At 47.0% G+C, this 144179-nt stretch overlaps 1 protein-coding gene and 1 pseudogene across 2 annotated transcripts; one reads left to right on the forward strand and one right to left on the reverse strand.

The window, feature by feature from the left end:
- The first annotated feature begins 13056 nt into the window (after nt 1-13056).
- LOC126534410 (organic cation transporter protein-like) lies at nt 13057-95509 on the forward strand. 2 transcript variants are annotated; one of them, XM_050181694.3, is made up of 11 exons: nt 13057-13767; nt 17399-17722; nt 36066-36169; nt 54828-54982; nt 57361-57529; nt 65081-65222; nt 66633-66718; nt 69523-69737; nt 74133-74314; nt 80694-80836; nt 95064-95509. In XM_050181694.3, the coding sequence occupies exons 2-11, from the start codon at nt 17408-17410 to the stop codon at nt 95125-95127; spliced, it is 1575 nt and encodes a 524-aa protein (XP_050037651.2). In that variant the 5' UTR covers nt 13057-13767; nt 17399-17407; the 3' UTR covers nt 95128-95509. The 2 variants fall into 2 exon arrangements, with proteins under 2 accessions (XP_050037651.2, XP_072145304.1); XM_072289203.1 differs by lacking the exon at nt 13057-13767 and having other exon boundaries at nt 17662-17727.
- Nucleotides 24841-25022, reverse strand: LOC126534968 (U2 spliceosomal RNA; annotated as a pseudogene).
- Nucleotides 95510-144179: the final 48670 nt, after the last annotated feature.

Genomic DNA, 144179 nt, shown 5'->3' on the forward strand with positions numbered 1-144179 from the left:
AGGGTTATTATAATTACACGAAGGTATTTCGCCCTCATCAGCAGCAGTCCTTGGTATAGTTATTCTGGCGGCTAGCTTCCCACGCTATGCGTGCCGCCATCACACCTGGTTAAGCTTTTCCTAGACGCTAGAGTTATGCTTTGTCCGCGCAACCTTGAGCGATCGGAAAGCGCGTTTCCCCCTCTTGGCCGGCGGAGAAGGGAGGCTTCGTTCCGGCCGCGTAGCTCTCCACATCTCTGTAAGGTGCCTTGGGGATGTCTCGTGCTGAAGATGCCCTCTCGGTGAGCGCATATTTCACCCCTCATCTTTTAAGAGGTTCAATACATACAAGCATTTGTCTAGCAAACCAGATTTTTTTTTTTCAAGGGAATTTTCCACGTCTCAGTAATTTCTCTCGTCGTATTCGAGTGCTGATTGCCGTGTTATAGTTTGTTAACGAAGCTTTCACTCCAGTCTAAATATTTTAAGGCAGTTTTCCTAGCCTCTAAAGCCGCTAGAGTTCGCTCTTCTCCTTGAGCGGCCATTTTTCCTAGAAAGTATGCCTTCCAACTACTCCGCCCTTAATCTGGCTCTCTCAACTACTACACGCAGAGACAAAGCAACAGCGCGCGCATTAGATCCCATAGATGAGATGAATATTTACAATTAGTATTAGGGTTATAATTATATTCGAGTGCTGATTGCCGTGCTATCGTTTGCTAACGAAGCTTTCCCTCAAGTCTAAATATTTTAAGGCAGTTTGTCGTGTGCGTATCATGGCTACGCACGCGTATATCGCATTCCGTTTCTCTACCACGGGTGCGCTTTAAAACCACGGCGCTGCAGTTTTTGCTTTTCTCTTCCTTCTTCTTCTCCGCCCTTAAACTGGCTCTCTTAACTACTACACACAGAACAAAGCAACAGCGCGCGCATTAGATCCCATAGATGAGATGAATATTTACAATTAGTATTAGGGTTATAATTATATTCGAGTGCTGATTGCTGTGCTATCGTTTGTTACCGAAGCTTTCCCTCAAGTCTAAATATTTTAAGGCAGTTTGTCGTGTGCGTATCATGGCTACGCACGCTTATATCGCATTCCGTTTCTCTACCACGGGTGCGCTTTAAAACCACGGCGCTGCAGTTTTTGCTTTTCTCTTCCTTCTTCTTCTCCGCCCTTAAACTGGCTCTCTTAACTACTACACACAGAACAAAGCAACAGCGCGCGCATTAGATCCCATAGATGAGATGAATATTTACAATTAGTATTAGGGTTATAATTATATTCGAGTGCTGATTGCTGTGCTATCGTTTGTTACCGAAGCTTTCCCTCAAGTCTAAATATTTTAAGGCAGTTTGTCGTGTGCGTATCATGGCTACGCACGCTTATATCGCATTCCGTTTCTCTACCACGGGTGCGCTTTAAAACCACGGCGCTGCAGTTTTTGCTTTTCTCTTCCTTCTTCTTCTCCGCCCTTAAACTGGCTCTCTTAACTACTACACACAGAACAAAGCAACAGCGCGCGCATTAGATCCCATAGATGAGATGAATATTTACAATTAGTATTAGGGTTATAATTATATTCGAGTGCTGATTGCTGTGCTATCGTTTGTTACCGAAGCTTTCCCTCAAGTCTAAATATTTTAAGGCAGTTTGTCGTGTGCGTATCATGGCTACGCACGCTTATATCGCATTCCGTTTCTCTACCACGGGTGCGCTTTAAAACCACGGCGCTGCAGTTTTTGCTTTTCTCTTCTTTCTTCTTCTCCGCCCTTAAACTGGCTCTCTTAACTGTACTACACGCAGAGACAAAGAAACAGCGCGCGCATGCGATCCCATAGATGAGATGAATATATATATATATATATATATAGAAAACTATCAGTCATAGCTCTCGTAGTATAGCCCTCTGGGCCGTTTCCATTTTTTTTTTTCGAAAGTAGTCCTATTAGGGTTATTATAATTACACGAAGGTATTTCGCCCTCATCAGCAGCAGTCCTTGGTATAGTTAGTCTGGCGGCTAGCTTCCCACGCTACCGACTATCGCGGACAACATGAGTCTCTTTCCACGTAAGTGTGAGGCTCGGAGCAGGAGCTGTGGCGCTTGAAAGTAGCCTGGGGCCTGACGAACCAACCGACTGAGCTATCTTTCCGGGCAACATCGAAGGGTCACGAGTTCAAATCACCTGTTATGTTCCTTTTTTTTTTCCGCCCCTTTTTCTTTCTTTTTCTTTTCTTTCTTTTAATGTCTTTTCCTTTATTTTATCACTGTACGGGAACCCTCCTAAAAAAAAAAAAAAGAAAGATATATATCTTCAAATATGTATGGCCTCACACTCACATGTGCAGGTCATAAATACCAGGTTCTCTAGCCGAGTGCCATCCATGCGGTATAACCGAGCTCAGATTGGTCCACCTTGACTGACCAAGTAGGGCACAACTGTAGGTTAAATGAGGCGTACAACTCCTGCGGGACCCGCCGTGGTTGCTCAGTGGTTATGGTGTTAGACTGCTGAGCACGAGGTCGCGGGATCGGACCCCGACCACGGCGGCCGCATTTCGATGGGGGCGAAATGCGAAAACACCCGTGTACTTAGAATTAGGTGCACGTTAAAGAACCCCAGGTGGTCGAAATTTTCGGAGTCCTCCACTACGGCGTGCATAATCAGAAAGTGGTTTTGTCACGTAAAACCCCATAAATTAATTTTTAATTTAACTCCTACGGGGACGGTAGAGTATCCGTCTCCAGTGCAAGAGGACCGTGATTCAAATCCCGGTGCCGCGCTATTCTCCACCGGAAAATACAAAAAAAAAACCGTGTGTTGAGAAAATTGCACAAACAGGCCTGGAGTGCGGCCTGATCCCGGTGACCAGAACCGGTAACGCACTCTCTCACCAGAGCAGGATTGGCCACCCTGGTGCAGTACTTGGCCACAACCTCCTATATGAATACAACAATCGAACCCCGGCCCTCAGTCCCCAGCAGCCGCGAAGCAACTGACCACGGCGGCGGTCAGATCTGTGACGCTGCAGAGGGTGCTAAGAATACCTGGCTCCGGACAGGCTGCCATTGGAATCTGAACCTGGCAACGTTTAACGTTAGAACGCTATCTAGTGAGGCGAGTCTAGCAGTGTTATTGGAGGAATTAGAGGGTAGTAAATGGGATATAATAGGGCTCAGTGAGGTTAGGAGGAGAAAAGAAGCATATACAGTGCTAAAAAGCGGGCATGTACTGTGTTACCGGGGCTTAGCGGAGAGACGAGAACTAGGAGTCGGATTCCTGATTAATAAGGAAATAGCTGGTAACATACAGGAATTCTATAGCATTAACGAGAGGGTGGCAGGTCTTGTTGTGAAACTTAATAAGAGGTACAAAATGAAGGTTGTACAGGTCTACGCTCCTACATCTAGTCATGATGACCAGGAAGTCGAAAGCTTTTATGAAGACGTAGAATCGGCGATGAGTAAAGTCAAAACAAAATACACTATACTGATGGGCGACTTCAATGCCAGGGTAGGCAAGAAGCAGGCTGGAGACAAGTCAGTGGGGGAATATGGCATAGGCTCTAGGAATAGCAGAGGAGAATTATTAGTAGAGTTTGCAGAACAGAATAATATGCGTATAATGAATACCTTTTTCCGCAAGCGGGTTAGCCGAAAGTGGACGTGGAGGAGCCCGAATGGTGAGACTAGAAATGAAATCGACTTCATACTCTGCGCGAACCCTGGCATCATTCAAGATGTAGACGTGCTCGGCAAGGCACGCTGCAGTGACCACAGGATGGTAAGAACTCGAATTAGCCTAGACTTGAGGAGGGAACGAAAGAAACTGGTACACAAGAAGCCAATCAATGAGTTAGCGGTAAGAGGGAAACTAGAGGAATTCCGGATCAAACTACAGAACAGGTATTCGGCTTTAACTCAGGAAGAGGACCTTAGTGTTGAAGCAATGAACGACAATCTCATGGGCATCATTAAGGAGTGCGCAATAGAAGTCGGTGGTAACGCCGTTAGACAGGAAACCAGTAAGCTATCGCAAGAGACGAAAGATCTGATCAAGAAACGCCAATGTATGAAAGCCTCTAATCCTACAACTAGAATAGAACTGGCAGAACTTTCTAAGTTAATCAACAAGCGTAAGACAGCGGATATCAGGAACTATAATATGGATAGAATTGAACAGGCTCTCAGGAACGGAGGAAGCCTAAAAACAGTGAAGAAGAAACTAGGAATAGGCAAGAATCGAATCAGATGTGTGCGTTAAGAGACAAAGCCGGCAATATCGTTACTAATATGGACGAGATAGTTCAAGTGGCTGAGGAGTTCTATAGAGATTTATACAGTACCAGTGGCACCCACGACGATAGTGGAAGAGAGAATAGCCTAGAGGAATTCGAAATCCCACAGGTAACGCCAGAAGAAGTAAAGAAAGCCTTAGGAGCTATGCAAAGGGGGAAGGCAGCTGGGGAGGATCAGGTAACAGCAGATTTGTTGAAGGATGGTGGTCAGATTGTTCTAGAGAAACTGGCCACCCTGTATACGCAATGCCTCATAACCTCGAGCGTGCCGGAATCTTGGAAGAACGCTAACATAATCCTAATCCATAAGAAAGGGGACGCCAAAGACTTGAAAAATTATAGACCGATCAGCTTGCTGTCCGTTGGCTACAAAGTATTTACTAAGGTAATCGCAAATAGAATCAGGAACACCTTAGACTTCTGTCAACCAAAGGACCAGGCAGGATTCCGTAAAGGCTACTCAACAATAGACCATATTCACACTATCAATCAAGTGATAGAGAAATGTGCAGAATATAACCAACCCTTATATATAGCTTTCATTGATTACGAGAAAGCGTTTGATTCAGTCGAAACCTCAGCAGTCATGGAGGCATTACGGAATCAGGGTGTAGATGAGCCATAAGTAAAAATACTGGAAGATATCTATAGCGGCTGCACAGCCACCGTAGTCCTCCACAAAGAAAGCAACAAAATCCCTATAAAGAAAGGCGTCAGACAGGGAGATACGATATCTCCAATGCTATTCACAGCATGTTTACAGGAGGTATTCAGAGGCCTGGAGTGGGAAGAATTGGGGATAAAAGTTGATGGAGAATACCTTAGCAACTTGCGATTCGCTGATGATATTGCCTTGCTTAGTAACTCAGGAGACCAATTGCAATGCATGCTCACTGACCTGGAGAGGCAAAGCAGAAGGGTGGGTCTGAAAATTAATCTGCAGAAAACTAAAGTACTGTTTAACAGTCTCGGAAGAGAACAGCAGTTTACGATAGGTAGCGAAACACTGGAAGTGGTAAGGGAATACATCTACTTAGGGCAGGTAGTGACCACGGATCCGGATCATGAGACTGAAATAACCAGAAGAATAAGAATGGGTTGGGGTGCGTTTGGCAGGCATTCTCAAATCATGAACAATAGGTTGCCACTATCCCTCAAAAGGAAAGTGTACAGCAGCTGTGTGTTACCAGTACTCACATATGGGGCAGAAACCTGGAGGCTTACGAAAAGGGTTCTGCTGAAATTGAGAACGACGCAACGAGCTATGGAAAGAAGAATGATGGGTGTAACGTTAAGGGATAAGAAAAGAGCAGATTGGGTGAGACAACAAACGCGGGTAAACGACATCTTAGTTGAAATCAAGAAAAAGAAATGGGCATGGGCCGGACATGTAATGAGGAGGGAAGATAACCGATGGTCACTAAGAGCTACGGACTGGATTCCAAGAGAAGGGAAGCGTAGCAGGGGGCGGCAGAAAGTTAGGTGGGCAGATGACATTAAGACGTTTGCAGGGACAACATGGCCACAATTAGTACATGACCGGGGTAGTTGGAGAAGTATGGGAGAGGCCTTTGCCCTGCAGTGGGCGTAACTAGGCTGATGATGATGATGATTAATGAACTGCTCGAACCTTATATTGTCGTCGGAGATTTTAATGCACACAACACTCTTTGGGGAGGTTGTCGTTGTGATGCCAGGGGACGCTTAGTAGAAAGCCTCCTCTTCACTACAGGTGCATGCTTACTAAATAATAAAAAAGCCTACATTCTATAGCGTGGCAAACAAAACATTTTCATCGATCGATTTGAGCATTGCATCTGGTACACTCCTACCGTATCTAGAGTGGAACGTGCTTAAAAACCCATACGGGAGCGACCATTTTCCAATTCTCATAAAATCAACAAAACATGATCAATGCTCCCCATGCGTCCCCCACTGGATAGTCGAGTCAGCCGACCGGAAGCATTATAAAGAACTCACCCGCATGACCTGGGAAGACATCTCTGCACCTATTGATGAGGCCGTGGCATATCTGACAGCATTTATTGTTGATGCGGCGTCACTGTGTATCCCTGAATCAAATGGATCACCCACTAGGCGACGTGTTCCCTGGTGGAATGCGGAGTGCAAAGAAGCTCGTAAATATCAAAATAAGGCTTGGAGTCACCTTCGTGAATCTCCAACTGCCGAGAATCTTATCAATTTCAAGAAAATAAAGTCACTAGGTAGAAGAACACGCCGCCGGGCCAAACGGGAAAGTTGGCAAAAATACATCAGTAGCATCAATTCATATACAGACGAACGGAAAGCCTGGAATAGGGTCAACAAAATAAAAGGCCGCCAAACTCATCCTCTACCTTTAGTAAACACACAAGGAGACACTATTGAGGACCAAGCTGATTCGCTAGGGGCACATTTCCAGTACATCTCGAGTTCATCCCATTACTCAGATACATTTCTTAGATATCAGCAACAAGCGGAACGACAGCCTCTGAACCGGAAAGGAAATAAAAATGAAGCTTACAACCGGTCATTTAACATGGTGGAATGTCAGGCTGCACTGAACTGTTGCAATAAATCAGCTCCTGGAGGCGATCGAATAGTTTATGAGATGATTGAACACCTATACGCCGAAACACACAAAACACTACTATCACTCTTTAATTCTATATTCTCTGCCAGTTACATTCCATCTGCCTGGAAGCAAGCAGTCGTAATACCTATTCTCAAAGAGGGCAAGGATCCAACTTCGGTCTGCAGCTACGGGCCTGTAGCCCCCATAAGCTGCCTATGCAAACTCTTTGAGAAAATGGTAAACAGACGCCTAATTCATTATCTTGAAAGTAATAAAATACTAGACCCCTTGCAGTGTGGTTTTAGGGAGGGTAGATGTACGACAGATCACCTTGTCCGTATGGAGGCGAATATCCGAGATGCCTTCGTGCACAAGCAGTTTTTATTAGCCGTATTTTTAGACATGGAAAAGGCATACGACACAACCTGGCGTTATGGAATTCTTCTTGATGTGGCTTGTATGGGTGTCAGAGACAATCTCTTGAATCTGATCCAAAGCTACCTCTCTAACCGTACGTTCCGTGTGAGGGTCGGTAAAGTACTATCTCGTCAATTTACGCAGGAAACAGGTGTGCCACAAGGTGGTGTACTGAGCTGCACGCTCTTCATCGTAAAAATGAATTCCCTCTATAGCGTCATACCACGAACAATGTTTTTATTCAGTGTATGTGGATGACGTACAGATAGGATTTAAATCATGCAATATTTCTATCTGTGAGCGACATATACAGCTTGGCCTAAACAAAATATCTAAGTGGCCTGACGAGAATGGATTCAAGTTAAACCCCCAAAAAAGCACATGCCTACTATTTTCTAAAAAGAGAGGCATATTACCTGACCCTACTATCTATCTTAATGGACAACGGCTATCTGTCAGCCACGAACATAAATATTTAGGAATCATCTTAGACTCGAAACTAAGATTTGTCCCTCACCTTAGGTATCTGAGAGCGAGATGTCTGAAGACAATGAATTTACTAAAGCTCTTGTCCCGCACATCTTGGGGAAGTGACAGGAGATGCCTTTTGAGCCTCTACAAAAGCCTTATACGGTCCCGCCTCGACTATGGAGCAATAGTATATAGCTCTGCTGCGCCTAGTGCTTTAAAGATGCTAGATCCCTCCCATTCACCACTTGGGTATACGCCTGGCTACAGGCGCTTTTAGGACAAGTCCCGTAGAAAGCCTGTATGTGGAGAGTAATGAATGGTCATTACATCTCCATAGGACATATTTAACTTTTTCCTATGCTCTCAAGGTCAAATCAGACGTGCACCATCCATGTCACTCATCTATTCATGAAGTGTCTACAGCCAGATTATTTCGTAACCGCCCAGCTATTAGACCTCCGCTGAGCCTTCGTTTGACAACACTGGCAGAAGAAACAGGTGTCTTAGTCCCAGAGAATGTCCTAATGACACCCACTCGCCTGCTCCCACCATGGGAATGGCAGACCATTGAATGCGACGTCTCTTTCGTAGAAACATCTAAGAGGGCACCAGAAGCACATATACAATTCCATTTTCGTGAACTTCAGCAGAAGTACTCCTGCACAGAATATTATACAGACGCTTCCAAGTCCTCTGAAGGAGTTTCCTACGCAGCTCTGGGACCTTCATTTTCAGTGTCCGGAGCACTAAATCCACACGCAAGTATATTTACAGCTGAAGCCTACGCTATACTGTCGGCTGTTCAAAACATAAGGCTCACAAAACTTGCTAGGCTTATTGTATTTACAGATTCATTAAGTGTAGTCAGAGCCCTACTTAGACCAAGAAAATATAAAAACTCAGTTTTTAGTGAGCTGTACAGTCTGTTGTGCTCCCTATATATGTGCAATCAAGTGATTGTCATATGCTGGGTACCTGGTCACAAAGGTATAAAAGGCAACGAAGCTGCTGACGACAGCGCTGGGTCAGTAACTTTTAGCGATACAGATTCAAATATCCCCATCCCTGCCACAGACCTAAAGCCTTTTCTACGCAGTAAATTGAGGAATCATTGGCAAGGCGAATGGGATAAACAAGCAATGAATAAGCTTCACATAATAAAACCGAAACTGGGGAACTGGATAAATCGGAAAATAGCAAGGTACAAGGAAGTACTTCTTTGCCGATTAAGGATAGGCCACACATACGGCACCCACTCTCATCTCTTGACTGGGAGCGATCCTCCAACTTGTGTTAAGTGCAGCAATAATCTCACAGTCCTCCATGTTCTTATTCAGTGCCCTGCAATAGAAACAGAGAGGAAAAAGTATTTTCCTGCTGCATATCGCGAGAATTTACCCCTTCACCCTGCATTTTTTCTTAGCGATAAACCGCGTTTTTATCTGCAAACAGTCTTAGAGTTTTTAGCCGAAACGGACACCCTGAAAATCATCTAGCCAGGCAACGTTTAAGCGCACGATTAACAGCCCTACATTCAAGGGCTCTCTTGAAACTCTGGTGTCAGTGTTATATTTTATTGCATCACCTTTTAACGAAAGCCCATTGCCATAGCCCACATCACATCCTAGTCACACGCATTATTTTAGCACCTATATATTCCACTCCACTTACAGCGTAAGTTTTTTTAGGCCCTTTTACAGCCATGTCACATCTACCATGATGAGTTCATTGTGCATGTCATCCACAATGCATCGTCTACATTACCACCTGTCATGGCGCTCTTTGGTCAATCCTGGCCCTTGCGCCATAAAACACCACACATCATCATCAGGGATTCGAGAGCAGCCTTGAAGTGATGTGCGTCGGAGTGGCGCGTGACATCGGAAGACAGACCTTTCCAGTCACTTGCGGTTTTCACAAAAAAGTGATCGTAGATGGGAGGTAGTCTGCGCCGCGGGAGGATACACGGCTTTTCTGTGGTTAATGCGGCTGGACTGACGATGAGCTGGTAATATAGCTGAAATGTGGAGTGGTGAATGATAGGATTTGTGAAAAAGGCAGTCTAGAAATATGACGTCGTGATTCTAGATTATTAAGACCGGCACGGGTTTTTAGTTCACAGACGCTTGCATGATAAAAATATTCAGAGTAAATAAACCGGGCTGCACGGTTGTGAACTGATTCAAGCATATTAGATAGGTTATGTTGATGAGCATCCCAGACAGAGCATGCATATTCTTACTTAAGACGGACATGCGTAACATAAGCTAATAATTTTACTGATTGGGGAGCGAATCTTAGGTTCCGGCGGAGACCAATACGACCAATTGTTTCCAATACGTTCACTAAGAAAAGTTTGCTTCAATTCACATTCGCTTTCTACATAATACTGTTTCTAGAGTAACAATACTTGCTGAAAGGACTAGCCCAGCAGTTCGTTTTCGTGCACAAGGAGCCCACAAAAGTTTTTGTGCCTTCAGTGCACGAAAAAGCCAAGTTGAACTTTGAACTGGAGGGAGGGTGAAATACGTTTGGCATCGTGGAGAGGCAGATGTGTCATACCTGAGAGAGTGCATCGAAAACAGCAGGATAATTTAAGTCTGCTAACAAAGTTAAGCCTTATTGGCTTTGCATACTCTTTACACTACCACTATAGTGGACCAAGACTTGGTTGTGTGTGTGTGTGGAGTGGGGTGTATATTTTTTCTTTGATGTTCAAGTGGGCAGAGCTTCAACTTCTTTATCACATACCTCAAGTCACTGTCAAAACTCAGATTGTGTTTGATTCTAAATGAAACCAAGTGGGCTTCCACACAAAACAATGAGGCTGGTGACCACGATTAAGATGAGAAAGCTGTCGCAAGTTGAGTGTAGGGAATAGTGTTCATCATTTGTGAGACATGACACCTCTCATGACTGGTGCAGGCATAAGCGTTAGTGTGTGTTTTGTTGATGAGGGCGCATCTAGAAACAATGAAAACTATGAACCTCCCTTGCTTTTTTAAATTGCGTGATCATAGAAGTTTGATTCATCATGTCTAGCCTTTTTTTTGTGGTAGAACGTGCGATTTTTTTCGATTTTAGTTCTAAACAAGCTTTACTTTAATTATTACAGCTATTGTTTCAACATAGCGCTGAACTGGGATAGTTCTTGCATCTTTATAAGAGAATTGAACAGTGCTATGAAAGACATGCGGTCTGCCTGTCGTCTTCACTTCGTCTTGTCTGCAGCCTTGTCCGATTCCCTTCTGAGTTATTTTCTTGTATTTACTCTTGAAATATTGTATAAGCTTTCACTTGTGTTTCCCTATCAAAGTCAAAGAAACCTGCGGTGTCTTTTGCACGAGACGTGTAGTACATTAGTCATTTTTAGTTCATGTAACTTCATGATGTGGTAATTGCTCATTTGCGCCCTTTAATTTCATTGCTTATGTGTGACTGCTTTTTGCCCACAGTTTGTTTATGGGCATTTCCTTGCTCATATTAGCGCCTATTTCAAGCTGCTCTCTGCAATATTATTGTTGTGTTCAAAATAACTTATTCGTATACAATCAACATTGATGTAATTTTTCTCTAAAGAATATATATTTGTGCGTTTTAATTTATTTTTGAAGCGTTTTATGCTGCATAGTATATTGTGAACTGTTTGTGCATTTAATTCGTTGGCGTAGATGCTTTGATACTGTTCACGAAATTGCAAAGGTGATAAGCAAGTGCTTTATCAAACACAGCTGTTTATGTTCATTACGTATCTTTCTGTGCGTTCAGCCAGCACGAAATATCCACCAAATCAAGTGGATATGTGATTAATTTTAGTCGTCTGTGGGCTTCACATACATGATGTACCAAAACCTGCATCACTACCTTTGTCTAGTGGTCGTCCTTTTTCTAATAAAAAAATCCTGTTGCTGTATGTGCGTCGTTTATTGTTCAAACCTGCAGGCCGCCGGCTGTCGAAACGCCGCAGGAAAGAGGGTAAGGAAAAAAAACGGGGGGGGGGGTGGGGGGGAGGGAAACAAAAAATGAAACGGCTATCAAAATCAGCATTGTAGAACTCTATCCGTATATCCCCCTTGAAGAGAGTATTTTTCTAACCTGCCTTAAAGAGGACTCTAGAACTTCTTCAAATAGTCATATCGGCCGCACATTTGCAATGATATACGACCGTTTATAACCGTCACAACAGACTGCGTGTATCATTTAGTGCGTCTCCTTCCAGATGTTCATTTGGTCTTGGCGAATACGTACGAAAGCAGACTCTTATCCCTTTTTGTGCTAGCTGGGGACCAACTAAAGAAAAGTGGATTTCAGTCAATGAAGCTGCGAATGAGGCCATATTGTGAAAGTGGTCTGAGAAAATGGTTTCCTGAGAGGTAACGTCACAAAGGCCCCGTGGTGCGTGTCCCAACAATGACTGCCGTCTGCTGTCTACCTGGCTCGACGTAGCTGGAAAAATAGTAGAGACATCCCGGAACTAGGGAAATATGCTCAGTAAAGCTCCTTGTCAACAATATTCACCAAATTATTTGTCTGCTTTCGCTGATTCCACGGTGTGTGAACGTATGTCGTTCAAGTGGTGCTCCCAGTTCACTCCCATGAAAGTGATTTGTGGCCCACTCTACCACTTCACGCGTAGGCGGCCGTATATGTATACTTAAAAATTAAATTATGTGATGCATTGGGGGAATTAAAATGTAATTTTTCTTCTCAATTAAAACGCAAACTGCTTTGATTAAAATTTTCCTTGCGAAAGTTGTTGTCATTTTCAATTATATGCGCTTTTCTCCGTATTGTTTCATGGACGACTTTAGTCGGTCACCAACATCTCAACATAGGCCAAAACAGCGTTTTTGCCAAGCTCAGGGCTTATTTTAGAGCCTGTGCGCAGCGCATAAGCGAAAATGAAATTTTCGTAAAGTTTAGGGCATGTTCTATCAAAGTAGTTCCAGACTTTCTTCCCTGACCGTATTTCCTGAAAATTTTCCACGAAACGTTATATTTTGCGCATTTTAACCTCGGGGCTAACGAGTAAAAAACAATAAGTCGTTTTCTTAAACTGTTTTATAATGAAAGAACAATGTCGAGAGAACGCAAAAACGCAAATTTTGAAAGAATGCGCATAACGGTTGATTTTTGTTGAACTTTCTTAAAAAATGGTTTTCCACTATTTGGTAAAATTCAAATGGCCCTCACGTACCCAAAAGCTTTTTTTTTTTTCCGGTTAAAATTGTTTGGGAAAATGCTGTGGAAGAGGTGCAATTTTTTAAATTTGTTGACAGAAATTACTTCTTGCGAGCTTCGCGGTTGGATCAGAATGATTCAATTCCTGTTTCCATGCTTAACGCTCTATTTACGAAATTTTTGCCTTACGAGATGAGCACGTGTGGACACTCCGGTGAATGCCGCCTGCAATCGATCACGTGCTCTTGCAACGGGGCGGCACAGGACCTGTTTGCAGGCACTAAAGTGTATCTGTATGATTCTTTCCAAGAGGCAGCCCTACCAATTCAGCACAATGCAATCTACGAAGCAAGCGAACGAATACAACGTAAAAGCGCATTACGTGCAGTTACACAGGCACGTAAACGCTTTTGCAAAGCTGCCAAAGCTGTTAAAAGCAGACGCAGCCAGCCTTCGGGATCACTTGTTATGCTTTGCCTAAACCGACTACCGAAATCCGTGGGCGTCGCACATTTCTATTTTTTTTTTAACAACGTTTCCTTCGTGTCTCGTCTCGCCCTGTGATTCATTGCCTAACTTTGCAGTTTTCCTTCGCCTGGCCGCCACTCAAAGTCCCGTCCGCATTGATGATCTAGAGACGACAGAAACGGGGTCATTCTGTTCTGCTAGCTTTGAATCAAGGTTCACTCTGTTACAAACCAAGGACTGGCGATAACGTTTAGATAAACGACAGCACAGAAAGTGCCCCAAGGAGCGCAGCCATAAAACGTATTGTCGACCGGGTCGTCAGCGACGCACGTTCTTTTACGATCACGGACGAGGCTGTGGCTGGACGTGAACGAGGTGAGTGGGCCTTTTATACAGTGAAAAGCTGCGCTTTTTGTGACGTATTGCATCAGGTTTCTGCGCTTTGCTACTGTCTGCGCGGTGGCTTTAAAAGAAACAGAATACCGCGTGAGAGAGCGCGTTGCACAAGGCTCGCTTCAGCAGTGTAAGGCTTAATCTAGTATCGCATGTGATGATTGCGTAGCATCCCACAAAGGGAAACGGATAAAAGATAAAAGCCGCTGGAAAAAAGTGCACCGAGCAGCTTACCCACGCTCTTAAGAAGCGCAAATACGTAGTTACATCACATCTGCATGAAGTGTCTCGAAAAGATTGCCAGTAGATACGACGTTCACCTCGTATTTTTGTCAAAAAGGAACTTACCAATATATGTGCGGCCATTCAAAGAAAATTTCAAGGCAGGGCAGGTCATGAGGCTAGTGCATGTTTACTAATATGCGTCTTCGCGCCTTGTATGTCGTTTTCATGTCACAAGTTGTTCACTGGGCAGACCGGCCGATGCGCGAATGTCCGCCTGAAGTAACAGTGCAGCTCACTAAAAGACGACAAATTCCCATTTGTCAAGTCATTGTCGTTGCTGGTGTTGCTGACCGGATTTCGCAAACACGGGCATCGTCATCAGACAAAGATCAGCGTACACGTGAGGTAGCTGGAGCTTATCGTATCCAGAAGCACGAGCGGATGTGTGCGTGTCAACAGCCTATCAGTTTAACGCCGGGTCAGTGTACATACTTGAAATTATGTAACGACACGTGCTTAGTTTGTTTTGTTGTTAGTTTAGCTCGTTTGTTCACCTGTTTTTGGTTTGTGGCGCCGTATGTATACATTTATGATGTCTTAATGAAGTTTCAGTTCAAAGACAGAGCTTGTGTCGTCCCTTCTCGTCCGTGTCCATTCATTGCCCTGCTTCACGATGAACTTTTTCCAACTCGCCCAGTTCACTACAAGTCATGAAATGCACAAGAATGAAGTCCTAAGGTGTCCTGCACGTTCTTGTTCTTATGGAACTACCACAATAATAAAATAACGATTCAATTCAATAACTGATCAGGGCAGCCAGAAGGTCGTTTATGCTACGTCTTCTGCCATGCCAACGAAGTAAGAAGGGAAGAAGCTCACTTTACATGATATTAAAACAATCGAAGCTTCGTTTCGGTTCTACATTACCTCGACCGTTCCTGTGACGAGCATTGTACATTGCACTCGTATCGTTCTCTAAAAGGCAGCGGTTGAAAAGAAAGTGCTGCGTGTTTAAATAGATTGTGTCATCGTGATGTAGTGCTATGAAAAATGGGTGCCGTGCATTAATTCTGCCATTTTGCTGAATTTGTAGTAGCTTACATGGCATCACGATTTGCTTACATGTCTGGAAGAGAAGGCATCGAGAACGGTGGTGCGCGACACACCAAGCGGAAAAAAGAATGATGACCATATTTTTATGTGGCCGCACAGACAAATTCCACTTAAGCAACGCACGGCTATGTTCCTTGTCTTTGCTTTGTTTGGAGGGGAGGGGGTATTTTATTGTGGCGCTTCTTACGTGCACACTTATGAGTTAACAGTACTATAGTAGACGTGAAAACTGCACAGTGTCAATGTGTCCTTGTTCTTCAACACCGCAGTGACTTAGTGGCTGTAGCGTTGCGCTACTGACCTCGGGCCACGTGCCTCGGGCTCATGCGTTCTATCCTGAACACTTTTTCATGAACGCAAGAACGCTCGTGTACTTAGTTAAGCACACGCTAAAGGACCCTATTGGGTTCAGATTAACTTGGAGTCACCCGCTACGGCGTGCCTCATAACGATAACTTGGGTTCGGCATGTAAAACCAAAGTTTTCTTTAATAAGGTGCGGTTGGGACCAATTGTGGGGAGACGCGTTTCGGAACCTTCACATTATTTTGACAACACGCAAAAAATAAAATCTGAATTTTTTTTTTAGTATGAGAGAACACCAAGGAAGAACGGTCAGTGAAGGGATGAGCCTTGAAAAAGGATGATGGGAAATTTTGTTTGCCGCTAGATTGTCGAACTACTCATACAGAATCAAGTTAAGCAGCGAGCGCCCGTGGCGAAAGCGTGGTACGTGGTCATAAAACTCAGGCGAGGCAACTGATTGTCGCAGCAATGTGGAATATTCAAACTGAGACTTGTGCTACTTACTTGACGGGACATCAGAACGGTGGGGCTTTGGGCACCTGCCGACTTGGACGCTGTACAGCGTATGCGGCACGTGCGCAGTGTTGAAAACCAGCACTCGTGTTGTCTTTTTCACACATCGTATGTGCGTCACAGAAACAGCACGAAGTGCCTGCAAGCACTTGCTGAAGCATTGCGAAGAAGCGCCTCGCCTTGGCGGCGCCGTCACTGCTCTAGCGAAACACCAGGGCCGTTACGCCAGGAGCGTCAAGTTTATGTGTCATTTTTGTATTCCTCGCTATGTTCCCTTACTTTCATTATCAATAGAAAATAACGGCATAACGAGTCTCCAACAAAAACAACCAACGAAAAAAAAAACTAAACACATAAACAAAGAAAACAAAACCCGAATGGTCGTGGATAAACACCGGCACGCGATGCGCATATAAATATTGGTGTAAGCGCGCCGCCTGCCGAACTGTAGAGTTACGACCGCGTTGAAAAAAAAATGTCTTGGTTATCGTCCACCAATTTCCAGAGAGCCTTACGAAGAACGTTGCACAGAGGCCTTGGGCACCAGATTAATTCTGACCACCCGGGGTTCTTTAGCGTGCACCAAATTTACGGTACTGGAGCGTTCTTCCGTTCCGGCCGAGTTCGGACCTGGCGCTCAGCAACGCGTCATCGCCATTAAGCTACCGAAACGGTTGGGGGACCGCGTTGAACCAGTTGCATAGTTGCAGAGGTCTCGGCTTTATTACCCGCTATCTCCGAGTTGGCGCACGGAAGAGGGCGTAGAGCTTTGGACTCTATAGATGGCGTCGAGTTTACAAGCTCACTGTTCTGCAATGCACACCTAATTATTTTTTAAGGTAGAATCGCTGTAGTGGTATTTGTACATTTTGTAAGTGTCATTATTGCCACCCCTTGTGGCGTAACTTTGTGCTGTTGTACCACCTGTGCCACGTGATTATAGCTCTAAAACGGCTTGTACACCTTAATTAATGCGGCGGTCCCTTATGACCACGAACGGCGGGCTGGTCAATTCAACAGGGCCATGTGTGCACCTATAAGTAGGTTGGTGTCATTTTGCATTGCTTATGTGTGTGTCAAATGTACAACTTTCTTTTTATGTGTAAGTCTGCTACTTCCGGCGAAACTTCCCTCTAATTTCGCGGCCACCGCGTCAGTGGCGCTATCATCGTGCTTTCGCGTCACGTATGGTATTATGGGGAAGGTTTGGAGGTGAAGTGTGAGGTAAGGCGCTGAACACAGGCGCAAAAACATATCACATCCTCACCTATCGACGTATGAGTTGTACATAGCGCGATACTTCTGTGCTGTGTCTCAGTGCCGCTGGCATTCGGCTGAGGGTGAGCTAGCGGACTCGGTTAAAGGCCATGGTTCGTCGGCGGTGGAATGCAAAAGCGCTTTTCTAACGATTTTTAGGTGCATGGTAAATAACCCCAGGTTGCCGTCGTCTGTTTCAGTGCCTGCACATGGCTGCCGCCTCAGTGGACACCGTGCTGGACAAGCTGTCCCGCTGTCATGTGGTCATCTTCGTGTTCGCCTTTATCCGAGGCTTGCCTGTCACGTGGAACCTGATGATGCCAGTGTTCGTGGCACCGTCAGCAGTTGAGTTCCGCTGTGCCGACGCATTGAATGAGACTGTGGCGACATCCAGCGACGGCGGTCACCAAATATGGACCAACAACACGGCGCAATGTTTCCGCTTAGCTGGAACCAATGCCAGCGAACCGTGCGAATCCTGGGTCTACGACCGCAGTGTATATGGCAAAACGGTCACTGAAGAGGTATGGTGCGTTATAAACTTACTTTCACCGGCTGCATCTAAAAGTTCTGTAAATTTCATTCTTGCTTCACAGACCGGCATTCTCGGTTAATTCTACAGCCATTGTTTATCTCTCTATTTCCCATATTGCTATTCCCCAGGCGTCATTTAAGCACCATTTGGTTCTGGTAAGCTTTGAACTATCCTCGTGCATTTGTGTTTAAAAAAAATACACGTTATTAAAATATGTTCCATCGTTTATCTTGCTTGCACACGGCAGCACTGTCGTACTTTCACCTATAGCGTTCTGTTCTCAAGCACCCAGACCAAGCCACACAAGTAGAGCTCTCCGTTTGGAGTTTACAGAGCAAAAATCTCTACAGCTCTACATGACCTCTTGAGAACAGATCAGATCTCTCTTTGTCCTGAATTTTAGTTCTCTCAACCGGGGATTCTGGCGGCAACTGTCGAGGTCGCGTTCAAATGGCTGTAGCTAAGTACTTTGAAGTGAAGCTTTAATGAATGAAATACAACTGTCAAATATTGTTCCTTCTCTCTGTAGTCCTTTTACAATAATTAGTTTCTGATAAATACTAGACGAGAACGTAGCACCGCTAACTTAGAATGTGATAATTGTGACGTCTTGGCAGCACCGCGCGCGTCACGGGCGACTTCGAACACTGGCAGTTATGAAAGTTACGTCTATATACCTGGTTTCTCTTGCAAACTTACGATTTCGTGCACAATGTCACGCGCTCGCATCAGCTGAACACACTTCGAGTTTTCTGTTGCTTGTTACAAAGTAGCGAACATTGTTTAACTGCGCGAACAAATGAACCACAAAGACAGCAAGGGACAATGACGGGCGCCCGTCCATGTCCCTTGCTGTCTTTGTGGTTCGTTTGTTCGCGCAGTTAAACAATATTCCCTAATATCTACCACCTCGCCCAACAAGTTCTTCTAAACTACATATGTTACAAGGTAGTTGAAAGCCAGCCTATAATGCTGCAAAGAATTGCATGACGGAAGCTAGGATTGAACTTCCATCTTCTAGCACAGAAGCTCAGTGTTCTAAATATTAGGTCATAATTTCGCGCATGCTTGTCTCGCGTCAATTTCTCGCCTTTTTGCCTCATGATAACTGACACTTTGAGACGTTGTGCTACACTTCGCTGCCTTCGTAATAGGCCCATATTTTTCGTCAGAGGAACGTGAAACCTCCTAAGTTGGCTAAGTCTGCCTATAATGCTACTGTGTTCAAGCGGATGACGTAGGTCATGTGCATCTAGTCACCCTTTCTGGAAAACAAATCGAGAGGTGAAACGAAAACTGGTCATCGGAAAGCTAATGTTGTAAAATGTTGCGGGCACTCCGAGACTTCACAGTATTATTTATACGGCTTCGTGATCTAAAGCCTTTACTTAGCGGAAAAATGTGAAGTCGAAAATGTGATGCCAGTACCCCTTAAAGCAAAGTTAAAACAAAGTTATTTGAGCTGTATTAATAAGATACACTTTTACGACAAGAAGAAGAAGAAGACACTCTTACCGTTAGGGGAGGATTGGTACGCTTGAACAGACGGGAAAAAGGAAGATGGGTGGCGACTCCGCCCTGAAGTTGCCGGACCTATTCGACGTGACTACATGAACTTTAACGGCGTCTGCTTGGGCCTAGTAAGCCTTTACAGCCATATATGGGCTGCATAGTATTATAAGGGATCCCAAGACACAACTTGGGAAGTTTCCAGCTAGTTTACTGCACCACAATGACGCAAATACGAGAAAGTGCTTTAAAAGCCACGACGTCGTATTGGCGCGCAGACCAAAGAGTTTATGCGCGACATTTAAAAAAAAGTGATAGCTTACCTTTACTTTTCTTTATAATATTCAATATATTACCTCAAAATTTACGAAAACCGAGTTTTGAAAGAATGTTTCATGAGTTTAAACTGATTCAGTTTTGCTGTCTAGTGTTTTTGAAAGAAATTAACGCACCTGGAAACCTGGCATGAACCGCTTGTTGCCCAGTCACAACGTCGGATCCTGTGTAACAATAGGCGGGCAGCCATATGGTAGCATGGCGCAGTCATTCTCAAGATGTTAGCGTCGTCTTCACCGGGGCACTGTGAGCCCACCCTGCCGGCGCGCAGTACAGAAGTAGCAGTACCACGGAAGTCGTTGGCGGAGGCTTGCCGAGTCAGGTATCCTTTGTTTAGACCCCGGACTTCCCACATGATGCCTCAGTCCTTTACAGTGAACAACGTTATTTGGTTCTCTCGCCTCCTCTTGGGGTCGATAGTGGTGGGACTTCTGTCGTCGATAAAGAGGCGTAGTTTCAAAGGTCACGTGCTCTTGCGCAATCTAGTTGCGGGGCGCATTCGTTGTTGAAGACCAACTCTTAGTAGCTTTAGACACCTCGCAGGGGCGTCTGCGTCCGCAGGCGGTTGGTCTCCGGACTGAACCACCCGGGGGGAAATTTGTAGTTGGCTTTTCCTGTTCTCTCCTTCAATCTTCGTCTTTTTCTCTTACATTCCATTTTTTCTGTCTTCTACTCACTTGTGTATTACTTCCGATCTTCCAGACACCAAGGGTTAACCTTGTATGAGTAGCCAACCTAGCTTATGTCATATTTGTTTACAGTGGTAACTTACAGCTGGAGTTTGCAGGACGCGTTTTTACACGCCCTGGAACGTCCCCATGTAGGGGTGCATGGTAGGTGGCTGGCGTTGCTGCCGAAAACTACACGTTTACCTATGGCTGGTTCCTTGCCCTCACTGCCTGATGGCCCTCAAAAAAAGAGGGCGCACCGATGAATTGTTCCAGCTTTTTGGACGACAAAAAGAAAGCTTTCCGTGATACTATGTAACTCATCTCCAGAAACCAGATAAGACAGTAAGAATGATCTCACCTTTCGTAGTTACAAAATCTCTTACCGAAACTCTTGGTACGGGCTATATAGTATCCAAGATGACGATCTCCTTCGAGAACTCCGTGATAAAGCAACATGAAAATCTTCCCTAAGCTAGTTTCATTCGGGGACAGCCCGGTGACAGCTACCCCACATCGTACCCTGAACACAATTAGAGGTGTCGTTTCCGATGATGATCGTATGGAATTGACGAAGCCGAACTTCTAGAGGGTTCCAATGACCACAACGTGATCATTGTGAATAGAATTAAAATCATTCGTGACGAAAAGCAGGTCTATACCAAACACCTAATACATTTGGCTGAAGCAACCTGCCCGACACTATAGAGAGAGGGTACGTGAAGATCCGAGTCAGGCCGTATATCCCAAATCCTCTGAGATGCTTAAAGTGCCAGCGATTCAGCCACAGTTCACAGATATTCCGAGGCCATCAGACTTGTGCAAAATGCAGTGCTAACGAACACTTCTTTGAATCATGTCAAAACTATCTCCACTGTGTGAACTGTGATGAGAAGCGCGCCGCATAGTAGTGGTTCTGCCCATCATGGAAAATAAAGAAATAGTTACAATCAAAGTAGAAGAGAACGTATCCATTCAAGGAGCCACGTGGGCGTGCGTACCTGCGGGAGAACAGCTCGGCCGATGTGGCACAACAGGGGGCAGCAACACAATGACTTCCAGCGGCTCTCCGGCCCACACGAAGCGAGCCGTCCCCTCGGAGGCTGCAGTTAACGCTGCTCCGCCGCCCAGCAGAAAGGGCCATCGACCTTGAAGGTTACGTCCGACGTGTCGAGGCATTCACGTCAAGCACAGCTGTTCACAAGAGGTGATGGCCGCAACAACCAGCCAGACGGCTCCGCCAGCACCTGGAGCGGCGACATTTCCGCGATCGCTAAAAAAAAAAAAAAAAAAAACACCCACATCACAGGGCTCGACAAGGGGTTTTTCAAGGTGATTTACATTCCCTAAATACACAGCGCCAACCTCTTTTCATTACGGACACGTAAACATTGTAGTGGAACGTTAGGGAACTTCTCTATAACCTCGATGACGTTAAATAGCTCCTTTATAAATATAGTCCGAAGGTGCTGTTCAAGAAACGCATCTCAAATTAGCAGACAAACTTTCTGAGGGATTACGCCATCTTTTGCAGAGACCGCCAGCATGGTATACGGCGTCGTCCGGAGGCGTAGTAATTCTTGTAGATAAATATGTTTCTTGTCAGCGTTTTTCCTCGCCAGACCCTTGAGGCTGTGTCTGTGGGAGCAATTCTCTTCAGTAAGTTTATAACTATGTGTAGCATTTATATACCACCTGATTATGACCTCACTAAAACAGAATTTCAAAGCCTCATTGACCAGCTCCCGCAACCATACATGATCACTGGTGATATTAAAACCCATCACAATCTTTGGGGAGACTCCCAGTGCGGCACGAGAGGCCGGCTGATAGAAAACGTCTTACTAAACTCCGGTCCATGTCTCTATAGTAAGAAGTAGGCAACCTATTATACTATTTTTTATAATTCATATTTATCAAAGATCTGTCGATTGACTCCTCTTTTCGCTGATTAGAATGAAATGCACTCAAAAATGCATGCGGACGTGACGACTTTCCAGTAACCCTAAACCTACACCACATGACTCTCCTCCGCATGCCCCTAGGTGGAAACTAGCCTCGGTCAAATGGGAATATTTTAAAGGATCGACGTTTTATCGTGATGTTTTATCAGGTAATTTATTATAGACGACGCAGTAGCTCATTTTGCAGATTTTATCATTGACGCAGCAGAGAAATTCATTTCACAAACAAATGATTGCTCTTGCCCCGCAGGGGCGTCTGCGTCAGCAGGCGTTTGGTGTGTTGCGACACCACGTACCCGAGAACATGAAGATTGGACCCTCCCGCGTGTAGCCGTGCGCGGCTTAGCGGTGTCTTAGCGGTGTCTTAGCGGTGTCTTAGCGGGATTCGGGGGGTTGAGCCGATGCCGGGTTTTCGGACCTTTAAGGCCTCGCGCCGAAGGCAACATACCTCTTGGCCTCAACTTCACATAGACGGTACCTGCAGACTGACCCATCTGCAGGAAATCGGCAGTCGCCTCTTCCTCTCAAATCTTCGTCTTTCTCTATCGCCTTTTCATAATTCCTGTATTCTTTTCACTTCCTCTCACTTTCGTATTATGGGCGGCAAGGGTTAACCTGGTGTAATTATCCAGCCTTGGATATTTTATATTAGGTTATAGCGGCGATGCATTGCTGGCGTCTTCTCCCAACCTTGTAGCGCCCCTTGCTGGGCTCGGTGGTGGGTGGCGACCATCGCCGCCGAATTTTCGAACTTTGTATAGCAAATTCTTTTCCCCCACTCCCTGATTAGTCCCTGAAGAAGGGGCGCACCGATATACCGTTCAACTTTCTTATGCAACCGAAAGAGTATTTTCCCAAAAACCACTTTGTTCACAGTCAGCACGAAAGATAGTCCGAATGATCTTAACAATTCTTGCAGCCAAACCTTTCACTGAAGCAATAGGCCCAGGTTATAAAGTAACAAAGATGGGAAGGGGCGATCTTCTTCTCGAAGAAGCCACAATACGGCAAGCTGTCTAAGCTTGTAGCGTTTGAGGACATTCCCGTTTCAGTAGGCCCACGCAGGTCGATGAAAATAGCGCATGGTGTCATCTCGGAAGATTACCTTCCCGAACTTAGCGAAAGTGAACTACTGAAAGGATGGCCAGAACAGAACGTTGTCAAGGTGCAAAAGACAAAAATAAGGCGAGATGAAAAATAAATATCAACCAGGCATATAATCATTAATTTTGGAACCAGCAATCTTCCTCAATAAATCGAAACCGGTTGCTGTAAGCTTCATGTTAGACCGTACATCTCAAATCCGCATCGATGCTCCAAGTGTCAGCGTTTTGGGAATAGGTGGCAAACCTGAAGAGGGCGTGCTGCTTGTGCTAAGTGTAGCTCCACTGAACACTCTTCAGACGCTTGTACTTCAGCAACCCACTGTGCCAATCGTGATGGAGGCCACCCTGCTTACTCGCGATCCTGCCCCTCGTGGAAAAAAGAAAAACAAATAATGGAGCTCAAAGTGAAATTAAATTTGTCTTGGCTAGATGCACGTAAGCATTTCTATTCAAACAATCAGTACAGTTCTTCCTATACCGATGTGGCGCTCCGGGGGGCAGCACCACATAATTCGGCGGCCGCCCAAGTCACACGGAGAGTGACGGCGCCCACACCATCAGCCCCCCCTGACTGAAACAGCCAGCGCTGTTCCGTCGCCCGCAAAGGAGGGCCAGCAAACCCCCGGGCCTGTCGGACCCAGGGCCACTGCCCGTGCGGATCGGCCCAAAACTCCCGCGAACGTGCCCGCTGCGCGGGCAGTATTGGCAAAGGAAGTCTCAGAAACCAGTAAGCGGCGTGGCTTGTCGGGGAAGTCTTGTTACTTCAGATGTAGTCTACGAGATTACTGTGCATTAAGCGGCTGCTATGAAGTACAAAGTAATTATTGCTTAAAATTGCAAGTGATGTATTATTAGACACATGCGCTTTATTCTATGCTTCGGAAACCAAAACCACACGCATGACACGGCAACACGCTGAACTGTGTATCACGTGTAAAAGGGTCGTTTTGTTTTCGATCCGATTGATTTCGTCTTGATTGGTTAAATACCAAAGCAGTGGGACAGGAAACCACGAAAACACGTAGTTATTATCGCAGAAATACTTTAACACTTTGGAAGACGTGAATCGCAGGAACATCGACTTGATAGGCGAAATCATGCGTTCTCACAGGTACAGCCGCACTTGTCATTTGCCTCCCACTAATGCCGGCCTATACTCGCTATCGCTCACTCTTCACTGTTTCCAGCCTGCTTCCAGTGGACGACTACATGCTCACTTGACATCGAAAAATTCTGATAAAATGTTCCGTGTCGTTTTCCGCGTTACCACGTGATGACTAGGCACTCTCACCGGTAAACTTTTCAGCGCTGTAAAAAAATAGGTGCCTTGAAGATTGTCAGTTCCCTTGACGTAATAGAAGGAATTAATTGAGCCATACGTTCCGTGTTAGAGTTGGCAATGCTCTGTCCAAGTTATTTATCCAGGAGACTGGTGTACCACGGAGTTAAGTACATAGGTGCACCCTGTTTAAAGCGATGCTGTTTATGGCTAGGGTTGCGTGCATTTTTGTCCAGCATGTGTAAAAACCGTGGGCCTATTCTGCAGGTAGTGAAATACCGAGCTTACCCACGGCGGAGCCGAAGCAGGCTTCAAGCACTCCGCCAACTTGCATAAACAAGTTTAATATCTTTGTCCTGATAGAACTGGCACCTTGTAGTAAGCTAAGAACAGATACTACATTCACACCTGCGTCGGCCAAATCTACGTTCGCACCGCCCTCTCTTTGTCAGCGTTCCAAGCGCTTGCGTATCTACTTTCCTTTCTTTCCACTCTCCTGTGGTGGCGGTCCCGTCGAAACGTCACGCGTTTCTAGTTTCTTCCTGCTCCTCGGGGTGGTGGTCCCCTTGTCAACACAAATGTGTACAAAAATCACGGTAAATGAGTTCGTACCTTTGTTAAGACTTCTGTATCACCTCTGTGTTGAGTGCCAAGAGTTTCGGTGGTCATTCACTTTTACAGAGTGGAGTGGCTCATGACTCCTTATTGCAAAAATAAATTTTGTTACAGTCGTTTATTCCACGAGGTATGTTTTATTCTACTTATGTTGATAACGTGTATATGGGTTTCAAGTCCTGTAACCTGGCAATCTGTAAACGGCAGGTTCAGCTTGGCATGGACAATGTGTCCAGATGGGCAGAGCAGAATGCGATTAAGCTAAATCCCTAGAAAAGCTCCTGCGTCCTTCTTTCGAAAAATTATGGATGGCTCCAGCCCCCATATTGAGTGGCATGGTGAACACTTACCTGAAAACAGAGACCACAACTTTTTAGGCATCATTTTAGACACGAAATTAACCTTTATTACATGCCTGAAGTACCTTAAAAACAAATGCCTAAATGGCATGAAAATTCTTCAAATTGTGTCACACACAACATGCGGTGTACACGAAAAGAGCATCATGAACCTTTACAAAAGCCTCTCTCGTTCACGCTTAGATTACGGGGCCATAGTATATCGATCGGCTGCTCTTCGCGCCTTGTAGATGCTGGACCCTGTCCATCATCTAGCTAGCCGATTGGCGACCGGTGCCTTCAGGAAAGATCCTGTAGAGAGCCCATACGTTGAAGCTAACGAATGGTTGCTCCTGCAGAGGTCGTACTCCAGTTTCATGTACTTTCTGAAGGTGAACGTGAACCGCGACCACCCCTCTTATCTAACCATGAACGACGTAATATCTGCAACGCTGTTTAATAAAGAACCAGCAGCTAGAGAACCATTTTTTTCTGCGCGCAACAAAAATTTTGCAAGAAATGGGAGTTCCAATTTTTTATCATAACCTGATGATCCCAGCTAATTAGCCATTGCCGCCGTGGCAATGTCAGCTCATAAACTGTGATACATTTCTCGCAGAGGCGAGAAAACGCGCCCTAGAAGCAGATATTGGAATGCATTTCCTAGAACATTAGTCGAAGTACTCGTGGATAGAATTTTACACCGACGCTTTTAAGTCAAGTGCCGGCGCGTTTTATGCAGAAATCAGTCCATCCTTCTCCGAATCCTATGTATTGCATCCTGAAACGAGTATCTTTACGGCAGCTGCCTATGCATTATTGTCGACTGTAAAACATATGAAGACATTAAAACTTCCCAAAACAATTATTTACAGATTCACTAAGCATCCTATAAGCCTTAATGTCGCTGCGTAAGAACATAAACCCTGTAATTATGAGCTTTATTCCGCTCTTTGCAAACGTATAGGTCTCACCAGCAAGTCGTTATATGCTGGGTGCCTGCGCAAAGAGGCATATAAAGTAATATGCTAGCTGTCCAAATTGCCACATCAACTTCACCGAAAGCTACCAATCCTACCGTTGTGGTCCCTGCCTTTGATCTCAAGCCTTTCCTACGAAAGAAACTGAGGAGCCTACACTTTATTGTGTAGTGGCCTACACAATGAAGACACGACGAACTGATGTCCTATTCTGTCGGCTCAGAATAGGACACACATAAGCCACACACAGTGTTTCCCTGACTTGTAATGAACCTCCGAATTGTGGTAGAAGTGGAGAGAGGCTGCCGTCCTCAATGTCCTCCTGGAATGTCGGGACGCAGAAGCTGACAGAAAGAAACACTTCCTCTAGCAGTTGTTGTTAGCCCAAGGAAGCTGTAGCGCTTCCTCTCGCCAGAAGATGCCGCTGTGATAGTTGTGGTTTGTAAAGCACATGCCTCCAGGTCCTTGTGTTTTACGGGCTCTGTTCAGGCAGTAGTGCTTCTTGCAAATTTTGCCTCTGACATAATTTGTTTATTATATCATTCCATTGCTATACATGTTTCGTGCTCATAGTACACCTCATTAGTCATTGTCATAATCTTATTTCTTGAGATACTATGCACTTCAGAGCGACTGATTTTTAGGAGCCTTTACAGCCACGTCACAATTGCCTCTCGAAATTCATCGCTCCGCTGTCAACCCATCAACACTGGCCTGGCACTCTTTGGCCATATATGGGCCTTTCGCCGCAAAACGCCACACATTCATTCATTTTTTTGGTATTTACTCTGAAAACGTATGTAGTTCCGCACACTACTCCTAGTCTTTCCTGAAACGTGAAGCTATGAATCGTAAATGTGGAGCCATGAACTCTACAGCCGTCCTTTTATTCTTGCCAAATTTAAGATTGAAATGAGCAGCTGTAACAGCTCAACACTCCAGCAACTCAACACCTGGAGGTGGCAGAGTTGTATATGACATGATAAGGTACCTGAAAGTTGAAGCTCAAATGACATTTCTTTCCATTTTTAATATAATCTGGGCTGCTAGATACATACCTTCGGCACGGAAAAAAGCTACAGTAATTCCTAATCTATAGACAGGGAAGGGACCACCCATAGTATTCAGCCAATAGCACTCACGAGTTGTATCTGTAAGCTTTTCGAGATAATCATTATTCGACGAGTGCTGTAATATCTGGAAACTAACGTCGCGTTTGATTCATATCCATACGTGTTTACAGGGAACAGATCTGATGATGAGCACCTAGCTTAAATAGAAGAAATTATAACAAATGCATTTGTCCACAACTAAGATTTTTATCAGTATTCTTTATATGGAGAAAGCTTACGATATGACATGGCGGTCTACAGGACCTATCTTCTATGGGAATACGCGGCAGGATACTGAATTTTATAAAAAGTTATATGTGGAACCGGACTTTCCGTAGAAAACCGGCTAAGAAATTCTTCAGGCGCGCAACATGGGATTCTTGAGGTTGACAGCGGCGCCGCTGTGATTGCGTAATGCCGTGTGGCAGGTACGACCTCTTAGTCCACTGCGCTAATACCTCGCATGATCTCGTAGGCTCTAAAATAGCGTCGCAAACGTTTATCACTAAATCCTCGTTGGCGATTTGATGCCCAAACCCAAACACGGTCACCGAGCAGGTATTCCACGTAGCGCCATCGAAGACAGCAGTGTCGGCTGTCGCTCCTTTGCTGGCTTTTTAAGTACAGGCGGGCAAGTTGTCGTGCTTCATCGGCGCTCTGCAGATGGTCGGCGACGACGAGATTACGTAAACCAGCTTGAATGGCGTGACCGGCGTTTATAAGCGAAGGTTACGTAGGGGAGGACCACATTCAGGTCGTCGACGTACATCGAGAACATGTCGGCGAGAGCTTCATTCAGGTGCTCTGTAAGGCCATTCGTCTGCGGGTGGTAGGCAGATGTCCAGCGGTGACTAGTCTGGTTGTATTGCAGGATGGCTTGAGTAAGCTCTGCCATAAAACCAGCTCATCTGCTGGTGATCAGGATTGCTGAGGCACCATGTCGTAACAGGATGCTATCGACGTATTTCGCCAATTCCGCCACAGTGCCTTGGGGTAGGGATTGCGTTTTTGGAGTAGCGGGCTATGTAGCCGGTAGCTACGACGACCCGCTTGGTCCTGCATCTTGATCTTGGACATGGCCCCAACAAGTTCATTTCGACATGCTGGAATGGTCAGCAAGGTAGATCGATCGTCTACAGCAACCCGCTAGCATTCTTTGTGATGTCTTGCGTCGCTGGCATTCTCGGCGTGTCCTGACGTAGTGGGCAACATGAGTGCTCAGGAGGGGCCAGTAATACTTCTTTTGCACCCTCGATAGCGTACGGGAGAATCCGAGGTGACCAGCGGTCGAGTCGTCATGTAGGGCGTTCAGTACCTCTGGACGCAGTGCTGAGGGAACAAGAAGGTAGTTGGCACGGACTGGTGAGAAGTTCCTCTTTACAGGTACGTCGTTTTGTAGGGAAAACGAAGAGAAACCTCGCTTAATGCCCTAGGGACAACGTCGGTGTTGCCTTCCAAGTCCTCCACGAGGTTTCTCTAGCTCCAGGTCTGCTCGTTGCTGTTCAGCGAAGACTTCCGCGCTTATAGTTCCCAGAAAGGCGTCGTCATCGGTGTCATACGACGGCGGGTCAAAGGGGGTGCGCGAGAGGCAGTCAGCATCAGGGTGCTTCCGTCCCGACTTGTAGACGATCGTGAAATCAAATGGCTCAAGCCTGTAGGTCCATCGTGCGAGGCGTCCTCAAGGGTCCTTTAATTTTGCTAGTCAACACAAGGCATGGTGGTTGCTTACGACTTTGAATGGCCTGCCCTAGAGCAAAAGGCTGAATTTCCTGGTAGTCCAAATGATGGCAAGGCATTCTTTTTCTGACGTCGAATAATTATCTTCTCCTTTCGACAGCGACCGGCTCCCATAAGCAATGACCATTTAAAATCCCCCATTCCGTTGGACGAGAATGGCGCCGAGGCCTAGGCTACTTGCGCCGGTGTGTATTTTGATGTCGGCATCCTCATTCAAGTGGGCGATTAGTGGCGGTGACTGCAGGCGTCGCTTAATCACCTGGAATGCTTCGATTCGCGGCCTTTCCAACTTGAACTCGACGTCGAATTGTGTTAGATATGTCAATGCCTCGGGCATGCGTGAAAAGTCTTTGAAGAAGCGCAAACATGGACTCCAGATTTGCTGATGACGTGGCTCAGGAACAGAAGATGATCGTAAGCAAAGCGACACTTTTCTGTCTTCAGAGTTTTGGTGACTTGATAGCCTCTAGTACTGTCCGAAGCCGCCTAAGGTGATCGTCTAAATTCCAAGCAAAGACAATGACGTCATCCAGGTAGACCGGACAGGTCTGCCACGTCAACCCTGCTAATACCGTGTGAATCACGCGCTGGACCATTGCAGGCGCCGAGCACGGTCCGAATGGCGTGACGTGGAACTCGCAGAAGCCGTCCGGCGTGATTAAGGCAGTCTTCTCACGATCGCTCTCGTCGGATTCTATTTGTCAGCAGCCAATCTCGAGATCCATCGCTGAAAAATGCTTAGCGCTGCAGAGCCGGTCCAATGCGTCCGGTATTCGCGGGAGCGAGTATATTTCCTTCTTCGTGAGCTTGTTCAGCTGACGATAATGGACGCAGAAACGCATGGTTTCGTCCTTTTCCTCACCAAGACTACAGTATACGCACACGGGCTCTTCGAAGGCTGGATGGTTTTGTGGCGTAGCAATTCGCCGACGTGTTGCTTTATGGCTTCTCGTTCGCACGTCAAAACTCGGTACGAGCTTTGGCGGAGGGCCCGAGCGCACTTTGCGGTTAACATGCGACGCTTAGCAATTGGTGTTTGTCGAATCCTCGATGACGTCGAAAAGCCATCTTTGTATGATTGGAGAGGACTTTTGAGCTTTTGGTGCTTAGTCGTGAGGAGACTCTGATTGATATCGAAGGCTGGTGGACTGTGGCCGTCGGAGTAGGTGTGGCAGAATCGGAGAGGACAATCACATTGACGGTTTCCACAATTTTCTCGATGTCTGCGATCCTTGTGCTGTTGCTGTGGTGTTTCTATTCCTGGCTGAAGTTTTTTCAGCATTACTTTCGCTTTTCCTCCATGCAATCGAGCGATTTCTCTTGTGACACAAGTTTCGCGGCACAGCAGATGTTGGTTGCCCTCAACGAAGCCTTCGGCGTCTGTCGGTGTTCTGCTGCTGACTGAAATCATTATACGGGAGCGAGGGGGGATGTTGACTTGATCTTCAAGCACACTCAATGCATGGTGACTCATGTAGCTCTGCGGAGATATCACATGGTCATCGAATAGCGTTATCGACTTAGACTTCACGTCGGCGATTGCGCAGGGTGGGCTCAGGACATCCAGGCCGATAATTATGTCTCGGCCACTGTTGGAAGATAACGAAGGTCGTAGGGTAGGTCCGGCCATGTACGTTAATTTTTGGCGTTCAGAATCCAGTCGGGCCTATGCGGTGTCCTCCAGCTCTCAGGATTTGTGAGCCTTTCCATGCAGTGTTGAATTTCTGTAACTTGGCGCCGAAGCATCCACTCATGACGTAGTAGTCGGCTTCCGTGTCCACTAAAGCGGTGACTGCGTGGCCTTCAAAAAGCATGCGGAGGTCCGTGGTTCTTTGTATAGCGTTACGGCTAGGTCGTGGTGTCGGATCACGGCTGCACCACACTATGCCGTTGTTGTTATGCTTTCTCATCAGATCAGTATGCGATCTTCTGTTAAGCGTCGTTCTCATCAATGGAGGATCTTCGGTTTTTCGACGTTCCTACTTTTTCGCGTTGCCACTTTTATTTTTCTGGGTAGGGGCTCAGAGCCTAGCCACGGGATGGGCCAGTGTATTGTCGGCGCTGCGGCGACACGCAGCGGCCTGGTGACGGCGAATGGGTCGGTCGTCGAGGGCCCTACTGAGTAGTGGCGAGGTAGACGGCGTTATTTTAGAAAGCCGTTGACCTTGCTGTGGGCGCTGCGCGTTGACGGTAAACCCTTGCAGGCTCAATTGGCAGTATGGGTATCGGCGGTAGACATGGCCGGGCTCCCTGCAGTGATGGCAGAGGGCGAAGTGTTCCGGATTGCACCATGTATCTGGTTTACTTCGGTAGCTGCCCTGGGCGACAGGCGGCGTAACTGGCGACTGCGGCGGACGACGGAATTGCAGCGTTACAGGGCCCTGGCGCGGAGTGAGACCTGGACGGGGAGCGACGGAGGAATAGGTCATCGCTTCTGGCTGGGGTTGGGGCGATGCCGGAACTTCTGGTACTTCCAGCGACCGCTGACGCTCTCCCTAACTATATCAGCTATCTAGGCCACCTAGGGCTACGACCCTAGGCACAACTTCCTGTGCAAGCACTCCGATTGTCTTGCGCAGCTCGTCGGCGCCTAGCGCTTGAGCTTCGGCGTACATGGTTGTTAGTGCATGGCAGTTGTACTGCCTGGTTCGCATTTCAAGCATCTTCTCGATTGATATGGCCTCCGGAACAAACTCGGCTACAGTCTTAAGTCGGTTGCTTATCAATCCGGTGAATAGCTGTTCTTTCACACCACGAATCGGGAACCGTACTTTCTTCAGACAAGTCGGTGTCGGCGTGGCGGATGACTCCAGTCATTTCCGTGAATATCGCGATTTTCTAGTTCGGTAGCTGTAATTTGATTTCCGAGAGAACTTCGGCGCTTTCCTTGCCTACGACTCTCGGGAAGGTTTTCGAGAGGTTTTCAAGATGAGGCCTTTCAAGATGACTAGGTCCCGGCAGCGTTTCTCCAGAGAAAAATACGTATGGCGCAACTTGTCCCCGCCGTCCCAGTTGTTATACGTCGTGGTCCTCTCGTCTCTCTCCAGCCATGATTCAGGGTCTTCAAATTATTATCCACGCAAAGTCAGAGGCTCCCTGGGCTGCTGACGATGCTGAGTCCGGCATCGTTGCTCTCGACTTTGTATTGGTTTTCCTAGTACTCACTCCGGGAGAAGGTTTTGTAGCCTGAGGCTAGCCCCACGGTCCGGGCGACGTTTGTGCTGTCTTGGAGGTTCGGGCTTGGATCATGGTTATGCGAAGACGTCTGGCACATGAACGCAAAAGCACCTTCACCAGATGTCACGTTGTACTAAGGGTGAAGAACGACAAAGCGTCTAAACTGTGAGTAACAAATTTAGCGCTTTATTGGGTGAACTTGTGCCGAGCAAAACAAGTAGCACTCGAGCAAAGCAATGGGCGTCTTGCGCTGGAGTTTGAGGTATAGTATTGGCGCCTGGTGGCGGCGCGCGAAACGTTATCTGGGTAGTACCAGCTTGGGTAGTATTGAGCCCTGGCCGTGGCGAAGCACCTTTCTAGCCCGAGTTTTGCGTAGATTCGCGCTTTTTTCTACCCTGCTGCGAGTGCCAGAAAGCTCGTCACTTCTCACAGACCACGCCGAACACACTGCGAGCTCGTCGCAGCCTATAGTTTAACGAAAACGGATTCTCCGTGAGACGTGATGCTGGAAGCAGAAGGAATCGGCGACGCCGATCCGGAGAGACCTAGCTCAGCCTCGAGAAAGCGCCACCGGCGTTACTTCTGCGTCGTGGGCTGCCATGAACAAGTAGGCCTGAATCCCAACATCAGATTCTACCGTTTTCCTTCAAGGCCTCACGAAGCGGAGCGTCGGGCGCGCTGGATAGCTGCAGTTCGTCGCGCTGGGCAAGCGAAACTTCGCGCCATACTGACTGTTTTGCATGTCTTGAAGCTTGCTTCATTATCTGCGTTCTAAAATTCGGTGCCGACATGGCAGCAGGCATAGCTGGTGATTCACGCTTCGAGATCCGGCCACAGGGACAATTAACAATTCGGCCGGTGCAAAAGGGGTGAGGTGACCAGGTGTGTGCAAATGAGCACAAATTGTTGGGCTGATTCGGTGACAATTCACTACCCCACTACGAGCAGCATAGCAAGGTAGTATTGATTGCAGCACAGGGATCTTCGAGCGCTGTTATTAAAAGCTACGTCAAGCGAGCAGCGCACGAGCTCGCGCTGCAGTGCGATTCGCACGGACGTTACTGCGAGCTCTTATGCATTGCATCAGTTATTTATCAGTTGCTAAAGGGAGAGATGGCTGCTACTCCAGTGCAGGCATAACTACTTGTCTAGCGGCATGCAGTCAACAAACATTGCAGGAGGCCCGCCTATTCGCGGCATGCCTAAAGACCGCTGCCGTCGCGGCGCGTACCGTCTGTCGCTCGACCTGTTCCGTACACATGATGTGTGCTTATCGCTGCTGTGAATTCATTTAAAGCAAGCATTTCCTCGCGTTTGTGCGCCTGAATCTAGCAGCGTGCAAATCTTACCTGAAGTTCAACTTCGCACGTGACTCGCTTCACTTGCGATTGACACCGCGCTAAAACTTCGCCGCTCATTTCTTGAACGGCGTACACGTATTCGGCGTTGCGTAATTTATTGCCATTACGCAGCGTGGCACCCCTGAAAAAATCTTCGGCACCCGATATTCGCTGCAAGCCGTGGTACAACAAAACCGAAAGTGGCGGGTCCATACTGTAAACCTGCTTTCCGAAACAGACAACCGAGCTTGGTACTACCCAGTTCAGGACAGAGGGCGCTTTTTAGCTCCATTTTCGCAGTGCCCCCTGGGCAATGCAAGAGCCCCATAGCAGCGAGCAGAGCCGGCGATCATCGAAAATCTTAGCCGGTTTTGCAGGTCGGCTTTTATACATGAGTCGGCGATGGTCCAATCGTAACCAATGGTGGCCACGTGCCTTCCAGAAAGTACTACATAATTCGTGTTGCGCATACAATCAAATTACACAAACTTCGGTGACAGCAGACCACGGATAGAACCATCGATAACATTCGAGAAAATTCAAATAACATTTGTTAGCCTGTGAAAAGCGGTCACCGGAAAAAGATAAACAAGTAGACATATCAACATTTAGACACGCTCCCGATGCATTAATACGCAGGCACTTCCTAGAAATCCAATCAAAATACCTTTGCCGTGAATTTTATACGGACGTTTAGAAATATCCTGGGTAATTTAAAATTAAGTTATGGGATTTGACGTCCAAAAACCAGCATCTGTTCACGAGACACGCCATAGTCGAGACCAAATTTGGACCATCTAGGCTTCTCCGACTTGTGCCTAATTCTTCTCCTAGGAAAGCGTCCTTTACCGATGTTGGGTGATTTTATGAGTTATCAGGGGTTCTCAATCCACAAATGAGTATTTTTGTTGCCGAGGCTTATGTAATAATGTCGAATGTGAAATACATGACAGAACAAAGGCTTAGAAGAGGTATAAATTACAGACTGAAATCCTTGAAACCGAGACTATAAAACAGTGAAGAAGTACAAAAAACCTGTACTGAATGAACTCTACTCATAGCTGTGCATGGTACAGATATCCAACCACCACATAATGTAGTGTTGGATGCCTGGGCGTCGATGCTTTGAAAGCAATATGCTCGTTGATCGTAATGCTTCATCCGTCCCCCCTGGAGCCGCGCCCAGCAACGTAACAGTGTCAGTCTTCGTTATAAAAACTTTCCTGTATACGAAGTTGAAGGAATGCCGGAAGCAAGACTGGGACAAAGAAGCGTGAAATAAACTGCGCTTGGTAAAGTTCGAAATAGGTAACTATGTCAGTGGAAACAAGGAATTCAAACTGACATGGCACTCACCCGATTGCGAATAGGACATACGTTTGGGACGCACTCTCACCTTCTCACTGGAAATGAACCCCCAACCTGTACCAAGATTGTGGAAATGCTCATGTCCTAATACAATGCAATGACGTAAAACTCACAGAATGAAACATTTTCCTCCGATTTAAAGTAGCGTATTCCGCTACATCTTGCGCTGTTCATTGAAAGAGAACCACTTGCGATTGCATGCATCAGTGAAGTTGGCACATTCCAAATTACTGTCACATCTTTGCAACGCTCTCCTTTACATGGAAAATAGGGATTGCTATCACCTCATAACTGTCGCTGGTGTCACTGCACCTGCTTCGACAGGTGTATGACTATTGCGAGGCCAGGCGACAACTGCAAGCCTTGCATAAATGGACAGCAATTTAGACTATCCCATGATCATTCACAGGCACTGTTCTGATTTTGTTTATCTGCGTCCGCTGTCAACTCTTCAGCATTTAACGCCTCACTGTGTGCACGCCCATACTTTATTGCATGGTTTCAAGGAATTTTGCGGTAACATTAGGCCAATTTACAGCCATGCTACATGCATCATCTTACATAGGGCTACCTCACAGCATTAGGAACATTGTTCTGGCACTCTTTGGTCACAATTGGCTTTTGAACCATTATAGAAAGTCATGCATCATCATCAAAACACTTATCGCGCGGCTTTCGACAAACAGAGGCGTCACGGCGCTGCACATGCTGCAAGTACAGCCAGAAATGTATTTTTTTGGGATATGAAGAACCTCCTTCTCAAACCACCTTCTGATTTTAAACGGCGCTCCCTTCTTTTGCAGTGGAACATGGTGTGCAGCAACAGGTGGATGGTTTCTTCTTCCCAGAGCATCTACCTCGCTGGCATGGTTGTCGGAACAGTCGCTGCATCCCACATTTCCGACTGGTGAGCACTAAATATTAATTGCAAAGTAGCCTATCCTCTGCGATCAACATTGTCGCCTCTAACGACATCAACTCAGTCGTTGAACTTTGAAAAAGAAATTCTGTCTCGAATCGTTTTGCTTAGTAACATAGCTGTCGACTCCATACCTGCTCTGTAGTGCCAAACACGCAACCAATGATTAATTATATCCTGTTTAATGCGACCACTTCCAAACGCGCGCTAAAGCGCGTGTTATGGGCTATTTGTGTTGCATTATTGTGATTCTGTTACACAATTTAAGATGCCTGTTCGCGATGTTATTTCTGCTTCTTGAAAAAAATTTTTGCCATATTATAATGTATAAATCCATAGTTTCTTCTCCTTTTTTTCTTTTTATTCTCACTGCATGTGAGCAAATGTATGGGTGCGAGGGACCTTAGTCAAGCAGAGTTCATCTGCCGTTAGTCCTTTCACCCCAGGCAATGTATGTCTGAATAAACTGAAACTGAAAGCATCGCGGCTTCCTAGCATAGTCTTTTCAACAGCATGAAAATCGGAGGTAGTCGCCACGGGGTACCACATACTATTGATGCACTGGTCGGTGTGCCTGGCCGATCAGGTGAAGTTGTCCCAAGCTACGCAGTATTTGTGCTGACATAACCTGTGCGCGCTTACCGACCATTCATCCCTCTAAATTTATCCATTAATCGAATAAATGTATCCCACTAAGCGAATAATCTTCAACGATGTCCATCTTTCGTTCAACCGACCTAATCGATTAGGACTGTTCGAGTAGAACTCGTTCTCGACAGTTCGACATCAGTGGCGAAACAAATTTTGAAATCGTGCTGGAATGGTGGCCCACGAGGAATGACTGTGCAGCTGTGGTAGAGCGACTGCCGACTGTTTTTCCCAAGTCCCGAGTGACGCCGAGCCGAGCGCTTCCCCTCTTTTGCCCAACACCGCACACGCCACCACGCCGCCCAAAGCCGGAGGCTCGCAATGCCCTCGCGATTCAAGACATATTCTAACGACGCAGTCGTTGATCGTCGTGCCACTCCCACTCTACTAAAGACGTGGCACAGCATGCGCGCTAGTTTGGAGCATGTATTTGACATAGTGATAGAGTTCATGTCGATTGCGGCAAATCTATAGCGTTCGAGCATCGATTCTCGCAGGCTGGTGTGCGGCGATTCAGTGATGGTGTCGGTTTCACACAAATGTCTCAGGCAATTGGCATTGCTTCGCTCTGCAGAAAACTCCTGGTTTAAAGTGTTAAACCACATGATGTTAAACCACATCATGTGGTTTAACATTTTAAACCAGGAGTTTTCTTTTCCACTGTGTATATTGCAATTTCTTGAACATTTCAGTGGCCCTTCACCTATCAATTTTGCCATTTTTCTTATATCGTGTTTAACTGTACCGTAGAAGTATTCACCAGTTCCGAGTATATTACATAATTCTGCACTAAGTGCCGTTTTATAATACGGTTACGAAGAGTTGCGAATAAATGGTTTTATTTACAGGAGATGCACGATGATCGTAGCGTGATCGTAGCACATTCCGGCCTCTCAGACTCCTCGTTCTCTTCGTCTTCTCTTCTTTCTTCTTGTACCTGCTTTGAGTACCCATTACGTTGCCCCGCAAGCAGATGAAGCACGTGGGGCGAGTCAGGATGGACAAGCAGGGCAGAAAGGGTTCAGGCGAGCAATAGTAGTCAGCTCTGTTCTGCTTGATCGCCGACCATTAACCAGGAGGCGAGTTATGACGTAAGTGAGTTCGGTCAGGCGGTCCACAACTACAAATATGTCTGAATATTGTGACAAGAACATTTGACACAATCCACGCTTGTGTTACGGTTTCCAAAGAAGGATCAAGTCACCTTTTTCGAACAATACTTGTACGTACGGCCGTCGTATCGCTCTTAAGAACGACTTTGCGAGGCCACAGTACGAAGACGAGCTATTCGACGGGCTTCTTGGACGAGACACAAAGTCTTCGATACAAAATCGTCATTGTGCAGAGCGAAGGATAAGGAAGTGTCCAGAGGGCTTCGCGGTAACCTTGCATACAGGAGATAAAATGAACTATAGTTCGTGGTTTCGTGTTTCACCGTGTTGTATGCGTAAGTGATCAAGGGCAGCACGTAGTCCTAGTTGTTATGATTGGAGGAGGCGTACATGGCAAGCATGTTGATCAGTGTTCTGTTTGTCCTTTCAACGACGCCATTGGTCTGTGGATGATACGGTGTGGAATGACGGAACTGTGAAGTGCACAAACGAAGTAACTCTTCAATGGCACCAGCAGTGAACTGGCGACCACGGTCGCTGATGATGACACGTGGTGGGTCATGACGAAGGATCACGGAACGCAGCAGGAAGATCGCCACGTAAGCAGCAGTGGAAAACGGTATGGCTGCAGTTTTTGCATACCGTGTAAGACTGTCTACGCAGACAATAATCCAACGGTTCTTGTTGTTAGATAACGGGAATGGACCCAAAAGGTCAATGCCTACATGCTCGAACGGCGTACTGGACTGTGTCAATGGCCGAAGGGGTCCCGGGGCTGCGGTGGTCGGTCGCTTGTGACGTTGCCACGTTTCACAACTAGCGGCATAGCTCTTGGTTGATTCGTACATCTTGGGCCAGTAAAAGCGCTCCTGCGTGCGTTGTAGCGTTCGTACGAAGCCGAATCGGCCGGATGTCAAATCGTCATGCATGGCGCGTAAAACGCCGGAGCGGAGACTCTCGGGGACGACAAGCAGAAAAAGCGCTCCATGCCCGGATTAATTAGTTTTGTAGAGCAACTTATTACGGACAGTAAAACGACCGCCGCCTTGAGAAGTACGGCCGGCGACAAAAAGCGGATTGAGGGTAAGATCATTCCGTCGTTCTCGCTGAAAGCCTGCCCCGTCAGGGAACGTGGAAGTAACAGCAGCGAGACAGTCGACAAAATTCTCTGCATCGCAGCCGGTAGTCGCAAGACGAATCCTAGAGAGGCAGTCTGCGTCAGCGTGACGATGGCCACTCTTGTAAGATACCACAAAGTCGTATTCCTGGAGGCGCAGCGCCCAACGTGCGAGGCGACCAGAGGGATCACGCAAACCGACCAGCCAGCATAAAGAATGATGGTCGGTGATAATCTTGAATGGTCTACCGTAAAGATAACACCGAAACTTCTGTATGGCGAAAACAGCTGCCAGGCATTCCTGTTCCGTAACCGCATAATTGCGTTCAGATTTGCTCAGGCAACGGCTGGCATATGCGACATGTTCTGCGCCACTGTGACGTTGTACAAGCACCGCTCCTATTCCGATTCCACTAGTATCAGTGTGAACTTCAGTCGGGCAAGATAGATCGAAGTGATGCACCAGGGGTGCTGACGTTAGTATAAACTTCAGTTGAGAGAATGGTGCGTCACACTCTGTGTCCAATTGAAGGACGCATTTTGTCGCAAAATACTTGTCAACGGGTGAACGATGTCGGCAAACCGGGGAACAAAACGACGAAAATACGACCGTAGGCCAAATAATGAGCAAAGTTTTCGTGCTGACTACGGTGGCTTGAAGGAGCTCACCGCTTCAATCTTAGGAGGATCGGGTCTGACACCATCCTTGTCGACTAAGTGTCCCAGGAGCAGTGTTTCACGTTCGCCAAACTGACATTTTTTGGGTTCAGAACCCGTCCAGCTTTCTCGATGCAGTGGAGAACAAGGCTGAGGCATTCGTTATGTTCTTGAAACGTGCGGCCAAAGATTACAACATCATTGAGGTAACACATGCATATTTCCCACTTTAGAACACGTAGTACTGGGTCTATGAATCTTTCGAAGGTGGCAGGAGCATTGCAAAGGCCAAAAGGCATAACATTAAATTCGAATAGATCTTCCGGAGTCACGAAAGCGGTCTTTTCCTTGTCGTCAGGGTCCCTAGGTATTTGCCAATACACCGATATCAATTCAAGTGTTGAGAAGTAAGAAACAGCGTGACGTGAATCAATGACGTCATCGATTCGTGGTTGTGGATAGACATGCTTATTCGTCACTGTGTTTAGTATCTGTAATCCACGCAGAATCTCCAGGAGCCATCTTTCTTTCGGACCAGGATTACTGGGGCCGCCCATTGACTAGACGACTCTTGAACGACACCTTTGTTGATCATGTCCTTGACTTGCTCTGCAATAACTTCGCGCTCGTAAGATGATGCTCGGTAGGGCCTCTGGCGAATGGGGTGTGCTGAGCCGGTATCTATACTGTGACGAGCGCGGGGCCACGGTAAATGAAGGGGTGCATCTCCATGCGTGAAGTCGAATGAAGCCCCACGCCTGGCAAGGACCTGTACTAGTGCTTTTCGTTCCGATGTACAGAGAGTCTTGCTGATCATGCCAAGCATTAGCTCTTCAGAATGGCGATTATCGCAAGGCGAGCAAATTGTAGAGACGTCCGCAGTTAGCGCCGCTATTGCGCTACATGCGGCTTCATCGAAGAGAGCGATCTCCATACCGCGAGGAAGGACAACCGGCGTGGCGGAACAGTTCAGCGCCCACAATGTGGCGACTCCTTTCGTCATGCACACAACAGAGTAGGGCACAAGTATATTATTAGCACAGTTTATGCGGAGAGGCCTAACTACAAGGTCAACACAATCAGCATCAACAGTAGTTGTAGAAACACGAACGGGCGTCAGGCACTACGATGGTACAATCACTTCATCAAGAACACTGAGTGTGTCTGTGTCCCCGTCTTCACCACCCAAGCTTTGTTCGGAATGTGCTGATATAAATAACTTGTTCAATGAGATTTCGCCACAACCACAGTCCCCGGAAGCGCCACACTGTTCAAGAAAATCGATACCAAGAATAACGTCGTGCGAACAACGAGAAAGAACAAGGAATTCCGACACAAACACTTTCCCTGCCAACAAAACACTCAAAGCACAAACACCAAGGGGATGAAGCCACTCGCCGCCTACTCCACGAAAGGTAATACCGTCGTTCCAAGAAAACATAACTTTGTGGCCTAGCCGGTTTTTGAAAGCGAGGCTCATCAAAGACACAGTCGCCCTAGTATCAACTAACGCCATGGTCGGTATTCCGTTAATCGAGACATTCACTGTGTTTTTGAACATCACAACAGGCAGAGGTATTTCTTGCAAAGACTGTCCGGCGACCACACATCCACTGGCCGCGGATGCTAGTTTCCCGGCGGCGGTGATGAAGAACGGCGCCGAGGGGACGGAGAGCGACCGAGACGGTTATTTGGCGGCGTCAAACTGCGCTCAGATGCTGGCGAATCGCTCCGTCTGGTCTCGTGTGAGAAGTGGTCCATTGGGAGCAAATCGGTCGTCCGCAAGTCATATGAAGTACGGGTTCCGGGTGGCGAAAATATCGATGGTGTCCTTCGTGATTGATGGCCTTGGCGGCAATGCCGAGCTATATGGCCTGTGGAACCGCAGTTGTAGCGCACGGGATGGCCGTTGTTCACAACATCTTCCCAGAAACGAATGCTAGGCTGCTGCGGGCGGCGAGAAAGTTTGTTGTCATGTGGATAACGTGTCTCTTTTGCTCGCTGAAATCCCTTATATCGGTCATAAGTCACGTCGTGGTAGTAGGGTCGGTGCTGTTCTTGTCGCGGCCTGACAGAAGTCACAGGGCCTCGGGGGTAAAAACATGGCCGTTCTCGTTGTGGCCGAGCGTCATAAGTAGGGCCTCTGTCGTAGAGACGTGGCTGCTGTCGGGGCGCGAATTCATAATCCTCAGTGCCCCTCGCCGCAGGATACGGGGAGAAGGATGCCACGTTTGTGTCGAAACCTGGTGGTAGGCGGAAGCTATTAGTGCCTCGATGTGTCACTTGCGCGTACAGGCTGAGCTCTTCCCGAACTATTTGTGGGATCGTTGATGCAAGATCGAGGGGTTGGTTGCTGTCTACGCTTGCAACTGTCGTCACATTGCCTAGCCTGCCAAACTTCGGCGTGATGCACCTTGTCTTCAGTTGCTCGAAAGTGCGGCATTGCCGAATGATGTCGGCGACGGAAGCCAGGTTGTCTTTTGCGATGAGGAAACTGTAAACATCTGTCAGCCGTAAACATATACAGAAACTGAAACTTGACAGAGCAATCACATTCACAGACTCGTTAAGTCTTGTAAAAGCTATAATTTCTTTACTAAAGCACGCGAATCCTGTCTTCAATGAACTCTACTCACTGTTATGTAACATCTACTTATCGCATCATCATCATCAGCGTGGCTACGCCCACTGCAGGGCAAAGGCCTCTCCCGTACTTCGCCAACTATCCCGGTCATGTGCTAATTCTGGCCATGTGGTCCCTGCAAACTTCTTAATCTCATCCGCCCACCTAACTTTTTGCCGCCCCCTGCTACGCTTCCCTTCCCTGGAAACCAGTCCGTAGCCCTTAATGACCATCGGTTATCTTCCCTCCTCATTACATGCCCTGCCCATGCCCATTTCTTTTTCTTGATTTCAACTAAGATGTCATTAACTCGCGTTTGTTCCCTCACCCAATCTGCTCTTTTCTTATCCCTTAACGGTACACATATCATTCTTCATTCCATAGCTCGTTGCGTCGTCCTTACTTGTCACATAGACATGTAGTAATATGCTGGGTTCCTGGCCATAGAGGAATCGAGGGAAATGTGCTTGCCGACGAGATGGCCAAATCAATAGCATCGCAGGGCATTCGTTCTGCTACAGTCCCTGCCACAGACATGAAGCCTTTCCTAAGAAACAAACTGCGAAGCCACTGGCAACGCTTGTGGGACGCAGAAACGAGTAATAAGCTTCACCTAATTAAGCCCAAGTTAGGTCTCTGGCACCCAACTACGAAAACACGAATAACAGACTAGACTAAGAATAATAATAACTAGACGAAGAATTCACTAGACTAAGAATAGGACACACATTCGGCACTCATAACCTTCACCTTACCGGTAACGAGCCTCCAACCTGTGCTAGATGTGGCGAAAGCCTGACCGTCCTTCATCTCTTCCTGGAGTGCCGGAAAGCCGAAAGAGACAGAAGGAAACATTTCCCTTTTGCATACCGCCATTGTATTCCCCTGCATCCGGGTATGTTTCTTGGAGATGAACCGCTTTTTAAGACCAAAGCAGTCCTCCCTTTCTTGAAAGATGTTGTGCTACATATTACAAGCCCATTCATTTCGTAGCGCATCCTCTTTCCAGAGGACATCGCTAGGATAATTTTCTTTGTATAGCACATGCCTCTGTGCCCTTGGGTTTCAAGGGCTCTACTGAGGCAATAGTGCTCTAGGCAATTTTAGCATCTCACGTATTTTATATATTGCATCATTCTTTCTCAATGCATTCTTATGTTCATAGTACACGTGAATAGTCATTCCCATAATTTTATTACTCGTAGATTTTATGGAATTTACATCAACTCTTATAGGCCCCTTTACAGCCACGGCATATTAAGGTCACAGAACCCATCAGTCTACTACGAATTCATTAACTCTAGCATGGCGCTCTTTGGCCATACCTGGGCCTTGCGCCATTAAACATCAAATATTCATTCACTCATTTTAGGATGTGCCCGTTTTTGTTTTCCTCAGACATTCCAGAGTCCGCCATCCTACTCCGTTTTATTACTGCCTCAATGTAGGTCGTGCAGGTTTCGCCTTGCACTTGCGCGCGTTGCAGTAGCGTCTGTTCTGCCCTTTTCTTTTTCGTTGCGGAGTCGCGGAATCGCACTTTGATTTCCGAAACAAATCTTTCCCATGTTGTGAACGTTTCCTCGTGATTGTTGAACCACACGAACGCAGTATCCGTTAGAAAGAACACGACGTTCTAAAGCTGAGAAGCGCTGTTCCATATGGTGGAGGCACTCACCCGGTGATAATCTATGAGCCATTCCTCGACGTCTTTGTCCGATCTTCCGGCGAAGGGTTGCGCATCTCTAAGTTGTAGAACAGAACTGGTCAGCGCAGCAGTTGAAATGGGCCGTTGTTCGTCTGCGTCGTAGGACATATTCAACTGCGGTGGATTCGGTGGGAGTCCAGCAAGGCGACGGCTCCGTCGAAGAACTTGTGGTTCAGCCTCCGTCTTTAAGTGTCAATTGCCCCACACCTCCACCACAACTGTTACGAAGAGTTTTAATTATTATCGGGTTTTACGTGCCAAAACCACTTTCTGATTATGAGGAACGCCGTAGTGGAGGACTCCGGAAATTTCGACCAGCTGGGGTTCTTTAACGTGCACCTAAATCTAAGCACACGGGTATTTTCGCACTTCGACGAAGAGTTGCGAAAAAATGGTTTTATTTACAAGAGATGGACGATGATCTTAGCGTGATCGTAGCGCAGTCCGGCCTCTCAAACTCCTCGTTCTCTTCGTCTTCTCTTCTTTCTTCTTGTACCTGCCTGTCGCATCCTTTACAATATATTATTTATCTATTCCAAAGCCAGTGCAGTGCCAACTATGCTAAGTTTTTACAAGTTAAAGCTTATCGTTTATGAAACGTTTATACACGTGTGTTTCAAGCTTGGTTCACATCTCAAACATTGAAATATAGTCCTACAAAAGTAGATAAGTGTGTTTCATGTTTCAACCTTGCTGAAATTTACCGGCAGAAATTCCACTTAAACAATTAATCGACGAAAAACCCTGCATCGAAAGCGATTATTGGATTAAACGCTAAAAATATGAATGATTAATCGCTAACCGAATAAAAATAATTATCGACCATCCCTAAATCCTTCTCATTCGACGTGGGTCCATTGCTGCCGCTTCTATAATCTTATTCTGCCTAAAGAAATTAAATCACAGGGAAGGCGGACACGACGTCAGGCAAAGAAAGAAAACTGGGTGAGGTTCCTCTCCGGCATTAATTCATACACGCAGGAGGCAAAAGTGTGGAATGGCTTAAGAAAGCTAGAAGGGCAACAAATGCATCCGTTGCCTCTGGTGAACGACCAAGGGAATACCTTGCAAGACCGGGCAGAATCACTTGGGGACCACTTTGAACGTGCGTCGAGCTCAATCCACTATTATCAATCGTTACTTAAATACAAAGAAATAGAAGAACTTAAGCCACTCGTCGTAAATGCAGACATGACGAAGCGTATCACCGGCCATTCAGTATTCCCGAGTTGAGAGCTGCCTTAATCTCATGCAAGGGCACTCCACCGGGACCTGACAGAGTGATCTGTGAAATGATAAAAAATTTACACATTGACACACAAGTTACACTACTCGCACTTTTCAACACTATTTGGGCTTCCGGATACCTTCCAAACTCACGGAAAGAAGCGATTGTGGTTGCTGTTCTGAAGCAGGGTAAATATCGTTCCTTGACGGCAAGTTATCGTCCGATAGCTCTTACAGATTGTCTGTGTAAGTTTTTTGAAATAAATGATTAATCGCAGACCCATGCATTTCCTTGAACTCAACAATATGCTCGATTCCTATCAGTGTGGCTTTAGAGAAGGGCGGTCGACAACCGATCATCTTGTGCGCATTGAAGGATATATCCGCGATGCAATTGTACATAAACGGTTTTATGCACAACATCTGCAGGCTTGGAATGACGCCTGTCACCGGCAAAAGATACCGAGAGCGAGTGGGGCTATACTAATCCAGGTACAACCAAATTAGGAAGGCCCACTAAGCTTCATTCAACAAGACACTCGCTCACCAGAACAGGCATAGGCCTCCCTGGTGCAGTATTCGGCGACCCCCTCCAACATGGCTCACTCAATTACTCAATGGCCCTCAGTCCCCAGCAGGTCCAGAGCACCTGACAAAGGAGCGGGTCAGACCTGTAACGCAGCAGAGGGTGCTAAGAATCTCTGGGTCCCGACAGGGTGCAAATGGAAACTTACCCTTGCAACGTTTAACACCCGAACCCTCTCGAGTGAGGCTACCTTAGCAAGACTCTGTGACGAATTATCAGACATTGTTTGGGATATCATCAGCCTTAGTTAATTAGAAACTGGTGAGGCTTATACATTGCTGAATAACGGACATCTCCTCTGCTATAGAGGTCTCCTGGATAAGAAGCAATACGGGGTAGGATTTCTAATCTATAAGGACACAGCGGGCAACATTGACGAATTGTACAGCATTAATAGGAAGGAAGCTGTAGTCGTAATCAAGCTTAATAAGAGGTATAAAGGTAGTACAAGCCTGCGCTCCAACATCGAGTCACGATGATGACGAAGTAGATCAGCTTTATGAAGATGTTGAATTAGCGATGAGAAAAGTGCAAAAGTGTATACTATAGTAATAGGAGACTTCAATACAAAAGTTGGGAAAAAGCAGGCTGGGGAACAAGCAATTGGCAATTACGGCGTCGATTCTAGGAACACTAGAGGAGAGATGCTGGTAGAATTCGCAGAAAGGAATAACTTTCGAATAATGAACACGTTTTTCAAGAAGCGTAGCAACAGAAAGTGGACCTGGAGAAGCCCTAATGGTAAAAAAGAAAGAAATGAAATTGACTTTATACATTCTGCTGCTTCCAGCATAGTGCAGGATTCAGAAGCGATAGGTAAGGTAAAGTGCAGTGATCATAGTTTAGGGCTTGGATTAACCTCAATTTGAAAAGAGAAAGAGCAAAATTGGTCTAGAAGAAGCAGGTCAACCTCGAGGCAGTAAGGGTAAAAGCAGACAAATTCAGGCTTGTACTTGCAAACAAATATGCAGCCTTAGACCAGAGAGATGATGATGACGTATAGCTAATGAATGAAACCGTAACAAGGTTGGCTTCAGAGGCAGTAATCGAAGTGGGAGGCAAGGCATCAAGGAAACCAGTAGACAAGCTCTCCCAAGTAACAAAGGACCTAATAAAGAAACGACAAAAAATGAAAGTGTCCAACTGAAGAGATAAGATAGAATTCTGTCAAAACTGTCAAAACTGATCAACAAGGAGAAAATAAGTGATATTTGAAACTATAACGCGAGAAAGACTGAAGAAGCCGTAAAAACTGGACGCAGCCTGAAATCAGTGAGAAAGAAACTTTGCACAAGACGAACCAAGATGTATGCACTAAAAGATAAGCAGGGTTGTATCGTCAGCAATCTCGAAGATATAGTAAATCAGTGGAAGAATTCTATACTGACCTGTACAGTACCCAGAGGAGTTAGGATATCTCAATTAGAAACAGTAATGAACAGGATACAGAAACTTCTCCTGTAACTAGCGATGAGGTCAGAAGGGCGCTGCAAGACATGAAACGAGATTGAGAAGATGGAGAAGATGAAATAACAGTCGATTTACCCAATGATGCAGGACACATAATGCTTGGAAAACGGGCAGCTGTCTACACGATGTGTCTATCGACTGCCAGGGTCCCAGAAAACTGGGAAAATGCAAATATTATACTAACCCACAAAAAGGGTGACGTTAAAGAACTGAAATATTATAGGCCCATTAGCTTACTCCCAGTATTATATAACATATTTACCAAAATTATCTCCAATAGAACAAGGGCAACATTGGACTTTAGTCAACCAAGGGAACAGGTAGGCTTCAGGAAAGGATACTCTACAATCGGTCACATCCATGTGATTAATCAGGTTATCGAGAAATCCGCAGAGTACAATAAGCCTCTCTATGTGGCTTTCATAGCATAGCATAGCATAGCATAGCATAGCATAGCAAAAAGCATTTGATTCAACAGAGATACCGGCAGTCATAGCGGCATTACGTAATCAAGATGTACAGAACGCTTACGTAAATACCTTGGAGAATATCTACAGAGGTTCTACAGCTACCTTAATTCTACACAAGAAAAGCAGGAATATACCTATAAATAAAGGGGTCAGACACGGAGACAATCCCTCCAATGCTATTCACGGCGTGGTTGGAACAAGTATTCAAGCTATTAAACGGGGAAGGCTTAGGAGTAAAGATCGACGGCGAATATCTCAGCAACCTTCGGTTTGCTGATGACATTGTTCTATTCAGCAACAATGAAGATGAGTTACGACAAATGATTGAGGACCTTAACAGATAGAGTGTAAGAGTGGGATTGAAGATTAATATGAAGAAGACAAAGATAATGACAAACAGCCGGGCAAAGAAACAAGAGCTCAGGATCACCAGTCGGCCTCTAAAGCCTGTGAAGGAGTACGTTTACCTAGGTCAATTAATTACGGGGAACCCTGATCATGAGAAGTAAATTCACAGAAGAATAAGGATGGGTTGGATCGCATACGGCAGACATTGCCAGCTCCTGACTGGAAGTTCATCATTATCATTGAAAAGGAAGGTGTACAACCAGTGCATTTTACCAGTGCTGACATATGGGGCATAGACTTGGAGACTGACAAAGAAAATTGAGAACAAGTTAAGCACCGCGCAAAGAGCGATGGAACGAAGATTGCTATGCATAACGTTAAGAGACAGGAAGAGCGCGGTTTGGATCAGAGAGCAAACGGGTATGGACAATATTCTCATTGACATCAAGAGAAAAAAATGGAACTGGGCAGGTCATGTAATGCGCAGGTTAGAGGGACCATTAAGGTTACAGAATGGGTATCAAGAGAAGGGGAAGGCAATCGAGGACTACAGACGACTAGGTGGAGCGATGATATTAGGAAATTCGCGGGCGCTAGTTGCGATTGGTTGGCGCAGGACAGGGGTAATTGGAGATCGCAGGGAGAGGCCTTCGTCCTGCACTGGAAATAAACCAGGCTGATGATGATGATCAGGATGATGGGCTTTTCCTATCGATATTCCTCGATATGGAGACGTTACGGGATCTTGCGAGAATTGTCGGGAATGGGCATCTGTGGAATTATGCTGAACATAATTGAAAAGTATTTCTTCAATCGTATCTTCCACGTGAAAATCGGCAACGTATTGTCGCGACCTTTCGCACAAGGAACTGGTGTACCCCAGGGAGGCGTGCTTTGTTTTACACTGTTTGTCGCGAAGATGGAAGCTCTTCGTGCATCATTATCACCTCCCATTTTTTATTCCGTCTACGTGGAAGACATTCAAATTGGCGTCAACTCCTGTAAACTCGCAGTACGCGAAAGACAGGTAAAGCAGGACTTGAACAAGGTGTCCAAGTGGGCAGACAAAAACGGACTAAAATTCAACCCCCACAAAAGTTCGTGTGTTCTTCTTACAAGAAAGAAAAGCCTGGTTCCAGATCCTTGTGTTCAACTGTGTGGACAACAAATACCTATCAACAAAGAACATAAATTTCTAGGTATTATACTTGACACCAGGCTTACTGTCATTCCACGCTTAAATATCTTACAGAAAAATGGCTAAGGACAATGAACTTACTTAAAATTCTATCCCACACAACATGGTATAGCGACAGGAACTGTCTGATGAATCTTTATATCAGCCTAATTCGATCACGATTGGACTATGGTGCTGTCGTGTATAACTCTGCCGCTCCGAGCGTGCTAAGTATGCTAGATCCTGTCCACCATATAGGTATCCGCGTAGCCTCTAGCGCTTTCAGGACAAGCCCTATTGAAAGCTTATATGCAGAATCAAATGAATGGTCACTCTTTCTGCAGAGAACTTACATCAGCCTCACAGATTTTCTAAAAGTACGCTCTAATCATGAACATCGATGTTTTAATACCAATAATGATATGACGTGTGCTAGACTTCTCCGTAATCCTCCCTCTGTAAGGAAGCCTTTCTCGCTGCGTGTGAAGGAGCTTAGCGATGAAATGCATGTCCCACTCCTCGAGCTTTGCCTAATGCATCCAACCAATCTGTTACCATCTTGGGAGTGAGAGGTGGTAGAATGTGACATATCCTTTCTAGAAGTTATAAAGCACGCACCAGAGGTCGAAGTCCGAATGCATTTCCTAGAACTCCATCTCAAGCACTTCTGCACTGAGTGCTACGCAGACGCTTCGAAGTCAAATGCCCTGGTGTCCTATGCAGCCGTCGGCCCAGCCTTCTCGGAATCCGATGTAATATATCCGGAAACAAGCATCTTTACAGCCGAGGCCTACGCACCATTGTCAGCTGTGAAGCATATAAGAAAATCAAACTTCATAAACCAGCTATATATACAGACTCCCTAAGCATTGTGAATGCCTTAATGTCACTCTATACGCACAAAAATCCAGTAATTAATGAACTCTATTCTGTCTTGCGTAAAGCGTACATATCTAACCAGCATATCATTATATGCTGGGTGCCTGGCCATAGCGGTATCGAGGGTAACGTTCTGGCGGACGAGATGACCACATCAATCGCATCGCAAGCTGTTCAGCCTGCCGCTGATGTCTCTGTCACAGATCTGGGGCCTTTCTTACGAAAGATACTGCGAAACCACTGGCAACGCATCTGGGACGCGGAAACAAATAATAAGCTCCTCGTGATAAAGCCACAGTTAGGATTCTGGCCCTTTGCAACAAAATCACGCCGTCTCAGAATAGGGCACACATTTGGCACCCATAATTTTCTACTCACGGGAAATGACCTTCCAACCTGTGGTAGATGCGGGGAGAGGCTGACCGTCCTTCACGTTCTCCGGGCTTATCAGGAAGCCGAATGTGAGAGAAAGAAACATTTTCCCCTAGCATACCAGCAGCATATTCCTCTTCATTCTGTAATTTTTCTTGGTGCAGAACCGCTTTTTAATACAAACACAGTGCTAGGTTTCCTCAGAGATCTGGTCTTACATGTTATTAGCCCCATACATTCGAAGCGCTTCCTCTCTTCAGAGGATGCCGCTGTGATAGTCGTACTGTATAGCACATGCCTCCATGACCTTGTGTTTCAACGGCTCTGGCGAGTCACTTGTGCTGTAGCCAATTTTTTGCACCTGACATGTTCTGTATATCATCATTTTTTCGCAATGCAATGTGAGGCTCATACTACCCGTATTAGTCATCGCGATAATCTTATTGCACGTGGATTTTACGCACTTTCTTACGCATTTTTACGCACTATATTTAGGCCCCTTTACAGCCACATCTCATCAACTTCACAGAACTCGTCATTCCACCGCGAAATCACTGACATGGTCATGGCGCTCTTTGGCCATACCTGGGCCCATGCGCCACTAAACAACACACATTCATTCATTCATTTATTTGTCTAGGTCGTCCACACAAGAGACCGATGTGCCGCATAGAAGTGTACACTGTTGCACACCATTCATTGTAAAAACGAATTCCTAGCAAACAGTCATAACACGCACAATGTTTTATTCTGTTTATGTAGACGATGTGCAGATAGCGTTGAAGTCATGTGATATTGCTTTCTGCAAACGACAAGTGCAGCTTAGAATAAACAGATTGTCGAAATGGGCGGATAAAAATGGTTTTAAACTCCAAGAAAGGCACTTGCGTAAGGTTTTCGAACAAGGGAGGCGTCACACCAGTCCCAAGTATTGAAATCAATGAAGATGAGCTCTCTGTGAGCAGCGGACATGAGTTTCTAGGAATCATTTCGGATTCTAAAGTGACGTTTATTTCTCATCTTAAGCACCGAGGACAAAATGCCTGAAAACGATGAAACTTCTATACCTTCTGTCGGGCACATGAAGCTCTGATCAAAAATGTCTCCTAAACTTGTATAACAGCCTTGTCCGCTCATGCCCTGAATACGGAACTGTAATTTATTATTCCGCAGCGCCAAGTGCATGCAAAGTCTTAGACCCCGTTCACCATGTAGATATCCGCCTCGAGACCGGTGCTTTCAGGACAAGTCCTATCCAGAGCCTCTATGCAGATTACAATCAGTGGTCACTTCATCTGCAGAGGTCATATACCAGTTTTACATAGTTTCTAGAAGTATACGCGTACATTGAACATCCTTCTTATCCAGTGATAAACGATTTGGCCGCTGCCACACTCTTCCATAGCTGACCTGCAGCGAGAAAGCCGCCCTCTTTGCGTGTAAGGAACCTTAGTGAGGAAATGGATGATCCAGTGCTTGAACATTCTGATATGGGTACAGCGAAACTGTTACCGCCGTGGCAGTGGCAACTCATAGAATGTCACACACGTGTCACACACCCTTTGTAGAGGTCAGTAAACATGCGCCAGAGGCATATATTAGAATGCATTTTCCCGAACTCCAGTCGAAGTGCTCGTGAACAGAGTTTTACACAGACGCTTCTAAGTCACTTGCTGGGCTGTCTTATGCAGATTGTCGGTCGATCCCTCTCGGAATCCCCGGTGTACTGCGCCCGGAAATAAGTTTCTTTACCGCCGAGGTCTATGCACTATTGTCGGCTGTGAATCATATGGGGAAATCAGAACTTCAAAAAGCAATCATATTTCAGACTTCCGAAGGGTCGTGAAAGCCTTGATGGCATTCTGTAAACACTTAGATGCTGTACTCATTGAGCTCTATAGTCGTATACAACTTAAGTCTGCAGTGAAGCCCCGCCCACGCCCTCATAGCCACGAGCCATTGTTCGTCCGCGAGGCTGCAAATAGTTCGCACTTCAAACTTTCTAAATAAGGCGGTAACCACAATAATGAATTATAAGCGCATAATTTTACACGTTTTCACTTGTCTATTATTGTGGAACGGTAAAAGTTTAATTCTTTATTGAACTGAAATAAAATGCTTGCTCCGCTGCAACTATTTGCTGTCAAGTTTCACTTCACTTGGCATGGACGTTTTATGAGTAAAAGGGGCTCAGAAGTGAAATGAATTCTACCGAGGACCTTTGAAGAGTGTAATGCTCAGAATCCCACACTCTGTCCAAGTATGTTGTACACCTTATCGCTTCCGCCGATGAAAAGACTCAAGAACAGCAGACGCTCCGGAGGTATCAAGTATGACGCCATTTTGTAAACGTCGCATGACGACTACTTTGTTTCCTTCTGTGATTGGCTAGTAACACAACGCCGCGCGGTCCGTGTGGCTTGGTTGTCAACTGCTCTCTTTTTTTAAGTTGTATTCTACTTTAGTCCGTTCTATGCAGAGCGCGAATACCTAATAGGGATCTCAATATATCCTGGGTGCCTGGCCATAGAGGCATCGAGGGTAATGTGATAGCAGACCAATTGACCACACACACCAATTACATCGCAAGCTATTAATCCTACCCCTGCCACATCTGAAGCCTTTGCCATCTGAATCTACTGCCACAGATCTGAAGCCTTTCCTGCGAAAGAAACTGCGAACCCACTGGCCGTGCTTGTGGAATGCTGAGGCAAATAATAAGCTTCACATGATTAAGTCACAGTTAGGTTCCTGGCCCTCCTCAACGAAAACACGACGAACTGATGCCCTATTTTTTCGTCCCAGAAGACGACACATACATGATACCCAAAGTTTTTTTTGCTGACTGGTAATGAACCTCCGACTTGCGGCAGATGTGGTCAGAGGCTGACTGTCCTGCACGTCTTTCTGTAGTGTCGGGAAGCAGAAGCTGATAGAAAGAAATACTTTCGTGTAGCATACCGCCAGGACATCCCTCTTCATTCCGTATTGTTTCTTGGCCTAGAACCGTTTTTTGACACTGGAGCTGTCCTAGGTTTATTGATCGTGTCTTACATGTTATTAGCCCCATAACTTCACAGCCTGACGACTTTCCGGAAGATGCCGCTGTGGGTTTTGTAAAGCACATGCCTTCAGGCGTTTGCACTTCAAGGGCTCTGTAAAGGGAGTAGTGCTTCTTGCAAATGTTTACCTCTGACGCATTTTGTTACTTCATCATACTTTCACAATGTATATTTCGTAGCCATGGTGCACCTAATTAACCGTTGGCATATTCTTATTACATATAGGTTTATGCACTTGTCTTTAGGCACCTTTTACAGCAACGTAACATTTCTCGTAACTCATAGCTACACTGCGAACTCATTGACCTGGCCGTGCGCTCATTGGCCGTACTTGGCCCTTGCGCCGCAACACACCACATTCATCATCATCACACCGTTTACATGGTGGTGAAATGATCACTTGATGCCCACTTGCGGCTCGACCACCCAGAGAGAGGATAGGAAGCGTGCACATCACATCACCACACACATCACCTAGGCTCCCAGCCTAGGTGATAACGAGCTGCTCGCGTGCGGCGGGTCTGTGCGATTGGGGCTGATCACGTTCTGCCGGTGCGGCATGTGGCGAGACACTCACTGGTGTTACCGTACAGGGCCCTCTACGGCATTTATATGCACATAGTTTTGTATACGGTTGCCATATACATGCACAGGGGCACTAATGTTAAGGGAGCACGCTGAGGGGCAAGGTGGTTACGTGGCGTGACGTCACGGCACTCGCCCATTCACTCTCCTCCGACATCCGCGCCCCATAGACTGCAGAGAAGTTCACCTTTCTGGTGGCGAGGAGGTACTTTTGACAAAAGGTCAAGCTCTCTCCAAAATGTTGGCGCAAAAGTACTTTGCACGAATGGTCAAGCCCCCTGCTAAGCATATATCGAAGAAGGTTACTCGATTCTTCACAGGTCGTGGCCGTTGGTGCGTTAATGTGGTGTTTTTATTGGCGTAAACGAACGGGGACGCTATCCGCATTGTGCAGATGCCCTGTGTCAAGTTACCATGCTTCAAACCGAGAAGGGGATGAAGCGCTGGCGCACTGTGCTTTCTTAGAACCTTCTTCGGCATTGGTGTGACCAGCCATAGTAAACTTGATCAGCTTTGACAAAATGTAGTGAGGTCAAGTAAACATTACTTTTTTTGTAACTGTTGTTGCTTTGGCATTCCCTAATTAAATGATTTGTGAATCTGTGCAGGTTCGGCCGCAAGAATACCATACTGGGCGGAATAGTGCTCTCAGTGGCAGCGAGTACCATGACGGCCTTCTCGACGTCGGTCACCATGTACTACATCTCGCGGTTCATTGTGGCCCTGGGAATCTCCGGATACGCGGACGTCATTTACACTCTGAGTGAGACATGTGCACATTCATGGTTGTACTTCAGGCGGTAACTATGTTGTAACGTCTGTAACATTAGTGCCTCTTTGATGCTCCCTTTGGACCCGAAATTATGATTTTACTATAGTACAGTAAAGCTTCCCATATACAAGAAAAGATGGAGTAGCGTTTTTCAATACCGACAGCCAAAGACCACCGTATACAGCGAATTCATATTAAGCCGACTATCGACCAGCTGGCCGAGATTTTCCAGCAGCTACTTCGCAGACTGCTCTGACGGCACGACTAACAAGCGATTGTTATCGCAGTTAAACCGCGTTCCTTACTGACAACGCCGACAAAAACAAACTCACCATTGTCAATGTCCGAGTGGTTGGTCCCTGAGCGAGAACTTCCCGATAAACAATGTACTCTGAATGCTAGCACCTCGCATGGACTTTAGTAGGACTCACAGTAAGGTAAAGCAGGATTTTAATGCTCGTTGTAGAAACTATTAGCTTACTTGTCAGCTGTCGCATTATGCTCCGTCGCGCAATGCCGTTCCGCGAAGGGCTACCGCGGCTGTATTAGCGTATCTGCCGCTATTGCCTCTAGGAGTACAGCAATCGTAGCGCACATTACGTCTTCTGACGTTAGCGGAGGCCATGATGATTTCAAATAAACGATTTCTTTGTTACATTGGAGAGAGCGTGCGCAAAGTACAGCGCCTGCGGTGTCAGCAACGTTCCGTGAACGTTCTCGAATTCGGCCAGTTGCATCTCACCCAATTCAGTGTTGCTCGATTAACACGTTTATTTTCGACGAAGTCTTCTTTGGGTTTCCATCAACCGAACCAGTAGTGCGTCCTTCGTAGCAGCTATAAGTAAACAAGCGTCAGCAACCGCTAGGGCACAACATTCGAGGAGCGGGTCGCGACGAACGACTTCAGTACACGTGATTGTACGATAGTCGCCAGACTTTGTATGGTCCATGACTAGACTAAGAAAAAAAGTTAGTTTTAAGAGTGTTTCATAAATACATTGATTTCACCACATTGCAGTTTGTTAATTTGATGGAAAAAAACACGGTGGGTTGAAGAGTTGCATTGCGAAAAGGAAGTGACATGATGCGATAGGACAGTGCGCCGACACGTGCTCATGCGAGTGGTTCAGCATCGTAACTTCACCGGACAGCACGTATTCAGCTCTTTACCCCTGACATAGAAGCGTACTGAGTTTTTCAGCGGAAGGGCTCATTCTGTCAGCCAACGAGCACAAAAATATTGCGAAAAATCTGAGAACCTTGTGCAGAACGAAATAACGAGACTGTCTAGGAAGCGTCACTCAAAAATCCGATTGACCTGTCGCATCGTGTCCCTTTTATCGTCTTGTGCTGTGTTCACCAGCCCTGAATTTCGGAATGCTTCGTCGCCTTTATTTTCGACTTTTGTTCGTAACCGAAATTTCAAGAGAGTGAACAAGGCAAAAGATTTTTTTACCACAGCGCTGACGAATGACACAGCGCACAAACTACAAACAAAGCACGTTTTGTTTGTTTGTTTCCTGCTTTGTAAGCGTCATTGTTTTTATGTCTGCATCCTCGGCAACAAATAGGAATGTTAGCACCTTTAGTTTTTTTGTTTCTTTTTTGTCCAGAGAATGCGTTTTATGAGTTCTCTCCTATACACTAATTCCACGCCGTGCTCGAACTCCCTTAAGGATATTGCATAGATAAGGACAAATCAAAAGGCATGCCAAGATATTGCCTAGACATTTAGAGTGTTCAAGGCATTATGGGCAAGCAAGGAGAACATTTCAGTGCGGGAACAACGTTTCTACAAGAGGACAGACATGTGTCTGTCAAGGCGACGTCCCCTAAGGAAGCTAGATAGAGAGGAGTAGAATTTATTGTTATGCACATTTTGAACGTGAAGGGTCTTCGAGAATTGAATTTCTTACATCTTTAGTAGTTTCTATTGCTTTTTCCCTCTCGTGTTTATTGTAGGCCAGCCGTTATGTTCCAATGTGAACATACCCGGTTTAATTAAAATTTGTTTGCCTCTCCGGGCATGAATCACATTCCCCTTTTCTCATAGCGTCACCATTATTTGTCGCATATTAGTCTACGAGAAATTCTGCCTTCCCCCTTTAGCCTGGCTGTTGTCTTTTCCCACAGCTTGAATTCGTTTTCTGACGCCTTCTGGAAAGAAAATAACATGTATACGATAAACTCCATTGTGCAAGAACTTCTTACTTTGTTAACCACGCAAAGGAACGAACAGTCAACAAGCAGTTCATCAGCACGACCATTCGTTCGCGAATTTCTCGCCGAAATCTCTTGTATCACAACGCGGCATTCGGAAAGCGACGCCTTCGACCAACTTCCGTACACTTCTGTTGCCGGTTGCCAAGTCATGGAGACGGTGTCGCCGCGCTACCGCTACATGCCGACAATGACCATGGGCAATGGCTGGACGACGGGCATGCTGCTGTTGCCGTGGCTACACTACTTGACGCGGGAATGGCGTGCCACGCAGCTATACGCAGCGCTACCGCTGGCGCCGCTGTTCGTGCTCGGCTGGTAGGTACGCACTGTTAATATGTCACTATCATGTTTAGGCTTCTTTATTATTAGGCAATGTTTAATTATCTGCTTGATTATAATTCCAAGTCTTCATTTTATTCATTTTGTTACTTTGATATACGAAACTGCATACGTCTTTGACCCTAAGTTGTTTCGTCCGCGGCACTATAGCCAAGGCTAAGTGACCGCTGCCTTATTTTCTTCAAAACGCGAGCAAGATATGGGTTGTAATAGGCCATTTTCGTGCTATATAAGATGACACTTGAAAGGACAGCTGCGTATCGCCGTCTACTCACCGTCGTTATAAAGTTGTTGCTCGTTTTTGAAGAATCCTCTTCTGTCACTTGCTGAAATCTCTTGTCTGCGGGACAGGAACTGCAGCATGGACGGAACACAGAGAAAGTAAGGCTTCTTTTATTTGTAAGGGAAATGCCTTATACAGTCGAACTTCGACCTAACGAAGTTGTACTTGTAGATAAAAACTTCGTTAGAACGGAAATTTCGTTAATTCGAGGTTTTAAAATTTCCCCAATAAACACAACTTCACAAATTCCCACAGCATCCCGGGTGTAAAACATTTTGTTAGTAAGCACTTGTAAACAAATTGCAAGAAGGTTGGGCCACAATATAACGGTTATGAGCGCCACCGCATGCGGGGGAGATCGCACCGAGAGCAAAACATCGATGTGGCTCACGCGTCCGAGATTTGGGTGTGTGGCCTATGGCCTCCGAGATTGGAGGCCATAGCTGACCACGCAGAGTTCCCACGGCCGGCGCCCACAAATTAAGAACGGAGTGTAAAAAGATACAGATATTGGTCTTGACTGCCTGAGTAAACTTTCCTGAGACAAAAGAAGTCAGTTTCGCCATTAAGGAGGAACATTGATGGTGATAGCACAGAGACTACACGAGGTAAGGTTCGTAGTTTTATCGGTGTCACGCGCGCTCAGGCAAACATTAGCAGACCTCCCTCGATGACCACGAACTCCCAGTCACAGCGCGAGCGAGCGCTTCGTACCGTGGTTCGGAAACTTAAGATTAGGCTAATGCCAACGCTGGACGCGAGAAAACTACAAAATGCGCGTGAAGGCACCATCCATTTCCGCTTGCCGTGAAGCGATAGCCTGCGTCCGGCGCGTGTGGACCGCCCCCCCCCCCCCCCCCCCCCCGCCTTTTGTCTAGCGCGTGCTGAATCACGGTACCGCCCGCTCACTCCCTTCCTATCCCTCTTGCGCAAAAGGAATCGTCAGCCCTCGTGTTTCTCCGAGCTGTTTACCCACGCGACAAATGGCGCACCGGTGTATCCTGCGTACCCAATCCCGGCGCCCGTGCTTCGACAGTGGCTTCGCCGCTCGAAATTTTCATGCAGAAGGACGCTTTAAATATCTTTTGCCTCGGCCGACATGGCACTTTGCTAGATTTACTAGCCATACCGGTTCCAAGTAGATGATTAAAATGAGCGAAAGCTTCGTTAAATCGAATCTCTATCACTAAGTCACTTCGTTAAATCGCGAAAAATAAACACGCGGGTTTCAATGGAACTAAAATCGGGAAATGAAAATAGTTCGCTACATCGCGAATGTCGATAAATCTAGGTTCGTTATGTCGAGGTTTGACTATATAGAATACCGAACATGCTGTGTAAATCTAATCACTAGAACATACAAAAGGAAAAAGAACGCACAGAAGACAATCTGATTCACGCTGTTATATTGCTAGTGGAGCAAACATCAGTTCATTGTATCGTCTTAAAGTACTCTTGACTCCTCAGCCTTTCCTCTCTTGCTATAAGAAGTTTCGATCATGCTTTACCTCACGACCTATCCCTGTTTTGATAAGCCAGCTTTATTCTAAAAATTGGTCTCGCGACCACAATTTTGACAGTGCGCTGATAACTGTAGCGGCAAGGTGCCCAAGTACGCCTCTCACACCCGACCCATTATTTCTACATTTAATTTATTGAGTTTCCTCAAATTTGGAGCGTCGTTTATTTGGAATGTTTTAACGACGTACGCAGCAATTTTATTGAAGTTTTTCCTGGAGAAAGTACGTTTAAATTTGCTTCGCGGCAGCAAAATACTTTTTGCAAATTCTTAGCTGTTTTGCTATGGTACTTAGTGGATTATTCTATCTCCTGAGCGAGCTGAATGCAAGCACAATCAGCGACGCATGCACGGTCGGGTTATGGTCTTCTTTGTTTGTTCTCTATTTGCTATTATATTTGCTCCTGCCATCGCTCTATATTTTCATGTTTCTCCGACTTCAGCATCTTCTAAAATTCTCATCACTCCAAAGATATTTAATTGAATAAAGGAAAGTGAATAAACTGTTTTAAGGAACGAAGCAACGCTCGAAGAACCAGTGCATACGGTTCCCGTAGGATGGGAACTATTGGATACTACTTGTCCAAAACTTGAGCTTGTTCCGCCAACGTGGTGAATTAGTTGCGGCCATATACGATAATAAAGCACACAAGTCAACGAAACTCCTGCTTACAAATTTATTAAGCTGCAACTGATAATACTGTAGCTTCTACTGTAAATAAATCTGACAGTAATTTGGCTATTTCTTTAACTAACGTAAATGTAATAATTGGGTCGTATTGATCGTAAAGCACATTTGCAGTGCAAGAAGACAAGCGAGGGTCATGCGAAACATTTGTGTTGCTTAACCTTGTCGGTGCACGGGAGGATGATAATGGCGGGTTGCTTCGGCACACCGAGCCCCACGGTGGGCGCACGCCTGCCCATCAAGCGCGTTCCGGTACAAGCTCGAGGAAACAATGCAGGACAAGCACGTGTACATTCGGAAAGCATTTATTACGATTGCAATTACCGAGCAGGCCAGCCAGCTATATAGCTGGCATCATTGAGCGTTTCCTCGAAGAGAATACTGCCTGAGGTAACGAAGGGCTTACGACTTAGCAAAGCAGCGGTGGTGACTGCCACGGCAAAAAAAAAAAAAAAAAAAAAAGAAGTCGCAGTTCCGCTCGAAAGGCCCAGCACCGACTGCGATAGCTAATTAGCAGATAGCTGTACGAAGTAAAGATAGTAGCTTTATCGGCCGTATAAGCTTGTGAACATTCGCTTACGAACTAAATTAAGAATGATAGAACGTGTAAGCGTGACTCAATAAGGACTTAGAAAGAAACAGACACACAGAGGCCCCAGCGCGGTCTTTGTGTGTCTGCTTCTTGCTACGTCTTTGTACAGTCGCGCTTACACGCTCTATCATGGATTCAACCCAACGTGTTTTAACAGGGGGCGAGTACGCTACAGTAGCTTTATCGTCCGCATAAACTTGGAATAATTACCTAATAAAAAGCACGGTGTCAAGCGCGCACAGGTAAACATCAACGCATCTCGCTCGACGGGCGCGGAAACTCGCTGTTAAAATGCTGGAGTAAGGAATCACGGCAGCAGCAAGCGAATTGACCGTCGTGCACCTCTCGCGTCAACGCGAGCGAAACGTCGAAAGCACAGCGCATACGAAGCTACCGGCATTGCGCGCACCCTGCAAACATCGCAGATCGCTTTGAAGATGAGTCGCGCGCTGGTGCGCACTTTGGCCACGTCGCAGATCGCTGTCAAGACACACGGGCGCCGGCAACGCGTCGCAATGGCGTCCGCCAAAAGGCTGTTTCACATGGCGCGATTGGGGCGAAAAAAATCGTTCTGCCGCGCACGTCGCAGAGCGATTTTCGCTCACAGCTTTCACATGCGTTTGCGGCAGCGCGATATCCGTCGCAGCGATGCGCAAGGTTGCCTCCTGCTCACAAAGTATCCATGCCTGCATCGTTAAATAAAAACTACATGGAAACTAGTCAAATATTCGAATTTTCCTATTTTTATTCGATAATAGAATAGGTACACCATTTTTTAACGTTTAAAAGCGTTGAGACTTTACGACAGCTTGCAGATACGGTGAGTGAGGTGCTGCACAACACAGCAAGTATGAGCGTGCGGCTTGCGCGGCGTCGGTGGGGTGGTTCCGTTTAGTACACTCTAGTTTCGTTGTTACTATGGAAGCCGCAACTTTTTTTACTGGATGAGTATTTGCTTTTGCAGAAAAAAAACTACTGTTGAGTGTGCATGCATATAAGCAGCTGGCGCAATTTGTAGGGATGAAGAGGTTGACGACGGCGGCGATCAAGTGGGTACGTGCCTTATGTTGAAGCGGCGTCCTTCTCCCGACCTGGATAGCGTGCAGTTTCTCCTTTCAAACGAATTGTGTAAGCGAAAGAAAAAAATGTATTAAGCTCCTAAGCCTCAAACGCTGGTGGGTACGCCCTAAACATAGCTAGAACCGACGCGCGACATTGCTCCACAGAGCTACTAGCGCGCGGTGAAACACACGTTGCCCCTCCCACATCGCGCCGATCGCTGCGACTGAGCGACGGCGCGACCAACTTGTTGGAATCCAGTCGCGGAGAGCCCACGACGTCGCGGCGGTCGCTGAGCGACGGAATTCGCTGTGTCGCTGACTGAAAATCGCGCCATGTGAAACAGCCTAAAGGCGTCCAGTACAGTGTCCACCAATCGCGTGCCCAACGTTAGTACACGCCGCGCATGTCTCCACTCAGTACTGAGTGGCACCCACGAGTCTAGGCACTCACGAGTCGTTCTAGGCACCCACGAGTCGTTCATTTGAGGGATCGCCAGCCGGTTTTGCGCAGGCGCAAGTAAGAGCGAGCGCGAGAGAGAAAATCTGGGGGCTTTTGCTCCTTGAATAAATGACTCTGCCTAGGCACTACGGAGGAGGTTCCGTAGCGCGTGTTGTATGCGTTTGTCCCCGATAGATGCCAGCATTGCCGAGTGGGGTCGAGTTTGTTTACGCTCCGAAGCTGGCGTTTGTTTACGCTCTGATACTGGTGTTGTATAAGTCGCCGATCGCCTTATTCGTCGCGGCGATAGATTGTATTGTTTACAAGCACTGCTCCAGGAAGGCACATGTAACCTGCAAACGGAGGCCTCAGGAGAGTACCTAATGTTTTAATAAAGTAGGCGGCGCAGGATCTCCAGGGCAACCAAGGGGTAGCGGGGGGGATCAAAGCTGGAAGCAGGGCGGCCCGTGGGCTGGGGCCGCGGATGCCGAAGCGTTCCATGGGGTGTTCGCATAAAAAATTGGCTGTCCGTGACAGCGGACAGCCGATCTTATACAGCCCTGGCACGCGCAGGCCTCGGCAAGCCCCAACCCATGGACCAGTCCAGGTTCTAGTTTTGGTGTCCCCCTTGTTGCTTTGGTGTCCTGGAGGCGCCGCCAATAATGCGAAATAATGACACATTGTAACAATTAGTAAAAAACACGGTTCAATAAATTTTGATGCGTCCATCCACCAACTTGTGACGCTAAGTTCAGCACTACCGCGCCCGCGACTACTGTAACGCCAATAAGAACTTTGCCTCTGAAGGTACGTCGGACAGACTTTCTCGCGCCTGCGGCGCTGGTGCTGAGTCAGTCATGCGGGCTTAAACCTTTCTTGCTTCTTACGGCGCTCTAGCTTCAAAAAACATCACCGATTTTTCCAGGGGAGGAGTAGGGGCCGCAGTAGGGGCCCACCGGTCGCCAAATCGGGCATCAGTGCCCGCTGCTTCACCTATTTTACCGCGCCGGCAGCCTGCGCCCGAGCGTAAATAAACTCGACCCCACTCTGCAATGCCAGCACGCCTAGGGACAAACGCCTACAAGAACCATGCTCCGTAGTGCCTAGGCAGAGTCATCTATTCAAGGAGCAAAAGCCCCAGATTTGTTTCTCTCGCGCCCTCTCTTACACGCGCCTGCGCACAAACGGCTGGCGATCCCTCAAATGAGCGTCTCGTGCGAGGCACCCTAGCACCGCCGGAGAATAACATCCCTCCTTCCTCGCCTGACCCCGTGCCTCGCGCGCGAGAGGAGAGCTTCCGGCCGCCCTTCCGGCCCGTGTCTCTCGCTCGCGCACGCAATTGAACCGCGTTCGCCAGCTCACGCTCGCGCGCCTTCACTCGCACATACAGCATACGGCGCGCGGCGACGGTTTTATCGCCCTTGGACTTTACACAGAGCCTCACGGCGACGGCGACGCCGACGGCACAAATGCGCCAGGAGTGTCCATAAGGTTGCTAATGCAATAAACCGTAGTTGACTAAGCACGTGCGGGAAAACGGCGGCGGAAAGCGGCACCGGAAACTTCCACACTCGCAGCTTGCTGGCGGCCAAAGAAATTCGGGCGATATCAGAGGAATCTCACGTGACACACCCGGTGGCGCTGATAGCGCTTGCTCTTCCGGTGCGCCGGCCGCGAATCGAAGGTTTCCCCTCTCCAACCTACTTGGCGCGCGTGCGACGGACGTGGGATTCCCACATTTTGAATATGCAACAGCATATACACTGCTGCCTTGACGAAGACATTACCAGGGCGGAAAATCGGCCGAGCTGGTTTGCTTACTGAAATTCCTACTTACGGCCGAAGGTGTTACGGCAGAGGGATGAAAGCAGCATAAATAAAAAAAAGCAATTTAACTTGCAGGTCATGTCGCGTTACATTCAACATCGCTCAACCCTGTTCCTGACTTCAAATTAATAATAAATATGCACCGTTAGACAAAGCCTGTAGGGTAGGGTATGTACCTTATGCACCGAAGCTCTCCATTACAAAATAATCTTCCACCATAACAAAAACACTTGAGAAAAACCAAAACAAGAAGAGGAAGTAGAAGAAATTTCGGGGATACAGCAAATGTTTCAACGCATTAGAAATTTCAGATTCGCATGACCACTGAGCCACATCTGCTTGGCTATTTCATTGCCTTAGTGCATGGAAAGAATGAAGCTTCTAAAACAGCAATACTAGTAGCTAATCCTTTTACCTTTACTCGTGGTCATGACGCAGTGATACATAGTTGCAGGTCGACGATAATTATTTTTCAGACGTTGTTTCGACATAGAAACATAGTACCTAGGAAAGTTCAATGCAGGAAAACACGTCTTCCTAATAATTGAGGCCAACTCGGTTGTTTATAATATTTTATGTGATGCTCAAGGGTTCACACTTTGTTAAAAATCACGCAGCGCTGTTTTTAATTGACTTCAAGCTGTTTTTACGTAATTTAGTTTGCCTGTCTGAAAACTGTGCTAGCATATACAAATGTTGGTCGAATGTTAGTTTGGAAAACAAGTTCCATAAGAACCTGAGGGCACTGCTTCAAATTATTTACCCTGATTAAATTCGAGACTCGGCCGTCTTCAGGCTTGTATGTGGGTGTTCTATGCAAGGTGGTTATTCATGATTTAATAACAGCGCGTAATAAGACAGAAGTAAGGAGATACAAGCACACCACTGACTTCGATATAGTTTGTGAGAAGACGCACATATATAGCGGATAAATTAACAAAGATGCTTTGCACCATGCGCAGGGAACACTTGTTTTTGTCGCAAAGAAAAATTATTTTCTCGACTCTGAATATGCTGCAACTTCGAGGGGCCGGTGGCATTTCGAGTAGGTCTCGACTAGCGATATTACTAACAGTGATGAGCGAATAGAGAGAGCGGCGTTTAACCGAGCAGCCCAGTTTTTTGCCAGAGTCTCCCAGGTGGCTGATGGCAATGGGCCGGTTCCCGGCAGCCAAGCAAGTGGTCATAAGGTTCGCCAGGAACGCCCCAGCGCATGTTGTTGACGACATCATCGATGAGGCCAAGCGCAAAAAGGCAGCGGTAAGTCATCTGGTGTGTGTATGTGTGAGAGTGGTTTCCTATTCTCTATGCCCGGAAAAGACACCGCCCAGTCTGAATGGCTTAAGCGTAGGTCTTAAGCACAGGTTAAGCAATGGCTGCAAACACAGGATGGCAGAGTAAGCGGATAGTCACTCATACTCATTCACCAATTCTTTCATAGTCTATGCACTCACGCATACTCACTTGCACTGACACTTGCTGGCACTCACGCGAATGTTGGTGAGCACTCACCAACATTAATGTTGGTGAGCACTCACTCGTGCTCACCAACATTAACTCGGCGTCCAGAGCAGCTTCCATTCACACTTACCAGGACCCACTCACGTTCACACACGCATCAACACCATCTAAGTAGCACTCACATACATACTCAGGTCCCCTCACACTCGCCAGCAGTCACTCAGGTTAATACTCACGTCCACTCAAACTGACCGTTGCTGAACTTTGTTCGCACTTACGTTAACCCATGCTCACTGGCGTTCACTGTCACGTCCACTTAAACTCACCAGAATTCACTCCCATTCATACTCACGACCACTTACAGCCTTAACCACTCCTCAGCGCCTTATGTAAAGCCCCTGAAATGAGTGTGGAGTGAGTACCAGTCAAGGTGAACTCGTGAATACGTATGCTGAACTATGTCTGCAAGAAGGGCCTATGAACAAATGGTGAAGAGTAGCGATCAGTGAACGATATGCTTTCCCACACACCATAATTTTGCAACATTCGCATGTACACCTTTTCACAAAGTAAACCCTAGTGATCCGTTGCCGCGACGTCGCCCAATTGTCTTTTACTTTTTCTTTGCTAGACAAGCTGTACAACTGCAACCATAGTGGTTTATTCCAATGACATTCTGGCACAAACAGGCAGATTTCTCAATGATAGGCTGTATGAGTACAGCAGTAAAATGAGTAAAAACCTAACTAGATCAATTTCTTGCACTACGCCTAATAGTGCCTGTTAGCCTTTCGTGAAGCTTGTCAGGGTGTTTGGCAAAAGCGTTCACGAAATGACTAGTTACTCATCAATGCGTGCTGACGCATGAGCCAACCATCGCGTTCATCATGGACAAAAATGGTATAATCTTTGCACAAATTATCAATGTAATTCGCAATGTAGACGGTGCTACTCGTGTCTTTCGTGATTTTATTTGCCAGTCTACTCTGAGCTCAGTGACGCATCTGCTGAGTGTTACATGTGCAGCTTTGATCCTGGAAATAAACGCCTACAAAGTAGCGCGGCACGTTTGTGCCTATGTGTGCGTTTCGTTTTTATGCCCTGCGTCGAGTGCTGTACATTCTAAACTTGCAGTATGACATGTCAACTAGCCCAGCGTACAAACTTAACTCCTAAAATTTAAAAGTTTTTCTCCTTATCTTCATTTAGGCTCGTGACATTGGCAGAGCAAGCATCGCTGACTTGTTCTCGACAAAGGTTTGGGCCAGAAGAACGACGCTGTTCAGCTTCCAGCTGTGAGTCCACCATCCGAAATATGTCAAGGGTTGGCTTCTTGGTGCCTTGTAGCATCGTAGTGCTGGTACATCGCAAGCTATTTTGTCAGATTGATCAAAACTGTTTGCGAGGATGAGCGTGGTAAGCAGGACCAAGCCGCCCCAGCAGTGTTACAAAATGTTGCGCAATGTTAAAAAAAGTTCAAGGAAATATGAGAAATGAAACGACGCGAAGTGAATGACAAAACAAACCTAAAACTAAAAGAAATAGTAAAAAATCAAAAAAGAAACGACAACACCGTAAAGACAGCTGTAAATTTTTTACCTGAGCATATAGCCTTTCAACACTCGAAAGCAAAAGCCATATGAAGGTGTCGCTTGAAGGGGAGCTGATATCGATGCTACCAAGGATGCGTATTTCTCCGTGAGAACCCGAGATAACGAAGAACATGTGTACGTTGCGGCTCCACAAGACCCTGTGCTAGATTCTGGCAAACGTACCAAGTACGCTCACAGTGTATAGCTTGTGTAGCTTTTATAGCTTGTATAGCGTGTATAGGAAGGCCAGCCGCCGGGAAGGCCAAGGTTATGAAAAATAAGAATAAGGCAACCAATATGTAATTTATACGTCAACGTACAAAAAAGACCGAAGTTCAGAACAATTTAGAGGTCTGAAGTAATGAACACTGATCAAACAAGGAATGATAGGGGCGCAAAATGTTTGTGAAAAAAATTGTCTTCGTCACCTTTGCAACGGCTTTAATTAGGAACGTTTATGTAGGCTTAGCTCGCTTTTCCCCACCATCGAAGGGGCGGCGGAAAAAAAATGGCTGTGGCGTAGCTAAGGTTAAGCCCAGGATGCGAAGCATACTAGCCTTTATTTTAGTTGTTGAACCACTGTTTAGCCTGGTGAACTGCTGTTGCTTGGCTATATTTGGTTCGGCTAGACGAAGAAACAACTCATGCGTTACTCTGCTTCGCCTTCAAGAGTGGAACGCGACAGCGTTCCCGTCGACCCGCCAAGGGGTGTAAGACAATGGGCTACGGCGCAGCGACTACGCGCCCCGCATTGGACGCGGTGAGCGTCGAGCAACGCAGCGTTGGGCGCGGCAACGAAATGTGCGCCTGAGCAAGCGACGCACGCCTGAGCCTTAGAAACGGCTCGTTTCTAAGGCAACACCGCATTCACTAGAGGCGCTTTTGTACCGCTTTGAAGCATCGTACTCGTGGCTCAGTGGTAGCGTCTCTGTCTCGCACTCCGGAGACCCTGGTTCGATTCCCACCCAGCCCATCTTGCAAGAGTTGAGCCCGGTTTGCAGCTGTTGTGACGTCAGTGCCCTAGCGGGAGGAGCGGGAGTTAGGCCGCAGTATCATCTGTGCGACCGCAGGCGAGCGCACGAGCTGAGACCCGGCTATGTAGCTACGCGGCCGCAAGCGAGCGCACAAGTTGAGCCTCCGCTTTTGCAGCTGTTATGACGTCATATGGTAGCTGCGCGCGGCGCAGCGAGGAAGAGCGTGGTTGTGCGGCTAGTATGCTACGCATAAAAGAGGCAATAGACAGTTTCAGCGGAGCGTTCCCTACGCTCCGCTCCCCGCACATTTCAAGTGGCTGCATAGTATGAGTTGACTTCGCTTATCTAACAAGCGCGCCTCACAGAGAGGCCAGTTACGTGCTCTCAGCTGGGCTGTAAAACGACACAGAAAGCAACTAGACGCACCCTGATGCTTCGCAAGATAGAGTTCCTAGCGGAACGCGGGCAGCGCTCTACGTTCCGCTGCCGTCATGAACGTTGTGCGCAGGCGCATTAGGGTGCAAATTGTTATGATACGCCGGTCTGAGTGGAACGGACCGTAGAACGACCTAAAGTTCCGACCTAAAGCTCTCTAATGTTTTTTTTGCCACTATATAGCCGCATTTCATGCACCACTAGTAATTCATTACGAAGTTGAAAATTCATTACTGACTTGCTTGGCGTTCTTTGACTAGACCTAGGTGCTACTGAACCATAGACATCATCAGAGCAGGAATGCAGAAGCCCAACATTACCGTAGCTTGTCTATAGAAAATCAGCTACGACATTATATTGGCATTACGCTTAGCCTTCCCTACTGATGGCTTTTTGGAAAAATGACAAGCACAGATGATGAGTGTGTTTCTCAGCACATCAGGACAGATACGTCGAGACCTGGTACTTGCCTCACCATTTTTATTTAATGTAAGCATTGCCCGACTTTATATTGCCACGTAGCTAGAAACTTCCTCAGCCACGAGCGACTGTCCTAGAACGCCGCTTGCCACCTCTCTTGATGAAACCACATGCGGTGGTTTCCCATTGGTGGGGCAGCACCACGTGGGAGGTCGTGCACACGCAGGCTAGCAGGCAGGCGCACACCGCGTATCTTGACGGACGCTTGTGGTGTTCCGCTTTGCTGCAACGCTTGCGTTGTCCAAAGCGATCTGTGCTGTACATGAATGCAGGCTACGTGGCAATATGCGCAATGTTATGTAGTGGTTTAACCTAATTACCATTGCATTATTAAGAATTTCTCGGCTCACTGAATACTGGTATTTCGGGCGCAATTAAGTGCAATTCTCTTCAAGTAACCTAGCCGAAATGGGAGAAGCCGGCAATTTGCCAAGAGAGAGACAAAAGGGGAGGAAAGACAGGGAGGCTAGACAGTATAAGTACCGGCTGGCTACCCTGTAAAAACAATAAAAGGAGAAGGAAGAGAAATTTGAGAAACGTCTGCCACCAGCTGTCCCATAAAAGTTGCGCTGTCGATCCCGGTTGAGCGTACGCAGCACATACCGACCGACTTTGCAGGATAATTTCCAGCTTGGTATGGTACCATATGACAGTCTCCACGGCAGCCGTGGGTGGCAATCCGTATGTGAACTTCGCCATCGGCGCATCATCCGAGTACCCGGTGAAGCTGATAAACGTGGTGCTCATCAAGTACTGCCGTCGCCGGTTCACCATCTGCGGCACGATGTGCTTTTCGGCGCTGGTCATGGTCGCCCTCTGGCTTTTGCCCCCCGGTATGTGGCTGAACTCATATGGGAGCGGAACGTAGTACGTGTAATAATAAGTGAGGGTACGAAGCAAATACACGTAACTTATAATGCAAAGAAGAGTAGGATAGGTATGCCCTGTTGTCCTTTAAAGTGATTCCTGAGTGAAGTTGTGAATAAAGGCGATATATATAGCTGCTAAAAGAAGTATAGAGGGAGAATGCAGTATTCCTGGCAAAGCCTAATTTTGAAGGGAACAGCAGACACTACAGAGCTCTGTCACACTTCACTTGATGTCTATGTAAGAGGACACTTAAGATCACTAAAATAAGAGTGCACTAAAATATGTCTTTATGACTCGCCTAAACAACATATAGTAGTGGTAACTGCCAGGCGTAGTGCATCCAAACGACAGTTTCTTGTTAGTAGAGATCCAGAGCACTATTCAACAGCTTACTAATTGTCGAGGGAAGGGGTGGGAGGGGGAGGAGCTGGATATCGCACTTATGTACAAAAATCAGGTCTCATGGCTGTTAATAACAATAAGGCTCACGGAGTCTCAGTACATGATTCCTGGTTACCTGCAGTGGGCGAATACAAATATCAAGGTGTGTGCAAAAATATGGCAATTATCTATTTTAAAACCTACGAACATGAACTTAGTACAAACGGCGAGAGAAATGCAGCTATATTGAAGCACGTGTCATTAGGGGCTAGAGTAAGCACATTAAATGTTTTTGTTTGCCGTCAAGTACAGTTATTTGTTTCTTTAAAATGTCCAGTTTCTGTGCAGACATTGAGGGCATGAGTCGGCAAACATAATAAGACTCAGATCAGCTCGTGAGTCTGAGTAACACAGGTTCAGTTGAATTCTGGTGAGTGGCTCCGTGTAAGCCCAGCTCAGCAGATGTTTGGTTAATCTGAGTCTCATTGCGCTCTAAGAGAACAATATATTTTCTGAATGAGCCTGAGGAAGTACCGCCTATTTTTCCGACCTATGCGAGCCATATGGTACACTGAAAGCAAAGTGAAGAGCCCCAAAACTGTTTTCCAAAGGGAACAAAAATGAACTTTGAGTATGTTGAATGAGATTAAAACAGGTATTTTTTGTTCTTCGACATTATTTGATGGCACAATAAAAAGCAAATGTTGCCGGCTGCAAACTATAATACCACGGTAAGTGTTACGTGTTTGGCAATGTACGTGTATGTGTGCGTGCGAGATTGTGTTTTTCTTTGTGCGCGCGTGTTTCTGTCTGTGTGTACGAGAGAGGGGACGGTTTGTGCTCGCACAAACAGCGAGCGCTTTCATTTACTTATTTATTTTATTTTTCGTACGAAGAGCTCATTTGCACAAACAATACGTATGAGTAAGGGAAAGCGCAGGTGTTTGAGAAGTGCCCTAGGAAAGACTTGCAAAGCGCAAGTGGAAAAACAAATTGGTTTATTAGCTGAAGTACACTTCAGAAGAACTAGGCTACATAATTGATCATCGTAGATCATCAAACTTTGATGTAAAAACATTTCTGAGCTCTTACGTGCCAAATCCATAGTACGAATGTGCGTCACGTCGTAACGGGGCACTCCAGATAAGTTTGACAAGCTGGGGTTTCTAACGTGTGCTTCATGCATGATACACGGCTTCCATACGAAAGACAGAAGCTCTTTTTTCACATGTCTTTACTCAAATTTACTAGATCGAACGAACACCACCTTGTGAATACATAGTCTCAGATTCATTGGAATCACCTCGATCCAGCTTCACATTTATTATCGTGAACTGAAAAAACTTGTAGTCGCTAGCGGGATACTTATAGCTCGTGAGTCGCTTCACAAAGACCGACCCGTGAGTGTCAGGCTGAGTGAGCCCGTATGAGTTGAATTTCGATGAGTCTTTGTCCGAGTGAGCCTAGCTGCGTAGAAGTTTCGTGAGTTACGAATGTGCCTGGCTGCGCAGATTTTCGTGAGGCTGGGACTGAGTGAGCCCTGCAGAGTGAGTATAACTTTTGTTAGACTGAGTGAGCCTGTTTGCGTAGATTTCGGTGACTCGGAGACCAAGTGAGCCCTAGAAAAAAATATATTTTACGAGTGAGTCTGAGTGACTTTGGTTTATTTTGCCCACTTATGATTGTGAGACGTCTGCACACATTCTGTCATTAAAGAAAACAGTTCGTTTTTAGTGTATTCGCTGGTTGGTGGAAAATATTTTTTCGATTTCTATGAATCTGGCTGACATCGATGGATGCAAGTAAGCCTATAAGTACTGTCAAATTACTATAGATCAACAAAGAACATGTCTCCATAGTTGCAATCATAATATTCAAGATTTAAAAGTTACCGTTGCTAAGTGCTTAGGTCTCACAGCAAATAAACAACAAACTTGCACAAGATGCGCATAGATATTATTTGTGGCAGGGAATAGCGACAGTAATGCTTCTTACGGGAAAACATAAAGTTGTCTCTCACCCGCGTTAAGCTGCAATCCTACTGCTCCCTTCTTTGCCCTTCCTTCGAGTATGTTGCCGTGACTTGCGATTCGGGCTCTGCCTGGCGGGCGATTCACTGGATGGCGCCTGCTAGGAGTGACGCAACGCTCTGCGCGATGGAATCTTCATCGTCCGAAGTTGAATTCCTCGCGTCTACATCAACTTTTAGCCGCAGACGCCGTGGCCGGTGCCTATAGAATACGACGAATAAGATGCAACGCGCTTCAGGTGCCCGTCAGACGACGACTACGACATCCAGCCAGAGTACGAGGTGGCTTCGCCTACGAACCCGATGAAGAAATGTAGTGTCAACACCATCGCGCCACTCGGAAAAGCGCTGTCATCGTTCGGCAAACTGGTGTCATCCTGTTGAAAAGTGGTGTCATCGAGAAGGAACACTCAACGCAACGTGCGTGAAAAACGAACGAGAACTTCGCAAATAAACCTTATCTGAGAGATAGCGATATGGCCGCTTTGCCGTTTAGCATTATTGCGACCTCATAAACAGCAACATTGCACTCCGTAGCATAACGCAAACACTCTCAACTCAACATTTCGCCGCAACGCTAGACTCGGCGACATGACTCGGCGACACTCAACGGCAAGCAAGTAATGCTCTTGCAATGACACATCATAAGAATTGCTTAAGTGCCCCCATAAATTTTTTTTGATTGACTGGTGCAATATCGGCTTCGGAAAAGTCCTTATCTACTTCGGCACTGCGCAGATCTTCACAAGTAGAGTACTACAAAATATTAGAAAATACGCGCATATTTCTAGAACACACACATTTCAATATTCCTTTTTACGCTAACACACTAGAGGAGTGCGTTTCTTTGTCTTGTAGGGTAGTTCTAGGGTGTAGTTATATGTATTTCCTCTTTCGAATACAGTTTGTTCTCCCACCTAATACCCTTTAGCAATCTATTTCCCCTTCGTTGGTCAGCTCTGCTGCTTGCAGTATTTGTTGTACTTAAGTTATTTGCCGTTCAGTACAATTCGAAATAGCGAAATTGAAACTAAGACGTAGTCATTTCAGGTGTGTTCAGCAGAACACCTAAGATTATCTAGAGAGGCGCCATTACCACAGTGACCAGCTTTTATAACGAAGCACTTCGGAGCTCCGATATCTTTCGGTATACAAGTCACTTCGTTGTAAAGGTCAGGCACTTTAGCGCACTTTACCGCTAGCTATAGAGCAGGCTATGCGCTTTCTCACACACACACACACACACACACACACACACACACACACACACACACACACACACACACACACACACACACACACACACACACACACACACACACACACACACACACACACACACACACACGCGCGCGCGCACGCACACACACACACACACACACACACACACACACACACACACACACACACACACACACACACACACACGCACGCATACACACACACACACACACACACGCACGCATACACACACACGCATACACACACACACACACGCACGCACGCACGCACGCACTCGCACGCACGCACTCGCACACACACACACACACACACACACACACACACACACACACACACACCAAAAAAAAGAAGGAGAAGAAAACTTAATCCACAAAGTGCAGGGCAAATCAAGTAGGCCTCCATTAGGTTCCTGAGCAACCCCGTTGTGTAGCTGTGCCTAAGCAGGTGGAGGACAAATACAGCTGGTCACCCAAAGAAAAAGACAAAATGTGATGAATTTTTTGGAATACTGCATATACAGAAGTTACGTAATGTCTGACAATTGTGACACAATTATGTGATTTTCTCTCTTCTTCTTTCCCTTTTTGCATCATATTTGCCCCTTTTCTCCGTTCGGTGCGCCAACTGGCAGCATTTTCGAGTTTATCGTTATGCATGCCTGCGGTGCACCTGTCTAGCGAAAGTAGCGTGGCATTGTTCTTCGCAGAGTACTCGTGGCTGCGGCTGGGCCTTCTCATGCTGGGTAAGGTGGGCACGTCGGTGAACGGCGCAGTGCTGCGTGTCCAGCTGAGCGAGACGTACCCGACCGTGGTGCGTTCAGTCGCCATGGGCTTTTGCTACACACTCGGCAGGCTAGGCTCAGCTCTGGCGCCCTTCTTCGACGACTTGGTAAGCGCCTACGCAGAGGTCGATGGCATTCCCCGCTGTTGTATGATGGTGTTGGAAGGGCCCGGATTAAGCCGACAAAGCCCGAGGGCTCGTTCTCGAAACGATGAATTTGATACCGCAATGTTCTGATTTAAGCGCGCCAAACTTAACGCAAAACCAATTCTTGCGTTTCCTATAAGCTATAGTTTTCAATTGCTGATAGTTTCACCAGCTAAATACTAACGAAGTATCACACTCAACAATGTATTGCTCAATTATCATTTAATTAGTTCTAATGCGGAGTCCGGAGCCAGGAATAACGGTGAACGAGTTTTTGTTTTTCTTTGATGTGGAATAGTGCTTTCCTGTTCGGGATCTGTTCGGGTAATTGTTATGTCTGACCATGCTCGATAGTTCAAAGCATTTAGGCCAAGTATCTTTTGTGAGCGTTATCAACGAAGGTAAATACAATTAAAGGCACAGTTTTCCCTGACCTTTACAACTCAGTGAAGAGAATGCGTCACGAACTTGTCCCAGTAAGGTTCAGTACACGCGAAACTAACTGTGGTACGTGGCCGAGCTGCTTTTTCGCTAACTGCGTCACAAAGCCAGGTGCGGCGAGCGTGAGCAAAAACTACATAAATAATAACGTTGGGCTCATAGAAAGCGTCGGAAACATCTCCCAGTACGAGCCTTTAACTGAAATTATCTACACCTGGACGGCCGAGTTGTCTTTAGCTAACTGCGTCGCAAGTCTCGGTTCCGTGCCATAAAAGCTAAAATTGCTTGAAATGCGTCGCAGACTATCCAACAAAGTTTCTTCCCTTGCCGTAGTCAAATAGTGCAGTGGTATTGTGTCGAAGTGCAGAATGAACCCAAGAATACGGCGGGAGCCCAACAAACACGCTGCATCCAAACGAGACGGGTCGCCGAATAGGCGAACTTTGCATACGCAACCGGCCTCACTGGCTTCGGCGGCCTGACTGGCGAATGACGCACGCATCTATCGCGCCTGGCGTGCCTTAGGTTGTTGCTACGTGACGCAAGAAAATGAGACGCAAAGTAAAAGGTAATTTATGTGCACAAGCTTTAGTTCTAGCGGGAAAGAAAAAAAAAGCTAAAACGTTTTCTGTAAGCTCATTTCACATTCTTTTTTTTTTTCGATGCTCGCGCGAACTAACGGATGCGATTAACACTAAGCGTGACGTGTTTCCTGTTGCCAGTTTTCGCCAAGCGTCCCCTTTGTTGAATTTATTTCTCTGTAGTTTCGCTACCGTCTTCACCGTCAAAGTTGCGGATCAAAGCCTTGGATCACTCATGAACTGCATATGAGAATCAAACAAAAAAACAGGCTGTTTGAAAAATTCCTGAATACCAAGCATAAAAATGACTTTACACTGTTTAAAAAAGTTCGAAACAAATTAAATGCAGATATTAGAAAATCAAGATTTGAATACTACATAACAAAGTTTGCAGACATTACGGGTAACTCACGGCTAATGTGGCAAACCGTGAGGGAGGTACTCTCAAAAAATTTCCAGCACAAAAAGGTTCCGTATCAAAACGATGCTATGACTGACAACGAAGTCGCAAATTTATTTAATGACCATTTCATTGCAGTCGGATCATGCGATGGGAATTCAGTTGATTCACCGTGCGAGCAGTTCATTGCATCAAACGCCGCAAACACATTGTTTTTAGCACCCACTGACGAACGTGAAGTGCTAGATATTATTCTGACACTAAAAAATGGCTGTGCTCCAGGAGCAGATGAAATTAAACCGAAACCTCTAAAGGCTGTAGGTGAAATAATCAGTTGTCCGCTCTCTCACATTTGCAACATTATTTTATCTACAGGAGTTTTTCCGCAGAAAATGAAACTGGCCAAAGTGACTGTTGTGCACAAGGGTGGCCCAGCGAACGAACTAACAAATTATAGGCCTATATCAGTACTACCAGTATTTGCAAAGGTAGCCGAACAGGTTATAAACAAAAGATTCGTCCGTTTTCTCACCGCGCAAAATATTATAGCCGATGAGCAATTTGGCTTTAGGAAAGATAGATCAGCCGAAACCGCACTCCTTGGGATAAAGGAAAAAATTCTAAACAACATTGAAGAAAAGGCACACACCCTGGGAATTTTCCTCGACTTCAGAAAGGCATTCGACTGTGTTCAGCACGATGTTCTAATAAGAAAGCTTCCACTTTACGGATTCCGTGGCGTATCGTTGACCTTAATTGAGAGCTATTTAACGTCAAGAGAGCAGTTTACTGTCATAAATGCTGCAGCCTCACACGTAAAAACAATAAAATATGGTGTGCCTCAGGGATCTATTCTCGGACCTGTACTCTTTATTTTATACCTGAATGATATTGTGAATATACCAGGCAGCGAAAACCTAGTGTTGTACGCTGATGACACTAATGTCTTTTTCTCAGGTATTGACCCCTATGCGCTCGAAAGAAAGGCTAACTATTGGTTGACCGGCTTGAGTACATGGTTAAAACTAAACAAGATGCAATTAAATACTAGTAAGACCAAATACATTCTCTTCAGAGCAAAAGGTGTAAAAGCTCCTGACAACCTAAACTTAAACTTTGAAAACACTCAGCTGAAACAGTGCTCGCAAATTCGTTTTCTAGGTGTTCTGTTTCAAGAAAATCTCTCATGGAATTCGCATGTTGATCAGCTTCGAAGTGATCTTTGTCGGGCGGTTGGCATTTTAAACAAATTGAGATATCTCCCGGCGTCCATAAAACGGCAAATATACTATTCATTAATACATTCCCGTTTAAGCTACTGTTCCCTTGTATGGTTAACGACGACAAAAACAAATCGAGATTCCCTCTTTGCAATTCAAAAGCGGGCGTTACGAGCTATTGGGAAAATACAGTTATTGCGCAGCTGCTGGCCCTTGTTTAGGTCTTATGGAATACTAGAAATAAGTAAACTGCACACATACAAATTATGTCTGGAAATATTACGCCAGTACAAACTAGACAAAATAACCTTCGAAACCACCTATCACACTAAACTTAGCACATACGAACTTAGGAAACAATGTATGGAAACACCTCGTGTACGCACTAATTACGGTTTTCAGAGGTTAGGATGGCAAATTCCTGACTTAATTAATCAATACCCTATTATTCTGGATACTGTACGTAACACTCCCTCTATACGTAAATACAAAATGTTAATTAAAGCAATGCTCATAAATGAACCTTAAAGGTGAAAACTGAACGTATACCTATCACTAGTGTGTTTTGTAAATACTGCTATGGTCGAATTGTGTTTTGAAGTATGCTGTTTGTTTTTCCGCCGAAAGCCTGTGTTTTGTAAGGATGTCTTATGTATTGTGTAAAAAATATTGAATGTGTGTTCTATTATGTAATGTTCTTTCTTGATTTTTGTAGCCTGTGGTGCCGCCTGTCATCCGGGTGGCGTGGCCTCGTCAGGCAAAGTATGCCTTTTGCCACGTCACCCTGGACAACCTTTTCGTTGTCTTAAATAAATTCTGAATGAATGAATGAATGAACTATTACGTGACAATATAAAGGAAGAAAGCCGTCATCAATGGAAGCCAGCCATCATCAGTGGAAGCCAGCGATGTTCGCCAGTTGTTCTGCAATTTTTCGCGCGAAGGCTCAGTAACACAACAACAGGAAGGGCGCTCCTGACAAAGTTGGGTTGGGAAATAGAAAAACCGCAAAGTAGTAGGGCAATAATACCGGACCTGCTAAGGAAGAAACTACGTATACAACCTGTCCCCCGCAATATGGACCCCAATCTCCATACCAGCAGGCGACAGGCTAGGGCAGAATTCTACGAAAGAACGATGGGGCAGAGAGACAACACATTCTACACAGATGCTTCCCTCTATCCAAAAGAACACAGGAAACACGCAGTAGCGGTAGTAGCTAATAATAAAAGCAAACTAATCACGAGTCTCACGGCAGCGGTATCAGACATAACCGAAGCAGAGGAAATAGCTGTTGCACTGGCAGCAGAGGAAGGATACAGGATAGGAAAATCCCTCAACATCCTAACAGACTCACAAGAGGCGTGCCGAAACTATATCAGGGGTAGAATAAGCAGTACGGCACTCAAGATCCTTAGTAGAGCACCGCTCTATGAAGGACAACCTACACACAACATAATCTGGATACCAAGCCACGCAGGGATTCAGGGCAATGAAGGGGCGGACAGCTTAGCTCGAGGCTTCACCATCCGAGCGGGCGCCTCAGTCCCCCCGGGAGAGCCTCAGATTACTTGCGGGGACAGTTATTCAGAGCTGCTAAACCTATATAGGGGGCGAAGATTCCGATACCCCCCACCACACAAAGCGTTGACGAAGGAGGAAGCCGCAGGATGGCGTAGACTGCAGACGGGTTCCTTTCCAAATCTTTACGTACTAAGCAGGATGTTCCCCACACAATATTGCGGCGTATGCCCGTGGTGCGGAGCAAGGCCAACACTATATCACATCACATGGGAATGCGAGAGAAACAAGACATTCCACAAACATACAACACCAAGTGCGGAGCAATGGGAGAGCCGGCTCACCAGCTGCGAGCTAGGGGTCCAAAGGGCCCTCATAGCACACGCAAGCGAGGTGGCCCGACTCAGTGGTGCCCTGGACTAGGGGCCCACCCAAGGCTGAAGAGGACCCAAAGTTTTCAAGAATGAAGACTTCGTCCTCAACTCGCTAATATCTTAAAGAAACAATAAAGTTTTCCATTCCATTCCATTCGCTTTAGATTCATGCGCCCAACTCAGTAGTTCATGAAAAGAAAAACAAATATCGGCTTCCATTCTGCCCTGTAAAACTGCATGTACAGCGAAGCTGTTGCACGCGTTAGACAAGTACAACCACTCCAAGTGTCGTTAGACGTCGTTACGTGCGCGGGCCTTTGAGCAAGAAATTCCTCGAGTTTGAGTCGTACTGCCATTTTTTTTCCCTCTGCAGTCGTTCGTACTCACGCTCCTCATAGCGCAGCCGCAACGACACTGATATCTGTTGCTATAGGCTACTTCTCCTTGAAAAGGCCCCCGCTATCTGCCATTGGGTTTTGCCGACTGACGTGAATTCACACGCCGCCACCTGCAGGTGCATTCTGTCTATTGGCGTCAGCTGACACGCCCACTTTTCCAGATGCCGTTTGAGGTCTAAGTGGCCGCGGCCGCTAGGTGCGACAGATGCAACGGGCACAGCGCCCCCGCATCAAGGAGAGACACGTTGGGCGCACATGTACGGTCACGTGCAGTATGAGCTCAAACAGGGTTCACTTGTGCAAAATGGCTCCAAGACTCCATGGCAACACCGACCAACGAAAAATTGATGCAATAAAAACCAGTAATTGTAATGGTGTTTAGTTATCCAAATGTTCGGATGTCGGCCGCCTCCGTGCAGCCGTGGGCCCTTTTGAACCAGAGTACCGTGTTTCAGCTCATATTGCACGCGAGTGCACGTCGCGCGTACGTACGAGTGCGGAAGTGCAGCATACACCTTCATTCTTATAGGCCATCCGCCAAGCGCAAGTATCCTATTGAACTTATTGGATTTTCAGAGTAAATTGTGTCATAAAATTTGTAAAGTATGACTAAAACGCAAGCTGCGGACATGGCAGCTTCAGATTGGGATTGGAATATACAAAAACATATAATTCTGTTACGCGGAAAATCCGAGGCCCTTCTCCAGCTGTCGTTTGAGGTTTGCCTGAGCGGCTGCGGCCGGTAGGTGGCGCCTATGCGTTTAGGTGGACATGAGCCAATGAAAAAATCCCGACCAACTAGAGGCTAACAGTTTCGTTGTAAAACTTGCCCAGCGATGATAGGGATGCGTCCCTGATTGTATTTGTTTTGGGCCAGCAACAGCCACACCGGTTGCCCGCGACAGATCAGGCTCCGGTCACACGCACCGGCATGGCTGCGCTGCGCTTGCCATCATTTTTCCTCTTCCTAAACAGCAATTCCGCAAGAACGATGGAACTTTCGTATAACGCAAACGCCAGCGAGGTCAAGAGAGATATCGCGAAACAAATTCCCAAGCCTCAAGTTCTCAAATTTGGCTTTGCTTTTCAATGTTGTAGCCTCCTGGTTATCTCAATTGGTAGAAAGACCGCGCTAGTGCACTAGTAAGGCCGTGGTGGCGAGATTAGTTCGCGGACAATGTCTTTTTTTCTTAACTGCGAACCTAGCTTTCAAAGGGACCCGTTTGTAGATCTGTGCTACATTCGGTTGGTTTGAACATTTATTTATTTCCTAATACTTCCTCCTCCACCTTGCAGGTTACCACATAACCTTTTCTATTACAATTTAACTGATAGACCAACTTGCATTGGTGCTTGGAGAGCATCCTTGTGCGAAAGTGCGGCGCTTTACTTTCGTCGACTGCAGGGTGAGGCGACGGAACCGTGGGTGCCAAGCGTGGTGTCGGCAGGCCTCTGCATAGCCGGCGCCGGCGCATCCTGGCTGCTTCCGGAGAGCTTCCAGAAGACGCTGGAGGACGGGTTTTCCAATGGCGAGGCCGCAGTGAACGAGTAAGTGGATAGACGCTTTTGCGAGCCAATGAATGAGGTTGCAGGGAAACATGTGCGACTGATCGGTGCATCTGCGCACTGAAGTGCCTGCAGCACAATGTGCGATAGACATACTCCTCTGTCGCACGCAAGGGGCCATAGTCTTAAACGGCCCAGCGTGGTAGATCGGTCACGATGGCCCTGCGCTGCTAAGCACAGGGTCGCAGGCTTGATCCTGGCTGCGGCGGCCGTGGGGGCGGAAAGCGCGTACACTCGTGTACCGTGATTGTGTACATTTTAGGAAGCCCCTATGGTGAAAAATGATGTGTAGCTCTCCACTGCGATACCTCCCATAACCCGGTGTACAGTTTGGGACGTTGAAGTGCACAAGTTAACCCGTTAACTGGTAGCTCAACAACATTGTTGACCCAACAAAAACATGTGCAAGGACGAGACAATTCTAAATATTAGTCTGTGCCTCTCAATCTATATCCGTTTATGTTCCTGCTCAATAGTGGCATTCACAAAAGGGTCAAAATGTGAGCAGCAGCAGATGTTTTGATGACAAAACCGAAGGACTTCGTCATTCTCTTCGTAGCGCACATGGTGGTCGCATTCTCGCCAGTGCGATCTTTCTCTTTTCTTTAAACAAGCTATTATTATTTATACCCATAAAGGTGCATCTTAAGATAATGCATTGTTCTTGCCAAAGCAAGTATCAAGCACCAGTTTTTGACCATACATCGACTTCAACCAACCGCTGAACAATATTTTTGACCTATTGTATCTCGCTTAGTTTTTAGAGAAACCCTTCGATATTTCAGCTGGTGCGTACTTGAGCAATACAATGAAGAAAAAAGCAATAAAAATGTTCTAGGTCAAGCCTTTCTTATCTTGCCAGTTAAAGAGTTAAATTCATTGCTGCAGCATTTAGGTGCTCGACACATCATTTGGCTTGTGCGTCCGTCCGTCCTGTCATCCCGTTACGCTAACGCGTATTATTTACAGCGAATGAAATGCGAACAGCGGAGCGCGTGCCCGAAGCATAACTGAAGGCACATTACGCACGCGCCACCGGCCAGTCGTCCTTGTACACATGCGCGTGCATACGCTTTTTATGCAGAGCACGGTGCTGCACGCCCTACTGTGATAAGCCGGCAAAACCTATTTCACAGCATATCATTCTAATGCCTCTCAGTAAATTATACTTTAATTTGTCTAATCTGCATTAGGTTGGGTTGGTTTGGGTTAGGTTACCTAATCTAAGCTGGCACAGCCCAACCGAACCTAACGAGACCCAGCCCAACCGAACCTAAATAAAGCCTCGCCAAATTCGTTTAATTGAGAGCAGTTTAGGTTATGTTCAGTTAGGTAATGGGACCCAACACCACCTACCCCCATTTGGAGGCATTAAGGAACGATTTCTGTGCAGGCGTTAGCAGGATTTCCTGTGCGATCAGCTTCACCCGTGATGATGTCGCTTATACTACGAGAAAATCATTCTTGTTTTCTACAATCTTTAAGCATCACCTGACCCGCCGTTGTTGCTCAGTGGCTGCGGTGTTGGGCTGCTAAGCACGAGGTCGCGGGATCGAATCGCGACCACGGCCGACGCATTTAGATGGGGGCTAAATGCGAGAACACCCGTGTACTTAGATTTCGGTGCACGTTAAGGAACCCCAGGTGGTCGCAATTTCCGGAGTCCTCCACAACGGCGTGCCTCATAATCAGAAAGTGGTTTTTGCACGTAAAACCCCATAATTTAAATTTAGGATCACCTGTGGCAGTTAGCAAAAACTTGTCCTTGAGCTGAATTATTCGAACAGGCGGACATTAATCGCACAATTAATTGAAATACTAATTGAAATAATTATCGAAAATTCACCAATTGATTAATTATTTCACTGCACATATTAGAACTTACGAATTCCTGTAGGAGTTATTGCAAGGTTTATTTACTTGGAATGGATTTCCGGAATGACACCAATTTGGACGTATGCGCCATCAGATTGGGCGCAAAGGTTCACTGTTGCTCCATTTACTCTTTTAACAAAACGCTCATTTATGCCTTGAAGCACGAAAGTATCTAACTGAAACGCCCATATATTTTGCCCATACTTTGGAAAATAACTCAAGACTGCTGTCATCTTGGAGGGTATATCGGAGTTGATACGTTTGGCAAGCTTATCGGCTAAAATTCGTAAATTGCAGTGTGTGCGGTACATGTTAACGACGTTAATTAGGGATTTCTTTCTAAACACTTTTGAATATACGTTTCAGTTTCTCCTGCTAGTAATGTCCGTCTCTTAGAATAATTAAGCTGAATGACAAACATTATGCTATCTGCTCCAGGTGATCTTCAAAAATTCTGGGAACCGGATCTCTTTACAATATAGGTTACAGTAGCGATGTAAGGCTGGCGTCTGCATCATTACATAATATGCCCTGCAGTGTCCTCTAGGTGGACTCCGTGGTGGGTCGCTGCCATTGCTACTAAAGCAAAGAATTGTCGGCGCAGCATCATTTCAGCCGCCGTGTTTTCTTAGTGGTTATGGTGTTGGGCTGCTAAGCACGAGGTCTCAGGATTAAATCCCGGCCACGGTGTCGGTATGTCGATGGGGGCGAGATGCGAAAACACCCGTGTACTTAGGTTTAGGTGCACGTTAAAGAACTCCAGGTGGTCCAAATTTCCGGAGCCCCCGATTGCGGCGTGCCTCATAATCAGATTGTGGTTTTTGCACGTCAAGCTTGATAATTTAGTTTTAATATAGCATCCTTTTCTCCTTTGCCTAATCCTCATGCTCGAAAGTGGGGGTGCACCGATGAACTCTTGAACTTTTGCACCCGATCGATAGACACTCTTCCTCGCTTTCGTCTTGTACATAGTAAGAAAACTAGAAAGCTAGAACGAAACTAGAATGAAAATAAGCCATTGTTGTCCCAGTTTTTAAGCACGGTAAAGATTCTTCATCAGTGACTAGTTACTGTACTATAGCACTGACGAGCCGCGCATGGGCGTCTACGTCATTAGGCGTTTGGTGCGTTGCGACACCACGGACCCGAGCACACGGGTGCAGGACTCACCTGCGCTTAAACCTGTCCGGGGGAAAAGTGATCCTGAGCGTTGAACCGCTACTTGGTGTTTGGTCCCTTAGCGAAGGCAACACACTCCTATGGCTCCGGCTTCACGTAAACGGCACCCCCGGACTGACCCACCTGCTGGAAATAGGTAGTTGCCTTTTCCTATCCTCCTCTTTAATCTTCGGCTTTCCCTGTTACTCTCCATCTTTTTTAATTTCTCGGTCCCTTTTACTTCCAATATTTCCAGGCAGCAAGGGTTAACCTGGTGTAGTTTATCCAAACTTGGGCGTGGCTGGTTAGGTTATTGTAGCTATGTGGAACTGGCGTATGCGATTCCTTCGGGTGGCGGCCGACTCAGTGGTGGACGGCTAGCACAGTTGCCCAAATCAAATAAATTATTTATGACTTTAGCACCATGCTCAGACTGCTTGATCGCTCACTTTCGAAAAGAGGGTGCACCGAAGAAACACTCAAATTTTTCGTCCAACGCAAGAAATGCTTCCCTTGCTACCATGTTACACACAGTCAGTGCCCCGAAAAGACAGTTCAAACCCTTTCACTTTTCACCGTTGCGAAAGTTCTCACTGACGCGCTGGCTCCCGGATACAAAATCAATAAAACGGCTAGCGGCGGCCTGCCGCTTGAAGTCCGCGACAAGCTCCAACATGAAAACATTTCAACCCTCCTGGATTTTGGTGATCTTCAAATCACGGTAACCCAAGAAAGCTCAATAAACACATGCAGAAGTGTGGTACCAATGATCATTGATCTCTTGATTCTGACCAAAGAGAATGGAAGGAGGATGTTGGTGGAAGGAGCAGGATGTTGTCAAAATGCAACGAATAACGACCAAACGCGACGACAATGAAATTCCTAAAAACATCTCATTCTCACCTTTGCTATGAATGTGCTGCCAGAATCTCTTGAAACAGGTTACACAAAGATATGAGTAGTATCATGCAAGCCAAATCCACGTAGATGTCTCCAATGCCAAAGATTTCACCATAGTTCGCAACGCTGCCGAGGCCCGCTCACTTGCGCGAAATGTAGGGCGCTATAACGTAAAGCTCTTCCAAACTTTTCTATTCGAATTCTGCAATCAGCCCTCCGCGATTGGTCAAAAACTTTTTGGACCACCCCACTTTGCCTTTCTGTCACGCGATAGCTCCTAATCTGACATGACGCGTACACACTAAATATCCATGATTTAACTGAACAAAAGAAAAATAATTATTTCTGATTCTAAGCCTTTTCGCCTTTAACCCTCTGATATTGGCCAAATCGAAGCCTTTTCGCCATTAACCCTCTGATATTGGCCAAAAAGTTTCAGGTTGCAGCCACATCCCCTGCTTGTCACTCGACGTCACAAAACTGCGAAAACTCATTGCGTCAAAGTTACGTGTAAGTGTTAAAGATTGATTAATATGTCGAACAAAACTGGATGTTTTTCTGAATAGCTGGAAAATGCCCGTTCAGAAAGAAATAGAAGATGAATGCCGCCAATCTATCAGGCACTGGCTAAGTGCACCTACCGTAGAGCATGGGTTTATTTGCGTATAACAAACCTTTTTGTGAAGCCGCACAACTTTATCGAGCCCTTTCGTCAGCTATACAACATCGTTTCGCCAACTCTTCATTGCTGAGGATCCGTTTTAGCGGCATTTCTAACTGTCTGTTGCATGTCGCCGCGATTTTAGGCAAGCCACCGCAACATAAGGGGAAGCGGACCAATCGCAAACGCAAGCAACCACCCTCTTCATCCAGTTATATATTTTCAGTGTGCTGTCTCGACCCCATCGGAATACTGTCTACTTGAGCGTACACTTCACCTCTCGTGAACCAATTAGATATGAAAAAGCGCTCCATGTAGGCAATGTTATTCGTTTTCAAAGCAAACAAAAGTGATCTCTTATACTCGAAGAGAGCGTTTGATTGGGCTGTTCAGGCAACGCCTGCGGGTCACCGCCCGATGCTTGCGCCGGCAGTTACGTAAATTTGACGTCAGTAAATTGAAATAAAACACACTGGAATAGTTCTGCGGTATAGGCCTCGTGGTGAACAAGACCACGCTTCCGACAACTGCACTGGCACGCTCCCCTGTGCGAACTGCGACTGTGGTCAAACCGCATAGTCCCGATCATGTTTCACGGGAGGAAAAGGGAAAAGATAGATATACACAGAAAGTCCATAGTCATGAATATAGACCATATTCACACTATCAATCAGGTGATAGAGAAATGTGCGGAACGTAACCAACCCTTATATATAGCTTTCATTGATTACGAGAAAGCGTTTGACTCTGTCGAAACGTCAGCAGTCATGGAGGCATTACGGAATCAGGGTGTAGACGAGCCGTATGTAAAATACTGAAAGATATCTTAGCGGCTCCACAGCCACCGTAGTCCTCCATAAAGGAAGCAACAAAATCGCGATAAAGAAAGGCGTGAGGCAGGGAGATACGATCTCTCCAATGCTGTTCAAAGAGTGTTTACAGGAGGTATTCAGAGACCTGGATTGGGAAAAATTGGGGATAAAAGTTAATGGAGAATACCTTAGTAACTTGCGATTCGCTGATGATATTACCTTGCTTAGTAACTCAGGGGACCGATTGCAATGCATGCTGACTGACCTCGAGAGGCAAAGCAGAAGAGTGGGTCTAAAATTAATCTGCAGAAAACTAAAGTAATGCTTACCAGTCTCGGAAGAGAACAGCAGTTTACGATAGGTAGCGAGGCACTGGAAGTCGTAGAGGAATACATCTACTTAGGGCAGGTAGTGATCGTGCATCGGGATCATGAGACAAATAATCAGAAGAATAAAAATGGGCTGGGGAGGGTTTGGCAGGCATTCTCAGATCATGAACAGCAGGTTGCCATTATCCCTCAAGAGAAAAGTGTATAACAGCTGTGTCTTACCAGTAGTCACGTACGGTGCAGAAACCTGGAAACTAACGAAAAGGGTTCTACTTAAATTGAGGATGACGCAATGAGCTATGGAAAGAATAATGATGGGTCTAACGTTAAGGGATAAGAAAAGAGCAGATTGGGTGAAGGAACAAACGCGAGATAATGACATCTTAGTTAAAATCAAGAAAAGGAAATGGGCATGGGCAGGACATGTAATGAGGAGGGAAGATAACCGATGGTCATTAAGGGTTACGGACTGGATTCCAAGGGAAGGGAAGCGTAGTAGGGGGCGACAGAAAGTTAGGTGGGCGGATGAGATTAAGAAGTTTGCAGGGACGACATAGCCACAATTAGTACATGACCGGGCTGTTGAAGTATGGGAGAGGCCTTTGCTCTGCAGTGGGCGTAACCAGGCTGATGATGATGGTGATGATGATGATGATGATACAGAAAGTCAAGGAGAACATCTCGTTTCAAGAAGCGCGAGAACGTGTTTCCTTCATTCATACCTTAGGATATGCTAATGCGCCGCGTAATGGGGCAACGCCGCAGCAGACTCCGGCATCTTCCCGGCCAGAAAAGAGCGTGGCCACGGCTGTGCCACGAGCTCTCGTGGCTACTGGAGCCAGCGATGCTTCGCCGTCCCTGAAGGAGGGCGCGTCGAGGTCCGAGTTGCTTTTCTCCAAGGCTTCATCGCTCGAGGCGAAGTCTACACGACGTGCGCATCGCTCGCTAGAGCGAGTGTCCATGGCTTCCCAAGAGGCTATGGACACTACTCCAAGCAAGGTGGAGCAGCCAGCGCCTAAAGGGCGCTGATATTCTTTCGACCGCTTAAAAAAAGTCAAAAACCGAATTACACCGTCTGATACGGCTCTGTAACCTAAAGCAGCAGGGTACGCATTGGGCTGAATGGTTCATCATTACGACCACAAAACAGCGCTAAACTACAGGACGAAAAGAAGGACACGGACCACAGCGCTGTTATCTTTGTCCTTCTCTTAGTCCGGTCGTTCAGCGCTGTTTTCTGCTCCTAAACCAAAACTTGTTTTTCGTACACAGAGCGCTAATGTATCTTCAATATGGACAGGCAGATTATGCAATGGAATGTCAGAGGTCTTCTGAGAAACATTGATGATGTTCAAGAACTCCGCGAACTCGCTCCGTAAGTGCTCTGTGTACAGCAAACCTATTTAAAATGTAAGCATACAAACTTTCTTCGTCAGTATTTTATTTTCCGTAAAGATGATGCGCTCGAATCGTCATCTGTCGGTGTAGCCACTATACTCGACAAATGTACAGCGTGTGAGCATTTACAACTACAAGCGCCCCTTGGGTCAGCGGCTGTTCGAGGCATATTTCTAAATAAACGTATTGCCATCTACTGTCTGTACATACTCCGTCCCTCCCATTTTCAGTTCCATAAACATGAATTTCAATTATTATTAGGTCAATAACAGAATATTATCTGGTTTTTGGAGATTTATATGCACACAAAAACCTATGGGGCGTCTCTCGCTGCGACGCGCTATCTCGTCTTATTTAACAGTATTTTTTTTGTTCATGCCTTTTGAATAGGAAGGAACCTATATATTATAGTCTTGCGAAGAAAGCATATTCATTGCATATCCGACCCTTCTACCTCATCTTAAATGGAATATTATTTAACACTCTTACGGGTGCGAACACTTCCTGATAGCTCTGTGCACGCTGCACATGAATGAATGTCCTCCACATGTTCTTCGGTGGAAGGCTGTTTCAGGCTACTGGGAACAGTTCCGAAATATTACTTTATATGGTAGGTTGACATTTGTGCTCTAAGTGCGGACTATGGGGTTCAATACTTTACCATGTTTCTGATTGAAGCCGCGCCCAAATGTATCCTTGAAACAAGGGGGTCACCGAGCAAACACCGTGCTTCGTGGTGGAATAATGAGTATCGTAACGCGCGTAAGAAGCAGAACAAAGCTTTGGGGTTCTTTCTGGATTGGCTGACAGCAGAAAACTAGGTTAATTTCAGGCACGTCAAATCCCAGGGAAGCAGAACGCGCCGACAAGCTTGAAGAGATAGTTGACAAAATTACCATATCGGGAATTAACTCTTACAAAGATGAGACAAAGCTCAGGAATAGAGTGAACAGAATAAAAAGTGGACAACCTTACTTGCTACCCTTAGTAAATACTCACAGAAACAGCATGGAAGACGGAGCGAACTTTCTGGACGGACATTTTGAACAGACATCCAGGTCCTCACGCTACTCTGAAACATTCCACAATTGAAAACACGAATAGAACGACAGCCATTACAACGAAAACGTTAAAAAGGCGAGGCATGCAATCGATAATTTTCCACAACAGAGCTTCAAGCACCACTAAACTGCTGCAACAAATCTGCCGCAACTTCTGATCGGTAATAATTCATACGTTAAATACTTACCCTCTTAAACAAAAGTAATCATTCTCTTTTTCTACAATGCTATGTTATCTTCCGACCACAATCCCTCTTTTTGGAAAGGCACCATTACTGTTTAATGCCCATTCGGAAACATGGTAAGGACTGTTCTTTGGCAAATAGTTATAGGCCTATAGCGTTGGTCAGTTGCCCATGCTAACTTTTTGAGGAGATGGTAAACAGGCGCGTGCTTCGCTATCTTGAAGTAAAAAAATGAATCAGACCAATGAAAATGCGGTTTCAGGGGATGCAAAGCGACCACATCCCAGTTTTTCGCATGAAAATGTACACCCGGAATGCCTTTCTCCACAAACAGCTAGTCTTACCAGTATTCCTTAATGTGGAGAAGGCGTGTGGTACTACGTGGCACTTTAGGATCGTCTTCCGGAATTTTTCTAGAATGGTTATTCGCAGCAAATTGCTGAGGTTTCGTGTTAGAGTTGACGATGCGCAGCCTCGACCGTTCACAATGTAGACAGGTGTATAGCAGGATGGAGCACTAAGCTGTACGCTAGTTGTGAAAGTTATCTCCTTACATGCTATTATTTTTTTAAGTCACAGTATTAAAATGTATTAAAATTCTTCCAGAAACGAACACGATAGTAACTTATTTGGTCAGACTATTTGCGGCACAGCTGTAAGTGACTGTAATACGTCACTTACAGACCACATGCCTGGTAGACCTTGCGCTGAAGGGCTCTGCTGATGCACCAGAGCTATGATTAACACGTTTTAGTAATTATACCTTCTTAATGTACTTTTATGGTCGTCGCACTCACCTTCATGGGCATTATATTAATGGAAAAATATATTACGCCACATAGAGCGAATATTTTAGGCCGATATACAGCCATGTGGCAACCACAATGTGCAACTCATCTTCTCATTGAAGAACAGCACATTTCCACTCATCACCAAGTCTCATGCAACTCGTTGGCCATCTCAGGCCCTTAGGGCAAAAACAATATCCACCAATCAATTATAGCGTTCACGAGGTGCCTTTGCAAGCATTTTGAGAAAATGATCGTTCGTCGTCTCGTCCGTTTCCTAGAGTCCAACAAAATGCTCGACCACTTTCGATGTGGCTATAGGGAGGGCCGCTCTACAACCGACTATTGCGAGCTCATCGAAGCAAACATTCCTGATGCATTTGTACACAAGCAGTGCTTCTTGTCCATATTCCTCGATATGGAAAAGGCATACGACACGACTTGGCGCTACCAGATGCTGCGAGACCTGTCGGTGATGGGCATTCGAGGAAATGTGGTTCACAATATAGAAAGCTATCTCTCCAACCGCACTTTCCCAATCAGAATTCCCAAGTATGGTCATGGCCATTTACACAAGAAACTAGTGTACTCCAACAAGGCGCCCTCAGCGGTACGCTCTCCCAAGTGGCATGTTACCGGTGTTTCGGACAAGATGGTCCACGTACGTGCCAGGTGTGTTCCGCAGACAAACGCCATGAACCCCATTTACATGAAGTGGAGCTCATGTGAACTAGCCGATAAATTTTGTTGACTAATGCGATGTCTCGATCGTTTTTTTTTTTAAATTCTGCCCTTGACGTAATGCTGGTTCTGTACCTCAATAATAAGCACCCGTCGTTAGTGCAGACATATATCAAACAAATCAGAATGGTGCGATGTCTGCATATGCCGTTGTGATTTTTCTGCCGATGAATACATGTGACATCGCCGAATAAGTGCAGTCAAAGTCGCCTCAAAAAGAGTAATTGCGAATTTATTGATGTAAACGCCTACACTAGCCAACGAATTCACCAAAGGAACGGGTTAATAAAAGCGCGTGTTAGCGCTGTACCGCCGATGAATTGCCGTTCCCGTTGCAGTTTTTGCAATATTAGGGGTGCGATCTTGTACGCGTTCCAAAATAGAACGGAGGCGGTTCGTTCTTTACGTCACGAAATAGGCGGTATGTTCCGTTCCGTTTGTCCGATAGCAGACGACACGGAATGATTGACAGCAGATATCACGTCATACTTGACGTCATGGCGTTCGGCATGGTTCGAATTGACGAATCGTATTTGGCTCGGTGGAACGAACCGCCTCCGTTCTATTTTGGAACGCGTACAAGATCGCACCCTAGATTTCCCAAGGGAGCTGCTTGGAAACGTACAAAGCTAAAGTGTGACTAACTTTTCAGTACTTTTTTTAATGTTATTAGAGAGACGTGCCACATGATATATTTAAAGGCAGAGCAGCGCTAGTCAAAGTAGATAAGCGCTGGCGGCAAGGCCGGGTTTATTCCTGTGCGGCGTAAGCATAATAGGAAATAATTCAGTTGAGTACAAAATTTACATGCAAAAAGCGATTACCTTGTGAAACAAACAAATCACTCGGCGTGTTAAGTCTGCTCAGACAGCATCGAGGTGTGATGACTTCCCAAACGTGACGCGAACGTTTCAGCGAAAAACGCAACAAAAATACCACGTGCAGCAACTATTAGCAATTCTCACCCTGAACTACTTATTTTCTAAACATATCTCCCAAAAAACTACAAAGTTTAAGATGCCCTCGGGCGAAAAGAATAAAGCTGTTAAAAAAGCACTTGCTTGGTATCATTCCGATAAGACACAGCGTGATTTATACCATTTATAAACGAGGCAGGGTGAAAACGTCGCACTTCAAAAGAATCAACAAGAGTTATGCATGAAGCAACTAGCAATTGTTAAACATGTGCGAAGCCACGCATAAAATAGATGTAGAAACATTAAGTGCGCGACAAGTGGTGCGAGGATTTACCGGGCCTCATAATACTAACAATTTCACTTCCTGCAAACTTCTACTGCTTTAATATACAACACAATGCGCTCGTGCAGTCGTGCTGCTTAGCTAGCCCTATGCGGTAAAGAAGCGGAAAACAATATAAGCGGCAAGTGGCATTCCGAACTTTAGCGAAATGCCTTTAAACTGCATGCTGCAGTGTAGACGAACTTTGTCGCTTACGCGTCTAACTATGATCGAGTGAAAAAAAATAAACACCCACGCGACAAAGGAAAGGACCAGAACAAGAAATTTCCCGCCGAAGCGACGATCCATTGCTGCCGTTGCTCCCGCTGATGAGGCTTTGCGGGGAATGATTAGAACCGTATCGCCGGCACGTTTTCGCCGGTATTTGAGCCCCCCCACCGTGCAACAATTCTTCTTCGACATTCTTTGAAGCTTTGGCCACCCCACACATGCGAAGGGTGTTGCCTATTTTGCTCTGAAAACGTGACTAAGAGAGAGAGAAGCACTGTCAACGACACAACAAACTACGGCGCGCGGCTGGCTGCTCTCCCGTGTGTTCTGCGCAAGGCCGCCACCAGCGGCACGTTCATCGGCGCGCACTACGCGTATAATCGGAAGCCCATACACAGGCTCGAGCTGTGGTCAGTGCTGCACTCACGCGGACCTTAACGAAACCTCCTGGCAGCGGAGGCCAGGCGGGAGGTCTTTCCCCGTGCTTTGCAGGCACTTGCTTCTGCTTTTTATCGTGAACTTATATTTCAGGACTTCTCCAGTATTGTATAGCTTATGTGTATAACCAATCTAACTGCCGCTGGCCAGTGCTTGAAGGTGTCTGCTGTTACTATATGTTCATTTATTCAATGAAGTCCTAACGCCTCGGGACTATCGCATTCATTTGCAGCGGGTCGTTTCTTATTTCTCACCTTTGTTTTGTGCTATAGGTACCTTGCGTGTCACGCGAGCTTGGAAAACTCACCACGTGCAAGCTAGCGCATATTGAGATTGTTTATTTCCTCTATTATCCTTCCGAAAACCCTAAAGAACGTCAGTACTACAACACAGCGTGACTATAATTTCCCGATGAATCTACATAGGGTTTCACATTACTATACACTACGTAATTATAGTTTTACGTCATTGTTATTATTGCGATATCAATTATGCGGACACTCCAGATGCATTTCTGCCTTCGGCGTTGCCGTTGCTTGATGCTTGAGTGAAATCATGAGAGGAAAGCCGACGACCGCGGCTCAATCAAATCGCAGGCGCAAGGGTAACTGACGATTCCGGCTAACTCTTACTAGTCATGTATGAAGGAAAGCGGGCAGATAGTGAGCGAGCGAGGGGCGGGGCGGCTTCAACTCCGCCAACAAATGCGTACTTTTGAAATGTATCCGCAGACGGCTCATACCTCTGAGCGCGTGTTCTCGCCGCTCTTGCGCTGAAGCGACTCACCGCGCGAACGTCACTTCGTTCGCTGCTGCTGCAGCGCTTGCTCACACCGGCGTTTTGACAGCGAGTGTCCGCGCTTATCGAGTGGGATGTGTTATCTTTGCTTGGGCACGCTGACACCATGCTTGTTAATTCACTTCGCAAACGAATGTTTCCAAGTTTATACGGCTGATAAAACTGCTATCACTGCTTCGTATAGCTGTATACTAATTTGATATCGCAATCAATGCTTCGCCTTTCAGGTGAAACTGCGACTTTTTTTTCCCACGCGAACCTCGAAATTGATGTTTGGTCGCAGCCGAACCGCTGCTCTCACTACATCCACTTCGCTTGCGCATCTTGGGCAAAGGCATAAGTTGCTTGCGACTAGATGGATCACACGTGCCAGAAACGTCTATATGGAGAGCCCAATGCTTACTCTGTACCGTGTCACTAAAGGAGCACGGAGTCGCTCCGCGTACCGATTTACATATAAGCACTGAGCGGGTGCCTTTTTCCGCTGCCCGTTCCAGGCTCCATATTCATCACACTCGACAGTAAGCAGCTAACCCGGGATGGGGGGGGGGGGGGGGGGGGGAGAGTAAATTGAAATCAGTACCTGCTGCTGGAACAAAGTAGGTATGACCCTACTTTTGTCCGAAAGTCTCTGGGGCGTGCTACGCCTTGCAGACACCTTGTGTACTCTCATTGGGACGCCTTCCTTGCCAGTATTAAAGTACGAGCCGTGCGTACCTGCAGGGGCGCCGTTGTTCCGTAGATGTCGTATCCGTGGGTGTAACTGAAATGTGTGAGACGAATCGCGGGTTGCATATGTTCCGGGTCACGCTGCAGAACGGAAATGGAAAGCTGTATTCATAGCAGTATTCCTGAGCATATCTTTGTGTATGCCACCATGTGTTCCTACACGTAAGCCATCGTAGGAATCGATTCTTGAATACCGAAACTACCAAAACTTGAAGTTATGCGTCAGAGCACTTTCCTGTGGCAGTTATCAACAGACATTCTGGCGTGCCGTACACACGCCTCGACGATCCCAGTGGCTCGTTTACATCGACTGCCTATTTACGCTTTGGACGGGGAGAAAGCGTTTTTCTTTCCTTCATCAAAGAGCGCAAACGCCTTTTGTCTGGGCAACTCGCCATAATCGCCTCGCTAAAACACAAGCTGCTTCTAAGCGGGAATCACAGTGCCGTGAAACTCTAAGTTCCGAGCTGGAGGGGCGCAGCATATGATGTGCCATTTTGCTATCCGCCTATAAACGTGAATACGTACACGAAGTTGGTAATTGATGATTGAATAATAACAGCGCACGCATTCACAACAGAAACAAATACACACGCACATCAATACTTTGTGCCTTCCCACAATGCGTGGGATGTGTAATATTTCCCCTCCCTCTCTTGATTGTGAGTGTAGTTTGTACACAGATTCTGAGAGGGTCATCTTCAGAGGTGGGTGTGCGTACTCAACATAAGGATAACTACACTGTAGTTAAATCATTATTGCCTTGTTAGCATGCCAGCAGAAAGGGTGCTGTAGTAATTTCAAGTGAAATATTAGAAAAGCCACATGAAGTGTGTTTTTCAACTTTTACCTTTCTTTTCTTGCAGAGCCGCTGCCACCACAAGCTCCAGCCCAAAACAAGTCTATGTTCTTGAAATGACGCACTTTTAACTGTACTAGACGACCAGAAGTTTTCCTCGACAGCGGACAACATGATGGTAGATAAAAATATCGCCGCACCCGAGGCAGTTGTAAGCAAAGACGTTTCTGCACCCAACCTTGAAAAAGTTTGCGAAGTGGCTACAGCCAGCCTACCATGTTTAAATATCTTCCGCACTTGTTCATAGGCTAGTCATTTTATAGTTTAAGAAACACACTGCTTAAAACGCTCGCGTGAGACAATCGGACGACGTAATATCAAGCCGTCATCAAGCGCTGGAGCATGTTTCATGAAGGGGACAGATAATCGCACGAATGACGCGAACACCTGAATTCGTTTTGTCGTCACCAACAGTTGAAATCATCGTTTGATTCAATAAAAGCGTAAACCATTTGTAAGACATCTTTCATATTTCTATTCTCTTTACCAACAGTACCTAGAAATGAATGGCCGCGCGCTCTAAACAATATTATTGGGGGCGAGCTCCAACACCGGAAAAGCTGGCGCCACTGTCGGCGTGACGTGGCATGAGGGATCACGCGTACGCAGCGGCCGCGTCGGCTGCTTCGGAAGTGCCAAAGCGAGCTGAAAATGAAAGTTTAAAGTCCCACTTGCGGGCTGCGGTTCTGATTAAGTGGTGAGGCTTTCTCACCTTGGGTGTCTGCTTGACAACATTTGAAAGCACTAGAATAGGTAGTGGCTGCCTATGGAGGCGTGCAGCACGGTAGGCTACTGCACTGTGCCGCAGTGCCGGACCTACGAAACGGAGCCCGGTGTCAGCCTTATTCACACGTAGTCGCAGGACAAAAAGCTGCGTAAAGCTTGGCTCGCGAAACTTGGAACCGGCTAACAGCCATCGGCTACAACTCGGGTATGTAGCAAGCAGAGCACGACGAAGATTTCTGCTACGGCGCCGGGACTGCGACGTTCGGTGAGTAGCAGAAAACACGCACTGAGGCGCTCGCCCGCGCCAGCTGCATGCCTGGCTAATGTCATGGTGGTTTGGTCTATGAACGTGTTGATGCTAGATACTGGCAAGTTCACTGGAATGGAAAGGGAGCGGTAAGAAGCACATTAAAAAAAAGGCATGGCATACGGTGATGGTTGTCTTGTGAATAATGCACTGCATTACGAAAAAGAAGCAGCGGGAAATAAACGCTGAGAAAACCGATAAACATACAGTGCGACGCAACTTGAGAAATAATATTGAAACGTCCAACAATTTAGAAGATAAAAAAAAAGGATTACATAGTCGCCAAGGCACATCACCGTCGCCGTAGGCGTCGAAGTCTCTATAGCGAAATTATTTTTGAACAGCTCTGATAGCGTCCGCGCTACAATGGTTGCTTGTGTACTGTTAAATACACACATTGCGGCCTAAATAAAGCTCACGGCACGGTGCTAAAACGTGCTCGCAGCGAAAGCGAAACATTGTGCGTGGACATGCATGCAGACGCACCCGCCGTGGTTGCTCAGTGGCTATGGTGTTGGGCTGCTGAGCACAAGGTTGCGGGATCGAATCCCGGCCTCGGCGGCCGCATTTCGGTGGGGGCGAAATGCGAAAACACCCGTGTACTTAGATTTAGGTGCACGTTAAAGAACCCCAGGTGGTCAAAATTTCCGGAGTCCTCCACTACGGCGTGCATCATAATCAGAAAGTGGTTTTGGCACGTTAAACCCCACAATATTTTTTTTTTTTGCATGCGGACGCGCAGTCGGTCGCTGCGAACCTGTGCGATGACTGCATTAAGGCTTGAGTCTGTCATGTTCCATTTGGTTATGCAGACAGCCCACTAGAAGAACATATTTCACATAGTTTGCTCTCAGTCTTTGCCTACCTTTTACGCAAGTAGCCGGTTCGGGAGACTCCATCGCGCGGCCGCGCGCAGTGGCGTTCAATGTACGTATTCGGTAAAAAGGTAGCGTTTGTAAACTAGTCTGTGCTTTCTGTTTGCCGAAGATTATTATCTTGACGGTACAATACTTCCGTCGTTTCCAGACAACTTACAGAAATGTCCAGGAGGGCTCTTGCGTGGTGTTTTTATTGAGCGCCGACAACCAAATCTATGAGGAGCGCGCCGCGTATTACGCAAGGGAGGCGCTTCCGATAGATGGCCATTGCGTAAGTCCTCGCCCCTAATAGGTACCGTGGTCCCATCTGGCAGCGAATTCAGACGAACACACATATTTGCGGCCACGAATTGATTGCTTTCATTGCAATATAGGCGCAAACGCAATACAAATTGTGTTTCGAATAATCGAGCCAGTTATCCTAATGCGCTGCATAGTATTCGCTGCCGTGGGTAGCCAACAATGACAGCATTATTCTGAAACAAATCACCAGGTCGGACCTTTTACAGAACGTATTTACACTTAAAGAAATGGACAGCTCTTACGCTGAACGACAATGTCCTCAGTCTTGTCTAAGCTAAAGTGGTGGGTCTTCTCTGTCGAGCATAGTGCCATCTTAGCACTATTCCTAGCGTTGGAAATTACGTTATCGCGCACCTAAACATGATGTTCAGAAGGATGGCGGTAGGATTTAAGCTTACTGACGTGAACTGCGTCATTACGGGCGACGGCAGATAGCGTATTGGGAGTGGCAGAAGCGATGTCGTAGTTTACGTCCGTGACCTGAACGATCTGTGTACCGAGATAGCAGCTTCTCTTACAGAGCTGCAAGAACGAATGGGCACCAAGGAAGAATTAGGGAACCGTGGCAGAAGTAGATGTCTTGATGGTCAGCTATCATCTATTTATTTATTTTACAGACTTCGAAGGCCCGTAGGCACTATACATACACAGAAATGGAATGCAGAACAATGAATAAAAGATTTGTTAGATAGCATGGAGAACAGCAGTCTAGAACCTCGATGATTCTGTAATAGTGGCGACCGATGCAGGAAGGTGGTTTCAGTCATTGCACGTACGAGGAAAAAACGAGTAATAGTACGCGTTTGTACGACAAGATGGCACGAAAGTTTATGAAGGTGATCGCTGCGGGATGAAAAGTAAGCAGGAGGTGTTAAAGTTTCTCTTTTAATACCGGATTGTGGTAAATCTTGTGGAAAACGCAGAGGAGATTGTATGCGCGACGTACTGAAAGATCCGGTATGTTAAGGGTTTGCTTCATGAGTGTTACGGTAGCATGTCGAGAGTAATTAGACATAATAAAGCAGGACGCGCGATTCTGAATGGCTTCGAGGGAGAGGCTAAGTGATGCTTGAGGGGGATCCCAGAAATCCGAGGCATATTTTAATTTTCGTTGAAAAATTCTTTTGTAGCGTTCCTAGGTAAAGGACACAATAGACGGAAGGTATTGCTGTGGAACTGGCGTCCATCTTGTCTACATTTTATTCGAACTTCCTTCTTCTCTTCCTTCCTTCCTTCTGCTTCCTTCTTCCTTCTCTTCCTTCTTCTCTTCCTGCGCTTCTTCATCTTCTATTCGAAGGCTCATACCGCTTCACCCTTCCAGGTTTCTTTTGCTAACCCCGCCTTGAAAACATTTCCAATCGAAGCTCATACCGCTTCACCCTTCCAGGTTTCTTTTGCTATAACCGCTCCTGGGTTAATACTTGAAAACCTTTTAAATCGAAGCACATTCAACTAAGGCACGTTCACCAATGTACCACGCAGTCTTCAGTATTCCTTTCTGAGTGGCTGTCTTTTTCACAGAGTAAGGACCATAAAATTTTGCACTGGATTCTCTTACTCCTTTCCTAACTAGAATGAGGTCGGTGACTCGAATGTCTGGGATATCTGAGCAATGTCTCTTGTCAAAATTTTGTTTCATTCGTTCCCGGTACCTCTCCTCCTGCGATTTATGTTTCCTTTCCTCGACGATCTTGAGATTTTCTAACAGTCCCAGTTCAGGGTCCGCCTGAAGAATAGGGGTTTCTCCTGAAGAAGCCAACTGCGGGCTGCATCCCAAGCCACTGGTGTAGGAACGATTGTGATGTCTTACAGCTGCTTCTAAAGAGCATTTCCATCCACCAGGGAAACTATCGTACATCCTGATGTATTGTTTCACATCTCGTATAGCACGCTCTGCAAGCCCATTCGTCGCGGGATGGTATGGCGCACAGAATTTGATTGATATATTGTGGTCTCGAGCCCATCTTGCTCGTTTTTCACTCTTGAACGCTGGACCGTTGTCACATACGATCGTCCTGGTTGTCCTAAACATATCCCTTTCGAGAAGGGCGATGACACTATTCGCATCTTCTTTTCTTTCCCGTGCCGCGACCATCCCAGTGCATTAATCTATGGCCAGAAGAAAAGCTTGCGTTTTTCGGACGCCTTCTCGTTTCTTATTTAGCTCGGCAAAATCCAGGTGTATAACTTCAAAAGGCACGTTCGAGTGGCAAGGTATTATCATGGCGTCCGTAGGCTGCTTATATTTCACTTTGTTGACTTGACAAATGTGGCATGAACGAACGTATTGATTGACGTCTTCTTTCATGTGAGGCCACGTGAATCTCCTGACTAGCTTGTTGTAGGTGCGCCAAAATCCTTCGTGTCCTCCAGATTCTGGGCTATCGTGGTACAAATAAAGCGCCTTGGAAACCAGCGTTGTTGGGATTTGATAGCGACCTTCCATAAAAATCAATTGTTCAGTGCCTTCCCACAATTTAACTTCATTGATTTCTTCCGATCTTTGTTTGCCTGTATCATCAGTCTAGACAATGCATCTGCATCAGTCAAAAGGGCTCCAGGTCAGTGGGAGATGGTGAAATCGAACTGCTGCAAGTAGTTCACCCATCTGGCGATACGTTCCTTAGGTTGGGTCATGTTCAAGAGATGAGTGAGGGCCTGGTGATCGGTGAACATAGTAAGCTTTGCACCTTCTAGGTACGTACGGAAGTACTGAATTGCTTTAAGGACTGCAAGAGCTTCCTTTTCAGTAGTGGTGTGGTTGACTTCGGGTGGCTTGAAAATGTAGCTGTAGTAACCTACTACGTGCCGCTTTTCTCGGCCGGATGCTTCTGGACATTTCTGGTACAAGACTGCACCTGTCCCATAGTATGAGGCGTCGGTATTCAATTCAAAGGGTAAAGTGAAATCTGGTATGCGTAGAATAGGGTCAGCCATGATAGGTGGTGAGTGATATATAGGGCGACATACTTGTATAAATTAACTTGACAGAGTTGGGCGCTATTCAGGAAATACATACGTGGGTCAGTATTGTTAGTGCGGCGTGAAATGCGCACACATTTACATTTCTTGACGTTCAATTTCATCTTCCATGCCTTGCACCATATGGATAAATTGTTAAGGTCTTGTAGTTAAATGGAATCGACGGGGTCACTAATCTTATGATATATTACGCAGTCATCAGCAAATAAGTTAATTGAAGACGATTTCACCTGGTCAGGGAGGTGGTTAATATAAATGAGAGTGAATGCCCGAGGACGGATCTCTGTGGGACCCCTGATGTAACCGATGAATGAGCAGAGGAAGCGTTATTAGCAGTCACGTACTGGGTTCGGTTAGAAAGAAAGTCCTTAATCCAAGCTAATACTATAGGATCAATGTTACGCTAATGGAGTTTGAGGTTTAGTAGATCGTGCTTTACAGTATCAAAGGCTAAGTATAGTCCAAGCATAGTATAGTCTTAGTATAGTCGAAGAAGATACAGCCAACGTCAAATTAATTGTCAGTTTCAGTAAAATGTTAATTAGTAAAGCAAGCTAGTTGGGTTTCGCAGGAGAACATTTTTCTGAAGCCATGTTGATAGGAATGAAAGAATGAATTGATATCCGAAAAGTCCACAAGGCGAGTGTAAATGATATGGTCCAAAAGTTTGCATTGGATGCTTGTCAATGAAATGGGATGGTAGTACTCGGGAGCATGCACATCGCCTGACTTTGGGACTGGAACCACCTTTCCTTTCTTCCAGTCACGCGAGAGCTTAGAACCCTGCAACAACTGAGCAAAAATTTTAGAATAACAGATGAAAACACTTCGGCGCATTTTAATATTTTGAAAATTATACTGTCAGGCCCACTGGCAGACGAAATGTTCAGGTTATTGATTAGCCGGCTAATAGCAACCCAGTCAGTTTTATGGAATTCATTGCAGGGAAGCTTAAACTTGGTGCACTCGATTAATAGACAATATCAGAATTGAGGAAAGAGACATATGCCTTATTCAAAACACTACAACATCGATTAGGTGGAATACAGGTACCATTAGGGTAAGTTAAATGTGTACTACTTGTTTTAGCGGGATTGACAACACTCCAAAACTTGCGCGGGCTCGTTTGAAGAAACGAGAGAAATGTAATATTCAAGAAGTATTTTTAGCGTTTCTAGTCGTTTGTATGTATTATGCTTCCACTTGACGGCATACGTTGACCAATGAGCGGGCAGGGTCGTCTGCTTGGCCCGACGGAATAACCTTTTCTTTTTGTTGCGCAGGCATTTAAGAGAGTTTTAATCATGACGATCGTGTGCTTGAGGGTATCTTTCTTTCTGGTACATAGCTGACAATGAAAGCTAATATTTTAATTTTGAAAAGTTGCCAGTAATCCTCACCTGAGCGGTCGTCAAAACCGGCGATGTAAGGAGCTGTGAACGATTTCATTTCTGCTGTGATAGAAGCCGTATCGGCGTGCTTGTAATGACGAACCACCCTAAAGCTCCTTTTAGGAGAAACATGCACACGCCAGGCGAAATGAATAAAGAAGTGATCACTTAAACCAGAGATTTGTGTAAGTTTCGAAACTAAGTCAGGTGTAGTAGTAAAAATGAGGTCAAGGATATTAGTGGAAACTGCAGTAGTGCGAGTGGGTTCGTCAACAAGTTGTGCGAGATTGAAATCGCAACAAATATCAAGAAAGTGTGAGCATTCCGAAAAAGTTTTTGTAATAGTGGCTGAACCATTGTGCCATGAGGATCTGGGAATGCTGAAATCTCCCAGCAGAAAAAGAGGCAATGTGGGGTATCGCGTAACAATATTATTTTAGACATCACGAAATTCATCATAGAAAGAACGGGGTGCAGTTGGGGGTCTGTAACATCCGCAAAAAGTACAGTCCCTATTGTCAATGGTAATACGCACGCACAGAACTTTTAGAGCTGACACGACTGGGACACTTCAGGAAGGAAACTCTTCATTAACAGCGATCAAGACAACGCCACCGACACGGATATCGCGGTCATATAGATAAATAGCGTATTTCCTTTCACAGCCAAAAATTTCACTGCTTTGAACTTTTGCAGGAAGCCAAATTTCGGATAAATTAACAATGTCAGCAGGACATGAGTCAATATGAGCTGAGAGTACCATTCGCTTGTTCAGCACACTGCGTGCATTGCTAAATAGAAAAGACACCATTTGCATGGCGGGAAGATAGCTACGCTGATGAAATGCCAGTAGTGCTTCAAGCTGCGTTGCAATTGCCAGGTAGGCGTGCGTCATGAGGGAAGTCAACTTCACAAACGGTATCAGTGGCTGCGCAGTAGATGTAGCATTTTTTGTTGACGATAAGCTTGTTAAAGCGCAGTGAAAGCGGTTGGCCGCTAGATTTAACGCATTCAGTTAGTTTTCTTCGTGACAAGCGTGTTGATTTGGAGAAGTCTGCCGGCGTGTCTTCAGTCGCTCAAAGGAACCTAGCCTGCGCTCTCTGTCGATCATACCGTCGGTAACGTTCAAGCTTTAATGGCGTGACAGCAGACCTTTAACACAGTCTTCGGACTTTGCCCACGTCTCATTAGCACAGCCAGATGTGCCGTAAGATAATAAATCATCCCTTAGGGGCCGATCTTCCAACTCGTCAAGCCTTGAGCTGAGTGCGGCACTTTCAGTTCTAACAGTTTCATGAACAAGGCGGTTAATATCAGCTGGGCCCGACGCATCTTCAATAGATTCGACAATAGATTCCATAGTTACCAACCTTTCTGTAATATCTGCGACTTTGCGCGCTAGTGTCTCTTGGTTTTCCTTTAACTCGGCGAAAGATTCCATTACTTCCGTATGACGCTTGTCAAAATTACTTGACAAGGCAGTAATGACATCATCAATTCCTTGTGAAATTGGCTAGGGTCAGGCTGAGGCGGACCGGGGCTTTGTTCATTGTCAACGCTTAGCGTAACTAGTTTGAAAGCAAATATACAGTCGTTCAAGGTATCGCAAATGGGACTTGGGCACGGGAAGAGCAAGAGATCTCTTGCTTGGACATTTACAATAAAGAGACGGGGCTGCACCAACCCGCTTATGAAAGCAGAAGAGGATTTTGAGCAACAACATCGCCGCTGCTTTCCCGTGCCCACTGAAGGCGGAAAGCCGACGCAAGTCATTTAAATCCCGGCGGCAAGATGTTGTCGGTGGCAGTGCTGATGCCGAGCTTGACCGTGAAGCGAAGGCGGCGCCAGGGCAAAGCTCGTTGTACCGGTAATAATCGCTCGCTGTCGCCGAAGGTATCCGGAGCGATGATGATAACGGCAACGGCGTCGATGCAGGCGATGCAGGCAAGCAAATGGGAAGCTTCGATACCGATGCTTGCCATTTGGATGCGAGGACGACAATCGAGGTCGGAGAATCAAGATCGGGGCGTGGTCGCCAAGAGCGAAGGCGCCACGCGTGTACTTGTTGGGCAGCGCTATAGCAGCGAGAAACTGGTGACATGAGTTCACAGCGAGAAAGCACGTAGGCCTAAAGACGGGGCATAGTTGGCGGTGTCCTTGCGTGATGCATTTCAGAAAAATGCGACATAGGGTAAACCAGTATACAAATTACGATGGCCAGATTAAGTGTACGCAAGGGCCGTATCGGTGAGTGCTAGGGTCCCCCGGTGTCAGCGCCGCCTCCCGCCGTACAGAGCTGTGACACCCTTTGAGCAGGCGCGCGCCGCACCACCACCACACTGTGTCGGAGCTGTTGCAACGGCCGTACATGTAAGTGCATTAGTCAGTGCTGCGCTTTCTTGTAGCATGGTGTTTGTAATTTACACGGTGCTGTGAACGCGTTCGCTAAATTTACTTTTCGGTGGGATCTTACAGCTGATAACACTCCGGCATGCCCGTTTGGGGCACATCTTCGTGCACCAGGTCGGCGGAATAACGATAGATTTGAAACAATTCCCCAGCGACAGAGAACGTAGGAAGAAGCCTGCAAGAACCTTGGTCTACTAAGCCATTATGCTTTAACTTTTGTCTTCTTGTAAAGCATTATTCAAGAAATTTTCCGAAGCGCTAGGCATTCGCGGTCGTGGTAATTTAAGTTCATGAGAAGCCTGCTCCAACCCTATGTTTGATTTTCAATATTCGCATGCACTGAGCATCTAATACTTAGGAAAATATTCTTGGGGAGTTTTGTCACGTTGCGGCTTAGCATTTATACTGGCACTGATCGTACCAGTCAGATGTATTGAGGGGGATGGAATATGGAAGTAAAACCGCCGCAAGCGTTATCTGATTGGTTTTCATGTTTTAGGAAGCATACAACATTACCTTTTTGTCAATGCTCTCAAGTTTCTGTGCGTGACATCCTGTGGCTTTTGGCAGGTGAACGTATTGGTGAGCTTCCTTGAATACGTATATTTTGGCCATAAACTTTGTCTTTCGTTTGGTGAGATGTGTCGCTATGTGCTGCCCTTTCTCACATTTGCTGTAGTCATCTATGGATAGTTGCATTATAGAATGTAAGACAAATGTCTTTTTCAGCTACACATTAAGCATTATACAGGCAGGAAATATACCGTACCACAGGCAGGAAATATTAACAAGCCGAACGTATGGACTTTAGGCGAGATGTCTGCGCCGATGGCGTTCATTTGTCAGTGCTTATAAGGGTTGTATGACAGAGATTGCGTGCTTTGCTTCTGCATTTCACTTAGAAAAATAAATTCTGTGGTTTTACGAGCCAAAACCATAATCTGCTTATGGAGCGTTGTGCGGGACTCCGTAATAATTTTGATCAACTGGCGTTCTTTAAAGTGCATATTAATCTACATGCACGAGCGTTTTTATATTTTGCCTTCATTAAATTTCGGCGTCCGCGGCCAGGATAGAAACCGCGACCACGAGCTTGATTATTGAAACTGCCGGATGACGTTCAGAGAAAGGACCCAGACGGTCAAATCCATAGGGCGTAAATTTGTCGGTCGAGATGGCAATCAGCTGAAGCGTTCCAGTAGAGAGTGTGGTTGGTTGTTTCCGACGTTGGATTTTCTCACAAGCGGCCACGTAAAGTCGAACGGACCGGGCGAGGTAACATTTTATATATCTTTTATATTTCAGCTAATATATGTACCGTGTTTGCTTCTATAACCTACTTCTTGTTACATTTTAGAATGCTGCTGTAATAAAATATGTAATCATCTATAGCTTTTGTTTTATTATTAGCCTGCTAAAGACGATAACGTCCAGACAGGTTTCCAATCCGCTAACTTCGTACTCTGTCTGGGAACATATCAGCTTGGCCGGAACAATGCTTCTAAGCGAGTAGAATAAAAGGGATTTCAATTTAAACCTCATGGAAGCTTGTGTGTTCTTTCAGCAAGAAATGTAGGGCTGGCTGCGTGGACAGCACTTACCAGTGAACAAAGAACACAAAGTAGTAAACATCATTGCTCAATGTATTGAATAATTAATGATTCACAATTGCTTAAATATAATGATTACGGCGCTAAGCAGACAAGGACGAAGGCAAACACAAACGACATACACGTGTGCCAACTTCCAACTGTTTACTCACCAGATCCCCACGCAGTTTTATATTAAGAAACCTTAGGTTTATAGTGAATAAACAGTTGGAAGTTGGCAACCGTATATGTCGTTTTTCTCTCACATCCTCCTCGTGTGCTTAGCGCGGTAACCTTTGTTTTTAAGTTATGAACCAACTAGCTAAGTAACAAGTTTTCCTAAATCACAGTCGCACATTATTAAAATTGTGCTGCACACAACGTGGTGTGTTTATAGCACATGCCTCACGACCTGGTCGATATAACCTCGTACGTTGGCCCTTAGACTACGGTGCTGTTGTGTATCAGTCCGATACTGCGACCTCGAGCTCTTGTGGCATTTTTGGCGGCCTGAGATTATCGCAAACGAATGCCACTGTTTGCCTAATACATTCTCATCTCGCCCAGGGTATTTCGCCTTTTTCTGACTGACTCATCGCGACAAAAGGCGGTCGAAGGGTGTTTTTCCTTCGACATGATGGCAGTAGCTGTTCTCTGCCCTTTTACTCGAGCTTGTCACACTGAATGACAGCTGATTACTCCGACGCGAAGGAACGGGTGTGTCGTCTGCTGCCTGAAATCGAACAGAAACGGGAAGAGCATCCCAACAAAAGCTGGCTCTGTTGAATGTGGTTTGCGAAAGCGCTATTCAGTGTATGGAGTTGGGAGTGCTATGAAACCACCGGGTCTGCAGTAGTTTGCTCAGTATCCGTGCAGAAACACTACAATCCAAAACATTTTTTCCAGCAAGTTCAAACAGGTGCACTAGTTGGTTCTTAATAGCACATACGTTTTTTTTATCTACCATACAACATTTTCCGCTCCGCCACGATACAAGGGTCTCCGCCAGTATTCACGTAAGTATGTATCTACGAGCTCAATTTACAACCCTCGTAACAAATCTCAAGTCTTGTATGAACATTACTGATACTATGGCTAGTTTCGCATGCCACGTGGCCTGAACAGGCGTGATACGACATGTCTACACCGAGCTCGTCTATCCGTGGCAAACGCCAAGGTATTTCCTGCTTAACATGAAACAAATAATGTCACCACTGTGCTATGCGTGCAAAGTGCGGGAGGATGTAGCCCAAATAATCTACGCTTGCAGGCTATATACGCCACAAGAACGGCCTTAATGTCCGCACTCAACATTCACCAACTGTAATCCTTTGAACTAAGACACGTCTGTGGCCCAATGGACAAGCGCTTCCTGTGTTCCTGTGTATCGCAACGTTGTGTTTACTTAGGGACACGGATATCATTGAGACACTTTAGTCAAGTGTTAAGTGTTTTTTTTTTCATGTTACGTATCTTTGTTGTGAACTGTAGACGCCATTTCATTTTTCATCCCCTTCATCTAGTGTAGCATACTATTCCAGGATTCATTGATACGCCAGGATTCCTTAAATCTATCTCTCTATGTCTACGCTTGCTGGAACCTTGTCGTGTATGGTTGGAACATACACGGTGTGGTGCTCGCCAATGTCATGGTAGCCTGTTGGTGAAAAAATAAGCTTTCGATAATTCTATCCTAGCAATATAGCACCGAACACCGAAGTGTATGCCCGTTTGTGCAACCCTGTAGCAGTCGCTATGACAGCAGTCGAAGCAGAGCAACAGTCGAACAATGATCGAAGCAAAGCAACGGTACCTTATTTTCTGAAGAGCGTTACATTTTTCATTACCTTCAAAACCGAGAAGGCACCGATGAGGAAATAGGCGGCTTCAGCGAATCAGAAAACATTCTTCGACCTTGTCGAATACTAAGGATAGATAAAAGAAATGGCTAATTTCGATAAACTGCGATAAATATACTTCGCCTTCCCCAGAATTTTGTCGTGTACATAGGATCGATAGGTAAATTTTGCTTGTTATTTTGTGCTATAGCTGAGTATTCAGTTATTCAGAAAGTATGCTTTCCTGTTTCAACGAGAATCTGGAGATATTCGGAGAAGGAAGGAAGGAAGGAAGGAAAAAGTGGAGAAGGAAAGGCAGGGAGGTTAACCGGTTTGCTACCCTACACATGGGAGAGGGATGAGGGAGATGAATGATGGGGGAGAGGGAGCGAGAGAGCACAGCACACACACATCGTCCGTTGGAGTCCATCAATCTGGCTTGGTACGTGATATCACTGTCACAGCCGCTTGTCCAATCCCATCTCTTTGAAAAACCGAAGTAGTCCCGTCATCGCCTTCATCTGCGATGTCTTCTGTCGGTGGCATGTGAACATCGTGTCGAGGGACAATGGTCTAGTGTCAAGGTGGGCTAGAACAGATGCCAGGGACTGTCGCTGAACATTATATTCAGGACAATCGCACAGAATGTGTTCCAGCGTCTCCTCGCAAAGACAGGCATTGCAGAGAGCGGTGTCGGCCATTCCAATGCGGAAGGAGTAAGATTTCGTGAAAGCCACCCCTAGCCATAAGCGATAAAGCAGAGTCGCCTCTCTTCGGCGAAGTCCAGTTGGCATATAGAGACGCATCAAACAGGGCAGGTGATATTGACGGTTGCTCTGGTTGGTCTGGCTGTTTGGTGTGCACCATAGAGAGAGCGTGATCTCCTGTGCAAGCACTCGAAATCTGCTAGCTGCGTCGGATTGTGAAAGCGGTATGGCCTCTTCTTGTGCGTCTTCAAGAGCTGCCCGAGCGGCATTATCGGCGTCTTCGTTTCCAGTGACGCCGCAGTGACTTGACAGCCATTGAAAGGTCACCTGGTGTCCCTTCTCCTGTGACGTATGGAGTAGGCATCTAATATCGAATACGAGCTGTTCGAATGGCCCGCGACGCACAGCTGATAGTACAGATTGTAGGGCTGGCTTTGAGTCGCTGAAGATTGACCATTGTCGAGGTGGCTCCCGATTGACGAAACGAAGTGCAGCACGAAGGGCAGCTAGTTCAGCAGATGTCGATGTTGTTGGGTGGTCAGTCCTAAAGCTGATGGTAATAGCTTTTGCTGGGACAACCACAGCACCGGACGAACACTGGATGTTTGTGGAACCATCAGTATAAATGTGTTCACTGTCCGCGTACCTCTCGTGGAGAAGACGCATAGACAGTTGTTTCAGCACAGGCGACGACAGTTCAGACTTTTTCCCGATTCCTGGTACACTGAGATGGACTGTGGGGCTGATAAGACACCAAGGGGGTATCGATGGTTTAGATGCAGCGGTGAAGCCCGAGGGAAGTTTGTCGTTGTACTTGATGATAGTTTTAGAGAATGATGATTGGTGCCTGTCTGAAGGTAGTGCTGCAAGGTGGTGATGGGGGGCACGTGCAATATGTCTGATGTGCGTTCTCAGCGCTTCCACCGTGATGCGAGTTCGCATTCGATGGTCGCGAGCAATCGCAAGAGTTGCCTCTGTTGACGTGCATCTGCGCAAACCAAGGCAGACTCTGAGTCCTTGAGCTTGTGCTGCCTGCAGAACACGAATATTTGTCTTGCAGGTGTTGTTCAGTACAGGTAGACTATATCTTACAAAACCGAGAAAGAGAGCTCTGTAGAGTTTAAGCATTGCGTCTACTGGCATCCCCCACGTCTTTCCTGTCAAGTATCTAAACAACTTGGATGTTGCTGTCAGGCGCCGTTTCATGTAGGCCACGTGCGGGCTCCAACAGAGGTCTCGGTCAATAATTACGCCAAGGAATCTGTGGGTTCAGACGTAGGAAATGGTGCGCCCATTGATTGAGATGACATAAGGCGTCATCGGTTTGCGAGTAAATGCTACTAGTGCGCATTTTTCTGGTGATATGCTGAGACCCTGTTTACACAAGTAGTTCGCTGTCAAAGTGGCCGCTCTTTGAAGTCGCGCACGTATCTGAGGACGTGTGACTGCCGAAGTCCAGACACAGATGTCGTCAGCGTATATTGAAATTTTGATGGTAGTTGGCAAGTATTCAGCAAGTCCAACAAGAGCGAGGTTGAATAGCGTCGGGCTGAGAGCACCACCTTGAGGAACGCCCCTGCTGGTATAGCGTCGCGTAGTTGGGCCATCGTCTGTTAACACAAAGAATGATCTTGCACATAGGTAACTTGCAATCCACAAAAAAACTCGACCACCTAGGCCAACCGTCGCAAGGGCGTCGAGAATGGCCTCATGTAATACGTTATCGTATGCCCCTTTCACATCTAAGAATAAAGCTGCAGATAAACGCTTACGGGACCTTTCGTGCTGGACCTATGAAACGAGATCAACTGCATTGTCGATGGAGGAGGGGTGACGTCGGAAACCAGCCATGGAAATCGGATAAATCTTGTAGTATTCAAGGTGCCTTTCCAGGCGGCCAAGGATCATCCGTTCCATTATCTTTCCTACAGAGCTGGCCAGCGCTATTGGGCGCTAAGTGGTGAGTTCTAATGGGGATTTGCCCTGCTTTAAGAGTGGCACCAGGCGGCTTACTTTCCATTCGTCAGGAACATTTCCCTCCTGCCATGAGGAGTTGTAAAGGCTCAACAATTCTATTCGTGCGGACTCTCCGAGATAGCACAAGTCCCGGTATGATATACCATCCGGACCCGCAGATGATGAGCGCCTGCAGAGAGCTAGAGCCGCTTCGAGCTCCTCCATTGTAGAAGGTCCATGCGGCAAACACGGGAATGGGGGACGTCAGCTCGGGCTGGAGGATCTGGACGAGTCGCTTGGTCTGCGAGCCGCGCACAACAGTCTTCTGCGACATCGATGTCTTGCCGCCCTTGGAAAAGCGCTAGCGCCTTGAATGGAAAACGCCGCTCTGAAAGGCAACGCAGACCTTCCACCGTTCTCCAAATGTGAGACAGTGAGACAGATATTCCGAGAAAGCTTCTGTACTACATATGAGGCAGCGCTACTAATTTTGCTATTTACATAGTGACCATATCCCTACAGGGTTGTATTATTAAACAACACATTAGAACTTGAATGGCCTTGCGGAGATGATAAAGTATGAATTTGTGTGGTCCTTGTCGTCATTGGCTTTTACAGGGTGTGTGCCAAGTTGACATCTCTAAATTTCCTGAGTTTTTCAGGTTTTCTTTGAGTGCCTTTGCAATATTTCCTAAGGGACACAGAACATTGTTTGATGTCAAGACGGGCTGACACCACGTCGCCCAATGCTTTCACTGTCTAGTGTAAGCATGTTAAATAAAACCACTTAATCCAGTTTGAATATTAAGGAGTATTGTTTATTTTATTCGAAATTAAAACATAAGGGAGGGGTTAGTAAAGTGCACAGCGAATAAGATATCTCAGAAAGAAATGATAAAACCCATTGCAAATCGAGTCTAACATTCTCAAATACGAATAAAATGGATAGGCATACAGAAACCAATATTTTCGAACATGAGCTATTTCTGAGTAATAGCAAGCTCATTGGCATAAGGCCAAACTTTGTCACAAGTGAGATTCTCTCTCAACAGCGGGTAAGTGAACCTCAACTGTCCTGACATATGCCGAAGCAAAATAGGAAGGTGGGCGAGTTGGCTAGGGTTCATCATACTCTTGGTAACAGCGCAAAGGGACACGGAGAAATAGAAGAAACAGAACAACACGGTCATCCGTGTTGTCGCGTTTCTTCCTTTTGTCCGTGTCTTTTTGCGCTGTTACCAAGAGAACAATGTGCCCTGACATACTCTCAGCCCGCGCACAATGCTTCAGTGTTGCGTTTCACAGTTCATTTTAGTTTGGATAGAGGGACACCTGCGTCTTAGCTTCAGCCAACACTGTTTTTTGAACTCAAGCTCCTTCAAAGAAGCGGCGGCACGCTTCCTTTTCCGTTCATTCCTCAATGTGTAGGTCTTTTCTGTTCGCGTCCTCCTTGCGCCGCACGTTTGACCCACGGACCATTTGAAGCATCCACTTGGACTGCCTAGGGGCCGCGACTACGTCCGAAAAATCGGGCAGTTCGAAAAAAATGAATGCATGTCTTTCACTGCCCTTAAGAGCTCAAGTCGCCACAGGCACATCCGAATGAGCTCCGAAGGCCTGCCAGTAGACTTATTAGGCATATCGGCGCTCACTGTGACAGATGATGGCGGGTGCACGCGTGTATAATTAAGGAATAATACTGTGTGCTGTGACATTTGCCCCTTCCCACGCTTATGCTTCACCGCAATACTTTTGCGAATGCTTCGCCGCATGACGTTACTGTACTGAGGCGAAACTGACTTTCGAGAACCGGCTCATGCAACGCGCCGGGCTTTCCGAGCTTCGAAGCCAATAGCGATGACCACAACGGCGGAGTCGATGCCATTGCTGACAGCGGCGAATTCTATAGGGAAAAAACAGGCACAGAATTGCAAGAAGCTTAATAGCGAACGTCAAAGCTGCTAGGCCTCGCGTTGCGGCGTTAGTGGCTGCGGCTGCCAGCGGATCCGCGTGCGAGAACGCCGGTTCGAGGCGGCGAGGCAATCAAAATGGCGGCGGTGGTGGATTTGGTTAATGCCGTTTCCGACCTTCGGGGACGGCAACAAGTTCGGAAAATCGGACGGCGAAGGGTTCTTTCGTCCGAAGTTTTCAGAAGCTCCTATACATTCACTCTATGGGGTTAGTGGCGGTGCCGCGAAGCCGTCCGAATTATCGGGCGTCCGGAAAGTCGATCGTTGACTGTACACTGGCAACTTCTCCAGCCGACGACACGGCGTCAGATTCGATTTGTTACGCTTCCTCTGTGTGGCTCGAGCCAGCATTACCGCGTCTTTCGCTCCCCTTCAACAAAATTCCATCTGTCTTTCCCTGACAGAAGCACATATTCCCGGTGTTTTCCCTCAGTATTTCTAGACTATTCAATATGCCTATTCACGCACATATTCCCGGTTGGTAGACACCCTGTGTAGGAATGCAATTGCGCTCTAGAGCGGAAGATTACCAAAGATAGTTGTCGGTGTGAAACTAAAGAGGACATAAATGCGAATGCCTTTTTAGCATCCAATTAACCTTAAGGTTATGCAAGCAAATAAGACAGGCTTCGTGCAGTTATGGCCATGCATGCGTTCAGGTGCATACCAGGCGTTTATTGATTTAAAGGCGCGTCATAGGCTGCAGTCACAAAATAGATAATGATCGTGAACAAGAACAAATAGAGGTAGCTAGCAGCAACAAAAAAAATGGCATCATAAAACCTTGACAATAACCATTCGACCTACACCGGCAAATGCCCATAGTGATTTTTTTCCTCAATAGCCTCAGATGAAGCATCTTGCCATAGCAAGTATAAGAAGAATCTGAACTGATACGTTTGCTATGCTTTAGTATGTAGGGGTTCATAGAGTAACGTTAAGACATTTGTCTTGAGCCAATAATTTCTGCGGAAGAGAGAACTGCTGTATATAGAATGAGGTGCTGTTTCGTTCCGCTGTCCGTGTTGTTGTGCCCCGCTTACTTTTCCTGTGTACCTGCTGTTTATAAATCTCTTTGTTGAAACACCTCCTTATACCGGTTGGGTGGACATCTGGTACTACTACATAGAACTTTGCAGCCGAAATATTGATGGCCATTTGACCACGTCCACTGGTTCAACCTGGACTACTGACACATGGCTCGTATCCGCTCAACTCTAAGATCTCAGCACCTTTTCCAGCTTGTGAACAGCCTACATGGATAATTGGCTGTTTAGGTAACTAGCACTTATCAGCTGGTGATGTCTTCAGATTGGAAATAATATTTATTGCTAGCTTTATTGAATGGGAAAGGAAGCTGCCCGCCGAAAGGTCAGGAGTGTTTATCGGTTCCACGAAACGACCGATAGGAGGATATTCCTGGCCATAGTGAATAGGGTGTTTACCGGAAACATTGAAAGCTGTGTAAGATAGAAGTTGTGGCTTTGGTACGACTGTCGCGTTTTGTAGATGGGAAAGACACGAACAGAAACACCGAGTCACGCGCATGTTCAAGGACCTATGTGAAGGCATTTCCCGCCATTAAAAAGGCCTTTTTTGGCATGATTAGCAGCATCGACGTGGCAGCGATGTGGAAGAAGGCGAACGCGCGACCAGTGGCACGAGCGCTTCGATTTATTGTATCTCACAACTTGACCTTCAACCAGAGATCTGAGGCTTTTGCCTAAAAACGGGCTACGGAAGGGTGCCTGCAGTTCCTGGATTTGCCGCTACAGGCGGGAGACGACCATGTATGTCGAAGCGCAACGCTAGGATACGCAAGGCCTTAATATATTTCAAGTCAGCACAGTTGAAGCTAGTTTACATTGGCATATTTTCGGGTCTATATTTAAGTCACACATTTAAAAGCGTTCACGGGACGGGGAAGCGTATCTTTGAAAAGGCAGGACGCTGTGGGACGTGGGCTTCCAAGTGGCATTGGCCTCGCTATCGATAAACACGATGCGGTCGCGGAAATCTAACGGCTGCTCTGTAATAAAAAAAGCGCGGAACATTTTTGTTGTTCGCATCAAGTTGCGAGTGCTCCATATGAGCACGAATTCGCTGCAATCATAACAGCTATTATAAAGAACAAATGTTACAACGCCTTTTACTTGCGTTCAATAAGGCGATACTAGCTTATGCGACTGGCTGTCATCATTTTTTGTTTCACCGATTGAGTGAAACAAAAAGTCACACCACAGCTCAACACACTTAAAACTCAATGTTTTTCAGTATGTCTCCTTCGCTCAGTGACGCATCTTTGTTGATTTACCCATGTCTCTGTTTAGATTGTCCTAATCGGCGTATCTTCATTTCGCTTATCGAGAGGTATGCGCGAAACAGCTGGGTACTCTTTATCTTTGGCGATCTTATCGTCCGTCAGCCTGTCGTACGCATTACTCGTAAGTATATGAACATTGTGTTTTGTAAAGCACTAACAGAAAAAAACACGACTGAAGAACTCAGTGTGAGCGCCTAATATACGCTGAATTGAACCTTCTTAGAAACGCACAAAGCGTGAATGAGCGCTTAAGACAACGTAGGGATGCCATTGAAAAGAATGCCATTAGTATTTTTCTCCTTGAAACGCGTGGACCAAGTGTCACTTCAAGTTATAACAACGTATTTCTTTGAATAGAACCAGAAAGAAATATGTAAGCGAAGCTTCTGTTAAATTCCACCATAGTAAGATTTGCTCAGGCCCATACAGAGCAGTTGCAGTAAATTTGGGTGTCTCACCTTCTTCAGCGCAGCCAAGAAGTTAGTGTTTTGACCCTCGCACGCATTCTGGTTAGCATAGTACATACACATAACTTTTTTATTAAAGTTCCTTTGGTTGCTAATAAACGGTCATGCTTTGTCGTGTTTCTTTGCAATGCGCCTGTCTATTCCCCTTTGTTCCTTGCTTTAGCTCCACTCTTGAAACTCGTTTTCGTCTTTGTGCCTTCACGCTTTGTTGAGCGGGAATGCACGTCAACTCGCCTTGTTCACTGTTTTTGTGAACGTTCACCGTTTTCATGAACGTAACAATAAAATGGCACACAAGCTTCGAAAGGTCGCTATTTGTCGGCAGCATGAAGTACAGAGCTCCAAGAAAATCTACAAATATTAGAATTCATACCCCCGGGAGGGCCGCCTCCGCCAGGAGGCGTTCCCTCTCCCCCCTCGGGCGGTAGCCGAGGGGGGGAGAGGGCTTATGGGTTTCAGCCCTCCCTCCCCCCGCAAATTTTTTTCGTGCTGTCATGCACCGCTGACTAGAACAACACCCGGCGCAGGAAATAGTTCTGTATTTTGTCTAGAATGTCTGTTTCAAGCTCGTAAAGATAATTCAGCTCAAACATTGCGAACTCGGACCGGATTTCGCGGCACCGCCTATGCAGCGGGAGTCACAGGACGCAAGGAGCCGCCCCATCGGAGCACGAAGTTTCAAGGGCGTTTTGATGGCCAGCGGGCTTGTCGCGGCATCTCGCGGAGTTCGCTAAATCAACGGAGCGCATGGATTTCAATTCCAAAACTTTGTGGGTATAAAGTTCTCATAAACTTTTGATGCGAAAGGTGCAGTGACATTTCCAAAGTCGGGCTTCAGGTTTTCAATTGCGGATCATTGCGGGTTTATGTTATTATAAAAATTTGACGCCAAAGGTACATTGACTTTCTAAAGCCGTACATCGGACCATACAACGAGACAAGCCAAATCAACACACTATCAGACAATTTGACAAAAGATGAGACGAAGCGTTGTGGTGGTTAAGTTCTTCCATCATGTCACAGAAAAAATATCAACTTCTTTCACCTGCGCCAAAGCATCCATGTGTAGACACTACAGTCAGCAAAGGTAACTACGTTCTTATTTATTTTTCTACTTTGAATTTTATTCGCGAGGACACATAGAGCCTCTTCACTTTTCCTGTTCTTGCTACCCGCAGGCTATCCGCAGGTTTCTCGTGTTGCCCCGAGCACCGCGCGGCGCACTTCGGTGCGCGCTCGTTTTTTCTCTGGCACAGTGGATTTTCGCATGGCAGAGTTTTGGACGCTTTCTGGCTACTAGACGAGAAAAAGAAACAATGGTCGCTCCCCGGCATCACTAGGGGGACTCGACAGATTGCAACGCGTTCGCTTGAGCGCTTCCACTCCGGAAAGTCTTGCCTCGCCGGTGTAGGATACCGAGCAGTATGCGTATGCTTCTCTGTGGACGAAGTGTCTTACATTTTCTTCGATATTCCTTCGGTAGCCAAATTATAGGTGCCCAAAGTTGTTCGATTGTGGCCAACATGCTTTCCTTAGCGCTTTTTTTTTTTCATTTCGGTGCCCCCGCCCCACAAAAGTAAAAAAAAGACATTGTTGGGCGCATCGAATTGTCGCATGGTGAAACTTCGATCTTGTTGCTTATTCTTTTGCGGAAAGTAATGGCCACAGGACGCTTCAGTTGCAGATACTTATATTACTGCTATAGGAATTATATGCATACTCCATGCGCATTCCTGCCATCGCCGTCGCCCTCATGTTCCGTATAAAGTATCATGCGATAACATCGTGACCGCGCGCCGCATGCTGTATGTGCGAGTGAAAGTGTAGGGGAGTGGCGGTGGCATAGGTGAGCTGACGATGGTGGTTGTCTTGTTTACGCAAGGGAGAAAAGCGGGAAGGAAGCGTGCCGCCTTCCGTCGCGCGCGATAAATCTGGGGGAGTGGAGGGAGGGCCCGGGGGGCGGGCTTTGGATTCTGTGATATGTGAATCTGTGATTCCACAATATGTTTGTTTGCCTTGTTTGACGCATTATATGCAGTGACTTTTTCCTAGATGCGTAGATTTATTGGAGACATATACGTACATTTAAATATACGTGCAGTGAACTTTGTTTCCAGTGAAATTTTTCTGCTCTTTATCAAACTGTATCTTCTCATTGGTATATTCCATTGTATCTTGGCATTTCTAATGCACTACGGCGAGTCAAATAAAAGCCATCCAATCCACCCCACGCAGTAATGGTTCGGTCTATTATCTGCGAGGCATGCGCGTAGCACACAGGAATCTCTCAATTACAAAAGTGACACGCAGGTGTGAGAATAAATGTTCTTTAATGCTCCTAAACACTGGGTTGAACATGGTTGCGTGACGTAATGGACGCTCCATAAGTTGAACAGCGTGGTGTTGTGAGTTTTCTGACAGTTGAAGGTGTTTCCCTAAAAGGAATTAGTCGCCGTAATGCTGCCGCGTACATTAAACATTGCATTTCATTGACCACTGTGAAGCGTTGGAGCGAACTGTTTAAAGAAGGACGTGAAAGTTGCAAAGACGATCCATGACCGGTCCAAAGCCACCGTGCAATCACCGCCAACATAATTTCAAAGGTTGATCAGCGGATTGGACAAGAATAAGTATCGATGAACTGGCAGAGCGTGTGAAAATCAGTCACGGTTCCGTTCACACCATAATTCATGAATATTGTGTGTAGCTGATGCCTAATGCCATTTACGATTTATTTGCAGCGGAGCTAACGGAGGCTAAAATGGCGACGATACATCAAGCGGGGTACACGTCGTCTTCTTCCTCCTCAGTGCAGCCACACTGTGGCGGCTATTCCGTATCATCACCCCCGGCAATAGAAGCACCGTCCCGGTGCTTAATCTATACATCCGCGGTGAAAAGTGTGCGGTATGGTTTCAGTCTCGCCACGTGAACGTTGTCACTTGCAGCGGACGATGACGCTGAGAGGTCGGCGGGGATGATTTCATACGCGACATCGGTCACTTGTCGCACCACAATATCTCGGTTATCAGCTCTTCTGTGCGCAATGTATGCCCAAGATTTTGAATTAAAGCGAGAAGACGGGAGGTTCGGCGCTGCCTTAACTCATCTGATCCGGTATCAAAATGAGAGTGACGACTTCTTGTCTGCAGTTGTGACCGGTTACGAATGACGCCTCCACTACTACGTGCCTGAAACACGATGGCAAGGCTTACAGTGGAAACATTCGAATTCACCGCCCCCAAGAAAGCAAAGGCTTTCATTTCTGCCGGAAAGGTGTTGACTTTTTTTCGATCGTCAGGGGCCATTACTCATCGAATTTGCTAAACCTGGAGAGACTATCAATCGTTTCCGCTATTGTGAAACGCCGGATCAAGAACAAATGCCGCGGAAAATTGACGAATGGGGTCATCTTGCTCCATGACAATTCCCGTCTCCACGTCGCTGATGTGGTTAACTCAAAACTGGCAAAGTTGAAGTGGAAAACGCTGTATCATCCGCCATACATCCCGAAACCTGTCACCTTGCGACTTCCACATATTGGGGCAACTGAAGAAACAGCTCAAGGGAACCAGATTCGTGTCCAAAGATGACCTGAATGAGTCGGTTACATATTTTTGTAAGCAGCAACCCATGGAGTCTTATGAGATGGGAATCACGGTACTCGTTAGTCAGCGGGACAAATGTCTAAATGCTCATGGAGACTACTTTTAAATAAAGTACCTAGTTTGTGATATATTCGCATTTGCTCACTTTTATTTGTCTCGCCCTCGTATATATTGCAGAACTCGTGCTTTCTATATGTGCTCTCTCTTGCGACTATAACATCGGTACAATTACTCGTAATACACGGCCGGTGACAGCTGATCCTGCGCTTGGAACAAAGGACAGCGTGATTGAGATTTTTCCCTTACGGTTGCATACGCACAAAGATGTAAACAATGTTCTTGAATGACAAAGTTTCAATGAAATATTTGTCCTCAACTTGTTAATTTCATGGCCTTTACATTTTTCATATCAGCGGCATGCACTACTTCGCTTGTTTTGAACTGGTCTAGTTCTAACGTTTGTGTGATATTTTCTTTACTTATGAAAAAGATAGAAAACATGGCTGCGTTGATATCAGTTATTTAGGGCACAAATTTTGGGACACACGAGTATATTCTTGCATGAAAAATACATACTTTACTTGTCTTGAGAGCGCGTAGCGTTTAAGAATTCGTTTGCAGCATCTTGGGCAATGAAAATTCAGTTATTACTCATGCGTTTGATACCTTGACAAATTTCACGAGGAGGAGGCCGAGCTGCAACGTGAGCCCCCACCGAACGAAATTTCTGGCTACGCCACTGCCGAGCACACGAGGGTTGGACTGTCCTGCCTCTAACTGTGCGCGGCTTAGCCGTGCCTGGGGAAAAGGAGATCCGGGATGTTGAGCCGCTGTCCGGAGTTTGAACCTTTAGGGCCCCTCGGTGGAGGCAACACGCCCCTTTGGCCTCGACTTCACGTGAAAGGCACCTCCGGACTGACCCACCCAGTGGAAAGCAATAGTTGGCTTTTGCTGTCTTTGTGTCCCTCAAACTTTCGTATTTCTCACTTTACTTCTCTCCTTTCTTCTCCTCACTTCGTTTTTCTTCCAATTATCCGGGCAGCAAGCGTTAACCTGGTGTAGTTCATCCAACCTTGGATCTATTATACTATGTTACAGTAGCGATGTACAGCTGGCGCCTGCGTTTCCTTCTGGTCTAACTGCGTCCCTTGTTGGGCTCGGTGGTGGACGGCTGGTGTAGCTACCGAAATCGAAAAAGTTATTTGTGGTTTAAGCACCTTTCCCTGACTACCTGATCGCCCTTCTTCGAAAACAGGGGGCACTGAAGACACTTTCCAATTTTTTGCCCAGCGCAAAGAAACCTTCCAGCGCTACCACATGATAGATAGTCAATTCCCCGAAAAGACAGCAAGAACGCTTTCATCATTCACCGTTGCGAAAGTTCTCACTGACGTGCTAGGTCCTGCATACAAAATCATTAAAATGGCTGGCTAGCGGCGACCTACTGCTGGATGTACGTGACCAGATCCAAGATGATCATATTACAAATATTCTGTATTTTGGTGATGTCGAAATCACAGTAACCTTACATCGCTCCATGAACACATCCAGAGCAGTGATATCAGATGTCGATCTTTTCAATCTCAGCGAAGAACTGCATGACAGATAGAAGGACAAGGATGTTGTCAATATACCAATAATAATGATCAAACGCGGCAACAAAGATATTTCTACAAAACATCTAATTCTCTCCTTTGCTACAATTCTAATGCCAGAATCTCTCGATACAGGGTATAAACAAACACTAGTAAGAGCATACATTGCAAATCCGCGTAGATTTTTCAAGTGTCAAAGATCTGGCCATGGCTCACAAAGCTGCCGAGGCCGTCTCACTTGCGCAAAATGTGGTGGACAAGAGCACGCTTCCGACAAGTGCACTGGCATGCTGCACTGTGTGATTTACGACAGTAATTATGACACATATTCCCGATTATGTCCGACGTGGAAAAAAAACAACATGATATTGTGACACTGAAAGTTAAAGAGAACATATTGTTACGGGGAGAAAAGACGCTTGATATATCCACAAGATATATACAACGGGCAGAAGACAGGCATACAATATGGAGCCCGTGCGCACGACTATCGGCGATCATAGTCTTCGTCAGTGCCCTCAACATCGTGCGCTCCTGCAGCGCCTCGTAGCATGACCCCCGGTGGCGAAGGCGCTGTTCTGGCGCTTGGTAGGGTTGAGTGATATCGCTTCAGTCGAGAGGCGTGAACGATATCAGAGGAGGATGGTGGTGTGGATCGAGAGCTTGTAACTCGTAGGTCACGTCTGTCACTTCACACAAGACACCGGTGAAACGAGCTTCTCACGAAGACCAACTCGCCGGGCTGGTGTCCAAAACAGTACGATGTCACCAGGGTTAAAGTGGGCATCGCGGGACGAGCGTCATATATATACGTCGTTGCTTTTCTTGGGAAGTGGTGAAACGCAGGCGTGCAATGTCACGTGCCTCGGTGGCTCTAAATATGGCATCTCGGGCATATTCTTACGCGGTATCGAGAACAGTTGGGAGGATCGTGTCAAACGGTAGTTATAGGGTCTCGTCCAAATAAGAGAAAGAATGTAGAGAAAGAAACCAGCAGAATCATGGCGGGACGCATTGTAGGCAAATCTGACGAAATGCAGAGCGATATTACAGCCACGGTGGTCGATGGAGAGGTACATAGCGAGCATTTCTGTGCCGCTTTGTGAGGTCGTTGGTATGGGGGGTGATACGATGTTGTAAACTTGTGCTTTGTAGCGCAGGTGTGCAAGATGTCCTGGACAGCTTGTGAGAGAAAGTAGCGGCCCTTGTTGGTAAGGAGTTGTCAGGGAGGGCCGTGGTAAAGTATCACTGCGTCGAGAAGAAAGTTAGCGACGTCGGTTGCGCAACTGGTAGGGAGAGCCCGCGTGATCGCTTACCGGGTGGTGTAGTCCGTAGCAACTGTTATCCACTTTTTCCCACTAAGCGACAGAAGCAAAGCGCCAAGGACATCGAGACCAACTCAAAAGAATCGTATTTCAATGGGCTGAAGACAGCCAGATGGTAGGGCTGCTGTTTTTTTTTTCTTTTTCTTTTTGCGGTGGTGAGAAGATTTACAGGAGGCGTCGTAAGGGCAAACGGAACGGCAAATAGCGAACCAGAAGAAACGACGCCGAACACGGTCATATGTGTTTGAGACTTCCAGATTACCAGCGGTTCGGACATCATGTAACTGTGCGAGCACAGTCTCACGCATATGCTTGGGAACGACCACGAGCAGTTCAGGGCCATCAGGTTGCATGCTGTCACGGTACAATATGCCATCTTACAGCACAAACATATGCGAAGAGGGTAAAGTTGGCAGGTCCGTGAGGCTGAGAATGATGCCTCTCGGGTAAGGGTCCCGTTGTTGCTCATCGGTGATGTCACCAAACGCAGTAAGCGCGAGGGTGCAAGTTCACTCGCCGGTCTCAGGGCGGTCTGGTGGGTCTACTAGATGTCGTGATAAGCAATCAGCGTCCTCATGGAGTCGGTCTGTCTTATACACGACTGTGTAAGAGTACTCTTGGAACCGTAGATTCCACCGACCGAGACGTCCAGCTGGGTGTTTTCAAGACGAAAGCAAGCATAGGGTGTGGTGATTGGTGATGACCGTGAAGGGCCTTCCGTAGAGGTAGGGGCGAAGTTTATCGACTGGCCAAACGAGGGCGAAACATTCACTTTCGTTGATCGAATAATTTCGTTCGGCTTGTGACAGAAGACGGCAAGCGTGCGCAGTGACGTGGTCGCAACCGTGCTGTCGTAGTGCCAAAACAGCGCCGATACCGTGGTCGCTCGCGTCGGTGCGAACCTCTGTTGGGGCGGACATGTCAAAGTGGCCGAGAATCGGTGGCGATGTTAGTCGCGACGTCAGCTCAGCGAATGCACTAGCTTGGTCGGGGCACCAGGCAAAAAGTCTAGCCTTTCTTAAAAAGCTCCGTTAGAGGGCGTGCGATGTCAGCAAAATTTCGCACCACTCGGCGGAAGTAGGAGCAGATGCCTACAAAGCTTCGAACGTCGGTTGCGCAGGTAGGCACAGGGAAAACCCTGACCGCGCGAACTTTTGCCGGCTCGGGACGAACACCGGAAGAGTCAACGAGGTGTCCGAGCACAGTAAGTTCCCGGCGGCTGAAGTGACATTTCGTCGAATTGAGCTGAAGTCTCGCCTTGCGGAACGCTGAAAGAACTGTCGAGAAACGCTCGAGGTGTGTGTCAAAAGTATTCGGAAAGATAAAGACATCATCTAGCTAGAAGAAGCAGATTGACTACTTTAAGCTGTGAAGGAGCGCGTCCATCATTCGTTGGAATGTGTCGATAGCATTGCATAACCCGAATAGCATGACCTTAAACTGATAGAGCCGATCAAGTATAATAAACACCGTCTTTTCATGATCTATGTCGTCAACTGCAATCTTCCAATGTCCGGTACGAAGGTATATCTAAGAAAAATACTTGGAACCAGTGAGACAGTCAAGGGCGTCATCTATCCGAGGTAAAGGGCACACGCTTTTTTTGTTACTTAGTTAACATTCCGGTAGTCGATACAGAAGCGGCAGCTGTTGTCCTTCTTTCTAAAGAGCACGACAGGAGATGCCCATGGGCTTGAAGACGGTTCGATGATATCGCGGGAAGGCATTCTGTCTACTTCCTTTTGTGTAACTTGGCGCTCAGTGGAGGACACACGACAGGGAGGTCAGTGTATGGGTTTGGTATCGCCGGTGTAAATTCGATGCTTGACGACTGTTGTTTGGCCCAGTGATCGGACATAAGAGATCAAAAAATCTCCTGGCACGACATCAGCAGGCCCCGAAGCGCGTGTACGTGTCCGGCCGGAAGGTCAGTGGCGGTCATCTTCGTTATGTTATCGAACATCGTGGGGTTCGAATCAATAGCAGCAGGAGGCGGTGCAGCAGGCTCAGTTAAGAGGGAAATATGATAGTCGCCGGCTGGAGCTAGGGTTGCGAGAGAGGTACCCTGGGGTATCACTTGAGGGCATAGTCCAAAGTTCACAATAGGGAGACATGCGGCATTGCCTTTCATACTGACGACCGAGTGCGGGAACATGACATACTGCGAACAAAGGACGGTAGCGTTAGGCGACACGATGTAATCGCCGTCATCCACAGGGGGATCAGGAGAGACGTCGATGTACGTCACGGCTAGATGTGGTAGACGTAATCGGCGGAACACAGCCGACTCGGCGCAGGATCAGAAGGCTCAACGGCTTGAGGTAAGGCAAGCTGGATAATCCCTGCAGAGCAGTCAATAAGAGCCGAATGTGCCGACAGAAAGTCAAGTCCTAAGATGATTGCGTGTGGGTACTGATCCAAGACGTAAAACAAAACTGAAGTGTGGCGTCCGGCAATAGTGACACGGGTGATACACAACCCAGCAACAAGTGTAGTCGTGCTATCGGCTACGCGGACTACAGCGATCGGAGCAGGGGTGAGAATTTTCTTCAGACGAATACGGAGGTTTGAGTTCATGACCGACATGTGGGCGCCAGCGTCAATGAGTGCGATGACAGGTATACCACCCACGTCTACGTTAACTAGGTTGTGATGTCCAGTTCGTGTAAGCAGAGGAATTTCGGGTCGCGTCGTCGTGGCAGGCTCCCCTCTCGGAGCTGCGCCCGTCAGTTTTCCGTTGAGCTGCGGGAGTATGAGGGAGGAGAGCGACGACTCAGAGATGAGCGGGGCAGGTGTGGGGATGGCAAAGGGGAGCGGTTAGATTGTGCTGGCGATAATGGCTGAGGGTTGCCATCGTCAGTGTGTAGCGGCACTCGGGAACAACCACCTGGACGTCGGATTCTTTGATAGCTCGGCCAAGGCTGCGAGTTCCAAGCACTGCGACAATGGCGGCAAATGTGTCCAACGCGTCCACAGCATAAGCAGATGGGTAACAGATGGGCCTGTCATCGGAAGTGTGCCATTCTGCGGAGTTCTGATAACGAGGACCAACGGTTGGGCATCTGTATAACTCAGGTGCTGTGGGCGGGCTGTAGTCAGGTCCGTTGACTGAGCAAAGCTTTTGTAATCCTGCGTTTGCAAGTTCTTGACGCACAACGGTTTGGATAAGGGGAAATGATTGCATGAGACTCGTCGGGGTTACGTACCTGAAGGGGAACTGGGGAGGCAGCTTCAATCTCACGGCGGATGATGCGCACAATATAGTCGGATGCAGTAGCAACAGGTGGTAAACGGAGGTCCTCGCAGGTAGACGTCGCAGCCGTGTTCGGAAGATGTGTGAAGTTCAGAGTAATGCGGCAACTGTTTGTTTCTTCATAGCGTCAGCATTCGCTGATGATGTCTTGCACTGTCGATGAGTTCCTAAAAACCAGAAATGCAAACGCGGTATCCGGCTGGATGCAAACCGTCCTGGATGTACGTCAGATAGGACTCGGTGCAAGTCTGAGCTCGGCGTCCAACTTCTGTCTGCGCAGCACGCCGGCGTCCTATGGGCTTGCCGAACAGATCGATGAGCTTTTTCTTGCATGCCTCCCAGCTCGTAAGGTCCTGTTCGTAGTTCAGAAGCCACACTTGTGCCGTGCCAGGTAAAATATTGTCACGAGAGGAAAAGCCAGTCAGTCAGTTCTAAGCGAACGGCCGTTTACAGTTCGTTTTTGCAGCAGCTACCACGCACACTTCTTCTTCCTCGACTTCTAGTGTAACTAGTGCGTGCCATTAACCCTCCCTCCAAAAAATTTTAATAAATAGATAAGGTTGGGGAGATATTAAATGCCACAAGGAGAAAATAAAAGAAGTGAGAAAGACAACGGACGTGACGACAGGGGCCGCATCACAAAGTTTGTGGCTGAGAGTCAGCGCGAATGGTACGGCTTCATCCTGGTAACGTGAACAATGTCAGAGGAACGTGGTCTACGGGAGTGGTGCGAAGTGTCGGCTGGAATAACTTCGTAGTTGACAGGACTTAGACGACGCAAAACTATGTAGGGGCCAAAGTATCGGCGCAATAAGTTTTCTGACCGGCCTCGTTGACGTATAGGGGTCCAAACCCATACAAGATCTCCCGGGTTGTATGTGACGTCTCGATGGCATATGTTGTATCGACGAGCATCTTGACTTTGTCGGGATAGAATTCGTTGCCGCGCAAGGTGCCGCGCTGCTTCGGCACGCTGAACAAAGGCGTCTGTATCTGGTGCGGTAGGTTGAGACGAAGTTGGTAGGATCATCACGTCGAGCGTAGTGGTGACGTCGCGTCCGTAGACCAGACGAAAAGGAGGAAACCCGGTGGTTTCTTGTAGGGCAGTATTGTACGCGTATGTCACATACGGGAGCAGTTCGTCCCAATTTTTATGATCCGTGGCAACATACATGGAAAGCATATCCGCAATCGTTTTGTTGAGACGCTCAGTTAAACCGTTAGTCTGCGGGTGATACGCAGTTGCCGTACGGTGCGTTGTTCCGCTCAGCTGCAGAATATCTCGGACCAACTGGGCAGTGAAGGCCGTACCACGGTCTATGATGACGACAGCGGGAGCACCATGTCGACGGACGATATTTTTGATAAAGAAGTTACCAGCATCTGAAGCAGTAGCTCGCTGAACGGCTTGTGTTTCGCAGTATCGAGTGTGGTAATCGGTGGCGACAACGATCCAGCGGTTATCAGCCGAAGACTTGGGAAATGGGCCGAGTAAATCCATCCCGACTTGTTCCAAACGTGAACAAGGAGGTCGGACAGGCTGAAGCAGACCGGCTGGTTTTAGTGGTGGAACTTTGCGACGCTGGCAGTCTCGACAACTTCTGACGTACTGCTTCACGGTTTTTGTGAGTTTTCGCCAATAGTACTTCTGCTTGATCCTCGCGAGAGTACTGTTGTAATCTCGGCGCTGACGCCCGTTGTTGCAAATGGGTCGCAAGCCCCAAGGGTAGCGTTGGCCTGGCGGCCTGGGGCACAACTGGAAGCATCCGAAGGTCCCGGCAAAGCATGAGTCGACTGCTAACAGAACAACTTGTTTATTCTAGCATCGCAAAAGAGCGGCCGGTCAGGTCGACCGAAGTGGAGAGATGGGAGAGCACGTTACTCAACAGAAGAAATAGGAGCCTCCCTCGGCGTCCGGGAGCAGCTGCTCTTATACTCTCGGAGTCGAGGGGAAGAAGGAACGCCTCGTCAGAGGCGCACGTGATGCGCGGCACGGACAGGCTGAGAGACACGTTGGGACGAGTGTAGTGACGCATCCGCCGGGCCGGCGCCGGTCAGACCTCCTCGCTTCACACTTGGGTAGCTCCTCTCCCCGGCTGCCGCGCTTTGACAAGCGTGGGCACCAACATGCACACACACACACACGCACACTTGAAGACACGTGGCATTGAAACATGCCTGGACGCGCTTGGCGGGGAGGCGTATCGGCGGCGCTGAACGGGCCAAAATGTCCGCCGCTTTGAACGAAGCCCTGGCGTCCGTTGCATCCGCGCCGGCTATACCGCGCGTTGTAGGCGAAACGTAACAGACCGCCCCGCCGGGGGAAAGAGATCCCCATGGTCAGGGGAGTGCATCCGCTGTCCGGAGGGATGTCGCTCGATGATGCTCATAACCGAAGTCGGGCGTCCTTCGGCGTTTCTTGAGCGCAGCGCACAGAGAAGGCCTCGTTCTCTCGTTCAGGTGACTTCGGGAGAGTTGACATTTTGTTCTCGTTCCCGGCAAGCGTTAGAACTACGCCGAAACTCAACCGCTCAGTCAGCAAGCACGAAACAACCCTCACCAAGTCCTGCCAGGCTCTTTCCCCTTTTATACCACTGCCTAGTTCCTTACAGTAGTCTAGCAGCACTCAGAACGCGTCCACAAATTGGAAAATTGCACTAGAAAGCACGTCATCACTTTGAAACACTAAACAAAAGCAATATGTTAAAAATCCTGCCTCAGAAAGAAAAACATCAGTAACAAACAACTCTGAGGCTGATTCCGACGTTAGGGGCGTCGACTTAAGCCTTCGGCGTTACCGTTGAGACTCCCCCTTTTGTAACGCACCTCAAATGAATATTGCTGCAAAGCGAGGCTCCAGCGCAGGAGGCGGCCATTTGTGGAAGAGATGGTCTGCCGCCATTGGAGAGGGCAGTGATCCGTATCGAAGCATGCGAAGCGGAGATCGCAGCGAGCGACCGTACACTAGCTCAGCTGGCGAAAACCCCGTAGCCGCATGCGGCGCGGTCTTTAATGCAAACATCACCCCAGGCAGACACAGCTCCCAGTCAGTTTGTTGTTCAAAACACAATGCTCTCAACACGCGCTTCATGACGGAGTGGAGCTTCTCAACGGTATTCGACTGTGGGTGGTACACTGAGCTGTGTAACAGCTTTACCCCGCACCTTTCGAGAAAGGCTGTCGTAAAAGCGCTCGTAAACACCGTGCCCTGATCTGACTGGATTTCCGCAGGAAAACCAACTCGCGCAAATATGGACAGTAGTGCATTGACTATCTCAACTGAGCTGAGTTCTTTAAGCGGCACTGCTTCAGGGAACTTTGTCGCTGGGCAGATCACAGTCAAAATGTGTCTGTACCCCGTGGCTGTTACCGGCAGAGGTCCCACTGTATCAATAACGAGCCGTCTGAAAGGCTCCGTAATGATAGGTACCAACTTCAACGGCGCCCTCGATTTGTCCCCTGGTTTGCCCACCCGCTGACAGGTGTCACATGTCCTCACAAAGTGGTCTGCGTCCCGAAAACACCCTGGCCAATAGTACTCTAGCAAGAGACGGTCCTTAGTTTTCTTAACTCCTAGGTGTCCGGACCACGAACCCCCATGCGACAAGCGCAACAGATCCTGACGGTAGCACTGAGGCACGATCAGCTGATCGAACTCCACTCCCCTGCGGTCTAGATACTTCCGGTACAGGACCCCACCTCTTTCCACAAAACGAGCATTTTTCTTGGCGATACCTTCCTTGATAATTCAGCGTACGTTTTCTAGGCTGCCATCCTTTTTTTGCTCGGCTATCAAAGCGGACCGGCTGACTTTTAGCAACCTATTGAGTCCATCTGACGTAGGCGCGATGAGCAAATCTGCAGATAGCTCTTCTAACTTTCCCTTATCGGGCATTTCCTCTCCGGTATCTGGTGCCTTCAACGCTACAGGCTCAATTTTATTCAGTTCGGACGTGCTCTGAATATCAGCTTGCTGCGCCTCTGACCCTTTCTCATTGTTCGACAACGTCGGCCCCGCAACTACCGCCTTTGCAGCGAGCTCCCGAACCTTCGATCTGGTTAAGGCCTGAACGCTAGCCTCACCAAACAAAAGCCGCTTCTCGCGCAGGAGGTGATCGGACCTGTTCGAAAATAGGTACGGGTACTCGGGGGGGGGGCAGCATAGATGACACTGCCGCCTCCGTCTCAAGTGCTCCGAAAGGTCCTTCAATAAGCACTTTTGCTACGGGCAGACACACGCTATGAGCTTCCACGGCTTGCTTGATCCATGCGCACTCGCCCGTGAACATATCGGGTTCTACGTAAGAGGGGTGAACTACATCCATTGTAGCTGCGGAATCGCGAAGCACTCGGCACTCTTTCCCGTTCACGAGGAGGTCTCGCATGTAAGGCTCGAGAAGCTTCATGTTCTTGTCAGTGCTGCATAATGACAAAAACACGACTTTTGTTTTTGTTTCTGGACACTGCGCCGAAAAGTGACCCGGCTTCTGGCACGTATAACACACGCGCGCTTGCCTCGTCTCGAACCGCTTTCTGCGTTCGGCTTCGGTTGCCGCCGTCTCCTTACGTTCGGTCGGACTGCTTTCACTCGCATCCGAACTACGTGTGTCCCCCTTTGCTCTCATGGGCGTGAACTTCGGCCTCTCAAACTTGGAGCCAAATTCACCCTTTTGACCGTCCTTAGCTCCGCGAGCCCGACGCGTCACCAACTCCTCGGCTAGCTCGGCGGCTTTAGCCACCGTACTAACGTCTGGCCTATCCAAGACCCAGTACCGCACGTTCTCAGGTAACCGACTATAAAACTGTTCCAGCCCGAAACACTGTAGAACTTTCTCGTGGTCACCAAACGCTTTCTCTTCTTTGAGCCACTCCTGCATGTTTGACATAAGCCTGTAGGCAAACTCTGTATATGACTCACTTCTGCCTTTCTCATTTTCCCGAAACTTCCGACGGAACGCCTCCGCTGACAGCCTGTACTTTTTTAGCAGACTCGATTTCACTTTGTCGAAATCCTCTGCCTCCTCTCTCTTCAAGCGAGCGACTACGTCGGCCGCCTCGCCGGGTAACAAAGTGAGCAAGCGCTGTGGCCACGTTTCCGGAGAGAAGCCCTGCTTCTCGCACGTTCGCTCAAAGTTAACCAGGAACAAACCAATGTCCTCTCCAAGCTTAAACGGCCGCATCAGGTCAGTCATTTTGAACGATACTCGTTCTCCTGCACCGTGTGCCTGACTTCCATTACGAGCGCGTTCCATCTCTACCTCGAGACGCTTCATTTCCAAAGCGTGTTCGCGCTCTTCTTTTTCTTTCTGCTCTTTAAGTTCGCGCTCCTGTTTCTCTTTTATGCTCTCTAAGTTCGCGCTCCTGTCTCTCTTTTTGCTCTTTAAGTTCGAGCTCATGTCTTTTTGCCCTCTCCTCAATGGTCTCAAGGCATTCCGACAGCTCGTCATCCTCAGCTTCTAACTCAAGAATAGCCCTTAGCAGTTCTGGTTTTCTGAGTTTGTCTGAGACATCCAGACCCAACTCTCTTGCAAGCTCCAGCAATATCGGTTTGCGCAACGACTTCAAATCCATGGCTGCTCTGAATGCTGCTTTCTCTACTGCCTACTATTGTCTTGCCGCAAACTAACCCGGCGGCAACGACAACCACAATTACCAGCTCTGTTTCTGACACTAACAAAAGCCTGGCAAAACTCAGAAGAAGAAAGTCCCGCACTCACCAAACCTCGCAGCCAAGAATTCAGCGCAGTCGTTCCGCTGCAGGCAACCAGTCATCACACAGGGCTCGTTGCACCGCTCCCGGATGGTCGTTGTGCTGCTCAGCATACAGTCAACCGCATATCTTCGCTGCTGGCCTCCGTTGTCGCGATCACACCGCTGGCAGACAGTTGTTGGAATCTCAGCGCTGACGCCCGTTGTTGCAAATGGGTCGCAAGCCCCAAGGGTAGCGTTGGCCTGGCGGCCTGGGGCACAACTGGAAGCATCCGAAGGTCCCGGCAAAGCATGAGTCGACTGATAACAGAACAACTTGTTTATTCTAGCATCGCAAAAGAGCGGCCGGTCAGGTCGACCGAAGTGGAGAGATGGGAGAGCACGTTACTCAACAGAAGAAATAGGAGCCTCCCTCGGCGTCCGGGAGCAGCTGCTCTTATACTCTCGGAGTCGAGGGGAAGAAGGAACGCCTCGTCAGAGGCGCACGTGATGCGCGGCACGGACAGGCTGAGAGACACGTTGGGACGAGTGTAGTGACGCATCCGCCGGGCCGGCGCCGGTCAGACCTCCTCGCTTCACACTTGGGGAGCTGCTCTCCCCGGCTGCCGCGCTTTGACAAGCGTGGGCACCAACATGCACACACACACACACGCACACTTGAAGACACGTGGCATTGAAACATGCCTGGACGCGCTTGGCGGGGAGGCGTATCGGCGGCGCTGAACGGGCCAAAATGTCCGCCGCTTTGAACGAAGCCCTGGCGTCCGTTGCATCCGCGCCGGCTATACCGCGCGTTGTAGGCGAAACGTAACAGTACGCGTGAAACCAAGATGCCCGGACGTTGGTTCGTCGTGGCATGCACATAGAACATCGTCGCGGAGAGTAGCGGGAACAACGAGCAGGAAAACGGCTGCCGTAGGGTGAAAGTTCCGCTTGTATAGGATGTCGCCACGTAGGCAGATAGATGACAAGTGACGCGCGAATTGCCGGGGGGGTTGTGGGCGGCTTCCTTCAAGGTATTCAATCAAGGGCTGGAGCTCGGAATCTTGGCGTTGCTGTTGAGCAAGGTTTAAAGACGGAAGAGTACAAAGAAAACCTGAATCGTCGTCAGTATATAGTGGTGCGGGTTCGACGGGGGCGCGGGAGAGACAGTTGGCGTCAGTGTGTTTCTGGCCAGACTTGTAGACGATGGTCACATCAAATTCCTGCAACCGAAGGCTCCATCTTGCGAGACGGCCTGAAGGATCGTTGAGATTCGCCAGCCAGCAGAGAGAGTGGTGGTCGCTGACGACACGGAAGGGGCGTCCGTACAGGTAAGGGCGGAATTTCTGGATAGCCCATATGACTGCCAGACATTCTTTTTCAGTTGCTGAGTAGTTTTTTTCAGCAGCAGGCAAGGTTCCGCTGGCATACGCAATAACGCGCTCAACACCAGCTTGAAACTGTACGAGTGTCGCTCCGAGACCAACGTTACTAGCATCAATATGCACTTCTGTGTCAGCCTCGGTGTCAAAGTCACCAAGGATCGGTGGTGTCTGTAGACGTCGCTGAAGGTCGTGGAAGGCGTCGGATTGTGCCGGGCCCCAAACAAATGTGACGTCGTTCTTGATGAGTCGTTGCAAAGGTTCGGCAATTTCACAAAAATTGGGTACATAACGGCGGTAATACGCACAAAGCCCTAAATATCGGCGGACATCGTGTTTTGCCTTCGGTATCGGGAACAGAGCAACTGCCATGGCTTTGTCGGGGTCAGGCCGCACACCGGTGCTGCTGACAATATGACCTAGAAATTTGAGCTCCTCGTAGCCAAAGTGACATTTTTCAGGCTTCAGGGAGAGGCCGGCGGTGCGGATAGCTTGAAGAACCGGCTCCAGCCGCTGGATGTGTTGTTCAAACGGGGTGGAAGAAACAACTACATCGTCTAAGTAGACTAAACACGAGTTCCACTTGAGGTCAGATAAAACTGTGTCCATCATGCGTTGAAATGTGGCCGTAGCGGAACACAATTCAAAAGGGAGGACCTTAAATTGATAGAGACCGTCGGGTGTTACAAGCGCCGTTTTTTCCTGGTCCCGTTCGTCAACTTCAATTTGCCAGTACCCACTACGCAGATCCATTGAACCCCGCAGGGGCGTCTGCGTAAGCAGGCGTTTGGTGTGTTGCGACACCACGTACCCGAGCACACGAGGGTTGGACCCTCCCGCGTGTCGCCGTGCGCGGCTTAGCCTTGTCTGGGGAAAGGAGGATCCTGGGGGTTGAGCTGATGCTGGGTGTTTGGACCTTTAAGGCCCCCCGGCGGAGGCAACACACCCCTTTGGCCTCTGCTTCACATAGACGGCACCCCCGGACTGACCCACCCGGGGGAAATCGGTAGTTGCCTTTCCTGTCTCTCTCTCCCTCTAGCCTTCGTCTTTCTCTCACTTTCCACCTTTCCTGTCTTCTCCTGGCTTCTTTTTACTTCCAATTTTCCAGGCAGCAAGGGTTAACCTTGTGTGAATAGCCAACCTAGGTTATCTCATATTTGGTTATAGTGATAACGTACACCTGGCGCTTACAGGACCTGTTTTTTACAGTCCCTGTAGCGTCCCCTTGTAGGGCTCCATGGTGGGTGGCTGGCGTTATTGCCGAAAATTCAATTCCTTTATGGCTAGCTCCTTCCCTCCCCTCCCAGATCGCCCTCAGACCGAGGAGAAGGGACCATCGACCCAGAAGGTGGGCGCAGCCGAGGCTGCCTCAACCTCCCAGGTCTCTTCCAGCGCTGGCAACGGCCGGCGCAGCCAAATCCCCCAGGGAGCCCCATCGACCTCCGGGCTGGTGGGCGCAGGGGTCTTGCCCTCGAAGGCGGGACTCTCCCTGGTAACTGCTCGCTCGCAAGAGCACGTGTCCGGCGCCTCACAAGAGGCAATGGACACTACACCTATCCTCAAGGGGCGCCAAGCGCCTAAGGAGCGGCGAGGCTCCCTCGAACGCTACAAAAAGGGCAAGACCCCGATTACAGGGCCTCGAAAGGGCTCTGTAATCTAATCTCTGAAATCTCTGTAATTAATACTTCTGTTTGCGTACACGCAGCACCTATTTACTTCAAATATGGATACACAGATAATATAATGGAACGTCAGAGGTCTTCTTAGAAACCTTGATGATGTGCAGGAACTCATCCACAAACACAATCCAAAAGTGCTGTGTCTACAGGAAACACACTTAAAATCGAAACACACAAATTTCCTCCTACAGTATGTTACGTTTCGCAGAGATCGCGATGATGCTCTCGCATCATCGGGCGGTGTTGCCATTGTTATTCATAAAGACATAGCGTGTCAACGTTTGCAGCTACAAACGCCCCTTGAAGCAGTGGCGGTTCGTGCTGTTCTCCTAAACAAACTTATGACTGTGTGCTCGCTCTACATACCCCTACATTACAAATTAACTAAACATGAATTTCAGTCCTTCATAGATGAATTCCCAGAACCTTATATTGTTCTTGGCGATTTCAAAGCGCACAGCTGCCTGTGGGGCGACTCTCGTATAGATGCGCGAGGTCGTCTTGTTGAACAGTTACTTTTTTCTTCTGGTGCGTGTCTACTGAATAAGAAGAAACCCACATATTACTGTCTTGCAAACAATACCTTTTCTTCAATTGATCTGAGCATAGTTGCCCCGTCCATACTGCCTGAACTCGAATAAGAAGTTACGAACAATTTTTACGGAAGCGACCACTTCCCCATAATATTAGGAACACTTAAAGAAAACGAATATCCGCCACAGGCTCCTAGGTGGAAGATTGACACAGCAGACTGGGAGAAATTCCGAAACTTAACTAGTATATCATGGGATGGCATGTCCTCGTTAGAAATTGATGCTGCTCTGCAGTATTTTACAGCCGTCATAATAGATGCCGCATCTAAATGCATACGTGAAGTAAGTGGCTCGGCATGCAAACGGCATGTCCCGTGGTGGAACGATGAATGCAGAATCGGACGTAGGAATCAGAAGAAAGCGTGGGGGTTGCTACGCGCTTCGCCCACTGCAGAGAATCTTGTCAACTTTAAAGAAGTAAAGTCCCAAGGTAGGACAATCCGCCGACCGGCCAGAAGAGAAAGTTGGCACAAGTTTTATCGAGTATTAACTCGTTTAGAGATGAGGCCAAAGCCTGGAACCGCGTAAATATAATTAGACGGCGACAAACATATTCACTCCCTCTGGTAAACACACAGGGTGATACGCTGCAAAACCAGGCAGACTCACTTGGGGAGCACTTTGAGAGCGTTGTCAAGTTCAAAACATTATTCGAAATCCTTTCTGAAATATAAACAAGTAGAAGAATGTAAGCCACTCAAAACAACATGTCTACAGAATGAATCGTACAACTGCCCTTTCAGTATTGCCGAGTTGAGAGCTGCCTTGAGCTCATGCAATAGCTCTGCACCGGGATCTGACAGAATCATGTATGAAATGATCGAAAACCTACACAATGACACCAAAGTTACACTACTGACAATTTTCAACACCAATTGGGCTGCAGGATACCTTCTGACTGCATGGAAAGAAGTCATTGTGGTTCCTGTTTTGATACAAGGCAAAGATCCTTCCTCAGTGGCAAGTTACCGCCCGATCGCCCTCACAAGTTGTCTTTGTAAGGTATTTGAAAAAATGATTAATCGGCGACTCATCCATTTCCTTGAAATGAGCAAAATGCTTGATCCTTATCAGTGCGGCTTCCGAGAAGGGCGCTCCACAACCGATCATCTCGTACGTGTTAAAGGAAATATCCGGGACGTATTTATACATAAACAGTTCTTCCTATCGATATTTCTCGATATGGAAAAGGCGTATGACACAACGTGGCGTTACGGAATCTTAAGAGACTTGTTAGAAATGGGCATTCATGGTAATATGCTTAACCTAATAGAAAGCTATTTGTCCAATCGTACTTTCCCGGTAAAAGTCGGCAATATACTTTCACGTCCTTTTACGCATGAAACGGGTGTACCTCAAGGAGGCGCGCTCAGCTGCACGCTCTTTATTGTGAAGATGAACACACTTCGTGCTTCATTACCACCGGCAATCTTTTATTCTGTCTACGTGGACGACATACAAATAGCTTTCAAATCCTGTGACCTCGCAGTGTGCGAGAGACAGGTACAGCATGGCCTGAACAAAGTCTCAATGTGGGCAGACAAGAATGAATTTAAGATCAATCCGAACAAAAGCTCTTGCATTCTTTTTACAAGAAAGAGAGGAATGATGCCAGACCCTTGCTTTGAACTGGGCGGACAACAAATACCTGTAAACAAAGAGCACAAGTTTCCAGGTGTTATACTAGACTACCTAATGAAACTTCTATCCCATACTTCGTGGGGTAGTGACAGGAAGTGCTTAATTAATCTCTATAGGAGCCTGATTCGTTCACGATTAGATTATGGTGCCGTGACCTATCATTCTGCCGCCCCGAGTGCGCTAAAGATGCTAGACCCTGTTCACCATCTAGGTATCCGTTTAGCCACAGGAGCTTTCAGGACAAGTCCTGTTGAATGTTTATATGCAGAATCGAATGAGTGGTCACTTCATATCCAGAGAACATACACCAGCCAAACATATTTTCTGAAAGTCCACTCTAATCCTCAACATCCGTGTTATAATACCGTTAACGAAATGACATATGCTACACTCTTTCATAATCGTCCCTCCGTAAGACAGCCTTTCTCGCTGCGTGTGAGGGAGCTTAGTCATGAAATGCATGTTCCACTCCTTGAGGTTCGCCTAATGCATCCAGCCAAGCTGCTACCTCCTTGGGAGTGGCAGCTGATACAATGCGATATATCTTTCATGCAAGTTACAAAACACGCTCCAGAGATTGAAATCCAAATGCATTTCCGGGAACTCCAGCACAAATACTCCTGCACGGAGTTCTACACAGACGCATCGAAGTCACACGACGGGGTGTCCTATGCAGCCGTCGGTCCATCCTTCTCGCAAACCGATGTACTGCATCCGGAAACTAGTATCTTTATGGCTGAGGCTGACGCACTGCTGTCGGTCGTAAAGCATATAAATAAATCAAAACTCCAGAAATCAGTTATATATACGGACTCCCTTAGTGTTGTGAAGGCCTTGATGTCTTTCTATAACCACAAAAATCCGATAATTAATGAACTCTACTCCGTACTGTGTAAAGCATATATATCTAACCAACATGTGATTATATGCTGGGTGCCTGGACATAGGGGCAGCGAGGGTAACGTTCTAGCGGACCAGATGGCCACATCAATTTCAATGCATGCAGTTAATCCTACTGCTTCGGTCCCTGTCACAGACCTGTAGCCTTTCTTAAGAAGAAAACTGCGAAACCACTGGCAACGTATGTGGGACGCAGAAGTAAATAACAAACTGCACGTGATAAAGCCACAGTTAGGTTCTTGGCCCTCCGTAACAAAATCCCGGCAAACAGATGTCCTGTTCTGTCGCCTCAGAATAGGACACACATTTGGCACGCATAACTTTCTACTCACTGAAAATGATCCTCCAACCTGCGGTAGATGCGGGGAGAGGCTGACCGTCCTCCACGTCCTCCTGGAGTGTCGTGCAGCCGAATCTGAAAGAAGGAAACATTTTCCCCTAGCATACCGGCAGCACATCCCCCTACATCCCGTAATGCTACTCGGCCCAGAAGCCTTATTTGACACCAACGCAGTCCTAAGTTTTCTAAAAGATGTTGTCTTGCATGTTTTTAGCCCCACATGTTCGTAGCGGGTCCTCTCTTCAGAGGATGCCGCTGTGATAGCTTTTTCATATAGCACATGCCTCTAGGTCCTTGTGTTTCAAGGGCACTGGTGAGGCAGCAGTGCTCCAAGTAATTTTACCATCCTATATATTTTCATTTTTGCATCATTCTTCTACGATGGATTTTAATGTTAATAGTATTCGTCATTAGTCATCGCCATAATCTTATAGCACGTAGATTTTACGCCCTTTACAGCGACTATTTTTAGGCCAGTTCACAGCCAAGTTACATCTTCCATAATACATCGTCAACATTACCACTTGTCATGGCGCTCTTTTGCCAAACCTGGCCCTTGCGCCATAAAACACCACACATCATCATCATCAGATCCATTGAAGAAAAGTAACGGGCATGTCGCAGGCGAGCCAAGGAGTCGTCAATTCGAGGAAGTGGGTGAACGTCTTTTTTCATGATCTTGTTCAGTTTGCGATAATCGACCCAGAATCGTAGTGAACCGTCTTTCTTTTTAACTAATATAACAGGTGAAGCCCAAGGACTTGTCGATGGTTGAATGACATCATCGTCGAGCATTTGTTTAACTTGATGACCAATCATTAAATCATTAAAGGAGTCTGTTTGACCTTCGACGTGGTGGCCAAACAGTCGCTAAATGACGATAGCAGAGTGAGGAGCCTCTTCTTCTCGTTTTGGTCTAGCTGTGGGTTGATGTTGATGTGACTGGTCAAGTCCACATAACTGGGTTCCGGAACCGAGATTGTGGTTACCGAAGCACAGGCGTTGGACTCGGCGACCGTTGCTAAGTAGGCCATGGTGGTATGCCTCGCAAAGTGCTTGTATTCGCCACTGAAGTTTGTAACTAGAATCGTAGTTTGCCTATGTTGGAGCTCTACGAGACCTCGTGCGACGCCGACTTCGCGATCCAGCAATATGGTGAGGTTACCTTCGGCGATGCCTATTCCTAGTTGGTCTTGGGGGCATTCAACGAGGACGAAGATGCTACTTCGAGGCAGTAACGTCACGCAGTCATCGACCACGCGTAAAGCCGCGCGGTGATGTTCATCCTCCACACTCGAATCCGAAGAAACATAGTTAGAAAAAGTCACTAACAAGTCACGAAGGTTAATGATCGCCCCATATTCCTGGAGAAAATTCATGCCCAGTATAACTAGCCGAGAAGACTTGGGCAGCACAAGGAAAGACGCTACGAAAGTGGAAGTAGAAATTGCAAGTCTGGCGGTGCAACGTCCAATGGGTGACACGAGGTGTCCTCCGGCCGTAGTCAGATGTGGGCCGTCCCACGCTGTCAGCACCTTGCGTAGCCGAGTGGCCAGTGAGGCACTCATAACCGAGCAGTCAGCTCCCGTATCGACAAGTGCAGTTACCGGATAACCGTCGACGGAAGCAGTAATAGCAGCAGAAGTTCATTTTGCAGTTTCGAATGCAGGCGTCAGCGGTACGTAGCGAGGGGATGGCGTCGGCGGAGGATATTTGACGGTTCGTATGACAGCGGCCTCACCCCCGGAGGTTGCCGTTTTCAGTTTCCCCGGCACGGGCTTCCACCGTTGACTCCAGCGGAATCAAAGGCGGGTCGAGCACGGTTTGGTCACGCGTACCGACGAGGTGAAGGCGACCGTGACTGTCTTCGCTGTGGGGCAGGAGGAAGCCTGTTACTTCCTAACTATTGCTCGATTTCGTGCGGGCGTTTGCCATAGCGCGGGCGACGTGCGTCCGGATGGTATCCCCGCAGACCAATCCGTCGGTACTGGCAGTCGCGATACATGTGACCAGCCTCCGCGCAGTGATAGCACAACGGACTGTTGTCGGGGGCGCGCCATACCGTAGATTTGCGCGGACCAGGATGGAAGGGTGCTTGCGGATTCGTGCAGTGGATCGGACTTGGGGAGCGTCGAGAAATCCCAGCAGGCGGCTGCGAAAAACGACACGTCGACGGCGCGCAAGCCCGATGAGCATCCGCGTACGAGAACGTGGGAGGTTCGGGTCGTGTTGGTGGCGAGGGATGAACCACTTTGCCGATTTATTCCCGAATGACATCTGTAAGAACCGCGGCACTGGGAGGTGCCGGAGCTGATGCACAGGACTTCTGCAGTTCTCGAACAATTTGTCGTATTACCTCGGTAAGGTAAGCTGTTCCTTTACGCCTCGCATTAACAGACGCACCTTCTTGTCTTCTGGCATTAGTGGATCGGCCCGACAGAACAATCGCGTCATGTCTTCGACGAACATGGCGACGGTTTCGTTTGGCATTTGGAACCTCGAAGACAGTGCCTGTTCGGCTCTTTCTTTCCTTTCGGGAGTGCTGAAGGCTTCGCAAAGCAGTCGGTAAAACTCCTGCCAGCTGGTAAATGAGGCTTCGTGGTTCTCGTACCATACTCTCGCCGCGTCTAAAAGGGAAAAGTAGACGTTCTTCAACTTACGGCGATCGTCCCAGTCGTTAAGGCAGCGACCCGGTCGAAATGGTCCAACCAGTCTTCAACGTCCTCAAAGGCGTCGCCATGGAACGGGTTAGGCGTGCGAGGCGCGTTGAGAATGCATGGTACGGCAGCATTTGGGATCCCCTCGGTTTTGCTTGCGGTAGTTGACATCTTCCTCGCGGAGCTTGCCAGGGGACTGTATTGCGGTGGAAGACCTTGGAGGCGACGGCTGCTTCGATAGGTTTCTGCCGTCCCCGAGGTACTGGCGTCGGTAGCTTATGGTTCAGGACCCGTAGGCATACGATGGATGCGTACCCAGAACCTCCACCAGTTTGTCACGAGAGGAAAAGCCAGTCAGTCAGTTCTAAGCGAACGGCCGGTTACAGTTCGTTTTTGCACCAGCTACACGCACACTTCTTCCTCGACTTCTAGCATAATTAGTGCGTGCCAATACGATGTTCGCTAGCATAAGAGTCGGGTCCCAGGTGTTGGTAGTGCTCACCCGTTCGTACAGTCGAAGCCAATCTTCGACGTCGGTGTTATCAGAGCCGGAAAAGGTACCTGGGTCACGGGATTGTGTGAAGACGACGGGGCGGTTGGCATCCGATTATTCAGGCACGGTTGGTGACCTTCTCGAAGCATTCTCGTCCCTGCCGTGCGTTGGCATTGTAAATGCCGCCAAGGAGCGTCGGCTGCGTAGATCCGTCTTAAAACTTTAAAATCAAGCGTTCGCCACCAAAATGTTACGGGGAGAAAAGACGCTTAATATATTAACAAGATATATACAGCGGGCAGAGGACAGGCATACAAGATGCAGCCTGTGCGCACGACTATCGGCGACCGTCGTCTTCGTCAGTCCTCTCAGCTGGCTCGCTCCTGCAGCGCCTTGTAGCAATATCATTTCAAGAAGCGCGGAAGCGTGTTTCATTCATTCATACCGCAGGGTTGGTTGGTGCGGCGCGTAAGGGGGCAACGCCGCAGAAGAGTCCGGCATCTGCCCGGCCCACAAGAAGTGTGGCTGCAGCCGTGCCACCAGCCCCCTTGGCGACAGCAGCCAGCGATGCTGCGCCGTCACTGAAAGAGGTACCATGGGCCTCAACGTTAGTAGGCACCGAGACTTCATGTGTTCGGGTGATTCCTTGAAGACAAACAGGTCGTTCTCAAGAGCGGACGTCCAGTGCCTAGGCAATGGACACTACTCCAAGCCAGACGGTCGAAGGACTGCGGCAAGAAACAGAAACTCCGCATTACGGGGCCCGGGAAGGGCCCTGTAAGCTAAATCAATTTTCCTTTCTAAACACGCAGAATACACACTTTCTTTAGTATGGAGACACAAATACTACAATGGAACTTCAGGGGACATCTACATAACCTCGATGTTGTCAAGAACTCCTGCGTAAATATAATCCAAAAGTGCTGAGTGTCCAAGATACGCATTTAAACTTACACAGACGGGCTTTCTACCACAGTTTAACATTTTCCACAAAGACCATGACGATGCTCTCGCTTCATCCGCTGGTGTCGCAATTGTTGATAAGCATGTAGCATGTCAGGCCTTGGAACCCCGAACGCCTCTTGAGGCAGTTGTGCTTCGAGCCTTACTGTTTTCAAAACTCTATTCAGTGCCTTCTGCGTACATACTACCCCAGTATCCACTCCAAAGAACAGAATTTTGTAGTTTAATTGATGAGCTGTTAGAGTCAGGTTCTCGTTGGGGATTTCAACGTGCACCATATTCTGTGGGGAGACTCTCGATGCGATTTCAAAGGCCGTTTAATGGAAAACCTTGTTTCTTCAGGCGCATAGTTATTAAACAAAAAGGAGCCGACATTCTATAATACAGCACTTGACAAGTACTCTGCGATAGATTTAGCTATCCGCTCTGCCACGCTTCTACCATGCCTAGAATGGGACGTAGTTAAAAACCCATATGGGAGTAATCATTTTCCGATCTGCCTCAATACTTTAGAACAAAATTAATTCCTGCCACGCCCCCTCAATGGAAAGTTGCATCCGCAGAGTGGGAAAAAATTGAGAAAATCACCCACATGCAGTGAAACGCTTTTAAAGATTTATTGTGAACGACGCTATTGCTTATTTTACCGCTTTTATAATTGTCATGAGCCAATTAAGAAAGGAAGAAAGAAGGAGAAAAAGCAGAAGATAAGAAGAAAACAAGAAGATGCGAGGAGTCGGTGGCAGAAATAAAGAAAAAAGAAGATAGAAAATAAGAGCTTACGAATAAAAAGAATACAGTATAAACCAGAAGAAGGAGCGCAAAAGTGCACGCGCAGCTACGTTGCCAACGGGAGAAGGGACACTTAGTCGAAGAGAGCGGCCCAGCTACGCTCTGAGACGAAGCCGAGCAGAAGGGGCTGGAGGCCGAAGAGGACTGGTGGATGACGGAGACGGCGGCAACCCAGTAGAAGCATTTCTTCAGCTGCCGTGGCCACGACCTGCTAGCGAGTAGACCTCCCACCGGAAGCCACAGCTACAGGCTGACGGCGCTGCTTCCCGGATTCCCTGCGGCTACGATCCGCAGCTTGCGGAGTTGACCGGGCGATCCAGGCGCCTAGGTTACTCCACCCTCCTAACCCCCTGACCAGGTCAACTATGGACTGAACGTCGGACACAGCGGCTTCAGTCTACGACGCATCGGCGGGTCCAACGACGTGTCGTCGGAAGCAGCAACGACGAGGTGACGTGGCCACATCGATAGACATAATGCAAATATTTTCAACTTCACAACGCGTCGTGTGCGAGGATTTGGACAATATTTTCAATTAACTAGTTTTGTATACAGTTTGTCGTATGTTTGGGTTTTGCCATAGGTTGGCAACGCGGGCTTTCTGGATATATGTATTTTTCTTATGCTCATGCCTCATAAAGGCTTTTCCTGACTCAAGCGTTCCTTGCATTGTGTTGACCACCCTGAGACCGTGGCAAAATATTGGCGAGCCTGCCAGGATTTATTTCCGTAATTCTCGGTCTCACACTTCTCAGGAACATGGATTGTGAGAAGCTGTTGGGGGTAACCAATTCTCTGGGACTAAGTCGTGAAGAATCGCTTAGCCTTTTTGATCGAGCGCAAAACGAAGCTGTTAAATTTTGTTGTTAAAGTTGCTTTTGGCCGATGTGGCTATCGGAAGAGATGGCGCGGAAAGATCGCCTGTTTCTTCGGAGTTGGAGCCACAAGGAACAAGGACAATTTGTCCACGAAAGTTAATGGCTCCATTTGACGATAAGAGAGATGACGTTGATGCTTATCTGCATCGTTATGAAAGAATTGCTTCGTAAAAAGGCTGGGAGCGATCTGAGTGGGCGACAGCGCTTAGTTTGTGTTTAGTTGGAGAAGCGTTGAACGTTTTCGGAAGAATGCCAGCATCTGAGTCAATGGACTACGGCAAAGTCAAGAAAGCATTACTGCAGAGATTCAGGCTAACCGCAGAATGATTCTTTGAGAAATTCCGGAATAGTAAACCAGAACAATCAGAGACTGGTAAACAGTTTGCTTGCCGTTTGACAAATTATTTCGATAGATGGATGGAAATGGAAAACACAGAGAAGAGGTAGGAAGGAGTCAGGGAGCGCATTGTGATTGAGCAATTTTTTACTTGTTGTAGCACAAAACTGAATGTTTTTCTTAAAGAACATGGACTAAAACGTCTAGATAACTTTGCTGATTCTGCTGACCAATTTCTGGAAGCGCAAGGCTTGAGGAATTTAGGTAAAAACAAAGAAGAAACTCATAAAAGAGACGATGATGTAATCCAAGTTAGGCAAGGTGTGGTACCTAAGGTACTTAGATGTTTCTTCTGCAACCGCGTCGGTCATCGTGCAGTAGATTATCGTGTAGGAGGGAACTGGCCACAGGCGCATATCAATTGTCAGCACTGCAAGAGACGAGGACACGGAACACAAGACTGCAGACTACAAAACCGAGAAAATGCAGCAGGCGCGGTTTCCCTAAATGGTGGAAAGGCAGCATCATCGCCAGGATCGACCAAAGATAGCCAGGATGCACATGCTGCGTCGAAAACCATGGTCTCAGAAAAGAAGGACGCGTTCGAGAAGACGAGACTATCGCTGGGTCTTCCTGTAGTTGACGGAGAGATCAACGGAATACGAGTCTCGGTTCCTCGAGATAGTGGAACCAACAGGGCCTTGGTGAGACGGAGTTTGGTTCGGGAGCAAGAACTAACAGGAGAAACAGCGGCGGCTATCATGGTCGACAGCACGGTTAGGCATTTACCTGAGGCCAGAATTTAAGATTCTACTCTCTACTACTCCGTATGGCTGGTAGTGAAGTGCGTAGATAAGCCCCTATATGATTTATTATTGGGCAATCTACCAGGGGTAAGAAGTGTGGATGACCCTGATATCAAGTGGAAGAGCGGCTGCACCGACACGGGAAAAGCGAAAGAAAAACAGCAAGAGCACGATCTTAACATGGCGACACAAAAAAATAAGACTATGGAGGATAGTCCAGCAGTTTCGTCGGCGGTAGCTACAAGATCAAGTACGCAGCGGACATTCAGGGCACTGAAGGTACCTACAACCGAAGTACTCGCAGTGACGCCAAGAGAATTTGCGGAAATGCAAAGAAAGGATGA

This window comes from Dermacentor andersoni, chromosome 7 (genome assembly GCF_023375885.2).
Source record: "Dermacentor andersoni chromosome 7, qqDerAnde1_hic_scaffold, whole genome shotgun sequence".
NCBI lineage: Eukaryota > Metazoa > Arthropoda > Arachnida > Ixodida > Ixodidae > Dermacentor > Dermacentor andersoni.

Coding starts and splice junctions, on each gene's coding strand:
- LOC126534410 (XM_050181694.3), top strand. CDS start 17,408: ATGGCTGCCGCCTCAGTGGACACCGTGCTGGACAAGCTGTCCCGCTGT. Junction 17,723..36,065: donor GCAAAACGGTCACTGAAGAG/GTATGGTGCGTT, acceptor CTTCTTTTGCAG/TGGAACATGGTGTGCAGCAA. Junction 54,983..57,360: donor GGACGTCATTTACACTCTGA/GTGAGACATGTG, acceptor CCGGTTGCCAAG/TCATGGAGACGGTGTCGCCG.